The sequence below is a fragment of the Cetorhinus maximus genome, chromosome 20 (genome assembly GCF_964194155.1).
Source record: "Cetorhinus maximus chromosome 20, sCetMax3.hap1.1, whole genome shotgun sequence".
NCBI lineage: Eukaryota > Metazoa > Chordata > Chondrichthyes > Lamniformes > Cetorhinidae > Cetorhinus > Cetorhinus maximus.
In genome coordinates, this window is record NC_135898.1 from 6986588 (window position 1) to 7130083 (window position 143496).

Sequence of the window (143496 nt, forward strand, 5' to 3'; positions counted from 1 at the left end):
CCCCTTTTCTCTTCTCTTTAATTACCACTTCAATTTTTGCAACGGATAGGCTCACTTAAACATTCTTGTGTCTGTGCTAAGGTAGGTGCCTGATCTTGTTTCCTCATCTTGATTCCTCCCTGTCAAACTTTCCCTGTGTACAGCTTGTGAATTTCATTCTGTTCTTAAGTGCCAAGGTGAAAGGGATGGGAGTGCAAGAGTGCCGGGTGCGAGGCTGACAGTCTCAAACAGCGAGGAGGATCAGAAGTTCTGATTTACTTCTCTCTCTCTCTCCCTGTCTCTCCATGAGAAACATTAATGAAGCACTCAGGCTTGAGATTCAAGACAAGTTGAAGTTAAATCCCGAAACAGTTTTTAGGGAGTTCCTCAGAATCCATGATCAGGCAGGGAATTGCTCCACTGTTAATAAACAATAATTGATTTGTACATTAGACCTGCTTAGGTCCTCGGCAATGAAGAGAGTGCCAGAGAAAATGGGAGGAGCAGCAAGTACAAAGAAATAATGGAAACCAGCTCCAGCAAGCCCAAGGTGAGCAAGGGGGAATCAGGAGAGATGCACAGTGAGTGGCAAACTCTGCCTTACAATGGTGTATTTGATCAGAGCACATTGTTTCTGTAATTTCATTACCTCGTTGATCTGTGTTGGACTAATTGATTGAGATTAATGGATCAACAACTCCAATGTTATTGTATTCTGTGGAATAGGATGGCAGAAGGTGAACAAAATGAATAAAAACAAAAAACTGCAGATGCTGGAAATCCAAAACAAAATCAGAAACAGAAATGCCTGGAAAAACTCAGCAGGTCTGGCAGCATCGGCGGAGAAGAGTACAGTTGACATTTCGAGTCCTCATGACCCTTCAACAGAACTGTTGAACGAGGAGTTGAACAGTTCTGTTGAAGGGTCATGAGGACTCGAAACGTCAACTGTACTCTTCTCCGCCGATGCTGCCAGACCTGCTGAGTTTTTCCAGGTATTTCTGTTTCTGTTTTTGTTGTGAACAAAATGAACTTTGGCCTTTTGTTCATTCAGCAAGTCCTCCACTCTGATTTACCTTCCCATGTTTGCTAATGATGACCTGCAGTATCTGCTGATAAACTTGTTGTGGTACACACAGCAAAGTAAATATCCAGGATGAAAGTATGGTTTGCAGGCCAGGAATGAGATAAAAACTTTTTTACCATTAGCCCTCAGGATATTTTATCTGGAAGTAGACAATAGTTGTCGTGCTGCCCCATGTAACTCCAGGCAAACCTTTTTGGAGTATTTTTTCTGGATCTGTACATCGCCTAACTTACTTCCATGAAAATTGGTTGTCTTTCTTAACGTTTTAATCATGGATTCTTTCCCCTTTCTTCCGGAACTTTAGGTACAGGAAGGGGGAATTTGCAATTGTATAGTACCTTAAGTGACCTCAGCACATCCCAAAGCCCCTCACCTCCAATGGAGCATAACAATTGTTGTGTCACAGGGAAGCAGAATCGGAAATAGAGACTGCTGAGAAATAGGGCTGGAGTAGACAGCTCAAATCCAGCAAAAGCAAAATACTGTGCAGACACTGGAAACCTGAAAAAAAACCCACACAATATGCTGGAACCGCTCAGTCAGCACCCCCGGAAACAGAGAGAAACAGTTAATTTTGTCAGTTGATACTTTCTCCTTTTCTCTGATATGAAACAAAGACAGGCAATGCGGATTTTGTACTGAAATCTTTGATCTTCTCAATGTTAAAGATCAGATTTTACGGCCACAATTGATGCAGCTGATGAAGAGTTGGGAAGGTATGGATCCATTCACTTTCTAGAGACATTCAGTAAAATGAGGGAAAACGACTTGCCACTCCTCTGGCTGATCTCATGTACATTGGCAGCTCTGTACCTGCTTCATACTTTGTCATGTTCATCATCACCAGTTGAGCTTGTTATCTATTATAGTGGCTGTGCCTTCAGCTACCTGGGTCCTCAGCTCTGGAGTTCCCTCCCTTGTCTTCCCGCCTCCCTAACTCTCTTTCTGCCTTTAAGACGTCCCTTAAAAATCTACTTGTTGGACAAGGCTTTTTCTTCATCTACCCTCATATCCTCTTGTGTGACCCGGTGTGAGAGCCCTCCTGTGAAGTGTCTCGGGGTGCTTATAAAGGCGCTATATAAATGCAACTAGTTGTAATGTTGCTTCCAGGTGCTTCAAAGGGAGGTTGGGACGCAAAGTTTGACATGGAACCGAGCCACGTCACGAGGTATTGGGGGTGGTACACAAGAAATAGGAGCAGGCGTAGACCATATGGCCCATCCAGCTTGCAGTCTTCAGGCGACTGAAGGCTTGGTCAAAGAGGCAGGTTTTCAGGAGTGTCTTAAAGGAGGAGAGGAGGAGGCGGAGAGGGCATAGGGAGGGGATTTTTTCAGAGTTTAGGGACCGGGCTGCTGAAGGCAAAGGCAACGAGAGGGGGTGGGTTGCAGAACTTGGGGACTGCACAAAGCAAAAGGGAAGCAGAGCTGGAGGTGGGCGCTGTAGTAGCGCTCCCAAGCTGAGGAGGGGCGCTGCGCCAGGAGGACCGTGAGGCTTTCCGCCGGCGGCGGCTCCTCTTGCTGCCACGTCAGTGTCGGTGGGTGTGGGGATGGGGGGTTGGGCTGAAGTGGGGGGGGAGGGGGCGGTTTCCAGGTAACCGAGCCGGTGAGTGCAGGTGGAGGGCGGCGGGGGACCGGGAAGGTGGGGGCCGCCGCCGTGTCGCTGCTGTACCGGGGCGCGGGGCTGCGGCTCTGGGGGATTTCAGTCCCTGTGCCGGGCGGGGCTGCAAATCAATGAAAGGGTCAGATTCAGAAAAGGGGATGAAGCGGCCCCGGTACCGGGGAAAGCGGGAATTGGGGTTAATCCTGGGAAAGGATTGTTTCCCCCCCCGCCCCCCATTGGGATCTGGTCGCTCTCTGCCTCATCTCTCAATTCTGGGAATCGGCTCCCCCCCCCAACCCCGATATTCCCCCCTTGTGTCATCCCCTTGTAATGCTGTCCATAGCTGGTGGGCTAGCACAGGCACAATGGGCTGAATGGCCTCCTCTTCCCCTACCCCTTTGTTCCTGCTGTACAATCTGATGTCTGATTGCAGCTTCTCACACCCCTCCCCCACCCCCCGCCGCCTGCCTCCCCTACTGGACCCCCCCCCCCCCCCCCCACTCCCCCCATGCTGGATCCGCCCCCCTGCTGGATACCCCCCCCCCCCCCCCCCGCCCCCCTACTGGACCCCCCCCCCCCTCCCCCCTTACTGGATTTCCCCCCCCCACTCCCCCCCTGCTGGATCCGCCCCCCTGCTGGATCCCCCCCGCCCCCCTGCTGGATCCGCCCCCCTGCTGGATCCCCCCCGCCCCCCTGCTGGATCTCTCCCTGCCCCCCTGCTGGATCCCCCGCCCCCCTGCTGGATCCCCCCCGCCCCCCTGCTGGATCTCTCCCTGCCCCCCTGCTGGATCCCCCCCCACCTCCCTGCTGGATCCCCCCTCCCCACCCTGCTTCCCTACTGAATCCCCCCCCTCTCCCTCCCTGCTGGTTCCCAGTGCCTGTCTCCCCCCCCCCCCCCTTCTTGCCTGCCTCCTTGTGCTGGGTCAACGCACACTTGAGGAAAGCTGTGAAGGTCCTTGGGAGGCTGTCGGCCAGAATTGCCAGGGGACGAGGGATTTTACCTGCCTGTTTGGATTGGAGAAGCTGGGCTTGTTCTCCTTGGGGTAACGGAGGCCGAGGGGAGATTTGACAGAGGGGTTACAAGATTTTTGTGGCAGGTTTCGAGAAGGTCGACAAAGTAAAACAGTTCCCCTGAGCTGATGGTGCAAGGGCTTGGGAACACAGAGTTAAGATTACGGGCAGCAGCGGACGTGGGAAAGAATGTTTCTAATGTGGCGAGTGGTCATAGCCTGGAACTTGCCCACGAGAGTGGAAGCAGAGATAGTGAATGATTTCAATAGGAAATTGGGTGGGGATTTAACCTTGCAGGTTGGTAGGGTTGGGGTGGGGGAGTGGGACTAACTGGGTGCTCTCCAGAGAGCCTGAACGGACTCGAAGGGTTGACTGGCCTCCTTCAAAGCCCATGTGACTCTGATTGTTAATATCTGCCCAGTTTTCCCTTTGGAATCTTCTCCCGCTCCAACCAGCTGCCTGCCTGTGTGAAGCATGTCCGACCTCCCAAGCACTCCAGCCGCAAAGGCAGCTCTTTATCTTCAGAGGCTGGGCACCTCGAATGTTTCATGATTCTGAATCCAAATTTCCAGTTTTGTTTTTACCAGTTCTGAAAATAAAATTGATCTGCACCAGTGTGTTTGAGAGGAAAGTGTAGTCAATCAAAAAACAGATTTGGTTGCAGTTGATTCTGTGTTCAGCTGAACAGTGCTTGCTGACACTTTGGTAGCTTGTGACATGCAAGAGGCAATCTTTGTGCTATCTGACGCTCCCACTGTCACAGGAGCCAATCATGAAGCCTTATGCTGGTGGGAGATCAGTGGACGTTGTGGAGTGTTTGTGCTGGCAGGAGGGGGACCAGAGGCGATAGATTGTAAATAACTGGCAAACAAAAAATCAGAAGGGAAATGAGCCATGTAATGGTGCAGTGAGTTATGTTGATCGAGGGGATGCACATCTTAAAGGGTGGTGGAAGCAGATTCAACATGCACCATGGGCAGACTGGCATAGTGGTAATGTCACTGGGCTAGTAATCCAGAGGACCCATGCCCGAGGAACAAGGGTTCAGATCTCACCATGGCAGCTGGTGGAATTTGAAAATATTACATAAAAATATTCAATTGATGAATTGAAAATAAAGCTGGAATATAAAGCTTGGCACACGAGACTAACACAGCATTACTGTCTGTGTGTACTTTTTGAAAGAATTCTCCAATTCATTCCTGTTCTTTCCCCATAATCCTGCAATTAAATATATCACCAATTCCTTTCTGAAAGTTAATTGACTATCATCAATTGTTGTAAAAACCCATCTGGTTTGCTCATGTCCTTTAGGGAAGGAAATCTGCCACCCTTACCTGGTCTGGCCTACATGTGACTCCAGACCCACAGCAATGCGGTTGGCTGTTAAATGCCCTCTGAAATGACCAAGCAAGCCACTCAGTTCAAGGGCAATTAGTGATGGGCAACAAATGCTGGCCTTGCCAGCGATGCCCACATCCCATGAACAAATTTTTTTAAAAAAGGCTGTGTGACTGATTCCAGGCCCACAGCAATGTGGTTGGCTCACAACTGCCCTCTGAAGCAAGCTACTCAGTTCAAGGGCAATTCGGGATGGGCAATGAACGCTGACCTCGCCAGCCCACACACCGTGAAAGAATAAAAAAAAATTAACTTTCAGAAAAGAATTGGTGATATATTTAATTGCAGGATTATGGGGAAAGAACAGGGAATTGGAGAATCCTTTCAAAAAGTACGCACAGATGGTAATGCTGATGTTAATTTTAGGGCAGCAAAAGTAGAGTGGCCATTCACTGGCAAGACAGCAGAATCAGATTGTGGCTGCTGACCTTGTGTTAGAGCGAGTGATCCAAGTTACTGACTGACGTCAAAATTAGGGACACGTGCTCGGTGAAATGCATGACGGAGATTAGTTTGACAAGCTTGTTGTGCTATTCGGCCGTATTCACAGCAGGCTGCATCTTCACTCTTTGAGTATGGTCACAAGCTGTCAGCATCCATCCAAGTTTTTTCTGCAATTCTAGCACTTCAGCTACTTATTTTTCGAAAGAAAAGGAAAAAAACACCCAAGTGCCAGTTTTCACAGTGAGGGATGTTTAAAATCACCAAAGGATTCATGAGGAGAGGTGACAGAGTCTATTTCCAGTGATGGGTGGGGGGGCATCACCTGAACAGGACAGAGAGGAAAGTCCTTTTTTATACAAGGGGTGCTATAAATCTGGAATTTGCTTCCCCAAAGGCTGGGGGACAATTGGAGCTTTCTGCACCGACAGCAATAAATCTTTAAAGGATAAGGCTGCTGAGGAACCTGAAGCAAGGACAGGAAAATGGAACTGAATTCCAAATCAGCCGTGATGCAATTGAATGGCAGAGGGGCTGAATGGCCTTCCCCTGTAACTCTGTTCCTGTAGTTTTAAACTTCATTGAGGCTGCTTGGATAATTGCAGCTCGGTGTGTAAAATATCATTCAGCTTTGTTGGAGGCTGCTTCAGCCTTTGGAAATGGGAGCTTTGGTGCTTTTGAGTCGGTATGTCTGCCCTCAACTCTTAGCTCTGCCTGGCCTTTTGCAGAGGATAGGTGACCTTGTTGTGTGCGCGATTGTAAACTCCGAAAGATTGGAGAAGAGAATAGGGTGAACAGGTTCTAACAAAGCCATGGATTGTTAAGCAGACCGTAGCATAATTTGCTATCTCCCAGTTAGGCTCCACCTTGCCTGAGACAAACTGATGCATCAACTCCATACAACAATGTCTCAAATTTAAAACCAGACTCCTTGGAGCCGAAGCTGCGTGTCTTATTAACACTGCCTTCCCCATCTGAAAGCTATCCTGGGTGAGGCAGGAAGTCAGGTATTCCTCTCCCTTCCCCCCCCTTCGTGGACTTGGTTTGAGAAAGCTCACTCAGATTGCAGAGATAAAAACAAAAAACTACTGCGGATGCTGGAAATCCAAAACAAAAACAGAATTACCTGGAAAAACTCAGCAGGTCTGGCAGCATCGGTGGAGAAGAAAAGAGTCGACGTTTTGAGTCCACATGTTCTGTTGAAGGGTCATGTGGACTCAAAACGTCGACTCTTCTCCACCGATGCTGCCAGACCTGCTGAGTTTTTCCAGGTAATTCTGTTTTTGTTTTCACTCAGATTGCAGTTGGCCACTTCTTTGACAATGGCATATGATGCCACTGTAATCCTTGCTCATGGGATTTGAAAACTAGGATGGATCAAGCACCTTTTTGCTAATCTGCATTTGTTTAAACTGACTAGGACAATGCAGAAGCTGCAGTGAGAAAACGCTCCTCAGTAAGTGCAAATGGCTGCGACCTCACAAGTTGCTCGTGTAACAGGATGTCTAACATGATGGTCTTGTCTTTCCAGATTGGCACTGAAACACTCGACAGAATAAACCTCGGGTCACCATGCGGAAGAATGCCATAGTAAACTTCATCTGCGAAGTGGCACTAAGATTATTCCTGTTTGCAATATTCCTGTGAGTGTGAATGGTGTACAATCCTCTTCATTGCTTTTTCTCCCGTGTGAAGCTTGTGTATGGGCGCAAAGCGACAGCATCCATCGCTTCCAACAGGTTTTCTGCAGTTCTGACACTTGGGCTGTTTGCTTTTTAAAAACAAAAAAGTATTAGGGCTCTCGAGGCATTCAAGAACTGCCATTTGACCCCCGACCAGTGGTTTAAGAAGCAATCTCTGATGTCTGAGAGTTTTTGATGGTGACAGACAGTGCAGTTGTGTATGAGCACTTGGCACGTAATAACGTTCAAGGCTATGGGCCAAGTGCTGGTAAATGGGATTAGGTAGGTCAGGTGTTTCTCACGTGTCGGTGCAGACTCGATGGGCCGAAGGGCCTCTTCTGCACTCTGATTCTGTGATTGTGTCATAACATTCAAGTTGGAATACAGGCGAATGTCAAAACCAACTCACTGAAGGGACAGAATGGCCAGCATCCAGTGGCTGTGAGGAGCCTGTGTGAAATGAGTTCGTGCGACCTGAACCACAGGATGAAAGAAAGATTTTGCATTTATATAGCACCTTCCACGGCCTCAGGACATCCCAAAGCACTGTTGGAGTATAGTGGCTGACCTAATGCAGGAAATGTTGCAGCCGATTTTCACACGGACAGAAATGTGATACTGACTGAACAACCTGTTTCAGTGATGTTGGTTGAGGGATGATAAATATCAGTCAGGACACCAGAGAGAAGTCCCCTGGCTCTGCAAATAGTGCTGTGGAGCCTTTTCCCTCCACATGAGAGGTGGATGGGGGCCTTTGTTTAACATCTCATCGGAAAGGCGACCTCTCCGACAGTGCAGCATTCCCTCAGTGCTGCACAGAGAGTACCGGCCTGGGTCATGTACCTGAGTCACAGGAGTGGGACTTGAACCCAGAATCTCTGACCTTGCGGTGAAAGTATGATCACTGAGTCACATTAATTCTAAAGTGCACTAGTTGGTCATGGGGAGAGACGCGTCAGTGTTGAGTGAGCTTTGCTCATCAGAGCTTGAAGCTGCGGCTCTTTATTGGGGGTGAGGAGAGGGAGAGTTGCCTGGTGAGCAATGGGTGCAGTACTTGACCCGGTGAAGGTTGATGTTGTCTTTTAGTGTTGCATTCTCCAGTCTCGGTGCCTTCACCTTCAGTCCAAGTGGATTTTTATTTTTCAGAAAAGGTTGTCTGGTGCATTCTGCTGCTGATGGAATAAGGGCTGGACACAAGGTTAAGAGATATTGAATGAGCATTTCTTTTAAGTGTCTGCTGTTTGTATTGGGCAGGATTACTGAGACACTAACTCCATTCCACCGGATTATCCATCCAGAGGAGATGTGGCTATACAAAAACCCTCGGAGTGAGAGGGATACAGTTCCTACGTGGCACATGTTTGTGAGTAAAAATGCTGTGACATTCTGAGTCAAGTTGTAATGCTGTTGTGTTTCCCATTTAACAACGCTAGAAAATGACGAAAATCAGCCCAGCCAAACAAGCCGCCTCCTGGGCAGACCTGGGCAGTGGGATCCTGACAGATTGTTCTCTCTGGCCCAGGGACTCTGAAACTAATTGTCGTACCTCCCACCAACTCACATCCTGGCTCACATGTGCAAATGCAGCATTGCCTGGGATCAAGCTTCATCCTTCAGGCCTTCAGATCCCCACTCGTAAAGTTCTGGAACCAAATGAGCCAGTGCAGCAGGAACTTGGCTTGTCATTGAAAACCCCTCTCTGGCACTTGACTTCAGATACAAGCTGCAGAGCCCGTGTGTCTATTTTATAGTTCCACAAATAACATCTCGTGTTCTTCCTTCAATAGGCCATTTCCTTCCTGACACCATTGATGGTGATACTGCTGATGAAGGTGCTGAATCGAACAGAAAATGGTGATGTAAAGGAAGGTTGTTTAGGTGAGTGATACCGATTGGTTCAGTGTCAACATGAAGCTAGTTTCAACCCAGTGAATATTCCTGTTGAACTGGCTCTGCTATTGATGACATCAGCAAAGAAAAAATAAGAAATAAAAGCAAAATACTGCGGATGCTGGAAATCTGAAACAAAAACAAAAATACCTGGAAAAACTCAGCAGGTCTGACAGCATCTGCGGCGAGGGACACAGTTAACGTTTCGAGTCTGCATGACTCTTCACCAGAATTAAAGAGAAATAGAAATGAGGTGAAATATAAGCTGTTTAAGAGGGGGGGGGGTGGGACAGGTAGAGCTGGATAGAGGACCAGTGATAGGTGGAGATTGCCAAAGATGTCAGACAAAAGGACAAAGAGGTGTTGACGGTGGTGATGTTAACTAAGGAATGTGCTAATGGGGACATTAAGGGTAGAAAGCAGGACGAGCAAGGTACAGATAGCCCTAGTGGGGGTGGGGTGGGGGGAAGGGATCGAAATAGGCTAAAAGGTGGAGATGAAACAGTGGATGGAAATACATTTAAAAATAATAGAAATAGGTGGGAAAAGAAAAATATATTAAAACATTTTTTTTTAGAAAAAAGGGGGATCGGAAAGGGGGTGGGGATGGAGGCGAGAGTTCCTGATCTAAAGTTGTTGAACTCAATGTTAAGTCCGGAAGGCTATAAAGTGCCTATTCGGAAGATGAGGTGCTGTTCCTCCGGTTTGCATTGAACTTCACTGGAACCATGCAGCAGGCCAAGGATGGACATGTGGGCATGAGGGCAGGGTGGAGTGTTGAAATGGCAAGCGACAGGGAGGTCTGGGTCATGCTTGCGGACAGACTGAAGGTGTTCCGCAAAGCGGTCACCCAGTCTGCGTTTGGTCTCTCCAATGTAGAGGAAACCGCATTGGGAGCAACGATTGCAGTAGACTAAATTGAGGGAAGTGCAAGTGAAATGCTGCTTCACTTGAAAGGAGTGTTTGGGCCCTTGGACGGTGAGGAGAGAGGAAGTAAAGGGGCAGGTGTTGCACCTTCTGCGGTTGAATGGAAAGGTGCCATGCGAGGGGGTTGAGGTGTAGGGGGTGATGGAGGAGTGGACCAGGGTGTCCCAGAGGGAACGATCCCTACAGAATGCCTCCAGGGGGGGTGAAGGGAAGATGTGTTTGGTGGTGGCATCATGCTGGAGTTGGCGGAAATGGCGGAGGATGATCCTTTGAATGCGGAGGCTGGTGGGATGATAAGTGAGGACAAGGGGGACCCTATCATGGTTCTGGGGGGGGAGAGGAAGGAGTGAGGGCGGATGTGCAAGAGATGGGCAAAAAAGAAAACTTTCCCTGCCCTCATAACACCTCAAAGTGCTTCCCAGAAATGCTTTATTTTTGCAGTGCAGTCATTCTTGTTATGTAGGCAAATGCAGCAGCCAGCTTGTGCACAGCAAGATCCCAGCAAGAATGGAGATGAATAGGTTGTTTCCTTTTTGCGGTGTTGGTTGAGGGATAAATGTTAGCTACTGGGGAGAACTCGCCTGCTCTTTTGGAAATAGTACCCGCCATGGGATCTTTTCTGTGCATCTGAGAGGGCAGATAGGCTTCTGTTTAACATTCTGAAGCAAGAGGCTGCAGCTCTGACTGTGCAACCCTCCCTCAATGCTTCACAGGAGTGTTATCCTCAATGTTGTGTTCAGTCCTGGACTGTGCCACACTGCCTGAAGTTGGCCACTGCTGTGGCACTTGGGCACAGCAGCTGACCAGTGTGCTGCTTGTTCTGGGAGTTGGGGAGCAGAGAATCAGCCCGAACCCTGCTCCTGATTATTGTCCAGCTGTGTACTATATCACGTTGATATGATTAGGGTCGAATGTAACAGCAGTTCAGCTACAATTATCAGCTTGATCTTTCCTGGGCTGGTGAAAGGCTAAGAACACCCAGTGACACTTCTCACTATACAGAGAGCCAAGTGTAAACTCGGTTGTGGTGACTCCTGATTCTGATTGATGAGGCTGGTGTATAAGTAACGACAACAAGATTAGAGAAGTATATCCCACCAGTAAGTGTGCATTTCTGCACCCCTTTCAGTTCCCTGGAAGTGTCATATGTATTGATCCAAGGTGTAAGAGAGTTCTTGGGGTAAAACCAACACCAGGGGGGATCCTGAATTATTTTTATTGATACAACTGAGTGTCTTCCTAGGACATCCCAGAGGGCAGTTAAGAGTCAACCACATTGCTGTGGGCCTGGAGTCACATGTAGGCCAGACCGGGTAAGGACGGCAGATTCCCTTCCCTAAAGGACATCAGTGAACCTGATGGTAGTTTCGTGGTCACCATTACCGAGAGTAGCTTTTTATTCCAGATTTACGTCATGAACTGAATTTAAATCCCCTTTGCTACAGGGAATCCGATTGTGACCTTGTAGCTATTCAGTTTGGACTGATGGCACAACTGTCATCTCTGCAGGTTTCCCCGAAATTGGGGCTCTGTCTGTCTCACTTTGATGGGCCTGATGGACAACATTGGTCCCAAATTAGGGAGTGTACGCTTTTGGGGGTGCAGGTCCAGGCAGCTTGGCTCTGCATCTAGCCAAGCAGGACCTGACCTGGAAGTGCTTGATATAATGGGGAAAGTGTTCCATTCCCGCCAGCACCTGTGTTTTGGGAGTGAAAAAGAAGACTTGTGCCTCTGATAACCCCCATTGGAAAGTTAAAAGCAGGTTTCACATTAAGATGGCCAAAGTTTCTCTTTTTGAATCTGTGTCAGGGTCAGTAGTTTTTGAATCTGTGTCAGGGTCAGTAGTTTTTCTGCTCTGTTCTGATGGTTTAAATGTGATGTAATGGTTGTGTTTTCACTTGTAGCCGCGTCTCTGGGCCTGGTTTTGAACGGAGTGATCACAAACACCTTGAAACTTGTGATTGGAAGGTAAGTGAGGATCTGCACTCGTGCTTTGTTGGAGTGTCATGAACCTTTGCATGGCCTGAGGATTTGCGCAGATTCTGGCTCTGAATTTATTGTTGGGTTATTTTAAAGCTCAGTGCTTGGCCTTGGCTCACTTTCAGCAACAAGCGCTGAAACATTCGACTTCAGCACCTGGCTTTGGAACTAATGCAGAGTCACCAGCCATCGGGACAGAGTTGGCTGGGGATTGGACTTTGGCACGCTTTGGTGAGCTGATACAAGGCAGAATGAAACTGCTGCAGCTCAGCTTGATTCTAATCACTCGCCTCTGGTGAGAGACAGTGTAACTCGTGACTCACTCGCCTTCCTTGCCCAGCAATAAATGAGAGACTTCCTGAAGCAGCTGGCTCACTTTCCATCAACCCTTTTGAACCCTTCTTTCCTGACTTGCTGGGCATTGTCTCGGAAACCTCAGGCCATTCTTTGAGCTCTGCTGTTGTCTGGGGAAAGAGCCACTTCCTGACATCTGACCTTGATCTGACCTTAGACCAGTTAAAATTTTGACCCCCCTGGCCCTTCCTAACCTACTTAATTGGAACAGGCTGTCTTTTCAAATGCCATCTATTCACTTTATCACCTTACAGTCCTTGATCAAATTACCTCCAGCTCCCTGCTCTCTAAATTGTTGAGTCCCAGTCCTGTTAGCTGACCTTTAAAACTGAAATGCTTCAAATTGGGAATTAATCTTGTGGGCCTCCTGTGCACTCTTTCCAAAGCCACTTATCACCCATCAAGTAAAGGGACCAAAACTGGACATTGCATTCCAGATGAGGCCTGACCCAGGTCTTGTATCAGTACAAAATAGATCACCTGCTCTTGAGTCAGTTATCCTATAAATCCCATCACCCTGTGCTCTCGAATTGTTGCTTCACAGCGCTGCTCATCTACCTTAGAGAACACAAGAAATGTACCAGAGCATCTCGATCTCTCTTGCACCTGTTTTTGTGCTTGGATGTTGAGCATTCGTCCGAGCAACATGTATAATACTGCATTTATTTGGTTTGATATCATGGTTTATTGGGTTTATGACCGGCAACTGATGTTTGTCTTAAAAAAGAGCCCAAACTCCCAGATTCACCTGAAGCAGTCGAGCCTTGCCTCCAGTCCTAACGCTCGCACAAATCTGAGTATCACCTCTGTGCTCCGAACACTTCCGTCCAGATCACTAAAAATAGGCAAGTGCAATGGCCCCAACACTGTTTTGTGTGGAGCACCACTGGTGACCAGTCTCCAAAACAGATCCAAATCTGCTATAACTACTTTCTACATCCAGCCTACCTACCAGTTTATAATCCAGTTCAAAATAAGTGGCAGAGGATTAGCTGTCGTTTGGTCGCTTGTCAAAAACGTCCAGAAGTGGCAGCAGACTGAGCGTTCCATATCCACTATCTTACCGACTTGTTGAAAAAGAAATGTAAACACACTTGTAAGACATGAAGCCATGTTCAGTGTCCCTAATGTGCTCCTCTCTATCTCTCTGTTGCATCCTGAATGATTTCCTTGGGCATCTTCCTCATTCTCCATCTGACAGAAGGAGGTGTCGAATGCTGCAGCAGGGAGCAGATGGCATCCCCAGCTTCTCCCTTGCCAGGGTGTTCAGACAGGCAAAGGCTTCAGACGTTGCCGACCTCCTTGAAGCTTTGTAAAGAAGCAGCTTTAAAAATCAAACATAGAGCCATGTGGCCCAGTATTTAAACTCCATATGGGTCTCGTTCCACCCAACAGCATATCCTTTTATTCCTTTCTCACTTGTGTAATTATCTGGCTTCTCCTTAAATGCATCTGTGCTATTCAGCTGCATCACCATTTATGGTAGCGAGTTGCACATTCCAACCACTCTGGGTACAGAAGTTTTGCCTGAATTCCTGATTGGATTGTTAGTATGTATCTTGCATTTATTTTACATCTCTCACTACCTCTAAGTGCTTTTCAGAGAATGCAATACTTGGGCAGCATCGTCAATTTTGCCATGTGTGTGAATGGTTGAGCTGGTGACTGGTCCTCAATGTTTGCAGGCCTCGGCCAGACTATTTCTACCGCTGCTTCCCGGATGGAGTGGTGACTGAGGACATGCAGTGCACTGGTGACCCTGGCGCCATATTGGAGGGAAGGAAGAGTTTCCCCAGCGGCCATTCTTCATGTAAGTACATGTCACTGTACCTTCATTATATCGCCATGTAGATAGATCAGGAACATACATTTCTTGTTTTATTCATTCATGGGATGTGAACGTTGCTAGCTAGGCCAGCATTTATTGCCCATCCATAGTTGCCCTTGAGAAGGTGGTGGTGAGCTGCCTACTTGAACCGCTGCAGTCCATGTGGTGTAGGTACACCCACAGCGCTGTTAGGGAGGGAGTTCCAGGATTTTGACCCAACGACAGTGAAGGAACGGCGATATATTTCCAAGTCAGGATGGTGAGTGACTTGGAGGGGAACTTGCAGGTGGTGGTGTTCCCATGTGTCTGCTGCCCTTGTCCTTCTAGATGGTAGCGGTTGTGGGTTTGGAAGGTGCTGTTTAAGGAGCCTTGGTGAGCTGCTGCAGTGCATCTTGTAGATGGTACATACTGCTGCCACTGTGTGTCGGTGGTGGAGGGAGTGAATGTTTGTGGATGAGCTGCCGATCAAGTGGACTGCGTTGTCCTGGATAGTGTCGAGCTTCTTGAGTATTGTTGGAGCTGCGCTCATCCAGTCAAGTGCGGAGTATTCCATCTCATCCTTACTTGTGCCTAGTAGATGATGGACAGGCTTTGGGGAGTTAGGGGGTGAGTTACTCGCCGCAGAATTCCCAGCCTCTGTCTGACCTGCTCTTGCAGCCATGTTATGACCGATGCAGTTGGTACAGTGGAGTTATTTAAAAGTCCCAGAAGGAAACTTTAAACAACTGTCATAACCTATAATTTTGAGATGTGACTCTAAATTCAGGAATCAGACCACCAGTTCTCGAGAGGTTTTAGATTAAACTAAATGAAACATTAATTTACACAGGTTAAAATATATATACACATGGCTACAAATTACTGCTATGATAACTTTTAACAAATTCCTAAACTAATCTCCATTAAGGCAACAGCAACCCATAGACTTAACCAAATACCAGGCAAAGCATTTTCACCTTATGAATTCAAAATTAGGTTCTTTTCACTTTGGTTCCTATGGAGATAGTTGGTGGCTCACAGCTGCCTTTTGATCTCACTTGGCCTCTGCACACCCGAAAACTGCTGAAGTTATACCTACCACTGCCCATTGAATGTAAATTCTCATTGTATCACCAGCCTCCTCTAACAATAAAACCCCTTTCATAGCACCAATTTTATTAGTAATATAAACATATTGCTTGGTATCTGCTAGATAGGTATCAGTTTTCACCCCACTTCTTGAATGCTCTATTCAAAAAATGCAAATACACTCTACCTCTCTTACATATCAAAACTAGTACACACCAAAGCACATTAATCCAATTAAGACACGCCCACAGACTAAATCTCTATTTTAAAATAAAAATATTTTCCAATAATATTATACACATTAATAGCTTCATGACAAGCCACAGTATTTATATGGTTGGTCCAGTTCAGTTTCTGGTCAATGGTAACCCCCAGGATATTGATAGTGGGGGATTCAGCGATGGCAATGTCATTGAATGTCAAAGGGAGATGGTTAGATTCTCTCTTGTTGGAGATGGTCATTGCCTGGGACTTGTGTGGTGCGAATGTTACTTGCTACTTATTGGCTCAAGCTGATAGGTCAACATTCTGTGGGTGAAATGAAAAGCAACCATTTTATGGCACCATGAAGGGTTTGACACTATGTCCAGCTCTTACTCAGCCTCTTAACTTCATTACCTTGCTGAATTTTTCTCTGGCCTCAGATACTGATTGCACTGGCCACTTGCTTCCATGTAGTGGAACTTTGGTATTTGGAGTTCAGTCACGGATTGGCCAGTGGAACAGACTTGAGGGGCTCAATAGCCTCCTCTTGTTCCTATGTTGGAAGCAGGTGGCATCAGTGTTTAGCCAAGTTCAACCTGAATTGCCCAACTTCAACTCATTGACCGTTTCAACTGTCTGAAGGAGTTGTTTTTCCAGTTGTTGTGAGAAGTCAGCTGCTCAACCAGTTCTGTTTCTTTGGGCTGATGCTGTCTGATACTCAATGAATGTCGTGTTATTGCTCATAGACATAGTTATGCTCCATCCTCATTGTTCATGTAGAGCTGGTGTTGTGATTTCACATCTAAAACATGAAAATTACTTCACCCTCCACCCCCTCTTTTAACTGCCTCCTTGTAAGGATGGGCCCAGTAACACAACACCTTGGCAAGACTGTACATGAAGGCAGTGAGCTTCCCATGTAATCAGTCAGAGCTGTTCATCATCCAGCAGTCCTGGGGACCACTGGTATATTCATTCTTTTCCAAATGTCCCTTGGTACTGACTTACCCCCTGACTTTGATGTTCCCAATTTTGCGTGGGGGCCGGGGGGGGGAGGTGTGTGTCCTGTGCTGTCAACTTTCACCCTTGACCTTTATTTCAAAGCTCCGCCCCACACGGGCACAGCACAACCTGCCTGCAAGAGAAACAGAATTGTCTTTCAGTCTCGTTCTTTCATTGTCCTTGCAGTTGCTTTTGCCGGCCTTGGGTTCACAGCCTTCTACCTGGGAGGGAAGCTCCACTGCTTCACGTCAAGGGGCCGTGGAAAAGGATGGCGACTCTGTGCAATGTTGATGCCCTTCTACATCGCAGCCATAATTGCTCTGACACGTGCCTGTGACTACAGACACCACTGGCAAGGTGAGCAGCACAGGCAGTTTGGATTGCCTCAAATTGAAGTATTTCTATCTATTGTCAAGTCTCTAATGTCCATTCCTATCAGCTAAATTGATCAATCCATGAGGGTGAAAGGAGGTAAAGTCAGATGGAGTAAGGTGGGTGGAGTGTACATGTGTTGACTGGTTGGGCTGAATGTTTCTCTCCTGCACCTTCCATATAAATGGTGCTAAACCTTTCCTCCCTCATACGCATTCCATTCATTCTCTGCCCATAGGCAGGACCTTGCCTCATTGTCTGCTGATGCTTCATCCTGGTGGTTTGCAATTACCTTCCACTCTCAGGGGTAGGACGAGGAGGTAAATCCCAAGCCCAGCTCAGCCAGAGCAGGAATCACAGAATCACACAGTGCAGAAGAGGCCTTTCGGCCCATCGAGTCTGCACCGACACGTGAGAAACACCTGACCTACCTACCTAATCCCATTTACCAGCACTTGGCCCATAGCCTTGATTGAATATTATGATGTGCCAAGTGCTCATCCAGGTACTTTTTAAAGGATGTGAGGCAACCCGCCTCCACCACTCTCCCAGGCAGCGCATTCCAGACCGTCACCACCCTCTGGGTAAAAAAGTTTTTCCTCACATTCCCCTAAACCTCCTGCCCCTCACCTTGATCTTATGTCCCCTCATTACTGACCCTTCAACTAAGGGGAACAGCTGCTCCCTATCCACCCTGTCCATGCCCCTCATAATCTTGTACACCTCGATCAGGTTACTCCTCAGTCTTCTCTGCTCCAACGAAAACAACCCAAGTTTATCCAACCTCTCTTCACAACTTAAATGTTTCATCCCAGGCAACATCCTGGTGAATCTCCTCTGCACCCCCTCCAGTGCAATTGCATCCTTCATATAATGTGGCGACCAGAACTGTACACAGTACTCCAGCTGTGGCCTCACCAAGGTTCTATACAACTCCAACATGACCCCCCTACTTTTGTAATCTATGCCTCGATTGATAAAGGCAAGTGCCCCATGTGCCTTTTTCACCACCCCACTAACATGCCCCTCCACCTTCAGAGATCTATGGGCACACACACCAAGGTCCCTTTGTTCCTCAGAACTTCCTAGTGTCATGCCGTTCATTGAATATTTCCTTGTCAAATTACTCCTTCCAAAGTGTATCACCTCATACTTTTCAGGGTTAAATTCCATCTGCCACTTATCTGCCCATTTGACCATCCCGTCTATATCTTCCTATAGCCCAAGACACTCAACCTCACTGTTAACCACCCGACCAATCTTTGTGTCATCCGCAATCTTACTAGACCTACCCTCCACATAGTCATCTATGTCGTTTATATAAATGACGAATAATAGGGGACCCAGCACAGATCCCTGTGGTACGCCACTGGACACTGGCTTCCAGTCATTAAAGCATCCTTCTGTCATCACCCTCTGTCTCCTACAACTAAGCCAATTTTGAATCCACCTTATCAAATTACCCTGTATCCCATGTGCATTTGCCTTCTTTATAAGTCTCCCATGTGGGACCTTGTCAAAGGCTTTGCTGAAATCCATATAAACTACATCAACTGCACTACTCTCATCTACACATCTGGTCACCTGCTCAAAAAATTCATTCAAATTTGTTAGGCATGACCTCCCTCTGACAAAGCCATGCTGACTATCCCTGATCAAACCTTGCCTCTCCAAGTGGAGATAGATTCTCTCCTTCAGAATTTTCTCCAATAGTTTTCCTACCACTGACGTGAGACTCACTGGTCTCTAGTTCCCTGTCTTATCTCTACAACCCTTCTTAAATAGCGGAACCATATTAGCTGTTCTCCAGTCCTCTGGCACCTCCCCCGTGGCCAGAGAGGAATTAAAAATTTGGGTCAGAGCCCCTGCGATCTCCTCCCTTGCCTCCCTCAGCAGTCTGGGACACAAATCATCCGGACCTGGAGATTTGTCCACTTTTAAGCCTGCCAACACCTCCAATACCTTGTCTTTCCCTATATCAATTTGCTCAAGAACCCCGCAGTCTCTCTCCCCGAGTTCCATACCTTCATCCTCATTCTCTTGGGTGAAGACGGATGTGAAGTATTCATTCAACACTCTACCGATGTCCTCTGGCTCCACCCATAGATTGCTCCTTTGGTCCCCAATGGGCCCTACTCTTTCCCTGGTTATCCTCTTCCCATTGATATACTTATAGAATATCTTGGGATTTTCCCTACTTTTACCAGCCAGAGCTTTCTCATATCCCCTCTTTGCTCTCCTAATTGCTTTCTTAAGCTCCACCCTGCACTTTCTGTACTCCACTAATGCCTCTGCTGATTTGCTTCCCTTGTACCTGCTAAAAGCCTCTCTTTTCCTTTTCGTCGTAACCTGAATATCTCTGGTCATCCATGGTTCTCCGGGCTTGTTACTTCTTCCTATCACCCTAGAGGGAACATGTTGAGCCTGTACCCTCCCCATTTCCTTTCCATTTTCCTGTTCCTCTAAGGATTTCCCCACAAGTAGCTGTTCCCAGTCTACCTTGGCCAGATCCTGCCTTATTTTACTAAAATCTGCTCTCCCCCAATCCAACACATTTTTTTGCAACTTGTCTATTTCTTTGTCCATAACAAACTTAAACTATACCATGTTGTGGTCACTATCACTAAAATGCTCCCCCACCACCACCTCCGCCACTTGTCCGGCTTCATTCCCCAGAATTAGGTCCAGCACTGCGCCGTCCCTTATTGGACCCTCTACATATTGACCTAAAAAGTTCTCCTGTACACATTACACTATGTCTATCCCAATTAGTGTTGGGAAAGTTGAAATCACCTAATATAATTACCCTATTATTGTTTTTACACACCTCCGCGAATTGTGCACATATTTGCTCCTCAATTTCCCACTGACGATCTGTGTGGGGGGGGGTCTATAATAAACACCTAACAATGTGGCTGCCCCTTTTTTATTCCTAAGCTCTACCCACAAAGCTTCATTCGATGCCCCCTCCGAGATATCATCTCTCCTTACTGCACTCGAACCTGTGTTGCTGGCAGTTTTCCCTCCCTAAAGGGCATTAGTGAACCAGATGGGTTTTTACCAAAAAAAATGGCCATGGTTTCGTGGTCATTCTCAGACTTTTTAAATTCCAGATTTTTATTGAGTTCACATTTCACCATCTGCCGTGGTGGGATTTGACCCTGGGTCTCCGGAGCATTGCCCTGGGTCTCCGGAGCATTGCCCTGGGTCTCTGGAGCATTGCCCTGGGTCTCCGGAGCATTGCCCTGGGTCTCCGGAGCATTGCCCTGGGTCTCTGGAATGCTTGTTCACGATGCCACTGCCTTAGCGCCTCATTTGTATTTAATTTCCTTCATGGGTTGTTTGCATCTGTTTTGAGCCCCCAATCTCTCTTTGGCAACAGTCACCCAGTACTCATTTAGAAGTAACTGCTCTATCGATTTAAGAAACCTCATTCCTCCCACCTGTAAATCCTTCAGTCGGTAATTTGGGAATGTTCGTTTAAGTCCAGATGAGCCATCTGGTCATCCCAATTGGAACTGGAGCAGCTGGGAGAGTATTGCAATTCAGTTTGCTTTTGTTTCCTTCTCTCTGTCACCTGAAGGCGATACACCATCCTAACCTTGGGAGTAGTCTTGTAGTTTTTTGCACCCTATATTCTAAACTTGAGCTCATGTACTACTCTGCTGCTTATACTCTTAACTCACACCAAGTGCAGTTCATCCATCAGTCCTGTGCTTACTGACCTACGTTGGCTCCCAGTCCCACCTTGAGCTGTCTGGGCTCTAATCCTCTGGAATCCCCTTCCAAAAACCCCTCCCACTCTCTTGCTGTCCCTCCTCCTTGAAGACGCATCTTAAAACCTAATCTTCTGAGCGAGATTTTTGTCACCAATCCTAATTTCTGCTTGTCTGATTGAGTGTCAAAAGTTTATTTGGCAACACTGCTGTAAAGTGTGTTGAGATGTTTCACAACGTTAAAGGCGCTAAATAAATGCAGATTGCTGGCCTTTCCTCTGATTAAATAAGAACAGGCATGGCATTGTCAGCAATCACTCCCAAAATATTCACTCTGGAATATTCAGCAAAACTTTGGCTCTGGGGCCTATATACAAACTAGCCATTTCAAAACTGTTGTGTGCAAGGAAACTGATGTTCTGTCCATGAGTAAAGTGCAATTTTGTCTTACAGATGTGGTGGCTGGCTCTTTGATTGGACTGACTGTGGCGTATACCTGCTACCGACAGCACTACCCGTGTCTGTCTGACCCGGATTGCCACAAACCATACTTGAAGACCAAACTGTCCACGGCCCAAGAGCGCAAGCTATCGAACCCCAGCTTCAAACTGGACGTATAGAAAGCCTGCACCAGGAAATGTCAACCTTCTCCTCACCATGTAAACTTGCTTTCCCTCTTTTTTTTTGGGCATCATATGCACATATTTATAATGGGACCTTCCGCAACACTAACGGGCGGGCATACACACACAAAAACACACAGCACGTACAGAAAAACACACACAAACACACACACATACACACAATACATGAGCAAAGCAAGGGAATTAAATGGACCAGCAAGACACCAGAGCATTTCAGATTTTATTGGTTCATGAAGTTAAAATAGTTGATTTTACCCTTTTTTAAATAAGACTTTTTTTTGTCATTTTTGCTCGTATCTAAAAATTCGCAAATAAAATGTAGACGGTACGAAGGCAATATTTCACCATGGTTGTAACAAGTAAGTGCGTTTCGACTTTCAGATGGGTCAGTTTACTCAGCTCATGCCAGTTTGAGTATAATGCCTTGCTGAACCCACTTGTTCTGTAGAATTAACTTCAGTGTGGGAACAAATGACTGAAGTGATCTGCCCCATCCAAACTCTGCATGGTGCAGCGATTGCCAGCACAAATTGACTCAGATCTGTTCCACAGAATGAAATGTGCCAGTGTCGATCAGGCCCCTTGACACATGCGTCTTGTTGCCATTCAGGCTGTGATGGCTGGTTATCAATGGGTTTATTGTGACGGGGGGAGGTGTGCAATTGTCCACCATCTGAAAAGGAGGTTACACGCCCAGATTCAGGTCCCACAGAAACTTAAAATGACAGAGAACGTGCTCTTTGACAGAATCTTATTTCTGTCACTGTGGGGCTAATTCTGTTGCTGTGACATTTCTGTGCCCAGGGTCTTGACTAAGGCTCCTTGCCCAAAACCCCAAAAAACGGTTCCTGACGAGTGGACAATTGCAAGCTTCTTGGTGTGGACAAGGTGAGCTGATATCCTCGCTCCATCTTGAAAAGGCTGTGGAGGAAACTGGTGTTGGTTCTGAGTTCCCCTTCCCTTTTCCCTTGCAGTGTCAGAATTGTGAGATGAGGTGACCAGCTAAATTGGAAAAAAAAAAAATCCTCTTTTTTTGGAGATGATTGTGGTGCACCTACTTCAACTGGGAGGGTGAGATTTGACACAACTGATTGGCTTGCTAGGCCACTTGAACAGACAAGTAAGAATCAACCGTGTGGGCCGAGATGGGGAAAGGACAGCAACTTTCCTTACCTGAAGGACAGATTGAACCATTGAGTTTTTACAAAGATCCAACAGCTTCACGGTCACTTCAACTGACGCTAGATTTCTTTTTTTTAACCAAGTTTATATCCAAAAAAAAAGTTGAGGTCAAATTCTCCAATTGTTGTGAATTCTGTCCAGGCCTCCGGGGAACTGACCGAGGAGAACCACGACACCACTGTCCCCTTTCAGAAGGTGTCTGTGGATTGAATTTTTAAAGGATTTTATACCACGAATGGTGACAAGCCATTCTCGCGTAGCACTTGCTCACGTTGTGAGAAAGTCATTGTATTTCCAGGGAGATGGGTCCAGTCCAGAGTGAGGTTGGGAATCTCATTTACTCACACCACAATGGTTACATCAAGGTTGTAAATTAGTTCAGTTCAATTCAAAGAATGGATTGTCGCCTTGTGAGTTCAGTCTGTTCCTGTTCCGTCTGGTGCTTGTTATTATGGTGGCTGGCTTGCAGGGCGGGAACATGTGAAGTTTTGTTTCCTGTAAGGGTTGAGGTATTGCTCTTGGGGTTCCTGGGCAGACGTACTCTCGATTAATACAATCACCTTTCCATATGGACCATAAATGAACAGCCTTGCCCCCAAGGTTTTACTCTCAGACCTGTCTGCTTGGTGAACCTGTGAGTGCTGTCATTATGTAGCTAGGTTGTTGCTTCATGTATTTTGTACAGAATTTTATGTATTTCAATTGTTGTGAACAGGAGCTACCTGTTGCCCCCAATTTTCGCGGGAAGGAGGGAGGGAGTGGACGTTGTTTCCCAGTGACCATAGATGAGCTGTTCACATTCTATTTCCTGCAGGGAAGGTCTGGTGTTCAATGCCAGGGGAGGATTTGAGCTTGCCGTGGGATGTCATGTTGAGATAACACTTCACCCAATTCCATCTCAATTCAGACAGAGAGGTAGGGATGGGGTTGGCAGAATGTGATACAACGCCTGTTCTAACAGAGACTCTGTCAGCAGGCTCCAGTTTAATCAAAGCTGCAGCATTGGCTCGGTGCAACAGTGATTAAAATTCACGCCTTCCCCACTTGGCTTTTGTGCCACTTCGAACAAGACTACAGTGCTCCAAGGGCAGAGTCTTATTGGATACATTCCACCTTTCATATTATAATTCCTGTCATTGACACTAATCTTAACCATGGAAAAGAGCATGACTGCAACCTCCCTGCTCTATATTGAATAGTCCGCTGGCTGGACCTCAACGTGAAATTGTTAGCCTTATTTCTGTCCACCATGATCTGTTGGCTCCTGTTTGGCAGTGTTTAAATAGAAATTATTTCCAACTGCAGGAAAATTAATCTTGTGAGTAGTGCCATCCCCAATTGCGCATGTGGTTCTGTTGTGCCTTGTGCAGCACCTTTTCACGCAAGTGTAAATATCAAAAGATATATAAATATATATATATGTAAACAAGTTGTCCATATAACCAAACTTACTGCTTCCTTTCGAGATTTAGGGGCACACTGTAACCTGTTAGAGTTGGAGTCTAGCCCAAGGCCAACAATGCGCCAAGCGGCGCGCGCACACAGGCTGGGATTTTCCTTTTCCATTTTATGGAATGCGAGTTTCCCCAGAATTTGGTGGCTGCAGGAACCAAGTGTTGTCCCTGTGAGTCTGTCAATTCACTCTACTGTACTGTAATTATACAAGGGGAGACTGTGACAAGTTTTAATCCTGTGTTTCATCACACTGAAGCAAATAATCTTAAATCAACCCTATGTATTAATGGAAGGTATTCTGTTTGTGTTGAAATAAAACAAAGACCAATATTTAAAAAAATAGATTTTCCTTTGGTATTTTTCCATTAAACTTTTACTTGCATCGCACACTGAGTCGGGTCCTTAGCTAGCCAAACTTTCTCTAAGTCTTCAGGCCATTGTAGAATCCAAGGCCTTTCGGAACCTCAATGTCCACTCCCTCCAGCTCCGATTCTTGTCAGCGCAGAAGCTCTTCCATGAGAAACAACAGGGCCAGTTTTTATGGAAAAATAAAATCCCAGTGCATCTGTCTATCCACAGACTCAATATGGAAATATTGAACAGCGACAGAGATAAAAACAAAAACAAATGGACGCCCAATCCCTCTACACCACCTCACCCACCGGGGTGGTCTGATGGCTCTCTGCTTCTTCCTCGAACAGAGGCCCGAACAATCCCCATCCACCACTACTCTCCTCCATCTGGCTGAACTTGTTCCCACACTGAACAATTTCTCCTTTAACTCCTCTCACTTCCTCCAAATAAAAGGTGTGGCTATGGGTACCCGCATGGGCCCCAGCTATGCCTGTCTCTTTATGGGGTATGTGGAACATTCCTTGTTCCAGTCATACTCCAGCCCCCTCCCACAACTCTTTCTCTGGTACATCGATGATTACTTCGGTGCTGCTTCATGCTCTCATCGGGACCTGGAAAAATTTATTAATTTTGCCTCCAATCTCCACCCCTCCATCATTTTCACATGGTCCATCTCTGACACTTCCCTTCCCTTCCTTGACCTCTCTGTCTCAATTTCTGGTGATAGACTGTCCACCAATATCCATTACAAGCCTACTGACTCCCACAGCTACCTCGACTACAGCTCCTCACACCCTGCTTCCTGTAAGGACTTCATCCCATTCTCTCAGTTCCTTCGCCTCAGTCGCATCTGTTCTGATGACGCTACCTTCAAAAACAGTTCCTCTGACATGTCCTCCTTCTTCCTTAACCGAGGTTTTCCACCCACAGTAGTTGACAGGGTCCTCAACCATGTCCAGCCCATCTCCCGCGCATCCGCCCTCATGCCTTCTCCTCCCTCCCAGAAACATGATAGGGTCCCCCTTGTCCTCACTTATCACCCCAGCAGCCTCCGCATTCAAAGGATCATCCTCCGCCATTTCCGCCAACTCCAGCATGATGCCACCGCCAAACACATCTTCCCTTCACCCCGCCTGGCAGCATTCCGTAGGGATCGTTCCCTCCGTGACACCCTGGTCCACTCCTCCATCACCCCCTACTCCTCAACCCCCTACTACGGCACCTCCCCATGCGAACGCAAGATATGCAACACCTGCCCTTTCACTTCCTCTCTCCTCATCGTCCAAGGACCCAAACACTCCTTTCAAGTGAAGCAGCATTTCACTTGCACTTCCTTCAATTTAGTCTACTGCATTCGTTGCCCCCAATGCGGTTTCCTCTACATTGGAGAGACCAAACACAGACTGGGTGACCGCTTTGCAGAACACCTTCGGTCTGTCTGCAAGCATCGCCCAGACCTCCCTGTCGCTTGCCATTTTAACACGCCATCCTGCTTTCATGCCCGTCCTTGGCCTGCTGCATTGTTCAGTGAAGCTCAACGCAAACTGAAGGAACAGCACCTCATCTTCTGACTAGGCACTTTACAGCCTTCCGGACTGAATATTGAGTTCAACAATTTTAGATCTTGAACTCCATCCCCACCCCCTTTCTGTTTCTTCCCCCTCCCTTTTGTTTTTTCCAACAATTTATGTAGATTTTTCTTTTCCCACCTATTTCCATTATTTTTAAATCTATACCTTTTATGCCCTTTTAGTCTTATTTCACCCCACCCCCACTAGAGCTATCTGTACCTTGCTTGTCCTGCTATCCACTCTTAATTAGCACATTCTTTGAGATAATATCACCACCTTCAACACCTCTTTGTTGTTTTGTCTGTGACATCTTTTGGTTATCTCCTATCACTGCTTGCTTGTCCCGACAAACCCCGCCCCCTTCTCCCCCCCCCCCCCCCCCACCCAAACCAGCTTATATTTCACCCCTCTCCTATTTTTACTTAGTTCTGTTGAAGGGTCATTCGGACTCGAAACATTAACTGTGCTCCTCTCCGCCGATGCTGCCGGACCTAATGAGTTTTTCCAGGTATTTTTTATTTTTTGTTTTGAACAGCGACAGGTTGGAGCCCAAGGCCGTTCAGTGTCCACACTCTGTTTGTTGGTTCACGTTCCACCCCAGACACTTGAGCATGTCAGCCTGGCTGACACTGTAAGTGCAGCACCGAGGGGGCCTGATATACCGTCAGTGCTGCCGTCTCACAGATAAGACATTGTGCTGAGGCCCCGTGTGCCCTCCTCAGATGTTTCATAGCATTAGTTGAAGAAGAGGCATGGGTGTGGGGTGATGTTTGTGGTTTATCCCCTTAACCAGTATCCCTATTATGGCTACTCCTATTGTCTTGTGTTCCACGACATCTTTGTCATTTAACCTCCCCATGCCCTTTAACCTGTCCCTGACCTTCGATTTTGCTCCACCTGCCCCTCACCCGCCCTTTTTCAGCAGCAGAATATCCATCACATTTCTGCCTCTCTCCAGTTCCGAAGAACAGTCATAATGGACTCAAAATGTTAACTCTGTTTCTCTCTCCACAGTTGGTGCCAGACCTGCTGAGTTTTTCCCAGCATTTTCTGTTTTATTTCAGTAAAATAGATTATCTGTTCATTATCATAATTGCCGCGGTTTGTGGGAGCTTCTTGAGCCGCTGCAGTCCATGGGGTGTAGGTGCACCCACAGTGCTGTTAGGGAGGGAGTTCCAGGATTCTGACCCAGCGACAGTGAAGGAACGGTGATGTATTTCCAAGTCAGGATGGTGAGTGGCTTGGAGGGGAACTTGCAGGTGGTGATGTTCCCATGGGTCTGCTGCTCTTGTCCCTCGAGGTGGTGGAGGTCCACTTCCCCTATCTTGGCAGCTACCTTTCTCAAAAGGTCACCATCGAAGATGAGATCCAGCACAGAACCAGCTGTGCCAGTGCAACCTTCCTCACAACCGGGTCTTTGAAAATGGAGATCTCCAGAAGAGGGCAAAGGCTTTAGTCCACAACACTTGATATCTCCACCCTTCTGTATTGCAGTGAGATTCGGGTACTGGGGAATTTTCACCAGCGCTGTCTCCACAGGATACACAAAGTCAAGTGAGAGGACAGGCGGACAAACTCCAGTATCATCACTGAAGCAGATTCCTCCAACATCACAACCATCATCTTGTGAAATCAGCTTCACTGGTCTGGACACGGCATCCACGTGTCAAATAATTGGCTTCTGAAGCAAATCCTCTCTTCATAACTTGAGGAAGACAGCTGATCTCAAGAAGGACATCGAAAATGTTTCAAGGACATTCAGAAAGCCTCATTGCAAAGGGGAAAAATTGACATTGGCGCCATCAGACAGCGCCTCATCCAACAAGTTACTACTCAGTCGGAAACTGACCGCGTAAACTCTGCTGCGGAGAGATGAGAAAAGTGTAAGAGAGTGGTTACCTGGCTTGAGAACCCTCTCTTGCTCAGGACAACTCTTGTCCCCTCTGCCCAAAGGCCTGTGGCTCCAGAATGAGCCAACTGTGGACACACAAATCATGAAGCATGCCAGACATCTCCATCATTTCCAGGGAGTGACGACGATGAGGTCGCAGGTTTGGAAGGTGCTGTTGAAGGAGGCTTGGCGAGTTGCTGCATTGCATCTTGTTTCTGTGTGTCGGTGGTGGAGGGAGTGAATGTTTGTGGATGGGGTGCCAATCAAGTGGGGCTGCTTTGTCCTGGGCAGTGTCGAGCTTCCCCAGTGTTGTGGGAGCTGCACTCATCCAGGCAAGTGGGGAGTATTCCATCACACTCTTGACTTCCAGATGGTGGACAGGCTTTGGAGAGTCAGGAGGTGAGTTACTCGCCGCAGGATTCCCAGCCTCTGACCTGCTCTTGTAGCCACAGTATTTAAATTTGAAAGGCAAATCTATCGTTCAGAAGAAAGAGAAAAAAATGAACAAGATGGAGAGATGACTTGAATGAAAACTGCTGGCGAGCAAAGGGAATTTGTGGCTGATATTATGAAACCATCAAAAATGCAACAGTTTAAAGTAAGGTTAGGGTCCATTTGAGTTGGAAAAGGAGATCTTGTGAATGGCAGAGGTGGTTTTTCACGTGGGGTTGTCGTGCTGGTGCTGAAAAGGCTGAAGAAAGGGAGAAAGTGGCTCAGATATTGCAATGAGATAACAGATAATCATGTTGCACTGAGAGATGTGTAACAAGCAATGGAGAAGCTGGTGGGTTTGCCTCCAGTCCAAGAGGTGAGAAAGCGCCAGCGAGTGATTGGAAATGTCATGTGCTCAGCACCTCGAGTTGCAGTAAATTGATGTAACTTATATAATTTTATGTGGTCTGTCCACGGTGCTCTAATCCTGTCCATGTGTTAGTCGCCCTATTTTCTCAGCTCGAGACAGAGTGGAAAAGGAGCTGTGAATTTTCAAACTGCTTTTCTGAAGACTTTCATTGATATAGCTCCTCACAGGATGTCCCAAAGTACCTTACCCACGCACTGAAGTACTTCTGAAGTGTAGTCACTGTTGTAATAGAAGAAACATCGGCATCACTTTGCACACTGCAACTTCTACAAAGAGCCATGTGATAATGACTAGATATCCTGGTTTTAAGAATGTTTGTTGAGGGATAATGACATGAGGGAGAATGCCCCCTGCTCTGCTTCAAAATGGGATCTTTTGCTTCCAATTGAGAGAGAGCAGGCTGAGGGACCTAGGTCTAACCTTTCTTTTGAGAGACGGCACCTCCGATGGTGCCGCTCTCCCTTAGCACTGCACTGAGTGTCAGCCTCAACTTTTGTGCTCATCCACTTTTACAGCTCAATGATCTGGGTGTTGGGGACCATTATGCTTCAGACTCCCATTGTATCTCCTTGTTCTGCATTTCATTGTCCTTAATGTCTGGGGCCTCAGACCCTGCTGATTCTGACAAGTGCTCCCCCCATAATGCAGAGAGCTTGAACCTTGATGATCATTTGTGAATCTTTCTTTTGCAAGGAGAGGAAAGACTGTCTTCCAATGATACGAATGTAGTGAAAAGGCCAGCACAGGAACTGTAAGTGAAGCAGCTGAGTTTGGTTTCATGCTCCAAAGTGAGTTCCATTTTATGGTAGACAGTATGACATGGCAACATTGAGTATGTGTGCAAAAGCTGCTGTATACAAAGGACCCAAGGTGGCTGATCGATTGTATGTTTGTATTGTAATGTTGATGCTGTGTGAGGAGTGTGTTCAAATCCCTTTTAATTGAGGGAGGAAACCACATGTACAGATCAGGGAACAGAATAGCAATGTGGAGAATAAACCTTAAAATACCCAGGAACTTGTGTAGTTCAAAGACTACAGCTTAGCTTCCAACATCTTGATCTTTGGTTTTAATTGTCATGGTGTAAATAAATGAAGCATTAGAATGTGAAGCATGTTAAGCAGAATGGAAATGTTAAGTATCACCCAATAGATGATAATAGCAGCAAGCCTGAGTGGCTTGGTGAGTAAGGAGAGCTCTGCCTGTGTGGGGGAGGTTTGTGTGTGAAGTGAGTTCAAATCCTAAGGGAGGTTTTAGCCAGCGTGCACACTGCACATATTTTCATTTGGCGAGACACGAAGGGAGCAGAGATGTTAAGTATTAAATCCAAATACTTTAACACTATGAAAGGCAGAGTGGCTGAAAGGATGTATGCTCACTTTCCTACAATAAGAGAATGTAGAGACTAGGTTCAAAACTACTGAAAGGCAGTAATAATGAATGTAAGTAAGTCTGTATAAGAATAGTGGGGTTAGGTACAATGCCTGTGGTTCAGGAACAGAATAATAATGGGGAGGCAGAGAAAGAAGGTGGAGGAGCTAAGAGCAAGGCTAGGTGAAGGGAGCTTGTCTCTCTCCATAGGAGAAGAATAGAACACCAGTGAATGAGATATGAATATAGAGGGCAGGCGTGTCTCTCCTCTGTGGTGGGAGCTGTAAAAAGGGAAATTAGTGCACTCATCACCCACACATGGGAGCAGGGCTATCCCAACATTGATCCTATTCCTTGATTCTTTCCTTCACTCAGCCCTGTTTTTATTACATCTTCAGCTGGTTTACCTGTGGGCCAAGGCCCTACGCTAACCCCACAATTTCTACACAACCTCACTCCAGCCCTCTATTTCTCACTTTACTACTCTTGGCTGGTTTTGAACCAGGCTTCTTTGTACCGTTAATGCATGAAGGTTTCAGCCACTCTGCTTTCATGGTCTTTGGATTTAATACTTAACATCTCTACTCCCTTCATGTCTTTCCAAATGAAAATCTGTGCACTAATGTACCCTGGCTAAAACCTCCACTGGGATTTGAACTATCTTCACACACACAAACTTCCCCACACAAAGAGAGTTCTCCTACTCACCAAGCCACTCAGGCTTGCTTAGCGTCAGTACCTACTGGGTGATACTTAACAGTTCCAATCTGTTTCACATGCTTCCCATCTTAATCCTTTTCTTCATTTACAGCATGAGAATGAAACACAAGGAAATTTTGTTGGAAACTAAGCTTGTAGGCTTTGAATGAACAGCTCTGCTCTCATCATTACTTTATCAGCATTTCACAGGACTTGGAAACATGGTGCCCTTTGCACCCCACCTAAAATCCCCAACTTGCTCCACACGCATAACCTCCAACGCCAAGAAGCAAATTCTCTATTTCTAAGCCATTCAGCCTTCCTTGCCACAACGTCATTTGCTTGTCACCTAACATCTTCATTCCCTTTCGAGTACTTTAAATTATACTGTCAGCTTTTTCATATAATGAAAATTGAGCAACAAATCCATGAACTGGGTTCTTGTATAGTAGCATCATGCAAAACCAACCTCGCGTGCCCTTTGCCAGTCTGAGTTCCCTGTGTGCTGTGTCAGTGAGTTGTTACTTCACATCTTCCTTCCCCTTCAGAATGCCTGAATACACACAGCCAGCTTCTTGACCACAGATTAAACCCGCTGCGGCTGCTTCTTATAAGACAGCGAGATGCAAACACGCATTCTCTCAGTCACCGCTTGAAAAGCTTTTGCTTGAGAGAGCTGTTCAATTCTTGGTGGCTTCATCCCATTCTTTTCCTTACCTCTTGACCATGGCACATGACGTTCCGATACGACATCAACGTTGTTTCTCCTGCTTCTGATTGACTGCAATCACCCTCCCACCCCCCACTCCTGCCTTACACTTAAAGGAAAGCTTGCGTTTTTTTTTGTGTTCATTCACAGGATGTGGGCATCGCTGGCTTGGCCAGCATTTATTGCCCATCCCCAATTGCCCTTGAGAAGTCAATGATGGATTTTTATTACTAATATTTTTGATACTTTTTAAGTTGATGATGCATTTCTGTCTCAGGTGGGACTCATTGTTCAGCTCTTTCAAAGAGCTACTGATGTCCAGTCCTTCTGCGGAGGGCTGGGGCTGTCTCAGGGTGGGGCAGAGATCATCTTGGAAAACAAGTGGGTCTGCTGTTGACTAATTCAGCATCAATTTGGTCTCCTGGACCAGTTTCCATTTGCTCAGGAGGACTGGACAGGTATTCTCCATGACCCTTCCACCCTGATGTGGGATTCTGGAAATATCACACGTGTTCCCAAGAGGCTGGCTGGTAGGCTGTTATTTTCATGTAGTCACACATTTCAGAAATATTGTAACATGATTTATGCAACAACTCCATTATCACAACACATAATCCTTCTGTGCACCCACCCCCGGGTCAAACTGCCCCGACGCTATGAGCCCCGCGGCCCAGGCCTTATTTGCCCTTTCAGGTTGACATGAGAAGACCCCCTCGCGTTATTTCAATAAGAGGAGGGCAGTTCTTGCTGGAGTCATAGCCAATGTTTATCCCTCAATCAACATCACAAAAACTGAACATCCGTTCATGGTCACATGGCCGTTTCTGGGATCTTGCTGTGCACAAACTGGCTGCCACATCTCCTACATGAAAACTGTGGCTACACTTTGCAAACTGTGTCATTGGCTGCAAAGCGCTCTGGGATGGTTCTGAAAAAGCATTGCATAAATGCAAGATTTTCTCTTTCCCTTTTTGTGTAACCATTGCCCCAGGTGATAATCAGATTTCAGCCTGGGAAATGAAGATATTCCCAGGGTCAGATGGTGAGGATTTGGGAAGATTTGGTGTGGGCATGGGTGAATCAGCTAAGTTCTGGGTCATGGTTATGGTGGAGGACATATCAATCACACTGGTGCCATTGAAGGGAAGGTTCTTTTTCTTCCTGGACATAATCATGGATTGGCCCTTGTCTAATCCATTTGTTATTTGACACAAGGTGAGAGTGTTTCTAAGTCTTGCTGTCAGTCAGCAGGAAGTGCTTCCTCATCACCAATTTTGTGATTGGAACTGAGCACTGCAACATTCACTATCCCCAGCCCCAGTCTTCAATGTCAGGAGGGAGTTGGGGTTGGACCATGGACACTGCCCTGAGCTCTGCCGCAGGGATGGTGTGAGAACACAATGAATGCCTCGAGAACTCGGCCCCCTCTTCTGTGGCCATTACAACTGCGGAGGCTGAAGTATTTGTTTCTTTTCTACAACCAGGGGAAGGGTCTGATGGCGTCCTGCAACAGAGGTGGAAAGGAAACCCTCCATCGAAACGTCAAAGCTCACAAATGGTAACTGTCTGGCTTCGTGACCATGAAAGGAAAATGGATAAATAGTTTATAGAAAGGACAGAAGAGAAAATCGAGGAAATAGTAAGATGGTGGGACTGGGTGTGGGAAGAGAATAGGAGAAAGAAAGAGGAAGGAGGGAGAAGAGAAGACAAGGAGGAGATAGGAATAGTGCCTGAAGTTTATGACTGATGTGTTGTTCAACTTCTTATGTTTCCAAGGAGGGCTGGGCTTGAGTGTGCAGCTACCACACCCGAGCTACAATTCAGAAAACACACACTGCCAGTAAATTCCAACACACAGGGCTAGGCTTGAGAAATAGTCTTGTATTTATTGCTGGTACATAGGTGACACTGCACTCAGTTCACTGCAATCATCCCAAAGTATTGAGAGAGCAGGGTTTGTATTCGCAGTGAGTGAGGAAGAGAACATCCAAATCTGAAAATGATGTTAGAAAGCAGCTTTACCGTCAGTCATATTTTAGGAAGCTCAATAGTAAACTGGTGATTCATCAAACAAGAAGATTTGCAATGTTTTGGTTGAAACCTGCTCATCTTACAAGTGCAATTTCAACGCAAATGGAGAAAAATAATCAGTAAGTAAATCTGTGCACACTGGTCCAATCAGAGCCACGGTTCCTGAGTGCAAACTGTCTCAAGGGCAATTCACACTTTCAGATGCTGGAGACCAAACCTTTCACTGGCCAAAGTTAATCTTCCATGAGGGGCCTCCCAAGAGTTCATGGCCATTATTAATTGTGTTTGTGGATGAGTCACAGGCAGCTTCATGGGCTTCTTCAAGCTGTTTCCACTACCTGCGAACAAAGTAGAAAGTCTCTGAGAACAGAGGCACTGGTGGACCCCCCGAGGGGCAGCCCCTCTTCAGTGCTGCTCAGACAGAAAGCTCAGTTTCAAGAGGTTTGTAAACCAACCTCATCTCTGCTGGATGGCACATCAGGTCCACGTGCTTTCTATGAGGGAAGATACACCAACCAGGTAAGGTCAAGAAAACTGCTCCAAATTCGTGACTTAACTTTAAAAAGGTGAAGGAGTTACATCAATTCCTCTCCCAGGTCCCATCAGTGTCCGTACTATTGATAGTACGTTCAAGTTCCACGTGTTTCAGTGCTGTGCTTGTTCAAGGCTGACTCCCAGCGTCCGGTAGACTTCCTTCAGAATTAACAGTGCCGTGTCTTCAGATTCCCTACAGGAGCACAGAGGAAGTTTCACTCAGTTTCTAAGGAAATGGCAACATTTATCGAGGTAAAAGTGAAAGAAAACATGCATCTCATTGTTGAGTGAAAGGATATCAAAGTCAAAGGTGCGTAGCAAAGCAGCAAAGGCAGAACAGGCTCACTGGGGTCATCTGCCAAACGCTGCTCTTCATTTTCCCACGGGTCAACTTGTCAGGATAAAGGCAACTTAAATCAACAACAACTTGCATTTATCTATCACCTTTAACACAGAAAAGAAATCCCAAAGCTCTTCTTAAGAAGTGTATATCAGATTAAAAAAAACATAGGTGTCATGAAGCTATTAATGTGTATAATATTATTTGAAATTATTTTTATTTTAAGATAGAGGTTTAGTCTGTGGGTGTGTCTTAATTGGATTAAAGCCAGCTCGTCTGCTTTGGTGTGTACTAGTTTTGATATGTAAGAGAGGTAGAGTGTATTTGTATTTTTTGAATAGAGCATTCAAGAAGTGGGGTGAAAACTGACACCTATCTAGCAGATACCAAGCAAGATGTTTATGTTACTAATAAAATTGGTACCATGAAAGGGGTTTTATTGTTAGAGGAGGCTGGTGATACAATGAGAATTTACATTCAATGGGCGGTGGTAGGTATAACTTCAGCAGTTTTCGGGTGTGCAGGGCAGAGGCAATGTGAGATCAAAAGGCAGCTGTAAGCCTCCAACTGGCCCCACAGGAACCAAAGTGAAAAGAACCTCATTTTGAATTCGTAAGGTGAAAACCTGGTATTTGGTTAAGTCAATGGGTTGCTGTTGCCTTAAAGGAGATTAGTTTGGGAATTGGTTAAAAGTTATGATAGTAGTAATTTGTAGCCATGTGTAAATATATTTTAACTTGTGTAAACTAATAAAATGTTTCATTTACTTTAATGCAAAACCTTGGGAACTGGTGGTCTGATTCCTGAATTTAAAGTCACATCTCAAACATAACACTTAAAATTATAGGTTATGACAGTTGTTTAAAGTTTCCCTCTGGGATTTTTAAATAACTCCACTTTACCAACTGCATCGGTCATAAGAATAGGGCAATCCAACAAATCAGAGAGAGAGGGTGAGGTTACAGAGCCAAGGACAGGGGTCACAAAAAGGAAAGGGGGGCAGACAGCCAGAGGAGAAGTCACTCCAGAGTTTGGGTCCTGGCAAGCTAAACATACAGCCAGCAATGGTGGCCCAAGGGCAGGGTGCAGAATGAACAAGAGGTCACATAAAGGCAGTTTTACTTACACATCTGCTGCATTTGCAGTTTCTCTCCACTTGATATGCCAGAACAGTGTAAGCCAGGAAAAAACAGGGGACTGTTTCTCAGGAAAGAACGCTTTTTCAGTCGGGGTCATGTTTTGTAACACTCATTGATTGTCCTTCTGAAAATCCTTTGACACTAACCAAGAGAGAACCTTTAACAGAGCTGCTCTGACACAGCACTGGTCCAGGGACTACACTGACATGATCACGGTGACTTCTGACACTGCTGCCTGAGTCAGGGCTAACCCCAGTCATGTGACAGTGACTCACCCAGTGTTGTGGTCACAAACTCAACCAAATTAACCGTCAGATCGGACTCTTGGCCCTCTCTCCTGTCCTTCACCAAACTCCCACCGTGTTGCTCCCTTACCAGTAACAGAGGTGGCTCTGCAGGGCAAAGAGGTACTCGTTGAAACTCTCGATGGGCTTCTCCTGCAGGACATAATCGATGCGGCGACCACCATTTAACATTCCGATCTTCATTTCCTCTTTGTCCTCCTCCAAGGAGGAGCTGCTGTCTGTCTCCAGCCCAGCTTCAAAGAAAAATAACAACTCCATTTACATTGTGAATTTCGTGTGATGAAACATCCCAAGCGTTCACAGGAATATTAGAAAACAAAGGATGAAAGCAAACCACATCAGGACATATCCAGTCAGATGACGGATAGCTCGGTCAAAGAGGTGGGTCGAAGGACTATATTAAGGGAGGAAAACGAGGTGGGGAGGCAGGGAGGTGTCGGGAGAGCTTGGGGCCTGGGCACAGCCACCGTTGGTGGAGCAATTAAGTTTGGGGATGCTTAAGAGGCCAGAAATAGAGGAGGGCAGAAATCTGAGAGTGTTGTGGGTCTGGAGGAGATTACAGAGATTACAGGGAGGGGAGAGGTCCTGGAGGGATTTGAACACAAGGATGAGAATTTTCAAATCAAGGCGTTGCTTGACCGGGAGCCAGTGTAGGTCAGTGAGCACAGGGGTGATAGGAGAACAGGACTTGCTGTGAGTTGAGGCAGGGGCAGCAGAGTTTCAGGTGAGCTCAAGTTCACAGAGGGTAGAATGCGAGAGACCAGCCACCAGTGCTTTGGAAGAGTAGAGTCTAGAGCTAGCAAAGGCATGAATGAGGGCTTCAGCAGCTGATGAGCTGAGATAGGAGTGAAGTCGGGCGATGTTACAGAGGTGGAAATAGGCCTGATGGCACCAATGAGGTGGGAAGCTCATCTCAAGATTAGCAGCATTTACACAGTGCTCTTTGCTGTAAAGCCTCAGAGCTCCTCATGCCCATATCAGTGAGTGTGTCAGGGCAGCTGGAGGTGTGGGGGGGAGCAGGGAAAAGAATAGTTCAGGAAAAGTGGCAGTCACTCTACTCATGTCCTGGCCATGTGTTAGTAACACCACATGGTCCAGGATCCTGTGAGAACTCTCTGCTCCTCGTTGGAACAGACGCTGCCGACCAGGCAGCATTTGCTTGGGCGCTGAGTCAACAAACCGAGGACCTTTGGGTCAACACTGTTGTCTGCTGATGCACAGGCCAGCCAGACCAATGACCGCACGTGCAACTGTTCTTAGGAGCTGGCATAGCTAGGGAGAGAAAGGGCATTCAGGCACTTCAAGGCAAGAGAGGTGAACTATTTACACATCATCCCCATGGTGCCAAGACAAACACTTCTACTTGCATTTGTCAAGACCTTCGGGTTGAATTCAACCATCCATCGCTCTGAGCAAGAGGCCATGGGTTCAGATGGAGAAGTGACCCTGTGGTGTTGCAGCCCAGTGTCACCCTGATCCTGATTATGTACTGGGAGTGCAGCACTGGTGAAATGACCCCATTTCAAAGTGAATATGTTATATAAGATAGAGGGGGAGAGAGAAAGAGAGACGGAGGGCAGGAGCATAGGGAGTCGCTGTCACCTTGCTTCTCCTTGGTAGCTGGCTCGTTGGCTTGGTGACCCACGGCAGTTGTGTCCGGCAGTTGTGGTACGGGGGACCTGGTAAATGATTGCCAGGCATTCCGCAGGGAGCAAAATAAACCATTCTTTAGGTCAGAACCCATTCGTGTCAGACTGTCCTTCAGTTCTGCTTGGATAGAAAGAAAGACAATATGGGAGACACACCTTCACTCAGCGACCCTCCATACAGAACTAACTGTTTGAAATCAGCTATCATGAGATTGGAATGAAAAATTAACATTTTTGATGAAGTGTTTGGCTAACTAAAGAGTTCCTTCTGCTGAGTAATTTACTGGCACCCATTTTCTCTTAAAAAATTGCATTCAATTCTAATGAAGAACGATACACTCTTGGTGTCCCGCCTCCGCTATTTGAGTTGAAAGCAGGTGTGGCCCCAAAAAACCTCATGGCCATTTCTGTAGATTCCAGTTACACAGGGACACAGAGCGCCACACAATGACAGACGTTCCTCTTCAGTCAGTGGAACAGACAACACTGGGCTGAGACAGTCACACAGCGTTACATCCAGCCAACCCTCCAGCCATGCAATGGTATGCTTGTGCGACATTTCAAGGAGGGTGGGATAGGCAGTAGACAACATGCACTCACTCCAGCGGTGACTTTACCAAAACTGGGGGTCGGAGTGGGAGTGGGGGAGGGGGGGCTGTTACCAGGTGAAATGAGCACCACCACCACCACGACCACCAATTCCCTCAACCGCTGGTTGACTCCCTCCAAATAGAAGCAGCTTTGTACTGGCCATAAGAGGTTCGAAGGAAGCTGAAAGATAACAACAGGCCTGGGTGGTGGTGGGCAGGGGGGGGGGGGGAATGTGGAAAAAAGGGATAATTGGGTCACTCTTTGCAAGAGCTAGGCAAAGACATGATGGGCTGAATGGCCTCCTTAAATTGATTCTATGCATACAACAAGATACTTTTCAAGGATCCTTCTAAACTCTGTGCAGAGGCCAGTCAGATTCAGCATTGAGAAAGTTGAAATTAAGGTGATGAAAGGTAGGAAGTCACTGGCAGCACATGGTCACATCTCCCACTGCTTGAAAGGTCTGATCAGCACCCAAAGTCCGGATGGCGGGCAGTACTTAGGGAGGCAGGACCAGGGTCCCTTACCCAGGTGCATTCTCTTCCTGCCCTTGTGATGAGGGATCAGCATAGGCTCCAGTTCCACATCCGGCACAATCATGGGTTCAATCCTGTAAGCGACAGGATCAAACTGCAGGGGAAAGACAGACAACAAAATGGTCAAAGCTACTGCAAGTGTAACACACTGTCTTACCTCTGAGCACTTCACAACTTTCAACTCAACCCCAAGGCACCTTGATGGAGGACAGAATCACAGAGGAAATAGACAAGCGGGCAAAGTAACCTTGAGATTACCATCACTGAATCCCCCGCTATCAACATCCTGGGGGTTGGCGTTGACCAGAAACTGAACTGGACTAGCTATATAAATACTGTGACTACAAGAGCAGGTTAGAGGCTGGGAGTCCTGTGGCAAGTAACTCATCTCCTGACTCCCTAAAGCCTGTCCACCATCTACAAGGCACAAGTCAGGAGTGTGATGGAATACTCCCCACTTGCCTGAATGAGTGCAGTTCCAACAACACTCAAGAAGCTGGACACCGTCCAGGACAAAGCAGCCCCGCTTGATTGGCACCCAATCCACTGCCATATATGGATGCACTGCAGCAACTCTCCAAGACTCCTTTGACAGCACCTTCCAAACCCACAACCGCTACCATCTACAAGGGCAAGGGTAGCAGATACATGGAACGCCACCACCTGGAGGTTCACCTCCAAGTCACTCACCATCCTGACTTGGAAATATATCACCGTTCCTTCACTGTCACTGGGTAAAAATCCTGGAACTCCCTCCCTAACAGCACCTACACTACATGGACTGCAGCAGTTCAAGAAGGCAACTCACCACCACCTTCTCAAGGGGCAATTAGGTATGGGCAATAAATGCTGGCCCACCCAGCGAAGCCCACATCCCATGAATTTTGGTGAATCCTGCTAGTGAGTCAGACAATCCAGAGCGGTACCACTACCTGGACTATTCCTCTCCCTGATGGAGTGGACAATGGAAGCAGCTTTCTATCACACTGTTCTGGTCTGCATCCTCAACCTCCAATGGACAGTATATTAAAACTTCAATCAACTCCTTTGTAACTCAAATTCCTTTTGGGCGACTTTAAGGGATGAATGTGCAATCCATTTCAGTGCAGGACTTAGCTCTTTAACAGAGACTTTAAGCCATTGACTTTATAAAGTGAAGAACATTATTTCAATGCGATAAGACTTGCCCCACCGCTAATTGTTTAAATCCTGACATCATAGAACATATCCTGTGGAGATGTTGCAGTGGATACGTACAGGGTGATAAATGTTGAAGAAACTCCTGCATGTTGGCAACGTGTAGTTGGGGTCGATTCTCTTCAATCCTCGGACTGTCAGAAACATTCCAATCGGTGAACCGAATGCAAAGAAGATCTCTGGCTCAAAGTTGATGTGTGGATAATTAACGGAAACCTTCAACACAGGGGTAGGGGGGGGTTGGAGAAAAAAAAAAAGTGTGCTCTTTTTAAAAATTCACCATAAAAGCCAGCTAGCACATGATTACAGAGAAGCATTTGCTCATGCCTGGCAGCCTCATCATTCAGCAAGTCCGCCCACTGATTGGTTCCTGGGACAGAGGACAATGTCCTCCTATGCGGACAGATTGAGCCAAAGTCTCTGCAGGTTGTAAAAACGAAAGGTGAATCATCTAAAATTCTTAGAGGGCTTGACAGGGGAGATGTTGAGAAGCTATTTCCCCTGGCTGGAGAAAATAAAGCTCAGAGTCAGAGTCAGAGATTTAGGACTGAGATGGGGAGAAATGTCTTCATTTGAAAAGGATTGTGAATCCTTGGAATTCTCTACCCCAGAGAGCTGTGGAGGCTCAGTGAGGAGACTCGAGCCTTTCCGTGTGAAAATCGTTTATTGCCCAGCTGTGACCGGGGGCAGCGGGAGGAAGATGGATACCCTGGTTAGGAGCACTGAATGAAGTGAGCTTGTGACCGAGAGGCTTGTACAGTTACATCTGGTTAGTGATCATTTTATCTAACTTCAATGAGCTAACTCGGCAAACCAAATCCAGGCCAGTGGCATTCAGAGGTTATATTTGCTCAAGTGTTTTCTTTCTGCTGTTGGGTGAATAGTAGCTTACCTGACCAATGCCAACGTCAAATTGTTCATAATTGACTGAGGTGACACTGCTTGTGGATAGGGGCCGCTGTGATTGCTCACCACCACCTTCCTCCTCTGTGGCTTGGCTGCATCTCTCAATTGCGGTCCTTGGCACTGGCACTCCCACTTGCTCCTCTTCTTTCTTCACCTGTCAAACATAATGCGAACACTTAGAATAATGGCACCACCCTGCTGACTGCTCAGGGAGAAATTTCAGCCTGGCAAGTGGCCATTACGCTAAGGGGCAGGCTACGGCTCACTTCATTGCAACACAAAGAGTCAACTCTAGTCCTCCTCCTCCTCCTGCTGCTCCTTCAGGCACATGGTCTTAAAACAGCTTGCTTCACACCAAATCCCTTCAGTCGATTTAGCTTCAATGGCCACTTGTGGCAGTGTGTTCAAGAGCCACATACCTTCACTGCTTCCCTCGGCCTTCCCTCTTGTTAACAATGCAGAGTTACTGCTTATCCCAGGCGGACAGCAGAGAGTGACCAACAGCTCAGCACAGTAAGAGGAAGTGGTATACCTGTACATGAGCCTAACTTCACAGTGAGAGAAGGGGGTGTACCTGTACATGAGCCTAACTTCACAGTGAGAGAAGGGGGTGTACCTGTACATGAGTGATCTTCACAGTGAGAATGTGGTGTACCTGTACACTAGTGATCTTCAAAGTAAGAGTGTGGTGTACCTGTACACTAGTGATCTTCACAGTGAGAGTGTAGCGTACCTGTACACTAATGATCTTCACAGTGAGAGTGTGGTATACCTGTACACTATGTACACTAATGATCTTCACAGTGAGAGTGTAGCGTACCTGTATACTAGTGATCTTCACAGCGAGAGTGTGGTGTACCTGTACACTAATAATCTTCACAGTGAGAATGTGGCGTACCTGTACACTAGTGATCTTCACAGTGAGAGTGTGTTGTACCTGTACACTAGTGATCTTCACAGTGAGAATATGGTGTACCTGTACACTAGTGATCTTCACAGTGAGCGTGTGGTGTACCTGTACACTAATGATCTTCACAGTGAAAGAAAGTGGTGTACCTGTATACTAGTGATCTTCACAGTGAGAATGTGGAGTACCTGTATACTAGTGATCTTCACAATGAGACTGTGTGGTGTACCTGCACAATAGTGATCTTCACAGTGAGAGTGTGGTGTACCTGTACACTAGTGATCATCACAGTGAGAGTGTGTTGTACCTGTACACTAGTGATCATCACAGTGATAATGTGGTGTACCTGTACACTAGTGATCTTCACAGTGAGAATGTGTTGTACCTGTACACTAGTGATCTTCACAGTGAGAGTGCGGTGTACCTGTACACTAGTGATCATCACAGTGAGAGTGTGTTGTACCTGTACACTAGTGATCATCACAGTGATAATGTGGTGTACCTGTACACTAGTGATCTTCACAGTGAGAATGTGTTGTACCTGTACACTAGTGATCTTCACAGTGAGAGTGTGTTGTACCTTACACGATGTACACTAGCGATCTTCACAGTGAGAGTGTGGTGTACACTAGTGATCTTCAAAATGAGAGTGGTGTATCTGTACACTAGTAATCTTCACAGTGGAAGAAAGTGGTGTACCTGTACATGAGTGATCTTCACAGTGTGAGTGGTGTACCTGTACACTAGTGATTTTCACAGTGAGAGTGTGGTGTACCTGTATACTATGCACACTAGTGACCTTCACAGTGAGACAAAGTGGTGTACCTGTACACTCGTGACCTTCACAGTGAGACAAAGTGGTGTACCTGTACACTAGTGAACTTCTTTGCCAAATTTAGCATTTTCTTTCTTGGTCCGAGAGGAATCCCCAAGTCCTTCAATTCAGCATCTGAACACATCACCTGATAAAAACAAAAGAACAAAATCTGAAGATGCTCTTCTCCATCCAAATGAAAAGAGTTTCTTAAGATCTCATTTTTACTCAGTGTAAATGGTTATGCCTTTTCGGCCAAGCTTTCCATATCTCCTGTGGTGTTGGTCCAAAAGTGCACCAGCTCCGCACAGGCTTAGTCATGCATGTTTACAGGTGGGGTGGAGTTATCCCATAGTGTGTCAATGGCACAACTCAAAGTGACCAAGAAACACCTCATTGTTTCTTTCGTATTCTCCACAACCCCGCTCAAGGGACATGTATTTTCCCCAAGCTTTCAGAAGTGCTTTTGAAAAGGTCTTCAGTTGCTTCATTTGAGAGAAATGGAACCGACTTTATTGAAAGAAATAAAAAAAAAAGCACGATTTTCAGACAGATCTTACCAGTGACTCCAAATCCAGCTTTTCCTTCTCCAGAAGGGTCAAGAATTCAGACAATCCGTGTAATTTCAGAGATTCTTTCAAACTCATGTCCTGGGGCAGTCAACGGAGAAGACAAGAGCTTTAGCATCATATCCAGTTTGAGCAAGGTTCCTGTACCCCAGCACCATCCAGTCATCCTTTACTCCAAAGGGAATCTCACACAAACTGATTCAACAGTTGGACATGAATATTCCTGTGATTTCAGCAGAAATACCTCATTGGGGCAGAGGTAGAAGGCAAGATCTCAAATTTCAGTTTTATAAATGCTTAAATATGTAGAACGAGGAACAAGAGCACCGAGGTCATTCAGCCCTTCGATCCTGTTCCATCATTCCATTCAAACATAGCTAATCTGGAGTTAAAATCCATTTACCAGCACTTGCCTTCACATCCCTCAAAACCCTACCCAACAACAAAAATAACATTATCCAGCTCAGAGTTTAGAATATTTGTTGACCCTCAGTCTTCGGGGAAGGAACTCCAGAGTTCCAATGCTCTTTTTCTGGACAACATGCTCATTGGTTTCACTCCACAAAGGTACAGATTTAATCTCGAGGTAGAAAATTCCTCCTTCATCGAGAATTGGTCACTTGGAAAACTTTGACAACATTCCATTCAAGGCAGCGTTCAAGCTCTGTCTCGAGTGCGCTGAACCTATGGATCTCAGTCCTGTGTCTTGTGCCACTGCTCTGTACAGCTCCCAGAAGTCAGTGATGGTGGGAGATGAGGTTACATTCTGCTTACACAAGGAGGTTAATAACTGCAATCAAGGTCACAAAAACAGGGAGCGAACATTGCAACGTACAACACTCAACTTATCCAGCCATTCACCAACCCCAGTCAAACCAAGCACCTTAACGCAAAGCTGCGACCTATGTTCCACGCCTCCAAGCAGCAATAGCCAGAATTACCTTCATGCAGGATCGACAATTCTTTGTTGCGATGTGTTGCCGCGCATTCTGCTCTTTGCAGCTGGAACTGGTCTGGTTGGTCAGAATATCGAAGAGTATCAAAGAGCCTGCAAAACATGGGATATGTTTACATTCAGCAGCGCGAGAGTCTTCCACATTCTCACCACTCTCTGGGTAAAGATGTTTCTCCTGAATTCTCCACTAGATTTATCAGTGACCATCACATTGTCATGAAAATATAACAATTTTCATAATATTATTGTGATTTATTGTAAAGGTAGGTTAATAGTGGGGTTTGAATTAGTTTCTCTGTGTGGATGTGTGTGTATTGGCAAGTGCCGTTATCAGAGACAGCAAAGGAGATATTGGCTTTTGTGATGCCAGATGGACTATATCAGTTTAAAGTCATGCCATTTGGTATGAAAAATGCACCTGCAACATTTCAAAGACTGACAAACAAAGTTAATTGCAGGACTGAGCAATTGTGCTGCTTATATTGCTGACTTGATAGTTTTCAGTCAAACGTGGGAGGAGCATTTACAACATCTGGAAGAATTGTTTAGTTGATTACAAGGAGCTAATTTGGTGATGAACTTGGTTAAAAGTGAATTTTCAAAACCACAAGTTACGTATCTAGCCATACCATTGGACCTGGTGAGGTGGCTCCGAGAGATGTGGAGGTCAAAGCTATTGTGAATTTCCCCATGCCTACAACAAAATGAGGAGACTTCTGGGCAAGAATGGGTTTTACTGGAAATTTGTACCAAATTTTAGCAGTGTGGTTGCTCCATTGACTGCGCTATTAAAAAAGGACAATAAATTTCAATGGACACAGGAGTGTCAGAAGGCTTTTACAGTTTGAAAACTGTATTGATTACGACACCAGTTTTGGCAGTATCCAATTATGCCAAGCAATTTAAGTTGGTCGTTGACACAAGCAACATAGGCATTGGGGCTGTATTGTTACAAGAAGACGACACTGAAATTGAGAAACCACTAGGGTATTTTTCACGGAAGTTGAATGTACAACAGAGAAGATATTTAATGATCGAAAAAGAGACTCTGAGTCTGATGTTAGCATTGCAGCATTTTGAGATTTATGTTGCAAACAATTCGTCAGAAACAATTGTTTATACAGACCACAATCCTTTAAAGTTTCTGGACAAATTTCAAGACAGAAGTGCAAGGCTATTCAGATGAAGTTTATTACTGCAGATTATACATGTGGCTGGACCAGAAAATCTAATTACGGATGCATTGTCAAGCGTTTGAAGCTGAAAAAGGAAAATTGGACATTTAAAAACCTGGACTGGAATGATTTCTGTTGATAACAAGGATTTGTATTTATATTGTTATGTTAACGCATGCACCTGGCAATGTAATAGTGCGAATAGATGGATAAGTATAGGAGGTAGTGTAAGATGGGTTAAGAAATGAAGCCGTCTTTGTAAATTATGACAGTTCATTTTCCAGTAAGGAGGGGGATGTCATGAAAATATAATAATTTTCATCATATTATTGTAACTTATTGTAAAGGTAGGTTAATAGTGGGCTTGGATTAGTTTGTGTGTGGATGTGTGTGTGTGGTGGATTTAATTGAATTGCAGACAGCTAGTCTGGAGATTTTGAGGTATCAAAAGGGAAGCTAGGTTCGAAATGCTAAATATGTAAACATGGCTGAAGTTATAGAATGCGAGGTGTGAGGAACATTTGCATTTTTAGATAAACTAGAGTAGTTTGAATTTCAAAGAGATGATGAGAGGTTACACCTAGCCATAGGAAGCTAAGCCAAACTGTGTTTATTTTTACCAAAGGTTACTGATAACATGAGTACTATGAAAGATTTATATCATGAGAAAAGTAAAGTTGCAAAGACACATTGGAACAATGGAATTTACATTAAAAAGGGAGAAACATGTATAAAGGTTTCTGTCAGGGGGAGGCATTCTATGATCTAACACAAGTGTGAAAAACCTCCAGCCTATATGCATCAAGATGCTGTCTACAGGAACCAAACCTAAGAAAACTCAATGTGAGTATCACTGTCCAGGGTATTGTGTTGCTTTGCCTGGGTCTGTTGAAATTTATTTGTTTTTACTGTTGCCTTAACAGAGGTGTAACTGGGAGTCAGATTAATTAGGGGAGCTAGGAGTTATCACCGCACTAATTTGTAGATCTATGTATGTGCTTAAAATCTTTTCTTTTATTAATAAACGTTTAATTTAGTTTTGTAAAAAAACCCCAAAGTCTCGGTGGACTCATTACTACTGAGTTCAAAGCATGCATCTCAGAATAAAATACAAATTGCAAAACAGTTATGGCAGCTGTTTCAAGATCCCCCCTGGGATTTGAACAGCTTGGCATTTACCATCCGCTGTGCTATAACATTATATTGAGGGTCCCTCATTCTGGTCTGCTCAACAATTGAAAACATCTCTATGTTGATCTTCTCATACCCCGAAGGACCTTGCTAGTATCAGCCCTCAATGTTCGTTGGCATTAAGTACCTTCTTGAGTGTGTCTGATGCAACTTAAGCTCCTTCATGATCTTTCACATCATAAAGGCTCTTCACCTGCTCACCCACAGCAGGCTTCGCTGCCGTCAGAACAGGAAGGTGGGAGTGAGTTCGAGTCACAATCCAATTGAGGCCTCTCAATATTTATATTATGATTATGAATATACCACGTCCACTTCAAACATCATCTTTCTATTGTCACTGGGTGGAATCCTGGAATTTGCCACCTGCACTTTGTGAGAGAGGGCCATTAAAATGATCCCAGGACTGAGAGGTTACAACTGCTGGAAAGTTTGAACCAGCTGGGGCTCTTTTCTCTAGGAAAAAAAGCTGATAGAGGAACTGAAGATAGGGTCAACGTAGAGAGGATAGGCAAGGCCAGAACTAGGGTCCATATGTATGCAAAAACAGTCAGTTGGTAGTACAGAACTTGAATATTGCTGAAAAGAGAGGCGTGTTACTGAAGCTCTGCGTATTGCCCTCATCAGGACAAATGCAAGAATACCAAATTTCAAATGATCACACAACAATTTATACTATAGGAGAAAAGGGTACTGATTGGTTGGCAAGTCGACTCTGATTGGCCGAGGCATTGCCATCTTGTGATCACGTGAAATTTGGCATTCTTGCATTTGTCCAGGTAAGTGCAAGACGAAAAGCTTCAGCAACATGTCTCTGTTTTTAGCAATATTCAAATATAGGACACTCATAAATTAAACCAATTGGGAACTCAGGAGAAACGGCTTCACTCAGAGTGGTGAGCACGTGGAACTCACTACCACAGGTTGAGGTGAATAGTATAGATACGGTGCTAAGTATAAGAGTGAAAGGGATAGAAGAATACGTTGATGGCGTGAGATGAATAAAGGTTGGAGGAAGTTGGTGTTGTTCATAACCACTGGCATGGACGCGAATGGGCCAAATGGCCTCTTCTCTGTACTGTGCCTTGTGTGTAAAAGCAGACGGGCTGGAAGGGGTTCAAAGTGTGTGAGTCACCAACTCCGGTTACGTCGCAATGGTTAACTTCACCCATATCCCAGGCACGAATAGGAATGAAGCAAATCCCTGAGAGCGAGTTCCAGCTGCTTGCTTCAGATGGATTGTACATCACTTCATGGGAGTGCAGTGTGGGTTGAAGCCTAACTGAGGATTTCATGCAACCAACATGCAGCCTGTAACTCACTCAAACCCAAAACATGAGTCACATAAAAGTGATGGGACTGGATTCCAATCTCACCACTCGTAGGTGTCTGTTAGCTTCCTGACAATGTGTTGGATTCCCCCCCTTGATCCCAACCAGCACAGAGATGACCAGGAGAAATGCCAACATTCGGCTGATAAACAGAGTCAGGAAGATTCAAGAAAAGTCCCACTTTACCGAGACTGTGTCCAGCCACTGAGACGCTCCCTTCGAAGTCTGGATTACGTTGCTGAAAAATGGTCAAGAGTTGGTTCATCTCGTTGGCCACCGTGTCTACGATGGTCTGGCAGTACGTGGGGCTGTTGTAGAAGAAGAGGTCGAGCAGTGTCTCGTTGGTGAAGTGTCGCAGGCGGCTGATGCTTGGCAGAGTTATCCTTCGAATATCTCTAAGAGGAAACAGAGTGAGAGGGAGACAGACTGAGTGCAAACTGGCGATAGATCCATCAAGTTTCACCATTAAACCTTGATGAATGTTGAGGAGATTCATCACCCCAAATGGGACATTTGAAGAACACAGTTTAGATCAGGTCTAGAAGCAGATACAGATTAAGTTTGAATAAAGCTCCCTTGGCTGTATCCTGCCTCCATGATTCCATGACAATGGACCATTTTAATTCCAGCGTTTGACATTCTTGGGAATTAGCTCCCAATTTCTACCAGAGAAAGAAGCTCCACTGGACCCATTGCCATTGTAGCGCGGTGACCTCTTAACTCACAGGTGTGAAATGGTTCTCACCAAACTCCTGAACTACAAGAGGAAGACAAACCACATGAATCCCATCAGGAGCGCAGAGGAATGCACTTACACCTGTTATAGAGAATTAACAGCATTTTAAGTGGCCATTCAGCCCAACTGGTCCACGCTGGTCTTTATGTTCTCTATGAGCCTCCTCCTACCCTCCTTCATCAAACCCCATCAGCCTATTCCTTTTCCCTCATGTTCTTTCCCTGCAAATATATCCATGCTACTCGCTTTAATTCTTCCACATGGGAGCCAGTACCACGCTGTAATTATTCTGTGTGTTACTCAAGTGCCATCCTACTCTTCACCATCCCCATCTAGCAGACCCACCTACCAGCTTCTCGTCAAACAGAGCTTCAAATCCCAGTCCGGAATTAAACTGATCCCAATCTGTCAGTCTTTCAAGACCCCATGTTAATCTGAACCCCACCAAAATCTAAACTGCATCCAACAGGTCACATCAATAAGATGATCAGAAATCTCTCCTCCATCCATGAACTGCGCATCAGCAGACCATATCAACGAGCAATATCGATCAAACCCACACTTACCAGATCTCAAATCCAGCTGATTCCCATTAATCAATAAGAGCGCCATGAGAATCAGCTCCCAATTAGTCAGTAAAATCGATCAAACCCACACGTATCAGACCGTGTTAGTCTGCGCCAGTCTGAATTACAATAATGACATGCTGAGAGACACCGCCTGCAAGCCTTTTGGTTTATAAAGCTTATACAGCAGGTCACAGAACACTCACTCATCTACTCCTGTGGCATCTCCATGCAACGTGCAGTACCAATTAACTGGGAGAAATTCCACCCGGCCAACCTTCTGCTCGTCTTGGGCTTTCTTGAAGTGCGTCTGCAGCAGGTTGAGGGCAGCGTTCCGGAAATCGTTCACTGGAATGAGCAGGAAAAGTGGGTTAACCGGCAGCTGGGGAGGCCTGGAGCCCAAATGATTCCTCCAAGCACACAGCAGCAGAAGGCAACACTCCCTTTGGCAGCTGTGCTCCCGTCATGGACCAGCTGGCCACAGTGAAGATAACTGCACTCGGTTCTTGTTCCTGCCTTCAGGGAGTTGGTGCTCTTTCTCGTGACACCACTTAGCACATTTTGAACACACCTGATGTGATATGGACTCCGATAAAGTAACCCCAAGGGAAGAGGAGCTGGAGAGATCAGCATTCCAGGTATAGCTGAATGGTAGATGTGAAAAGCTACAATAATGCAAAGATTGGTCTCCCTAACTTATGCTTTTCAACTTGCCAAGGATCAGTATGCAGGTGGGGGAGACGGCGGCGCAGTGGTAATGTCACTGGACTAGTAATCCAGAGGCCCAGGCTAATGCTCTGGGGACATGGGTTCAAATCTCACCACAGCAACTGGTGGAATTTAAATTCAATTAATAAATCTGGAATATAAAGGTAGTCTCAATAATGGAATAACTATCATCGATTGTTGTTAAAAACCCATCTGCTGCACTAATGTCCTTCAGGGAAGGAAATCTGCCGTCATGGCCGACATGTGACCCCAGACCCACAGCAATGTGGTTGACTCTTAACTGTCCTCTGAAATGGTCAAGCAAGCCACTCAGCTCAAGGGCAATAAGGGATGGGCAACAAATGCTGGCCTTGCCAGTGACGCCCACATCCCATGAGAGAACAGAGAGAAAACAAAGTCACGGGGCAAAGGGATGACAACAGTATTCTTCCCAACACGTCAGCGTACCTACCAATCCCTGGCAGAGAATATAACTTTGGAGTTTATTAGTTTATTTAAGCAAATTAAACTGTTTTTTCTTCCGTTTTAAGAGAAGCAAAGTAAACTTGAGGTGCCAATGAGTAAACACATCATTCACAAAGCAATTTTGGTTTGAAATTCCGTTTTGAATCTGTCAGCACTTTGCACAGTCACAAGACCAACTGCAAACAAACAAAGCCATGCAGCCAAGAACAACCCCAAACAATGCTTACTGACTCACTGGGCACACAAACAGCAAGAGTGTGTAAGATACCCGAGCGGTATTTATGTACAGATGTTGGATTGGGATTTGGTCTAATTGAGTGATCGAGGTGTCTCGAATTCTTTTCAGTTCAAAATGGACTTGTGGATTTGACCCCGTGGCGAGAAGGTTCAAGTTGTTCATTTCTAAGCTGCTTTTGGGACCAGTGTGGCATGGTTAGAATTTAGCTTCTGTTCCAGAGCCTGATTGAGACCAGGCCTGCAGTAGTGTGCATAGTTTTGGTCACCTTACCCTAGAAGGATATACCTGCCATTGAGTGAGAGCAACAAAGGTTCACCAGACTGACTCCTGGGATGCGGGATTGTCCTTGGAGTTTAGCTTGAGGAGACTGGGCCTGGATTCTCTGGAGTTTCGAAGAATGAGAGGTGGTCTCATTGAAACCTATAAAATTCTTACAGGGTTGATGCGCAAAGGTTGTTTTCCCTGGCTGGGGGTGGGGGGTCTCCAACCAGGGCACACAGTCTCAGAAAAAGGGTTGGGTATTTAGGACTGGGACGAGGAGGAATTCCTTCACTCAGAGGGTGCTAAATCTCTGGAATTCTCTACCCCAGAGGGCTGTGCAGGCTCAAACATTGAGTGTGTTCAAGACAGAGATCGATAGATTTCTTGATGTCCAAGATATCAAGGGATATGGGGACAGTGCAGGAAAATGGTGTTGAAGTGGAAGGTCAGCCATGATCTCGGTGAATGGGGGAGCAGGCTTGAGGGGCCGAATGGCCTGCTCCTGCTCCTACTCTCCAAGTGTAGGATGTACGATTTGTGCCTGTTGACTCCAGCTTGTGAAACAAGGTAGCCAGGAGAGTCTTCAGGTCGGAAGTGGGACAACAGTTCAGGATGGGGAGCAAATTGACAACTGGAGTCCTTTTTAGGAAGCATGTCATGACTGGGGCTCTTATTCCCAAGAACACTTGTCACGCCACAACGAATGAGCAGTGTGTTTGGGAAATGACCTCTACCAATCCGGAGCTTGCCCTGTCAGCTTTGAAAGGATGGATGACGGCTATGTCTGCAGAGGGAAAACAGTCAGGACAATTATTTCTATGCTTTGCACATATCTGGGCTTGATCAAATAAATAGAAGAGAGGACTCTGGGACAGACAGTCAGCAGCACCTAGAGGAGAGTGCGAGAGGGGGGCCCTGGGACAGGCAGTCAGCAGCACCTAGAGGAGAGTGCGAGAGGAGGACCCTGGGACAGGCAGTCAGCAGCACCTAGAGGAGAGAGCGAGAGGAGGACCCTGGGACAGGCAGTCAGCAGCACCTAGAGGAGAGTGCGAGAGGAGGACCCCGGGGCAGGCAGTCAGCAGCACCTAGAGGAGAGTGCGAGAGGAGGACCCTGGGACAGGCAGTCAGCAGCACCTAGAGGAGAGTGCGAGAGGAGGACCCTGGGACAGACAGTCAGCAGCACCTAGAGGAGAGTGCGAGAGGAGGACCCTGGGACAGGCAGTCAGCAGCACATAGAGGAGAGTGCGACAGGAGGACCCTGGGACAGACAGTCAGCAGCACCTAGAGGAGAGTGCGAGAGTAGGACCTTGGGACAGGCAGTCAGCAGCACATAGAGGAGAGTGCGAGAGGAGGACCTTGGGACAGGCAGTCAGCAACACCTAGCGGATCTAGTCTATCTAAAGGATCTAGCATCTAATCTATACTCAAGTAAGAGTAAGGGTAAAATAAAAGGGTCCATATTCTATTTAGTTAAGATATGTCTGGAGAGCTCAGTCCTATGATTTGCACATCCTGCACTATGTGGGAAATCCTAGACGCTCCTGGCTGCCTCGATGACCATGTGTGCAGGAGGTCCCTCCAACTGGAGTAACTTGAGCTCGGGGCTTTGGAGCTTGAGATGCAGCTGGGGGCACTATGGTGCATTCACGAGGCTGAGAGGTTCGTGGATAGCACGTTTCAGGATGTGGTCACCCTGCAGCTTAAAGAAGTACAAGTAGAGAGGGAATGGGCGACCGCCAGACAGAACAAGGGGACCAGGCAGGTAGTGAGGGAACCCCTGGGTGCATCTCACTCGCAAACCGTTTTTCAGCCTTGGAAAATGGTGAGAGTGATGGTTCCTCTGTGGAGGCCAACTGGAGCCAAGGCCTTGGCATTGTGGGCGGTCCAGCTGCTCGGGGGAAGGGGTGGAAGAAGTGTGGAAGGGCAATAGTGGTAGGGGATTCATTAGTGAGAGGAGCAGATAGGCACTTCTGTGGCCGTACACGTGACTCCAGGATGATGTGTTGCCTCATGGGAGCCAGGGTCAAGGATGTCATGGAACAGCTGCAGGACATTCTGAACGGGGAGAGTGAACAGCCAGAGGTTGTGGTCCATGTTGGGACCAATGACATAGGAAGAAAGAGAAATGAGCTCCTGCAAGCAGACTTCAGATAGTTAGGTAGGAAATTGAAAAGCAAGACTTCAAAGGTATCTCCGGATTACTCCCAGTGCCACGCAGTAGTGAGTATAGGAACAGGGGATAGAGCAGATGAATGTGTGGCTGGACAGATGGTGCAGGAGGGAGGGCTTTAGATTCCTGGGCCATTGGGACTGTTTCTGGGGGGAGGTGGGACTTGTACAAGGTGGATGGGTTACATCTGAACAGGAACGGGACCGACACCTCACAGGGAGATTTGCTAATGCTGCTGGGATGGATTTAAACTAAATTGGCAGGGGGATGGGATCCTGAAAAGTAATTCAGAGGGGAGAGAAGCTGAGATAGAATCAGAAGTTAAAACGCTAGTAAGTGAGTCTGGAAGGCAGAGCAGGCATAGGCCAGATAAGAAAGGAGTGAGTTTAGCAAGGCTAAATGGGATATATTTTAATGCAAGGAACCTGAGGAATAAGACAGATGAGCTGAGGGCACAGATAGGCACATGGGAATATATCATCATAGCTTTGACTGAGACTTGGCTAAAAGGGCAGGATTGGCAGCTCAACATTCCTGGTTATGGGGTATTCAGACGAGATAGAGAGGGGGAGTAGAAGAGGACAGCGGGTCTCAATGTTGATCAAGGAATCAATTATAGCAGTGAGGAGGGATGATATCTTGGAAATACCGTCAAATGAGGCCATATGGGTAGAAGTAAAAAACACAAAAGGGGCAAACATGCTTTTGGTGTGTACTATAGGCCCCCAAACAGTCAGGGAGAGATAGAGGATCAAACATGTAAGTGAAGTATAAGAATAATAAGACAGTAATAGTGGGGGATCTTTACCTACCCAAATATTAACTGGGATAGTTTTAGTGTGCAAGGTAGGGAGGGGGCAAAATTCTTAAGTTGCAACCAGGAGACCTTTTTTGGCCAGTATGTAGAAATGAGTCCGGGCAGGTGTAAGGCAAATCAGTAGGGGAGCATTTTGGAGATAGTGACCATAACTCAGTTAGATTTAGGATATTATGAAAAAGGATAAGGTTGGGCTGGGAATAAAAGTTCTAAACTGGGGAAAGGCTAATTTTACCAAGATGAAGTACGATTTGACCCAAGTGGCCTGGGAGCAGCTACTTACAGATAAAACTGTGTCAGAGCAGTGGGAGGCATTCAAGGAGGAAATAGCGAGAGTACAGGGCAAATATGTTCCCATAAAGACAAAGGGGTGGGGGGGTGCCAAGTCTGGAGAACCCTGGATATCAAGAGACATAAAGGTTAGGATTAAGGAAAAAAAGAGAAGCTTATGGCAGATACCGAGGGCTCAATACAGCAGAGTCCTTAGAAGAGTATAAAAAGTGCAGGGGGGAACTTAAAAAGGAAATTAGGAAAGCTAAGAGAGTGCATGAGAAAGCATTAGTGGGTAGAATAAAGGAAAATCCAAAGGGTTTTTTGAAATATATAAAGAGCAAGAGAATAACTAGGGAAAGAGTAGGGCCAATTAGGGACCATAGAGGTAACCTGTGTGTGGACCCGATAGATGTGGGTGCAGGCCTCAATGAATACTTTGCATCGGTCTTCACAATGGAAAAGGACAACGCAGGTATAGACATTAGGGTGGAGAACTGTGAAATATTAGAGTAAGTTAACATAGAGAGAGAGGAGGTACTAATGGGTTTAGCGGCCTTAATAGCGGATATATCCGCAGACCTGGATGAGGTATATACCAGGCTGTTGAGGGAGGCAAGGGAAGGGATGTCAGAGGCCCTGGCAGTAAATTTCAAATCCTCTCTGGCCACAGGTGAGGTGCCAGAGGACTGCTAATGTTGTCCCATTATTAAAAAAGGGAGGAAGGGTTAGACCAGGAAATTACAGGCCAGTCAGTCTAACCTTGGTGGTGGGGAAGTTACTAGAAAGAATTCTGAGGAACAGAGTATATCTGCATTTGGAGAGACACAGATTAATCAGGGATAGTCAGCATGGATTTGTTAAGGGAAGGTCGTGTTTTGACTGAATCTTTTGAGGAGGTAACCAGGAATGTTGATGAGGGTCTTGAATTTGATGTGGTCTACATTGTCTTTAGCAAAGCTTTTGATAAGATCCCTCATGTAGACTGGTTAAGAAAGTAAGAGCCCATGGGATCCAAGGCAAAGCGGCACATTGGATCCGAAATTGGCTGAGAGGCAGGAAGCAGAGAGTGATGGTATAGGGATGTTTCTGTGACTGGAATTCTGTTTCCAGTGGGGTTCCACAGGGCTCGGTCCTGGGGCCCTTGCTGTTTGTGGTGTACATAAATGATTTGGATTTAAATGTAGGGGGTATGATCAAGAAGTACACGGACGACACGAAAATTGGTAGGGTGGTAAATAGTGAGGATCATAGCCGTAAACTGCAGAAGGATATCAATGGACAGGTCAGGTGGGCAGAGCAGTGGCAAATAGAATTCAACCCGGAAAAGTGTGAGGTAATGCACTTGGGGAGGGCTAACAAGGCAAGGGATTATACTATGAAGGGTAGGATACGGGAAAGTACTGAAGATCAGAGGGACTTGGTGTGCATATCCACATCCCTAAAGGTAGCAGAGAAGGTAGATAAGGTGGTTAGGAGGCATACTGGATACTTGCCTTCATTAGCCGAGGCTAATGAGAGCAGGGAGATTATGCTGGAACTGTATAAAATGCTGGTTAGGCCACAACTGGAGTACAGCGTGCAGTTCTGGTCACCACATTATAGGAAGGATGTGATTACACTGGAGAGGGTACAGAGGAGATTTACCAGGATGCTGCCTGGGTTGGAGGGTCTGGGCTATGAGGAAAGATTGAATAGGCTGGGATTGTTTTCCTTGGAGCAGCGAAGGTTGAGTGGGGACCTGATAGAGGTGTATAAGGTGGATAGGGTGGACAGGAAGGCACTTTTTCCATTAGTAGAGGGGTCAATAACCAGGGGACCATAGATTTAAGTAAGAGGTAGAAGGCTAAGAGGGGAGTTGAGGAGAATTTTTTTCACCCAGAGGGTGGTGGGAGTCTGGAGCTGCCTGAAAGGGTGGTTGAATCAGGAACATTGAAGAAGTATTTACGTATTCACTTGTGTTGCCATAGCCTCCAGGGCTATGAGCCAAGCGCTGGAAAATGGGATTAGTGTAGTCAGATCTTAGTTGACCGGTGTGGACACGATGGGCCAAATGGCCTCCCTCTGTGCTGTAGATATCTAGGAGAGCTACTGTCAGCTGTGGAACTCTCCCACAATGGAACTCCGCTTCATGTTGAGCTCACCCCTTTTAACAATAAGGGCTGCATACATTTGGCTTTGGCACCTTGCTCCTGTTCCTGAACATTGGCCAGAAGTCAGTACAGCAGGGCAAATGGATTTGGGACACTGGGTTTGCTACAATTAGCCTCAGTGTCTCTGAATAAGGGACCAAAATAAATAACTTGTGTTCATAATGTTGAGTGTGCAAAGTATTGACAGCAAACTGGGAAAGAGTGTTGGAATAGTGTATGGCATCTTGGCCTACTTTTCAAGACACAGGGATGGGTCTTGGTGCTCTACGTCCAAGGATGACAACTCTATCAACATAATTCTCAATCCGAGTGTCAATATAGACACCAGTCCATGGTGAATGAAGAGGAGAGGCAACAGGTTGAAATTGCCAAGACTGACAGAAAGAATTTGCTTTTCCACAGAGATTTGCTAACCTGTGAAAAAGGCCAACAAGACCATGTCTGGGACAGAGGGAACTCACCGCACTGAATGATGCTGCGGAAACGAATGTCACACGCTGGTCCGATGCCATGGACCATGAACACCAAGTGATCGACCTTCACCGGCTCGCCAACCAAGATATCGCCATACGTCTGCTCTGTCCCTCTCTTTACTGTCCACGGCTTTGTCTGATCAGAAGCTGCTGTATTCCAGTCTTGGAAATGCATCATGAGCTAAACCAAATCCAAAGGAGAGAGAAACAGGGTGATATTACTCGGTGAGTCACAAGGACAGATCTGTTTGAATGTTGCCAGCCTTGGCTCTGTGGGTAGCACTCTTGGTTTGAGTCAGAAGATTGTGGGTCAAGCCCCCCTCTACAGACTTGAGCAGAAACCCCAGATCTGATACTGGGGGGAGGGATGCTGCACTGTCAGAGGTGCCATTTTTCAGATAGGGTGTTAACTGAGGACTCAGCTACTCCCTCAGGAGGATGGAAGAGATCTCTGACACTATCTCCCGTTCTCCCGGCACCATGGACAACATTCATTTCTTAAACATCATCAAAAATCGCTGGTCTGATCATTATCCTCATTCTGTTTGTGGGAAAGTTTCTGTGAAAATGTGCGTTTTCTACATTACAACAGTAACTACACTTCAAAGGTACTGGCATTGGCTGAATGAAACACTTCGAGACATCCCAGGGACATGAAAGGAGCAGTATCAGTACAAGCTCCTCCTCTCTTTTCTATGTGTGCATCTAACCCCTTTATCATGGTGCATATTTGCACTGGCAGAGGGGTCGAGAAGTCAAAAAGAGCAAAGAGCCCAGTCAGGGTTTCACAGCCAGTCTTCCTGGTGGGTACACGTGTGTCACGACAGACATAGGCAGGAGACAGCAATGGGCCCGAATTTCCCAGCCTGACAACACTCACTGTCTCAGACAGCAAATACTCGTCACTTTGCAAGATTAGACGGAGTGGGTGTCACAGCAAGAGCCTGCACACTGCAGAGACATTTTTATGTTTTTAAAAAAAAGGCGCTTTCTTATTCCAAAATCCTTAGACATACATAAGCAAAGAGGCCACTCTCCTGCATCATCATCACAATCTCACACAGCTTTCATCAGCATGCACGGAGTGCCATTGTATTGTTCACTCTATGTTCTGTGCCTGCCACTCCCCCAGCCCAAGCCAGGCACCGTGGGGTGAACGCACACCTCAGAGCTCACACTTGAAATTCAGACCTGCTTCATTCCTTTGCTCTTTAACCACTCGCAATGCACAACACATCCTAGAACAGGGGGAAGCTTTCTCTATTCCTCGCCATGTATTAGAGACTGTGATGCTGCTACAATACTGAACGTTCTGTCACCTTTGGATTGTGCAAAATAATGACTTCTCCCGTGGGAAATTCCACCTTCTTGCTCCACTCGTTTGTCACCACTGCTTCCTTGTATGTTTTCTGTGGTTGGGAGAGAAGAATTCTATGTTATAAGCCTTTCAAACAAAGAGTCTGACTTCCAAACTGAGTTTTTAAAATGGACAAACCCTGACTTAGCATTCATTCTAGTCCAGTTAGTGGCTGTCACAAGGGGACCATTATTCTGCTCGCGGCATCTAGTGTCAACCTCAAGAAGTCGCTTGTAGCACAGGCTGTGTACAGAGTCAGACAGGCTCCGCACTCCCTCAGTGTCTGCCAGGCTCCGCACTCCCTCAGTGTCTGCCAGGCTCCGCACTCCCTCAGTGCCTGCCAGGCTCTGCACTCCCTCAGTGTCTGCCAGGCTCCGCACTCCCTCAGTGTCTGCCAGGCTCCGCACTCCCTCAGTGTCTGCCAGGCTCCGCACTCCCTCAGTGCCTGCCAGGCTCCGCACTCCCTCACTGCCATCGTTAATCTGCTGTAGGATGCCCATGTCCCACAACAAATCCTTCATTTGGCAGTTTGCAGCAATATAGCCAATCCGGTATCTTGTTACAAACCATGCACTTCTCACTGCTGTGGACTTATGCCCATGGGGAACTAGGCTGAGACGTCCTCATCTCATGCCTTGTAGAAGTGCCAGAAGAGGCTAAAGAAAGCCTGGAGTTTCAAGTGCAGGAAGTCCCAGAGGCACGGGGTTATTATGGCCCAGAAGGAAGCCATTCGGCCCATCGAGTCAGGTGATTCGCTGCAGCAGCCAGTCAGGCTGATTGGGGCAATCTCCATTAACGCAGCGTGACAAAAAGTGAAAGGCAAAGGCTGGCATCGAATCCAGATCGGACTGCTCCGCTTTGAATTTCCTGTTCCCACCTCCCAAGTCCGTCTGAAAGGCTGAACAAGCTGACAACATAACCACAGAAGGTGCTCCCATTTCCTTCGTCTGCCCTCCCGCCCTGTGCCGCCCAGTGACATTCCCTCCTCGAAGACAAACCAGCCACAAAGAAGGGGCTTTTTAAAAACAGTTCCAATCACACCACTCAGAACAAAAACTTCCGAGGGACGGGTCGAGTTCCTGACATCTGAACCTCTGCATCCCAAGTGCTAATTGATCAAACCCTCGCCCGAATTCTTTCCATCTAACACAGGGGGTGCCAAACAGCAATGGGAACATAATGAAGGCAAGACTGGAGTCGCAACTGGCAAGTGACAGCCTTCCCTTGAGCTGCAACAAGTGTTTGTAATTCTGGTGAGACAATGGGTGAGAGTTCAGACCTCAGTGAGTGACACCTTACCTCAATCAGCTCACTCAGCTCCTCTGTGTATGGGTTGTATCTGCTGTCCTTCTCACTTTTGGAAAACCAGGTACATCTCCTCACTTGAGTGGGTACCTCCTGCCAGTACACCGCGTGCCTCATGCGCCTGGCCAGAAATACATCATAACGCCCACCATCTGTTGGGACCGCCTCATTCTGCGAATCCGACGCTTCTGAAAAAGAACGTTCCTGAGTAGAGACACTTTCCACCTTGGTGCTTTGCATCAATCACACCACCCCCATCAATCTCGATTGTCATTTTACACTGTCTCCTACAATTCTCCCAACTCTTTACCTGCTGAGGGTGCAACCCGCTCCAAACAAGATAGCGAGAGAGAGAGAGAGAGAGAGAGAGAGAGAGAGGAGTTCCTGAGATTTAGTCTTTCTCTGCTCTAAAGAGGGAGGTTGACTGGCTCCTTGACAAAGCTACAGCAGTTCCACTGAGTCTACGTGACAGAGGAGTTGTGGCCACTTGCACACTCCTGATTCGAAATGCACCACCACCAGTGGCCATACCTTCAGCTGCCTGGACTGTTAAGCTCTGGAATTCCTTCCCTAAACCTTTCTTTCCTCCTTAAAACCCACTGCATTTTCCCCAGGATCCCCCTCCATGGCTCTGTACAAAAAGTTAACGCTACTACAGCTTGCTTAGCAGCAGGGGGGGGTCATAAATTCTGTTAGTGAAGGGGCAGACAATGGCGTAGTGGTAATGTCTCTAGACCAGTCATCCAGAGACTCAGGTTCAAATCCCACCATGGCAGCTTGTGGAATTTAAATTCAGTTCAGAAATCTGGAATATAAAGCTAGTCTCAGTAACAGTGACCATGAAACTACCATCAATCATTGTTGCCCTTTAGGGAAGAAAGCTGCCATCTTTACCCGGTCTGCCTACATGTGACTTCAGACCCACAGTGATGCGGTTGATTCTTAACTGTCCTCTGAAATGACCTAGCAAGGGCAATTAGGGATGGGCAACAAATGCTGACCTCGCCAGTGATGCCCACATCCCATGAAAGAATAAAGGTTCTCCTGTCAGGCCTTCCACCCCCACCCCACCCTTGTCTTTCTCTCCAAATTCACAAAATGCCAAATTTCAGCAGCATGCTCCCATCAAGTGTCAGGTTCTGGAATGAGAGTCCCTGGCTAACCCTAACTCTGAAGACCAGATCTTACCGGAGCAATGCTTGGTCTCCAGCGTGTCCGAGTCCATTTGACTGAAGGGAGTCCAGATGGGTTTGGAGTCCTCCACCTTGCAGTAGAACCAGTGAGGCTTCACTGCCTGGTAGAAGTTCTGTACAGGTTTCACCTCGGCAGCTTCACCATGTTGGCTTGGCAGTGACAGATCGTGTTGGCCTTCTCCGGAACCCAACGTTCCTGGGGGATCCTAAAAGATTTGAACAAAGCATTGGCAGAGATTGCACATGGAATTCAGAATCAACACACACATGGAATGGTATAGAACAAGTCTCAGGTAATAGCAGAGAAAAGAGCTCCAGGGATGAAGAAATCTAGGCTCTTGCCTCGGTCAAGAGTGAGGAGCTGGTTTTTCCCTCGACCATTTCCTTGCAACTTTTGCCTCTTCAGCCCTGAACACACCAGCACCTACGTGAAGGCCTCCAGTTCATTAAACCACGTGCCTAATCTCATTATCAACTGGGGCAATATGTGCCAAAAGGCTGTTGGGACTGCAGGAGACATCACAGCTAGACTTAAATTATCCACACAGCCGCTCTTTGAGCCTGAAGTGGGGGTTGACTGGAAGGTATGGGGACCCCAGTTGCTGTGCAACCACTTTAGCCCAAGGGCTCTGCAGCACCCACACCCTGTAGAGATCAACTCAAAGTAACACCCGATAACTGGAGCTCAAGAGGGCAGATCACGACGATACAAGCCAACAGGAGAGGGCACAGTCAAACTGAAATCAGCCACATTCACTGCAGGACCCCAACAGGGAACAAGTGAGCTTAATTGTTTTTTTGAAGGCACCTTAAGTACTTCTACAATTTGTGGAAGAAATGACCTGGCAGTCTTTGACATGAGCCATCCCAGATGTCTGTCTGCTCTGATGGACTTAAAAGATCCATGGCAGGATTTACAGAGGAATTCTCCCAGTGGGCAGGCCAATGTTTAGCCCTTAATGAACATTCTTCAATAAAGTAATTCTGGAGCCATTTCTCCAATTGCACTGCTGCAATTTACAGCAAATTACAGCAGTGACTGCATTTTCCCCTGCTCTGAACTCTTTCCTCTTTTACTGAGGACATGAAATGTCTGGTGTGAACGCAAGTTCGTTTGCTCTCCCTTGAACATCAGCCTCGACTACACTTCAGGACGAGAGTGGAAACGAATGTGGAGTTCTACAGCCATCCCAACAAGCTGCAACTGAAGTTAAGCCAATGCTGTTTGGGAAGGAATAACATCAAGTTAGATCAGCTACACGCCATCTGGTTCAGGGCTGAAAACTGGCCAAGACTCAAGATAAACTGGTTAAGATATCCTGCTCATCTTCAGATCTTTTACAGTCAGCTAAACAGCTTAACATCTCAGCCCAGACACCAAACGTGCAACAGGACAGCATTCCCTCAGAACAGCATCGACCCCACAACTCTTGACTCCGGGAGCAAGTGCTGTACTTGCGCCAAAACCGGAGACTGTTCAAAAGGTCCTTGAGCAACAGTTTGATGCTTCTCTCGGAGGTCTGGACAGCAGGACAGGGAAGGGAGCCTTGGGGGGGGCATGAATCTCCACAAAGTGGGTTTGAATCTCACCCCGCAGCTGGCCAAATCAAAGTCAGCTCTGCCTGAGAGAACCCAAGTTCGAAAGTCTCAGTCCGACAGAGAGTGGGCGCGGGTTCACTTTGTCAGACTGTCCCGAGCTGAACACAATTAAATGAATCTTTTCACTCGGAGGGCCAAAGGGTGGTTACTGATGGGGGCTGGAAAAGGACATACTGGCACAGGGGGCACGCAGGAAAAACATAAGAAGCTGTAATCTGTATCCAACAGTGCTGAAGGTGGATGGGCTCAAGATGGAAACTGTTCCATTCTCCCTCAAGCCACTATGATGAGGAAGCAGCGGCATCCGAGCTTCCCTCACCTCCTTCCCAAGCCCTTCTCGGCTTCCAGCACTGCAAGGTGACCTGCTCCCGGGACTCTGTTCCCGTGGTGAGGAATCCTCCCCCCTCCACCGCTTATCAAATTCAACAACAGCTCAACCACAAGCTTGAGTCAGGCGGCACTCACCTGGTGGGCTGGAGTAGCTTCGGGAAAGGTGTGCTGCTGCGGGTGCTCAGAACGGAAGACGCCCACGTTGTTCCCCTCCCGTTGCACGCTGTGGAACATACTACCCTCCTTCTGAGCCTCGGAACTGGCCCCTTGGCCTATCTCCTGCCCTGCCGCTTCCTGACACACCGCACTGACAAATGGTTGAACACCACTCATCAAGGCAATAGGTGGATGAAACGTTGGTTGCCAAGATGACGCCTGGGTGCTTGTTGTCAGTGGCAACAATTCTACAGGCTCCGTCCCAAGGTCGGTATCCAAAGTTCCACTTGCATTTTGCGGCCCATCGCTGGTGCCACTAATATGAGAGGGTGGCCTGTCCATGTCTCTAACTGAAGGAGCTGCATCACATAAAAAAAAACACAAAAAATAATCAAGTGTCCCAGTTCAATGAAATCATCGACATTTCATTTTGCAAATTGTACCAATGGATGGTCTGCTGAATCAATCGACCTGTTTTTCAGTCTCTCTATCCTACCATGTAACCCAGTGACTCCCTTTACATTAATATCACCAGTGTAAACTCCATGGCATCACTCCCAACAAAACCTTGCACTTGGATCCCATCTTGAACACAGAAAAGCATCCCAAGTGATCAACTCAAAAGCATTAGTGGATGTCAGGCCAAACATGGAGTGATGAGGAGGGGATGACCAAAGGCTGGTGCCAACAGATAGGCTTCAAGGAGGGGTGAGGTGCGCATGGGTTTTGGGAGGAATGTGGGTGGGCTGAGGGATGGTCAAGAGGCAAAGATACAGAGAGGGGAGGGTTATAGGGCCCAAAGAGGTTACAAGAGAGCAGAGTGAAGGGTTTGAACAAGGGGACTACATTTGAGACTTGGCAGGACTGGGAGCCAACTAAAGCCAGCAAGGACGAGGATGATGGATGATGTTGCAAAATAGAATTTTGAACTGGCTGAAAGAAAGATGTCCATGAGAGAATTAGAACATGTCGGGCCTGCAGAGATGACAAAGACCGGAATGAGGATTTCACAGCAGTTGGCCTCAAGTCAGCTGGAGAGAGGTGACATTCGTTCAGTGGCATAGCTATCTCTGCCATGGGAAGGATATGGAGGGCAGAAGCTCATCTCCTGATCTGGCAGGATGCTGAGGTTCCCAACAGCCTGATGGTCACCAATGGCTGGGAGTGCATGCAATTGATGGTTAAGGGCACGGGATTCGGGATGGGTGCTGAAGACTTTTAACTGAAGCAAGTAATGGATATCGGATAGATCTGGCTACCCAAAGGCAGTGGGGGAGCTGCGTGAGGTGCTGAGGTCAAGTCAGGTGTCATCACGTGGAGCAAACTCCAGGTCCGCAGGTGAAGTTGGCAAGAGGCATCGGATTGACGAAGATGAGCAAGTCACCAAGGATGGAGGTAATTGTGTGGGGGAAGAGAAGTCATTTCTGAGATGCTCTATGATTCCACAGTGAAGAATGAGTCAAAAAAATAAACAAAATGAGGGCTCTCCCACTTTTATGGCCAACTGCACAGCTTTGGAGGGAGCTCAAGAATAAATCAGCAGAGTTTTGGAAAGAATTTCCTCCTAAGTGGGATACAAATCCATTCAAAAGGAAAAATTTGCCTGGAGCTTCAAACTTGAAGTCTTCACTGGAATATTCAGCCAAGCTCAATAATAAATTTGTGTGGAAATAGAGAAGAGAGGTGTAAGTGGTCCAAGTGTAAGACAAGCAGGCAGGGTTTCCCAGTGCTGAAACTTGATAAACATGCAGTAACCAACTCAACAGCGCACTGTCACACATTTTGCACTCCATGCAGTACTTTATAACAGTTCCACAATTCTTAACTTAATTACCCTCAGAGCTACCCTTTCCCCTTTCTGTTCAACAACTAAAATCTATAGAATTCCAGTGGCTTTACCACACAGTGCTTTTTCCTTGGGGTGTCCTTGGAGCTGACAGCATCTGGGTCTTCAGGTCTGGCCTTGCTCACACTGTCTTCTTGGAGTTCTAACCAGCTATCCAGCTGTCTTCTGGGAGATCTGACCAGCTACCCGCTCATATAGGCTTCAGTATTCCCTTAAATGCATTCTTTCCCTTTGATCTCCCTATTGTTTCAAACAGTCTCTTGAGAAATGCTTTCTTCCCAGACTTGATTAGACTATACTTTAGCTCACAAGACTTGTAAAAACAAACTTACCCTATCTTTACCTTATACAACCTGCATATATCCCCCTTTGAACTAAAACAACTCAATTCAAAAAACGCTCCTGCTACTGCTTTATGTAAAACTCTGACTGAAGTTCCTCTGGGTTCATTAACATATCAAAACCACTTCTTACTGCTGGTTTTAGACTCTTGCAGTCACTCTGGCTCTTATTCCAATTACCATATTTACACACCCAACAGCCTGTCTTCCAGTACATAAGAAATATGACAGGGTTATGAACAGAAGAAAAATATTAGAAGTTCATGTTTTCTTGACAGAAGCTTCTTGAACACAGTCCATGCTTCACACTTGCCATGTGCTGGAGAGAACAACAGGCACGACAGAAAGAGGCTGTTCGGCCCATCGTGCCTATGCTGGCTCAGAGATATCCAATTAGTCAGACTCCTCCTGCCCTGCAAATTTCTACCAGTTTAAAAAAATATCCAATTCTTTTTAGAAAGTTACTTTGGAATCTGCTTCCACTACCCTTTTTTTTTGGATCATTCCAAATCACAACCACTCACCATGTTAAAAATAACTCCCAAAACCCCCCCTGGAATATTTTCGTCAATCTGAAATCTGTCGCCTCTGGATGACTGACCTTCCTAACAGTGGAAACCATTTCCCCTTATTGACGCATTTCAAAACCTTTCATCACCAGTGACCCCCAACTTGCGGTAAATTCAGTCAAGCCAGAGGACACAACGGAGACTGTTGACCAATTGGACAGCATGTTTCAACAGATTGGAGGGTTGGGAGACAGAACACAGATGCTGAAATACAACTGGTTTTGGTATATTAAAAAACTTTCCTGTCTTTGGGAAATTGCAACATATCAAAGTGGACCAAAGTTCAGCAAGATCAGTTATCAGTCCACTTCTGATTAGACTTTTCCCCATTTTCTAACTTCAACTCTCAGTGTATTTCTGTCATTTTACATGAACATTTTGTGTAATCACTTGTTTTTTTTGGGAGGTGGGGGTTTGTGTCCCTAGGAGACGGTCACTATTTGCCGACAGCCCGCAGGACTGCCAGTATTTATAAGGGGTCCACTAGTGCGCCATTGTTTGCAGGATGAGCCCTGTTGCAATGGGGAGATTCCCTAACTTTGTTGTTTAAGTTATTGTGGGCAGCAGAAACAGCTAGTGTTTGTCCGGCCGTCATATGTAGGAGGGCTAATATCCAGGAGCAGTTGTGACTAACTCGAGAGTCCAAAGTGAAGTCATATTCCCTCAGTTCTGTAACTGTTCCTCCACTGACATCTGTGTTCTTGTTAATTCTCGCCTAACATCTACAAATACACTAAGATAAAAGCAAAATACTGCGGATGCTGGAAATCTAGAACAAAAACAAAAATACGTGGAAAAACTCAGCAGGTCTGACAGCATCTGCAGAGAGGGATACAGTTGACGTTTCAAGTCAGTATGACCCTTCATCAGAACTAAGACATATAGAAATGAGATGAAATATAAGCTGGTAGAAGGGGGTGGGACAGGAGAGCTCGATAGGGGGCCAGTGATAGGTGGAGGCCAAGAAGAGACTGCCAAAGATGTCATAGACAAAAGGACAAAGAGGTGTTGACGGTGGTGATATCATCTAAAGGATGTGCTAATGGGAACATTAAGGGAAGCAAGCTAGTGGCTGATAGCCCTAGTGTGGATGGGGTGGGGGGGAAGGGATCAAAATGGGCTAAAAGGTAGAGATTGAAATAAATTTAAAAATAGGAGGGAAAAGAAAAAAATATATAGTTGTAAAAAAAATGATAAATTATTGGAAAAGGGGGGATCGGAAAGGGGGTGATCGGAAAGGGGGTGGGGATGGAGGAGCGAGTTCATGATCTAAAATTGTTGAACTCAATATTCAGTTCGGAAGGCTGTAAAGTACCTAGTCGGAAGATAAGGTGCTGTTCCTCCAGTTTGCGTTGAGCTTCACTGGAACAATGCAGCAGGCCAAGGACGGACATGTGGGCATGAGAACAGGGTGGAGTGTTGAAATGGCAAGCGACAGGGAGGTATGGGTCATGCTTGTGAACAGACCGAAGGTGTTCCGCAAAATGGTCACCCAGTCTGCGTTTGGTCTCTCCAATGTAGAGGAGACCACATTGGGAACAGCGAATGCAGTAGACTAAATGGAGGGAAGTGCAAGTGAAATGCTGCTTCACTTGAAAGGAGTGTTTGGGCCCTTGGACGTTGAGGAGGGGGGAAGTAAAGGGGCAGGTGTTGCACCTTCTGTGGTTGCATGGGAAGGTGCCGTGAGAGGCGGTTGAGGTATAGGGGGTGATGGAGGAGTGGACCAGGGTGTCCTGGAGAGAATGATCCCTGCGGAATGCCGCCGAGGGGGTGAAGGGAAGATGTGTTTGGTGGTGGCATCATGCTGGAGTTGGTGGAAATGGTGGAGGATGATCCTTTGAACACGGAGGCTGGTGGGGTGATAAGTGAGAACAAGGGGGACCCTATCATGGTTCTGGGAGGGAGAGGAAGGTGTGAGGGTGGATGCACAACTAAAACCATCCTGTGTCACAAGGAGCTTGTACCCAGTCGTGGGCCCCTCTGAGCATTGATCACAGGGTTCTCAGAAGGAGCAGGGACCCTGGCTCATTCCCATCCTCCATTTCCGCAGCTCGGAGGTGACAAGAGCAACAAGTGAGCCGCCAGGTGTCAGGTGACTCAGACTGAACAATCCTGAATACAATGCCACATCAGGTCTCGGTGGTTTCAGTTGTGCTTGGCTTTTGGTTGACACTCTGGGCCTTGCATGTAAACTCCCTGTTGCTTTTATATTTCCACATGTTCGACTCAATCGAAATGCAGGATCTCGGTTTAATATATCATCCAGAAATCAACACATTTTTTTTAAACACTGAAATGTGAGCAGAGATTATAGATTCAAAGTGGGGTTTGCCTCCAGAACCTTCTGCCCAAAGAACCCCAGTTAAATTCAGGATCCGCAGATTTTTGGACTTATTTGATTTGTTCTGAGTTTTCAAGGCCTGGTGGGAAGTTGGGAGAAGTTTTGGCCCAGTTTAGCGGCTGAATCCTCATCAGGAAGCTAAGAGGAGTTTATGATTTTGGTAAATCAATGGGAACATTGTTTTAAAGGGGCCTCACTGTGCGCATCCCAGTGACCCTTCTCCAGGGTGGTGGTGGGGGGGGGAACCCAGTACGAGAATGGGGCAGGCCCAGCTCTGGCCGTCACCAAAACAAAACAAGGAAGCCAGCTGGAAAATTAGCTACTCACACGAACAGGAGGGACGGGGGACTGATGACAGCAAAAATCCTTTGCGAAGGACGGCTGGACTTTCAAAGCGTTTGCAAGCGTTCATTTAAAAAAAACAGAAAGAAGGAACCAACAGATTTCAGCTCACTGCGGCTCTTGGCCCTGCTCGAAAAGGAGAGCAAACCTCCCTGTGTGACAAAGAAGCCTCCCCCCTCTCTCTCTCTCTCCGGAGCAACATGAGCAGTTGGAAGCAAATTGTAACCATTTCAATTTGTTACTCGGGAAATGGAACGTCGCGACCGTTTCAAATGATACAAATGCCCAGGGCAACGTTCCAAAGGAGGTGCGCACGCGCCGCCCGCAGCCTGAAACTGAGCCGCTTGTCGATTGCAGCCTCGCCGGGGGTAGGGAGGAGGTGGAGACTCCCTACCTGGATGTGGCTCGCGCTCTCTCTGCGATCAGCACAAGCGGCCACCTGTCAGCCTTGCAGCAAAGACGCCAGCCTTCACCCTTCCCTTTCTCTCCTCCATCATCTCTCTTTCCCCCCACCCGATTTTCCAGCATTTCAACGTCAGCCACCCGGGGTGGAAAGGTCATTTGGGCGTCAGCACGCAGGCACGGATTTGGAGATAGGCGTCTTTGCATTGTCTGCTTCAAACAGACATGTGGGCAATAGGTGCAAAAAACAAATCTCCGCTGAACTGCATTGCTCAACGTTCGGCAAAGGGGCACCTCTTTTTCTCTAAATACTCCCCCCGTGGAGGCTTTATGACATAGCCTTGCAAATACAGGATAAGATATCACATCCTGCATTTTCCAACTCATCTGCCATACATAGTTCTGTAACATCGCCTGTTAACATGCATGCAATAGGGCAGGGAGGGCTGTGCTGTGCATTTAACAGTAACTCCTTTTATTGGAATGGGACTTTAACCAATCCTTTCAGCACATGGGGCCATGAGCAAAACAGGGGAACACTTTTAGACAGAGGCCTGGACTCCAGCGACAGCACTGAATTCAAATCCCACCATGGCAGCCCTGGAACTGAACCTCAGCTAGGGAGATAAATCATTGTATGATGACAGCACAGGACCAGGTCACTTGGGTCCATGTGTCCTCGCCAAAACCTGGGATCGAAAAGTCATCTCAGTTATGGTAACCATGGCAACCATCATCAATTGTTGTAAAAACCCATCTGGTTCACTTAAGGGAGGGAAATCTGCCATCCTTCCCCTGTCTGGCCTTCGTGTGACTCTGGACCCACAGCAATGTGGTTGATTCTTAACTGCCCTCGCAAGCCACTCAGCTGTACTTAAGGAGGTGGCTCACCATCAGCTCAAGGGCAGGAAGGATGGGTAATAAACATTGGCATTGCCAGCAATGTCCACTTCCCATGCAGGATTTAAAATTAAACATTCCCTAAATACAAATGGCACCAGAAATGCGAGTAGATCCTTCCTCCCCTCACCGCATTGCCACTTCCTCCTTGGGGCAGTGTGCAGGGAAACTCCTGGGATCATGCTCCAAGATTGGGATTGCAAGCTGCAGCCCCCATCCTACCCCCCCCCCACCCCAAACCCAGGGCAACAAGAATTCCCAGCAGGAACAATGCTGGGAGCCACTCCAGAGATAGGGGTGGGGCTGGGGGAACGGGAGACCGGGAGATCAATTTAACCTGGGCAGTGTGAAAAACAAATCCTTCGGGGCACATTCTGCCCCTGGGAATTGGGAGCGAGTGTGAAAGTCTCTCTGAATTGGGAGAAAAAGAGCATTAAACAAGGGAGTGGTTTTAATTTGGAAACAGTAAAACATGGCAAGATACTTCAAGTGTGAGACTTCAAACAATCCAGATAGGAGTCAGCAAACAGGAGGAGAAGAGCCTCCTTGTTAGATCATGTTGGATGAAACAATCTCTCGCAGTGACCAGCCCAGTACAGAGCCAGACACTCACTCCACCACCAACTGTGGCACTGCACCTCCCTGCAGTGGGAACACCATGTGTGTGCCATACATAACTCTAACATAGACCAGGACTTGCTTTAACCTCTCACCCTGACCTCCTGCCCAGGGACTATGACTGCCTTTCACTCAGCTCTCCAGCTCCTTGATGAATGATCACAAGACTGTTTCCCTTCCCCACACCCCTCCACTCCTTGAGTCTTTGTGCAACCCGCCCCTCTTGTGCTACACTAACCACCCCCTAACTTTCATTCCATAGAGTCTGAGAGCATCCCCTCCACTTCATGCAAATCAAATTCTATCCACCCGCTTCCGTGTCTGTGTCCTACTGTTCCCTGACAGGCTGTAACTTCCCCACTCCCAATCTTTCCTCTGCCTGTCATCGTCCCCCTCCTCTCCAACCCTCCCAAACTCCCTTCACCCTCACGTCCCTGTCATCTCCCCCCCCACCCTGCCCAGTTGCCATGCTGCTCTCTGTTTTAAAGTGCAGCTCTGCCTGAAACTCGTGGCACACAATACTGTCCTGCCGGAGTGGCACAGTGAGCAGCCCAGCTCAACACCCGAGGTAGCCATGGTCAGCTGCCTCACCATACACCCCCACCAGTGTGGCGTAACACTGGCACCGCTGAGAAACCAGAGCGGCGTTGCTGTGGGTAGGCTTTGAATGTTACACTCAACTCCAAGTCACAAGTGAAGTGAGGGCGGACAGCTGCATGCCATTTACATCCGGTCGTGATTCAGGCCAGTCGAATTTCCCGCTGGCGTGGCACGTAATTGGGAGGGGGGAACGTGATTCCGGTGAGTTGCGTTTTTAACGAGTGTTCGTGACATGCTAATTCATGCAAATAATGTTCCCAACATGAATCGGCAGGAAAGCCCTCATCCTGCCATGAGAGTTGCAAGGATAAAATTCCGACTCATTTTACAGCCGGTGGGAATCTGACATTTGGCCTCACTCCGAATTTTCTGTTCCCCCCCTCCCCCGCCCCCACCACCACCCCCACCAGCACGAAACTCACTACTGGCTGGAACAGAAAATTCCACCCATTAATAAAGACTCAGAGAAAGTGTTCCCACTCAGACATCTCCTTTTGCTGCAGTCCCAGAGTGGAATGAATACAAGTGAATTACTTCAGGAATAACATTTTTCTTTCACAGATACAACAAAATTAAATTATAAAAAATAACCTGACATGTGTAGCAGAGTGTCTGACCATTTGACTGCACTCAATATTGTGTCTTGTAGGATCAAAATCCCCTCCAACTGGGAAATTTGTGAAATATAATTTCAAACTCACAGACGTGTTTTGACGTCATGATTGGAGCTATAAATTTCAAAAAGATAAGCTGCAGTCAGCAGTACAGGGCTGGGCAGCAAGGGGTTAATTCAGACATTTAGTGAAAACACAGTGACTCATCAAAAGGGGGATTGGACATTGACTAACGCAATAAAGAAGTCTGATTACCCAATACAATGGCACAAAGGACACCAATACAATACACTCGAGGAATTATTCAACCCCCACAGACAATAGTACTGGAATAGGGGCATTCTAACCCTCATTAACTTTGGAGCCAGGTGCTGTTACCGTGCCACCCCAAACAGCAGGAGAATTGCTCGTACAATGAGAACTGATAATATTCATCTGGATACATCTTCCATGGGAAACCCTGTATTGTTTCAACCAGCAGGAGCTGATGACATTTGTCTGGACTTCGCGTGAAATCAACTAATGGATATTGGAACAACAGAAATATGTTTTGACATGTCTGAGTTAAATTATTATAAAAGAGCAGATCTGAGCATCTGGGCTGCAATTGGAAGAAGAGTCAAGTTTGGTCACCTTGACTCAGGCCTCGAGTCAACACTGGACAGACAAGTCGTGCTGGGGTTTGTAAGTGTTTTCAGCCATATCGTGGTGATACTGGTCTGAGGGTTTTGTGAAGATTTGGGGTGAAAACTTTGTTTTTTGCTGGTACCTTGTAACTTGTTTCAGCCATATCTTGGTGATATTGGTCTGAAGGTTTTTTTTCTTAAGGTTTCAGGACAGGATGTGGTGTTTTGTCTGTGTTTTTGTAAGTTTTAACCAAGTCATGGTGACTTTGTGTCGGGTACTGGGAATAGGTTGTTTTAAATTTTGGGTTTTGTACTGTGGGGCTTTGGGTGATTCAACAAAGCAATTGTGAATTATCAGAAGAAACTTGTCTCACTGGTCATTCTGTTCAAGCCCCACACTTGTGAACCTGGTGTCACGAATTTGAGTGTGGGGAGGGTCTCTGAGGGGAAAGAGCAGTCTCAAACTCTGCCCAGTTCCAAAACAGCACAATCTTTTCAGAGAAAGTAGTTGGCCAAAGAACCAGACGTGACATAATGCAGCGAGTTGTTATAATCTAGAATGGACTTAATCAGACTGGTGGAAGCGGATACAATAATACCTTCCAAAGAGGAGTTGATGTGGAAACATTTGCAAAGCTATGAGGAAAAGAGATATCAGACAGTTCTTACAATGAGCTGGCATTGGAGCAATGGGCTGAATGGTTTCCTTTCATGCTGTATCGTGCGAATACAGAATAATTCAGAATCTGTTCAAATTGCTAACTTTTGGAAGATGCTTTCTGCATCTAAGCTGCTACTTTTAACTCCTTAAACATGAATGTTAACACCTCTGAGGAGCTCTGCACTCTTTTCTATCTCCCAGATCACAATACAAAAAAAAATCTGTCATGCAACCCTCCAGTTAGTATTGAAGGTTACTAAGTAATGCACCAATGCATTCATCAGTAATCCAATTAAATATCTCAGATTTCATCACACACCAAAGAAAGATAGGATTGTGTCTGTTGAAATACAAATAATGAACATCTCCTGATTTAATGGGGGTTTGTCTTTTCCAATACTTGCTGATGCTTACGTCTTATAAGAAGTTTCTCAAAACAAATGGAGTCCCTTTTTAGTGGAAACCTGTACCTTCTTTACAGTTGTTTGTGTGACTGGCTGCCTAGGTTGAACATTTAACTTGTCATTGTGCACTGCAAATCACATGGGATGACCTTCTCCCACCCCTTCCAAGCCAGAAAAGAACACACCACCAGACCAGTGGGTACAGGCTAAAATTATTTGGTCAGATTTATTTGATGTGGAATTTTTAAAAAAAAATTGCAGCAGGATATTGGAACAGCAGAACTTTTGTAAACAGCAGCGGAGTCAGTCTAGAAGAGGGTAGCATTGCCGCTGCTGCTTAGCGTTTCTGATTGTTTCTCGGCACTTGGTGAGAAGGGACCGAGTCTTGGATGTAGAGCAACTTCGGATTAGTTTCTCAGACAGACCTGATGAATATGCATTACCGTGTGGTCAAATCTGACACTTGAAATTCTAAATGTTCAGATGCCTTGTTCTCAGATGGTTCATTGACTTATTCCAGACAGTTCGGCAACTAAACCATAAACCACTTTTAACACTTTGAACACTCGCTTGTGCAGCTGAAAGCACAGGCCCAGTGAGTGGCATTTAATGGAATTCACACATGAAGAAGCCCTTGTCCAAAAGACCCATAATTGTGATTAAAAGTCTGTTGAGCCTTTTAACCACGTGAGTACTACCCGTGGCTTGCACTTATGTCAAGTCATCTCTTTGTTTCATTGCATCAGAGTCCTCACAAGAGGATAAACCAGTTCTTCATACCTCAAGGCAAACTGGAATTGAAATCAAGCGAACAATCGTTTTATGTCAAGGACACAAGGTGAAGACCAAGGTCAAAGAAACAAATGATATAGCCTTTCTATTGCATCAGGTACCAGCCTCTTGCCTCCTCCCAAGTGTAATTCAGCAAAGGATTGTGGAAGGTAATCCTGTTATTTTCTTCAATTTGAAAAATAATTCAATAATGCTGGCACTCCAACATCACAAAATCAATATAGTAAATGCTCAGCGTCACTGGAATGAGTAAAGATACCATTAAAAATAGAAATGAACAAAAGAAATCTTGATACCCGTCATCAGATTCAAAATAGTGCCGCAGGTTCTTCAATGCCTACTTGAGAGAATGGACAGGGCTATGGCTTAACATCTCATCTGAATAATAGCACCCCTGACAGTGCAGCACTCCCTCGGTCCTGCATTGGAGTGACAGCTTGGATTAGTTCATTCTGTGGGACTTAAACCCACAGTCTCTTGGGTGAGAGGTGAGAATGCAACCCACTGAGCACAGCTTGTTAATGTTGGAATCCTGTCACAATGAAGTGCATACTCTCATTGTAAATGACAACAGCTATTACTCATTGAGGAAATGTTAGGGCATTATTCCAAAGGATATATATTTTTAACGGGGGGGGGGTGAAGATTTGGGCCAGAGATCAAGCTCTCCCTGCACAAGGTCAGGACAAAGTGGATTTTCCTGAGAGTGCTTTAGTGAGCGTGCAGGTGCCGGTACAGGTACAGGTACAGGGATGGGGACCAGCAACCTCCAGTTCTTTTGAATTCCATCTCATGGTAGCTGTGTGAAACTGCAGGTGTGATGACAAGTCATAATATGATGAACCCCAATATGAAAGAGTTAATTCAATACATAACTAGTCCATCACTTGCAGCATTGCACAAGGTAAGGAAAAACTAAATTAGTTTGCAGGAGAAAGTGACCTGGTAGCGGGGGTTGAGGGGGAGAGATAATTAAACCAGACACCATTCAGTCATTTTAAAACCATTCCTCAATCAACCACCAGAGTCTGAATCCAGGTCATCAGGCAGCGTAGGGAAGCAATGATGTGTGCACTTGGCTTGTGTAACTGCACAGGTAATCCTTCAGCATTCTATCTTTGATGAATTCCTTTTCATTAAATTCAGCTCCTTAAGGAAACTTGATTCCTCCCAAGTTTTTTTTTGTTCAAAGCCACACATGCTACCCATTTTTAATGTTTCAGTGATCAACTCCTAAGTTAGCATTCGATAATAGAATCCGTCTGTTTAAATTTGTTTTATGGCTTGACTCTTGATGTAAAGAGTGGATAAATCTCCATCTGTGGGAAGGAAGAATCTTAAGGCACCAATGGCTGGATTTGATGTTAAAACATCACATTTTACTTCAGTTCAGGTCACCTGGCAATTCTGGAAACAAGAGTCCTTCACTCAGTCTCGGTACTGTGCTCGATTTCAAATGGAAGATTGCATCTGCTTAAAGAAAAATACACATATCGTGCCTTTAATGCTGAAATAAGAATCCCTTGGTTACCTCGGCTTCTACAGCACAGAAATCGACCATTTGGCCCACCCAGTCCACATTGGTTCTTCACAAGGTTTAGCAGTGGAGGGACAGATTATTAAGGGTGTCAGACAGCTTTGTACAAGATTGTTACAGGAAGGCACATGCTAACCCCACACACTACACAGGAGATGGGGATCAGGCACAGGGTGGTGACATCCCACTAAACTGACATACTAGAGTATGTCCAGTTTCCCTGAAATATTCACCCTTGTGCTACACATGGCTTTAAAACAGGCAACTGCTGAGAGCATGGTTTTGTTACCAGGTTGTTAATTAGGGAGAAAATCTGTCATTTTTCAGTGAAAGCAGAATGACATCCCCGGTAGTCTCAGTTCCCGCCAAGATACGTTCAAAGTCCTCGCAAAGTCATGTGGCAAGATGTGTGGAGGTGGGAAGGGAGGGGCAGGGAATAAATATGATACAAGAGGAACAAACGAAAACTTTGGAGGAAACAAGCTTCTTCAAGGAGTTGAATTTAATGGAAAGGAATTAAGAAATTACAGAATGCTGAAGGATTACCTGTGCACTTACACAAGCCTAGTCTACACATCATCGCTTGCCACTGCTGCTTGTGGAGCTGGAGTCTGACACCGGTGGTTGATTGAGGTTTGCTTAATTTGTTGGGATGTAAAAGGACTCCTTCAGAAATGGTCCAGTGACATCGAATGACGGTCACAAGGTGAAGTAGGAGCTTGTGCTATGTCAAAATGCACAATAACATCAATAGTTGTAGCCGGTTTCTCTGTTGAAATGGTCGCCTTTTAAAAGAGGTCACCGTACAATTTTTGGGGATTTCCTTTGTGTTTTTCTACTTTAAAACTGAGACAAGACATGTCAGATAAGTTCCAAATTTGCAGCAGTGGGGCATCTCATGTTAACCATGTTTCTACACTCTCCATCTCAAAAAAGCTTGTGTGCTCAGAGTCACTGGCAATGCGAGCTGCTCATGGTGGCTGAGGGCAAAGAGGCATTTCGGGTCTCAAGGGACAAACAGTGTCGCTCTGCAATCCGTGAGATTTAAAGATTTGAGGAATAAACAGAGAAGGGTGAAGTCAACGTGAAATCAGTCACAGACAGCGAAATAGAGTGAAAGTTTGGATGAAGGGAGAAAAATATCGGAAGGAAAAAGTTAATATTTCAATTTAAACATTGACTTTTTAAATCTCCAACAACAATTCATTACTTGAAGGAATGATACTCCATACCTTATACTGTTCAATTTCTGGGTAAGGGAAGTGGATCAGCAGATATTAAAAATCACCACATAATTGAAATGGTACTTAGACTACTCGTCACTCATACTATTACTGGCGAGTTTGATGGGCAATTAATATACAAATAAAGCAACTTCAGAGAGCAGAATTGGCTGAAAAATAAAACATGAGAAATGATGCACGTATTCACCTATCAACCTGTGCTTGCTGATTTAAGTTGTAGGACCTGGACCAGGAGCCAATGTCCCAATTTTTAAAACTCTTCTTTGTTTTCAAATCTCTTCATGGCCTCACTCTTGCTTGACTCTGTAATCTCCTCCAGCATGACAACATATAGCGGATTATAATCCTAGCCCTTCTTTAGGACTATTCTAGATCAGGCGCACTCCATGGATGATCACTCATACTCAAGTTTGAGAAAGACACACCTCACACACACTTGAATGGATCTGAAGAAATGATCAACTTCTTCCAGAAGGAAAGGAACTATCAGAGAAAATAACAACCTGGATATTATAAGGGTCTGGGTATCTCTCCTCAACAATGCACCTCACCGTTGAAGAGTGTACGGAGATGGGTTCATCAGTTTGGATACAGAAGACTACATGAAACAATACATTTTCTAAATTATATATCAGTTTATTAAAGAACTGAACATGCAATTCACATTGATGAGGATCACAACATTGATAGTTCTAGGAAAATAAAGTATAATCTTGTTTCTATTGGAGAATCCAGGTTCAAATAATGTTTGAGAGATATATTTAAGATATCCATCAATATTTCAAGTAGTATTTACCTTAAATTCCTGATAAGAAAGCTACAGAGTCCAGCGAGATACCTTGATCCCAATTATGGGGAGAGCTATTGTTGCTACACTACAGTAGCTGTAACTTTACATTGAGAAATGCTGGAGTGAATCCAGCGAATCTAAAAATCCTACTGTGTGGTTCCAATATTTATACTATAGAAGAGCTGAACCAGTAGGAATCATGAGAGGACGTGTGCTGGACAACATCCTTCATTCCAGTCAACCTCCTTTGAGCAAACAGGATACTGAGAGATGCAGATGGTGGAGACTTCCTTGCTACACAATTATCTCTTAAGATTAGAACTCAGTTTTCTGAATTCAGTTGACGATTGATTTAGGTGCATCCTTAAAATTTAAAGTTATCCAATGTTAGATTGTGGTATCTTACAATTTATCAACACCTTACTGAGGTGAAATATCCTTATCAACACCTTACTGAGGTGATGTATCCATGATTTGCAAAGGCCAGTTCCTGTTTTTCAGGAACTGCATGTGTTCGAGGGTATATCATATCCTGTACCACAGGATGTTGGTGTTCTCGAGCACCATCATTATGCCCAAGCATCTTTATGAATTTATGAACTTCTGTCCAGTAGATTAACTCTGCTTTTAATTTTTAATCCCTAATTCATAGACTCACTCTTTTTAATCTTTTAACTCCTTATTATGGCTAGATTTCTTCACAAACCCTCAGAGATACCTGTACTCCTCCGATTCTTGTGTCAGGCACATTCCCAATTTTAAGCAGGTCCAGAGCTCTGGAATTCCCTCCCTAAACTTCTCCATCTCTCTCTCTCTCTTCCTTTAAGACGCTCCTTACAATTACCTCTTGGACTCAGCTTTTGGTCACCCCGTCCCTAATATTTCCTGTAAACTCAGTGACGAATTTTGCTCGATAACACTCCTGTCAAGTGCCTTGGGACGTTTCACAATGTCAAAGATGCTCTGTAAACTTTTCCTTTTTTTGAGCCTTCACTTATGAAATTGTAGGGAATCATTTCCCTGCAAAGAGAGAAATTAAGAATCATTCTTTTAACTTTTGTTTAAGTTTTGCAACTTATGAAAGTCAGCTGGAAGAGTCAACTCACCTGCAAGAGCTTTTGTAATGAGCTGAGAGCTGGAAATTCAAGTCAGCATAATGCACTGGCCAACTGCAGCAGAGAAATCTTACGACTTCAGTGTGCTAGCCAGGCGTGACATATTTCTGATCTCTTCTGCTGTGAAGATTATCTGGCAAGAGAGCGCTCTGTTTGCCTCGATGATTCAGAGGTGGAGCCAGATAAGAAAGAATCCAGATAAAAAAGAGAGAGTCGGAACACTCCCTCCATTCCTGCAGAACCCCTTCCAAATGCTGAAAGGGATCGAGTCCTTCAGGAATGAACTTCTTCCCTAGCTTCTCGGTCATTGCCTGGATGTTCTGCACCTTGGCCACAGCAGAGAGAATCTTTCACCACAGAGACCGTTCCGATATCAGAGTGGCTCATCAAGCTACCCCCATCAGCGCTCAGCATTCTGCCCAGGTAAGAGACTGACTCAAAGCACTCACGCTCCGTCTGTCTTACAATCTAAATCTGTGGTAAACCAAGTTCCTCGTTGCTAAGTTTACATGTTGGGCACGTTCTTTGCGACACCTGTTCCTGTCCCATACAAGTTGGAAATGAATTCCAATTTCTCCTGCTGGCAGATTATAAGACTCTGAAATAGAGAGTGATAAGGTCTTGACTTGGACAGTCTAGCTGTAATCCACGAAAGGAACCCTTCTCCCATTTAAACTTTTAAACCCCAAGATAGACATTGGAATCACGAGCTCTTCATTCATTTCCGATTTCTGAAAACACCACATTGCTCAGAGGAAGCCCAGCACATGCAATGCAAAGGGCAGTGTTGTTGCACCATATTGCAAGTGGCCATTTCTGGCCAAGACCCACTCAAACCCAAGGTCCCAAAGATTAACAATGAGCCACATCCAATCTCTTTGCTCAGGCCTTCATTTGAAAAGCTGCAATGGTTCAAGAAGGCAGCTCACCACCACCTTCTCAAGGGCAATTAGGGATGGGCAATAAATGCTGGCCTAGCCAGCGAAGCCCATATCCCATGAACAAATAAAAAAAAAAGACATTTCAGCAGAAGTTTGGAACCTGCTATCTTTCAATGCTCACCAACTTTGCCTTTCTATTCTATCAGAAATTCCTTGCCAGGTATGGATGGACAAAGCCTGTTAACTGGGAGGACATCTCGCACCAAGATGCAGCAGTATCCACTGAAGATCCAGCCCCTCCGGACTTGATGAGTCTCATCAAAGAAGACTTGGAAGTCTCAAACCAGATGGATCCTGCAACAAACCAAGTCACAGAAAGTCCAGCTTTTATCCAGGCTTTGAAAGCATTCCAAGAATCAAATGGACTAGCAGTAACTGGCATCCTTGACCCGCCTACAAGAGAGGCAATGAACACACCCAGATGTGGGGTGCCAGATCGGAAATCCATTCCTCATGTTCAGCTATCCCTCAACGCGACACTGTCTATGAATGGCACGGACAAGACCAACCAGACGTCTGAGACAAAAGTCAATGTGACAAGAAGTGGTCTTGTGCGCAAGAAGCGATTTCTGCACCGTCTCTTTCATGGTCGGAAGTCAAGAGGGAGGAGAAGGGAGGTTGCAGATGGCAATGTCTCTGGCCTGGCCTTTGGCAAACGGAAACTCAAATGGCGTTTGCTTAGCGAGGGTTACAGCTCTCAGTTGTCGGTTCTTGAGCAGAGAGTTGCCATTCGACTTGCTTTCAGGCTGTGGAGTGAGGTCACACCAATAGACTTCGAAGAGGATCTGAGATCATCAGTCTCAGTCATGGATATCACCCTAGCGTTCGGAACAGGTAACAATGTGAGCAGAGATAAAAACAGAGACTGCTGCAAATGATCAGCAGGTCTGGCACTGTCTGTGGAGAGAGGAACAGGGTTAACGTTTCAGGTCGGTGACCTCTCATCAGAACTGAGGAAAGTTAGAAATGGGAGCAAGTGGAAGTGGGGAGGGTGGGGCGAAGAACGAAGGGGAAGGCCAGTGAGAGGGTGGAAGACAGGAGAAGATTAAATGAGGATAGGATTCATGGTGCAAGGTCACTGGGGGTGGGAATGGGACAAGTGAAGAAACAAAATGTGCGTCTGGATGAGGATAGCTGTTGCCCACAAGAGAAAAAACAAGAGTAAAATCCAAACCTGCAATGCTCAAGGAAGCAAAATGGGGGCAGAGGTTACAGGCTGAAATTGTTGAATCGAAAAGGCTGTGAAATCCTTCCCCCTTTCACATGCTTAAAACCTTTCTAACTATTCCACTTCAGCTGAGAGGTCATCGACCTGAAACTTTAACTGTTTCTCCCTCCACAGACGCTGTCCAGCATCTTCTGTTTTTATTTCAGATTTCCAGCATCTGTAATATTTTGCCTTTGTTTTGAAGAGGTCACCAGACTGTCTCCAATCCAGTACTTACATTCAGTGATCACCAGACTGAGCAGCACTGTGCGTTACAAACATATAGACATGCACTCATTCCACAAGTGTCATGAGCAAGAGCTAAATGCTGCTCTTTGAAAACACAGTGAAGGTTCCCATGACTGCTCAACACCAGCCACTGAATGCCCAGCTTCCAATTTTACTGGACGCTTGTGATCGTTGAGTTTTTACATTGTTGATATCACTTTCCAGGAATTAACCTCAGTGTTACAGACTGGAGTTGACACAACTGATCACAATTTCTATTTTGACAGCTGCTGATTTTTCTGAGTCACAGCACATTCACAGGGATCTTCGTTTACATCATTCGGAATCTGGATTTGTGGAGACCATCTTAACTATTTCGTCCCAGAATGTGAATATGGGGGCTGGAATGAAAATAAAAAATGGGAGAGCAATGAGAGGAATGTGGGCTTTTCCAATGCATGCTCAGTGTGTGAGGCTGCTAATGAGGCTGAGAAATGTGGATTTCTATAGCACTTTTGAACACAAAATTCAAGGCTGACATTTCAGTGCAATTCAGTACTGAGGGAGTGCTGCACTGCCCAAGGTGGCACATTAGACAGGCTCCATCTGGCCACTGGGGTGGATGTAGAAGATCCTGTTTTCCAGGGGAGGGAAGTTATCCCTGGTGTCCAATATTTACCCCCCCCCCAATCAACATTACAGAAACAGATGACCCAATCACAAACACATTACTGTTTGTGGGAGCTTTCTGCGCACAAATTGGCTGTCATGTTTCCTATTACAACAGTGACCACACTTCCCAAGTGCTTCACTGGCTGTGAAGTGTTTGGAGATGCCTGGCGGTTTTGAAAAGCGTGCAAAAAAAATGCAAGTCTTCCTTTTTCTCTTTCATTCCCTTTGGGCGCTCCAATGTTCTGTCCAGCCAATGGAGTGTAGTCACTGTGGTCATGTGGAAGATCTTATTCGACTGTGTCCAAAATGTCGCACTATAATGTAGGCATGAAGACAAGCTTCTGCCACAAAAAAAACTCAATAAAAACCAAGCTCAGCAAGCTGAATCACATCTTCACTTTTTCCTCAGGGCACCATTTAGGCTGTTCACAGGCATTTGATGGAGCTGGGCAGGAGGTGGCACACTCTTGGCAGAATGGAGCCATTCACTTTGATGATGATGAACATTTCACCACAGCAAACAGTAACCAGGGAATCAGCCTGCTGAGGGTAAGCAACAGGGGAGGAGATGATCCAAAAAGCAAGGCTGTTAAGACATGGCAGTGCAAAGGGAGCACCTTGAACGAGAGCAGCAAAAGCATACTCAGCAGGAGCTGCAGCCCATGGCGCAGAAGCATTAGGTTGGAGAGGAGAAGGTTGCAGTCTGAGTGGAGTAGTCTAATTTCAGTCAGAGAACTAGAACTCATGTGAACTAGCTACCATTCTCGAGCTACCGACTCCATCTCTCTCCCTGGCAACAGTCTGAGATTAAGCCACTCTAATCACTACTTTGGTGTCACATTTAACCCGGAGATGAGCTTCTGACCTCATATCAAAGCTATCACTACGACGGCCAATTTCCACCTCCCTAACATCGCTCACCATTGCCCCTGTCTCAGCTGCTGAAACCCTCATTCATGCCTTTGTTACCTTCTGACTTGACTATTCCAGTACACTCCTGCCTAGTCTCCCATATTCTACCCTCCCTAAACTTCAGAGCAACCAAAATGCTGCTGCCCATGTCTTACCTCGCACCAAGTCCAATTCTCCTATCACCCCTTGACCTACACTGGCTCCCGATCAAGCAATGTCTTGACTTCAAAATTCTCATCCTTGTTTTCAAATCCCTCCACCTCTCCCTATCTCTGTAATTTCCTACTGTTCAACCCTCTGGGATATCTGCGCTCCTCCAATTCTGGCGTCTGGTGCATTCCCAGTTTTCATGGTTCCACTATTGCTGGCCATGCCTTCAGTTGCCTACGCTCTAAGCTCTGGAATTCCCTCCCTAAGCCTCTTTACCTCACTTTTTTTCCTTTAAGACACTTCTTCAAACCTACCTGTTTGACCAGGATTTTGGTCATCTGACCTAGTATCTCCTTTGCTTTAGAGTGCTCCTATGAGGCATGCTGGGATGTCTGATTAAATTAAAGGCGCTGTATAAATGTAAGTTGTTGTAAAAGAACATGAGAAATAGGAGCCGGGGTAGACCATATGGCTCCTTGAGCCTGCTCTGCCATTCAACACAAACATGGCTGATCTTGGGCTTCAACTCCGCTTTCACGCATGTTCCCCATATCCCTCGATTCCCCGAGAGATGTTGGCCTTTATTGCAAGGGGGTTTGAGTACAAGAATAATGAAGCCTACGTACAGTTTTGTGAGATAAAATCTGGAATACTATGTGCAGTTTTGGTCTCCACATTTAAGAAAGGATATACTTGAATTGGAGGTGGACAGTGAATGTTCACTAAATTGGTCCTGGGATGAGGGGGTAGTCCTATGATGGGAGGCTGAGTAAATTGGGCTTATATCCTCTGGAGTTTAGAAGCATGAGAGGCAATCTCACTGAAACCTACAAGATTCAGAAGGGGTTTGACAGGGTGGATGCTGAGAGATTGTTCCCACTGGTTGGAGAATCTAAAACATGGGGGCACAGTCTCAGGAAAATGGGCCGATCTTAGGACTGAGATGAGAAGAAATTTCTTCATTCGGAGCATTGTGAATCTCTGGAATTCTCCACCCAAGAGGTTTGTGGATGCCCCATCATTGAATACATTTAAGGCTGGGATAGACAGACGTTTGGTCTCAGGGAATTAAGGGATATGGAGAGCGGGCGGGAAAATGGAGTTGAAGTTGAAGATCAGCCATGATGGTATTGAATGGTGGAACAGGCTCAACAGGCCGTGTGGTCTACTCCTGCTCCTATTTCTTATGTCGATCAAAAATTTAAACATACTCAATGGTGGAGCATCCACAACACTTTGGGGTAGAGATTTCCAAAGATTCCTCCGCTTTGAGTGAAAAAAATTCTCATCTCAGTCCTAAATGTTTGAACCTTTAGGTTGGAACACATTGTGGAGCTGGCATGTAGAAACAAGATGAAAGCAGCCAGGGTTCCCTCTCTGATCACTTTCCAATGAGCTGTGATTGAGTGTGAACATGTGGTGAGCTTTAAATCAGGTATGATCAACTCCCCCAGCCTCACAAAGATCAAACAACATGAATAAAGAATGATGACTTGGGTCAACTACTTCAGGGGGCAGGCTTTTGTAGACCTGTCCTTATTTACCCTTCACCCAACATCACTTAATCAGATTATCTGGTCATTATCTCATTGCTGTTTGTGGGAGCTTGCTGTGCACAAACTGGCTGCCACTTTTCCTGTATTAGAAAAGGACTATACTTCAAAAGTACTTCATTGACTATAAAGTGCCTTCGAATGTTCGATGAGATCTCGGAGGTGTGACAGAAATGCCACTCTTGCTTTAACAGCTACCCTACGGTATGAACTTTAAAAAATTTATTGTTTCATGGGACGCAAGGGCAGCATTTATTGCCCATCCCTAGTTGCCCTTGAGAAGGTGGGGGTGAGCTGCCTTCTTGAACTGCTGCTGTCCCTGTGGTGGAGGTACATCTACAGTGCTGTTAGGGAGGGAGTTCCAGGATTTTGACCCAGTGACATTGAAGGAACGGTGATATATTTCCAAGTCAGAATGGTGAATGACTTGGAGGGGAACTTGCAAGTGGTGGTGTTCCCATGTGTCTACTGCCCTTGTCCTTCTAGGCGGTAGTGGTTGTGGGTTTGGAAGGTGGTGTCGAAGGAACCTTGGTGAATTCCTGCAGTGCATCTTATAGATGGTATACACTGCTGCTACTGTGCGTCAGTGGTGGAGGGATTGAAATGTTTTTGGATGGGGTGCCAGTCAAGCGGGCTGCTTTGTCCTGGATGGTGTTGAGCTTCTTGAGTGTTGTGGAAGTTGTACTCATCCAGTCAAGTGGGGAGTATTCCATCACACTCCTGACTTGTGCCTTGTAGATGGTGGACAGGCTTTGGGGAATCAGGAGGTGAGTAACTTGCTGCATGATTCCCAGCCTCTGACCTGCTCTTGTAGCCACAGTGTTTATCTGGCTAGTCCAGTTCAGTTTCTGGTCAATGGTAACCCCTAGGATGTTAATAGTGGGGGATTCAGTGATGGTAATGCTATTGAATGTCAAGGGGAGATGGTTAGATTCTATCTTGTTGGAGATGTTTTACTGGGCTTGTGCTCAAGTGTAAAGGAAGATTTCAGCTGAAAACACAAACCTGGCCTTTCAAACTCAGATTACTAAAGCTGCTGCAGCTTTCCATCCCCCCCCTGATTTACTGTCAGGTATAGAGCAGGTCAATCACGACCAGAATGCAAATCGTGGTTACAGGAAGGTACAAACCCAAAATCCACAAACGGAACTGTCCTGGCAGACCGATCGTGTCAGCCTGTTCCTGCCCCACGGAACTCATTTCTCGTTATCTTGATTCCCTTCTCTCTCCCCTTGTCCAGTCCCTTCCCACCTACATCCATGATTCCTCTGACACCTTACGTCACATCAACAATTTCCAGTTCCCTGGCCCCAACCGCCTCCTCTTCACCATGGACGTCCAATCCCTCTACACCTCCATCCCCCACCGGGATGGTCTGAGGGCCCTTAGCTTCTTCCTTGAACAGAGGCCCGAACAATCCCCATCCACCACTACTCTCCTCCGTCTGGCTGAACTTGTTCTCACACTGAACAATTTCTCCTTTAACTCCTCTCACTTTCTCCAAATAAAAGGTGTGGCTATGGGTACCCGCATGGGCCCCAGCTATGCCTGTCTCTTTATGGGGTATGTGGAACATTCCTTGTTCCAGTCCTACTCCGGCCCCCTCCCACAACTCTTTCTCCGGTACATCGATGATTACTTCGGTGCTGCTTCATGCTCTCGTCGGGACCTGGAAAAATTTATTAATTTTTCTTCCAATCTCCACCCCTCCATCATTTTCACATGGTCCGTCTCTGACACTTCTCTTCCCTTCCTTGACCTCTCTGTCTCAATTTCTGATGATAGACTGTCCACCAATATCCATTACAAGCCTACCGACTCCCACAGCTACCTCGACTACAGCTCCTCACACCCTGCTTCCTGTAAGGACTCCATCCCATTCTCTCAGTTCCTTCGCCTCAGTCGCATCTGTTCTGATGACGCTACCTTCAAAAACAGTTCCTCTGACATGTCCTCCTTCTTCCTTAACCGAGGTTTTCCACCCACGGTCGCTGACAGGGCCCTCAACCGTGTCTGGCCCATCTCCCGCGCATCCACCCTCACGCCTTCTCCTCCCTCCCAGAAACATGATAGGGTCCCCCTTGTCCTCACTTATCACCCCACCAGCCTCTGCATTCAAAGGATCATCCTCCGCCATTTCCGCCAACTCCAGCATGATGCCACCACCAAACACATCTTCCCTTCACCCCCCCTGGCAGCATTCCGTAGGGATCGTTCCCTCCGGGACACTCTGGTCCACTCCTCCATCACCCCCTACTCCTCAACCCCCACCTATGGCACCTCCCCATGCCCACGCAGAAGATGCAACACCTGCCCCTTCACTTCCTCTCTCCTCACCGTCCAAGGGCCCAAACGTTCCTTTCAAGTGAAGCAGCATTTCACTTGCCTTTCCCCTAACTTAGTCTACTGCATTCGTTGCTCCCAATGCGGTCTCCTCTACATTGGAGAGACCAAACGCAAACTGGGCGACCGCTTTGCAGAACACCTGCGGTCTGTCCGCAAGAAAGACCCAAACCTCCCTGTCGCTTGCCATTTTAACATGCCACCCTGCTCTCTTGCCCACATGTCTGTCCTTGGTTTGCTGCATTGTTCCAGTGAAGCCCAACGCAAACTGGAGGAACAGCACCTCATCTTCCGACTAGGCACTTTACAGCCTTCCGGGCTGAATATTGAATTCAACAACTTTAGATCTTAAACTCCCCCTCCCCCCATCCCCACCCCGTTTCCTCCCCCTCCCTTTTGTTTTTTCAATAATTTATATAGATTTTTCTTTTCCCACCTATTTTCATTATTTTTAAATCTACAACTAATACCTTGTCAATCTTTCCACCCCACCCCCACTAGAGCTGTACCTTGAGTGTCCTGCCATCCATTCTTAATTAGCACTTCTCTTAGATAATATCACCACCTTCAACACCTCTTTGATCCTTTTGTCTGTGACATCTTTTGATTATCTGCTCCTATCACTGCTTGCTTGTCCCTACAACCACCCCACCCTCAACTTCTCTCCCCCCGCCCCCCACCTTAAACCAGCTTATATTTCACCCCTCTCCTAACTATACTTCAGTTCTGTTGAAGGGTCGTGTAGACCCGAAAAATCGACTCTTTTCTTCTCCACCGATGCTGCCAGACCTGCTGAGTTTTTCCAGGTAATTCTGTTTTTGTTTTGGATTTCCAGCATCCGCAGTAGTTTTTAGTTTTTTGTTTTTACCTAAGGTACAAAGCCTCTTTGAAAGTGGCAGGACGAGTTGGTAAATGTGTCAAAACTTTTGCTTTTGTAATCCAAGCCCCTGTTTATAAAGACAAGAAGATAGGAGATATTTTTTTTTCCAATGTAAGATATGTTCATCATGCACGAGTGTGTCCAAGTGGGCACCGCACTGTCAGAAAGGTGTCAAGGGCTTGGACAGGGTATTGGAATACAGGACAAATATCCTTCATCTGTACATCCAAAAACTGAACTTTTTTTGTGTGGCTATGCAGTTAATTTGTATGTTGATAAAGCAGCATAACATCATTCAACAGGTGAAATAAGTGTTAACAGGTTAGAACTAGGGCATGAGAAAGCTGACAAATGGAGAAACAACCGAATATTTGTCAACTATAGGAGCCTCAGCTTAGGCAATTGTGATGCAGGTCATCTTCGACCTCTCGTAGAGATGGTAGATCCGAAAATATCTGAATACTGAAATGCAATCGGTTTCAGATAAAGGATACCCAGGCTGTCATAGCAGGGATGGGGGACTTCAGTTATATGCACAGACTGGAGAAGCTGGGGTTGTTCTCTTTGTAAGAGAGAAAGTCCAGGAGAGATTCAGTAGAGGAGTTCAAAATGGTGAGGGGCTTGGATAGAGTAAATAGGGAGAAACTTTCCCCAGTAGCAGGTTGGCCATCAAAGGGCACAGGATTCAAGTTATTGGCAAGAGAATCAAAGACGAGAGGGAGGGTATTGTTTTTTTTTTAACAGTATAAATGCAATGAGGCTGATGATCTGGAATGCCCTGCCTGAAAGCAGATTCAATGCCAGATTCCAAAAGGCAACTCTCGAATTATTTAACAAAACATTTGCAGCATTGTCATCAAGAATTGGGGCATGGAAGTAATTACCTGGTTCTTGGAGAGCTCGCACAGGCTCATTGGGCCGAATGGCCTCCCTCTGTGCTGTGTGATTCTATAAGGCTAAGCTCAAGTTCCCAAAGTTACATGGAATAACCACGCCTGTGCTTTTTCCTCACTTTTAGGTGGCTGTGCATGAGGTAGGACATGTCCTGGGCTTGCCTCATATATATGGCAGGGGGTCAATAATGCAGCCCAACTACAGTGCGGTGGGCAGAGGCACAGAGCTGGACTGGACAGATAGAAAAGCCATTCAACAGCTGTACGGTAAGAATTGCAGCTGTACGTCTTGAAAGCTGTCCAGGCACAGGACGCCTGGTTCTAAATTGTTTTTTTTGAAACATTCATTCTCAGTATTCTGGCAGGGTTGGTGTCCACTGTCCATCTGTGGTGTCCCTCGAAGGTGGCACTGAGCCCCCTCCCTGATCCACTGCTGTCCACGTGGTGAAGGTGCTCCCTCCCACGGGCAGGGAGACTGCAGGGTGCACGACATGGACAGGAGCTTGGATGGGATGGTGATGAGGTAAACTCGAAACATTAGAAAGATGCTTCCTGAGACAGTCAAAGGAAGCACATCCTGTGAGACTGTGGTTACACAGCTTGTGATTCTCTGACAATTAAAATTCACAGGCATGGCCTGAGGAACTGTGGTTTCCTAAGATTTGCTCGTCTTTCTTTATTAATTGATGAGATGTGATCTTTGCTGGCTGGGCCAGCATTTATTGCCCCTTGAGAAGGTGGTGGTGAGCTGCCTTCTTGAACCGCTGCAGTCCCTGTGGTGTAGGTACACACACAGTGCTGTTAGGGAGGGAGTTCCAGGATTTTGAGCCAGCATCTCTCCTCACTGGGAGCCCCAAATCACATCACTGCCACACTTGTTTCCAGCCTGCCGGCACTGGTACTTGCTGGGCTTCGGATTAGTACAAACTGGGAGCAAATGTCTTTGAAACTGCTAAGTTGGTTGAAGGTGTCTTTCAGGAAGTGGGTGAATGAGTATGTGTGGGTCAAGCAGATGTGGGAGAGAAGTTCCTAAATGTAGCCTTATGAGTTCAAGTCTACAGATCACAAGTTACAGAATTAAACCACCTTACGATTTCTCTACATGAAGCTAGACGGGCAACCTGAAAAGAAAAGAGCCCTTACCTTTCACTGGGGCGTGTCCTCCAAGCACTCCTGCTTCCTTTATTGATTAAGTTTTCATAATGTGGGTTTGTTCTTCTCTTCCTGGACAGGGGTCTGCGAGGGACCATTTGACACAGTCTTTGATTGGGTCCGAAGGGAGAGGGGTCCGGATGGCAGGCTGGTCATCAGTTTCAACACGTACTTCTTCCGAGACGGTTGGTACTGGATGTACGAGAACCGCAACAACCGCACTCGTTACGGAGACCCCCTGCCAATCTGTTCTGGCTGGCATGGCATTCCCACAGCAGGAATCGATGCCTTTGTCCACGTCTGCACCTGGTCAAAAGATGCTGCTTACTTCTTCAAAGGTAGTAGACAATCTAGGCAACAGCACAGGAACGGAAGATTTCCGCTCGTTACTGAATGGAAAATCTGCCACAAACCAACACAACCAGACAGCGTTTTTAAACCTACTTTTTGTTTTCCAAAAAGTACTTTAAAAAACTTGCTTGATCTATTTAAGAGCAGTAACTTTGTGCGGTTCGGTTAATTATTGGTGAAAATGATTGTCAGGAAAGAAAAAAACACTTTTAATCAGTTGTGATTCCACGATCTGTGTGTAATCTGATTTAAAATGACTTCAAATGCATCTAGGTTATCACAGAATGGCCAGGGTACAGGAAGCCATTCAGCCCCTCAATGTCTGCACTGGCTCTCCGAATGAACGATTCACCTCGTGCCTTCTCCTCATCACCCTGCACATTCTTCCTTTGCAGATAACAGTCTGAAATTGCCTTTCAAATGCTTCAACTAAACCTGTCTCCGCCGCACTCTCGGGCAGTGTAGTCCAGACCTTAGCCACTCGCTGTGTGAAAAAGTTATATTGGGGGGATAGTAGTCAGTTTCTTAGTAAATGGAAAACAAAGCGCTTCAAACCTTTTCAAATGGGCCAATTCACGCCCGTGTGCCTAAATTTTCAGCCTCCGAAACCAATGTGCAGAACCTTGCCATGGTAATGAATTCACAATATTGGGACCATGGCCAGTTTTGTGGGTGGGGCTGGCACTGAACTCCGCATGTTCTTTAAATTCGTGCAAAGGGCCGAAGAAGCTGGGCTTGCGCCGGATGCAAATTTGTGGTTAAAATTCTGCCATCTTTTGCTGTTACACCAATTTCCGGTGGATGAACCAGCATAACCGAGGGGGAAACTCAATCCATCAGGGCAGGGGAGAAAAATAAAGATATTCTGGGGAATGGTGACCAACTGGTTCTGAATGACTCAGTGGAGAGTAAGTGTGGAAATTTAGGGATTGGTTAGTCGATTTTTTTGCACTCAAGTTGAAGAACACGAGTGGTCCTTTTAACTTGGCTGTCTGCACACCGAGCTGGATAGCCTACGCTTGCCCCCTTGGTAGACATTGGTCATAAAGCCGCATTGCTGCAGTATAATGTTACAGTTTCCTCCTCTAGCCAGAATGAGATTGACGATTTATAGTTGAGCCATTTGTGATGAAGGGGTTGTTGGCGTTGGCGGGTGCTGGTAAAGCAAGAGAAAGAAAAGGTTCACACTATTAAATTGAGCTTGGGTAGTCTGATAGAGAGAAATTTTCTGCTGATCACTAATGGGTTGACACTGTCTACAACACCATATCTTCATCCCCTTCCCCAGCACACCCACCACCCACTCCCCCCACCCTGCTAGACCCACCCAAGTTTGTTCTCCAGTTGGGGGCAATATTGATTACCTTCACGGCAAGTACAAATGGCCATTCAGTCAATCACAGTGTGGGATTGACTCACCTGCAACAGGCTGAACCTGGAGTTGGGGACAAGTGAGTGAACCATTTGGGTTTTTGTAGCAATCTTGCAACTTTCTTGGTCATTGTTCCAACTTTAATCCACCAACTGGTCTGTTCTGTTATTGCATATTTACAGTGGAGAGTAAAGGTCTGGAGAGAACCCCATACAAAATCCTTACATGTTGTGACCTATCTCTAGACTGCCCTTAGCTCCAGGTCATGTGCCTTCTTACATCTTCATGTGGGTGGTACTGTACTCAATGTCCTATTAACGTTTAGGTACCAGATCCTTCTGCTACACCAACTACCCATTTTATTGAAATCAGCTTCCCAACTTGCCGGGGTCGGAGAACACATGGGCCAGGCTTTTACAGCTCCTCCTGCCTGGTGGGATATTCCAGTCCCACCCAACTGAATGGAGACTTAAATGGCTCGCCTCATCCCAGCCATGATCTCTGCGTCGCTCATCCTGTCGCAGTAGTGTGTCTGGAGAGGTTAACAGACTGGTGCGTCAGGTTCCCTTCTCAAACACCAGCTGGGCTGCTGAATGATAAAATCCCACATTAAAATGAGAGAATGGGGCTTTGGCTTAATTGTATCTGAATCACACTGCGGACATTGAGTGTATGATCTGACATTGTGAATGACTGACATGAGTGAAACTCCCTTCTTTTCAATCAAAAAGAAGTCGAATATAATGAGGGAATGTTAGAAATCTAGTGATAGGTCCTGACAGCTGAAGCTAGTGCAGGAACAAGAAGCAGACTATGAAATGATCACTGAGTGTGTGAAGAGGGAGGAGACACATCTCCCAGACCTAGGGGGACACTGGGAGGCAAAGAGTACATCAGTTCCCTATTTCCTGTGGTAAAGACAGCACCTTTCACAAATTCTCTACGTGTCTGAAACTGGGAAACAAAGAGTTCAGAAGCTCACTCCACACAGACACCTCATGGCCAGAGCCTGCACCATCACAAAGTGATGTGGCCAATCAGAATGGGGAATGCTGACAGTGGTTGCCAGAAAAGCCTGACCAAAAAAACAATAAGAAGCAGCAGCAAGCACCAAGTGTGTCCCTATTCAAGCTAGTTTTACATGTCGATAGAAATAACGTTATTCCATTTGTCTAATAGGCACTCAGTACTGGAGATATGACAACTTAAATGACCGTGCATACACCGAGGATCCACGTGGTGTCAGATATCCCAAACTCATCTCCAGTGGATTCCCTGGTATTTCTGGTCCGATTAATGCAGCCTTCTTCGACAGACGTGACCAGTGCATCTACTTCTTCAAGGAAAGCATGGCGAGTGTTTCTTTTCCTGTCCCATTTGTGCCTCTCATTCTCTGTTTCTCCATCGAGGTCAGTGACCATGTTGCCTTTTTTCTCCACCATGCCATCCCCAGAGCTGGCTGTTTGCTGCATTAAAAAGAAAACTAGCCTGTCCTAGGTAGACATTTCTGTGTCACACTTGTGGCTGAGTAATTATTTGAGAGAAATAAGTATTGTTGTATTTAGCATATGCTTAGCACAAACTTTGCCATGCAAGAGCTTTCCAGCTGACCCACTTCTCCATCCATCAAACTGCAGCATTCCATGTCTGAATGGATAGGGAGTTTGTCAGAGTGTGGCAATGGAAACTATTCAAAAGGAAGTATGAATCAGAAATGTGAATCCCAAAGCTCTGACCAACAGAAAACAACTCAGAATACATTTTCCACTTCCTATCAGTTGCTGCCACTAACTAAATGTAGAAGCAGGTTACACAACTCCTCCAATGTGCCATTTTGTATTAGCTTTCTGCACTCCAACTCAAACCATTTCCAGTCTGCAGAGGAAGGGTGCATATCGCACTGGGACTTGTGTTGATGCATCCAAAGTGGCCGTTCAAGTAGGACGCCAGGACTTGCTGTTTGAAGGAGGCAATGATGAAAGAACTGAGCATTGCCAGTACTGAAAACTGCAGTAACAGCAAAGATGAAGAATTGTTCATATGAAAGAATTGAAATAAAATGAAATACTAAGTTTTAAACTCAACCTATGGTTACTCAGAGAGAAATTTTATGAATAAAGGGGTTGCTTAATTATAGCAATTATATGCAAAGATTCATTTATCTAAATGCACCGTTGCTGAACGTGGGCTTGCTATTAGTTTTCAGCTTGACTATTTCCTTCATGGAAGTCTTTGCAAATCACTATTAAACTTTGGTCCTCAACAGGTTACAGCATTTAACGTCAACACCAACCTGAGGCTTCCTGGATATCCTAAGAGGATCATCAACGTCTTCCCACCCCTGGTCCCTGGAGACCATCCGATGAGCAACCTGGATGCGGTCTACTTTTCCTACACTCATAGAGCCATCTTCTTCTTCAAAGGCATCTACTTCTGGAGGGTGACCAACAGGCGTGACAGGGTCGCCAACCACAGCATACCCTACAACGGCCTGCACCCCAAGCGCAAGGTCAATGAGCAGTGGCTGGATATCTGCAATGTGCACCCCTCCACCATGACATGAGGCCACAGAATATACTCTTTGAAAGATCGAGAAGATAAAGTCAGAGAAGGTCTGATCGGGCGAGGAGAGACAGACTGAACAGAGAAAACACCAGGCTGAACTTCTTACCTTTTCACTCCCCAGTGACCCAGAGCAGAGAAGGGATTTATTTTCTGGATCGCCCTGAGCTCTGCCTACTCTAGAACATCAAGCATCTGTAATGTGAACTGCGTGCTTATCTGGATGTACAGAACTTCGGATCTGCCACAGAGCAACAGTGTTTTTTTTAAGATGAGCACGTTCGCTGGAGATGTTACTTGTCAAATATCGCAATAACGTTCAGCAGTAATTGTCTAGTCTGACATTTCTTCACCCTTTATTTCCCCAGCAATGTTTCAACTGTATATTTTTGAGTTTCAGATGTGTTAGAGTCCATTTTCACTGCTAGAAGGTCAAGTGTACAATTCATTGTGTAACTGTCAACTGATTGCATATTTAGCCTTCATAGAATATTTTGTTTTTAATCATTTTTACTCTCGTGATTTTTCAATGTTAGTGAGGACGTTGTAATTTCATAACAGTATATTTCACAAGTGAAGAATGAAGTGGACTCTATGATGCACATGAACAGGATGCTGTGCTGTGTCAGTGTCACTTCAGCTTTACTCACAGTGCTTTTATGTAGTAAATTTCTATGCTTGTCTAGTTGAAACCTATTACTACTGAGGAGTGGGACACTTGGACCTTGGACACACGCCCATCATGAGAAACAACATGTTCAAATGAGAGTGAAAACTTCTGAAATTCTGCCTTGATCCCAACAATCTCACTCCCTCTAATCTATTCACACTGCAACAGTGTTCAGTGTACAAATGACAAGAGATCTTAGTTAGACGCAAGCTCGAGGTACATAGAGAGCCTAACAACATGCACAACTTCAGCCACGTTTAACGCCAGAGCAGTGATAGCTTTTCCTGTCCCAGAATCCTGGCCAACGTTCTTCCCTCAAATAACAACACTGTCAAAACCCGGCTATCTGAGTATTCATTGGTTTGCTGTTTGTGTGATTTTCCTGTGTGCAGCTCAGCTGCCTGCCTAACTGTGACTGCCTTATCAAAAGAACTCCACTTGCTGCACGCAGTTTCACCAGGTCCCACATGAATGGAGGTCCTTTTTATCTTGATGCTTAGAGAAATGACACGGCTGCTGGTGCTAAGGGAACCATTTTCCAATCCTGCTTTGATCAGAAGAAATTTCTGACCCTGCATTGCGTCAGGAAAGAGTTTGACGTGACGTTTTCTTGTCACAAACAAATGGCTACACACTAAATAAACCGAGGGAGAACTTACATCCAATATTTGAACAGAATCTACGGAAAGACACAAACAGAATTTTACAACAGGAAGGCAGCCATTCGGCCCATCACACCTGTGCCTGGCTCTTTAAACGAGATATCCAATTACATTCTCTTCCTTGCCCTCTCCCCTCACCCACCCTCTTGGCCTACGAGTTGTCTCCTTTCCAAATATATATCCAATTCCCTTTTGAAAGTCCCTATTGAATCTGCATCCAACACTATTCCAGATCCCAACAACTTGCTGCACAAAATAATTCCTCCTCAACTCCTCTCTGGCTCCTGTGTCAATTATCTTTAATCAGTCTCCTCTGATAACTTGAATCTCTTCCCAGTTAAAACACTGCTCTTTGCTTATTCTAACCAAATCCCATAGCATTTGCAACCTATCTTTTCAAGCCACCTTTAACCTTCTCTGCTCCAAGGAGAACAATTCCAACTTCTCTCAACAATTGAAATTGCTTGTCCCTGGTATCACTGTGTTAGAGGGAGAGCTGCAATCAACCATTGAAATGCAATGAAATGTTCCCTGCTCATATGATGGGTATTTTAAATGCTGCATTTGTCAATCATTAGTGCGAATGTGACTATTGATAATTTTGCATTGTTTTAAGACCACTAGCTGTGGCTCTTTTGGGAGCGTATTGCCGTTCCTGTCTGTTTCTTGCTGACTCCTGTCTGTTTCTTGCTGACTCCTGTTCATTTTTAATCTTTGATTTGTACAGTTCCTCTGCTGCATATTTTATAATAATGCTGCATTTTTAAGAGTGCACTGGTAATTGTGTGTCAACTTTTAGCAGCATCAAGCACTTGAGGAACACTGGGTTTTATTGGTGATTGTCTTGGGAGTGGAACGCTTCTGTTCATCTTACCTGCTGATAACTTACTTTTTAAACTGGACCTTTTGATCATGAAACTTAAGAGCTATGTACCCACTCTGACAACTTGCTTTTTAAAAAATGTTTTGCTGCTTTGAAATAAATTCAGACTAAATCTCTGACTGAAAGATGCCTATTTTAAATTGCTCAGCTGAGCATCACTGAAGAACTCACCCAGCTCTCTTGACCAAAAAGCATACGAACATACGAATTAGGAGCAGGAGTAGGCCACTCGGCCCCTCGAGCCTGCTCCGCCATTCAATAAGATCTTGGCTGATCTGAATGTGTCTCAGTCAGCTTCACGCAAAATCCAATGTGTAAATGTACACTTACACTCAGTTTAATGCCAATGTGAAGCCCCTGTCCTTTTGCATCACAAAGCTAACAGTGAGAAAGCACACACTGAGGTGATACCTGCCATTTAATGGAGGGGTTATGTTGTGTCGACTGTCGTGCTGTGACCATACTGCAGACCTGAAATGTGCACAATCAATCTGAAGATTTGTTTCCAATCTCGAGCGTGGGGTCATCGAATCACCAATCCCAAGTTAACTCCGCTGGTGTCCAGCTGAGGAAACACCAGACAGACAAGAGGATATGCTTCCCTCAAGTTCGAATCAAACCTACCCCCCAACCCCCACAAGTAGGAAACAAGAAGCATAAACTGCAGCAATTACCCTGATGATACTGAGAAAAGACTAACAGAGGTATCAGAGTGGGTCATTCACTTCATGAGAAAGTTAACCTCTCTTTTCTCTTTCAGATCCTAACTATTCCCAGCACTTTCTGCTTTTCTTCCCGTCCTGAACAGTCAGTCTGCTGATGGTCTCTTGTTCAGGTCGAGGCTTTAGCATCTATCTAGGGCAGGTCAAGGTCAGGCATCTTTCCTTCTATGGTAACTTGGTTCTTTTTTTGGAAAAAATAGCAAAGATTATTAATTATGAAGCTCCTCAAGTGAAACTGGAAGCCTATGTAACTCGATCCTGACTTGCTGAGGTCAGCTCAAGATATGTAATCCGACCTCCTCCATTACAAGACAGAGCTGCAGCATTAGTGAGAGGCAGAGAGACATAGAGAGGGAGTGGTGGTGGGGGAGGGTGGCTGGCCCAGGTCACCTTTCTGTGCAGCAAACTCCTCCAGCCCCCGTGACTGCTGCGGGTGAGACACTAGATTACTGTCAACTCTCCACAGACAGAACAGAGACCTTAGCATCTGGTCTCCAAGACACAATCTATTCAATGTTGCACAGCAGTTAAGGGACACAGTTGAGTGGTGCTCCATTGTGGAGAAGCAGTGGGAAGCCCAAACAGTTACCTATTGTTCCTAGCTGAGAAACCCTCCCAGCATTAATTGATGCTTGTGTTTTCATTCAATTTGCCATTTGCCCAGTTTCTCCCATCCTCTCCGCTTGCTACACTGTGAATCCAGAGCCGCCAATCCTTGCTCTGTACTTCACAAGAGTGGATGGAACCCGGACAGTCCACGGGCCAATTCAATAGCAAATGCATCAAAGCCCAAGCCCATTTCTCGCTGACCCCCTCTGCAACACAGTGGCCCATTCCTCCAGTAGTCATTGGAAAGCCACACAGCCATGGAAGAAGCCTGCTGTGTTTGGCACTGCTCAGTTCAGATCAACCAATTGGGGAAAGACAGATGATTCACTCTCAGCTTCTTGCTTAGCCTGGCTTTGAGCGATGGCAAGTAGCACATTGGCCAAGTGAGCCTTCAGAGAACTTCCCTGGCATTATTGTTAATTAAATGATCATAATACATACAAGAGACAGCTGACTGTTTCTGTCCTCTTCTACTGCAAGGAAATGGAAAGTATTGCCAAAAGACCAAGAGGAGGCGTTCAGCCCTTCAAACCTGTTCCAGGATTCACTGAAATCAGTGCGAATTTGTTTCTCAATTTCAATTAACTTCCTCAGTTTCAGATCCCTTCATAACCCTGCCCAACAAAACTCTACCAATTTTTGTCTGATTTTTTAACAGTTGAACCTCCAGCCTTGACAGCTTTTTGGGGGAGAGAGTCCCATATTTCCACTTGCCTTTATGTGGAGAAGCGCTTCTTAACATCACCCCTGAATGACCTGGCTCCAATCTGAAGGCCATGCCCCCTTCGTTCTGAACTCTTCAGCCTAAGGAAGAAACTCCGGATGACTTTTTGAGGGTTTTGGCAGCTTCGACTAAGTAAACTCAGTCTCACTCTTGCTGCATTTGCACTGGGCTGGGAATGGTTAATAAATCTGAGCTATGAAGGATTGTCCTTCCATGGCCTCTACCTATCTTACTCACCTCTTTCAGCCTCAAAATCCTCTGAGATTTCTGCTCTCCTTCAATTTTGCCCTCTCCAAACAGCCCTAATTTCCTTTGCCCCACCAGTGGTGATTGTATCATCTTGGTCATCTAGAGCTTAAGCTCTGTAAACGTCTCTCATTCTTGAAGATGCTCCTTAAAGTCACCCTCTGACCAAGCTTTTGGTCATCTGTCCTTCGGCCTCATGTGATTCACTGCAAGTTTTTTCTGGGAATGCTCTTGTGATGTGCATTGGACATTTTGACTGTGTTAAAGGCATTATGTAAATACAAGTTACTGGTTGAAGGTGCAGCAGAAATGTAGACGAGATTTTTGATTTGTCTTCCACTAAAACAGTGAAAGAATCTCAGGACATATGTGCAAGCAGCCTAATGCTTGGAGTGAACCTACAAGGAACAGCCAAAAAGCAGCATTGCTTGACAAGCATAGACCCAGCACTAGGTGAATTGGAATTTGGATAAGGCAATATGAGGTAGAGTCACTGTTTAACCAGAGGATGCTTCAATTGAGATGAGGAGGAATTTCTTCACTCAGAGGGTGGTGAATCTTTGGAGTTGTCTACCCCAGAGGTCTGTGGAGGCTCAGACATTGAGTATATTCAAGACAGCGATATCAAGGGATGTGGGGATCATGTGGAGAAAGGGATCGTGTGGGGAAATTTGGTGTTCAGGTAGAAGACCAACCATGGTCTAGCTGAATGGTACAGCAGGCTCGAGGTGCTGAACGGCCTACTCCAGCTCCTACTTTCTATATTCCTAATTTACTCCCAATGCTCTTCTGCTGTGATCAAATCTGCCAGATTGAAAGAGATTGCAATGATACACTCAACAGCGCCTGTACTGTTCTGGTCTCCATAATATAAACCAAAAGGATCGAGAGGCACTGGGGAGGTGTAGAAAGACTTACAAGAGCTGAGAGATCATACCTATCAGGAACTGGCAGAAGATCTCTTCTTTAGAAAAAAAGTGCTGAGGGTGACTTCATAGAGATATGTGAGATTATGAAAGGGTTTGATTGGGCAGATGCAGAGAAGGTGTTTCCATTTGCTGGAGAGATCAGGAGTAGAATACAAGATAATCACTAATAAATCCAGTTGGAAATTCAGGAAAAGAAACTTCTTGATCCATAGAGTTTAGAACTTGCTACCAGACAAAGTAGTTATCAGGCAAATAGCTTAGATGCATTTCAGGGGAAGCTGGATAAACACACGTGGGAGAAAGGAATAAAAGGAAAGGTTGATAGGGTGAGATGAAGTAGGCTGGAAGGGAGGCTTGTGTGGAACACAAACACCAGTATGTACCAGGAGGGCCGAATGGCCTGCTTCAGTGCTGTACATTCTATGCAACATGCAATGGCACTGATTATCCCTCCCTGCCTAGGTAACGATCCTGAGGTGCACTCTGCCTGTTCCAGGTCACAGGCAACTCCTATTGGGTTGGCCCAGTCCTGTACCTGACCTACGTACTGGTCATAAGCCTCAGGGCCTGGCCTGGCTAACTTGTGGGTGGGATTCACACAGGCTCCCTCTTGACTCCTGTGAAAAATGAAACTAACAATCCACCCAATGTCGCAGGGTTCCAGGCAGGGAGATCACATTAAAATTACCCCAGGTATCTCTCATTTGGCAGCCAGAAATTCCAAACACTGGCTCTTCAGATATCTCAAAATAGACCCTCAAATGCAGGAACTTCCCAAGTGTGGCACAGCCTTACTTTAGATTGGGGTGGGTATTTAAGAACTTTTATGTGCTTATCATCTCTTTGAAGGTGTTAACACTGCCAAAAGCAAAAATCGATGTAATACCACAGAGAGTAGAAGGTTAAAATGAATGGAGATAAATGCTTACACAAATGCTGAGATGGTAAATTCAACAAGAGCAGGCTTATTTTTCTGCTGAGCACTATATATAGCTTATAAATCAGTCAGGAGCAAGAGACAGGATGTTCACTGCAGCAGCAGCTGTCATCACCTCACCCCAAACCCACATCCTGAGGTATCTCATTATTTCTTCAGTTCGTGGCTCAGTTAATAGAACCATGCTCCCTTCAACACGCTGTGTCAGATCTCCAGTTCCTCACTGTGGCTTAAACACTGAATAATCACTTCCTGCATTGTCACGCCACATCAATCTCCCATCTTATCAGCATTCACATGTCTCCCAAAGCTTCCGGGCGCCAGAACACCAGCAACCAACCCAGGTGCGGACTCCCGAGGGGTGCTGCAGTGTCAGAAGTGCTTTTACCCCATCTAAATGAAAGACTTTGGGATATCTTTAAGGATGCAAAAGATGCTGCATATAGAGTTAATGACCTTTGCATTAAAGTGAGTTCAAGTCACACATTTACGACAGACATAAGGAAATAGCTGTTGCTTTGATTCACATGAGGCTATTCATATATAATGAAATTGTGAATGTTACAGTGTTTGGGTTACAGTTCACTCAGGGAGTCAGAGTTGCTGTGGCAATATGCACCTTTACACGCATGTTCTAGTCAGGATCTGTGGGTCATGATGGCATACATTCGGCTTCCTTTGTACCAATAGCTGACCAGGAATCTCTCTGCTCTTACTGCCTCCCATTGGCATGTATTGGAAAGAGTTACAGGTTGATATTCAACCTGTTTGCTGGTGTTATGAATGTACAGTCCTTGGCCCCTCAGGTCCTGGCACTCGAACCCCGAGCTCCTGGCTGAGAGGCAGGAACGTTGCCCATTGTTTCACAAGCCCACTGGAATTGGACATGTGCAAGATTAACCAGAAACCACATTAAACCAGCAATTTACTCGCATTTATTTAAACAAAGGCCATGGGTGATCTCAACAGCTCAAGTCATATCCACCGATCCTACCATTCTCAGGGAATGCCCAAAGGCATTGCTGGGATTCTGGGAACAGGCACTTCACCTGCTGTCTCTGTGCAACCTCGACAAGCCGGGACAAATTCCCTTCGGAAATTCTCCGGACGTTTAGCACAAAGAGAGCTTATCTGATTGGAATGCTGAAAGTTGTGAGAAGGCTTGGCAGGACAGAGGTTGAGAGGCTGGGCAGTCCAGAACTTGGGGTGGACGGGGGCTCAGTTTCAGGGTTTGGGGTTGGCCATTTAGCATTGAGCGAAAGAGAGATGTGTTCACTCAAGAGGGTTGAGAATTTTTGCAATTCTCAACCCCACAGAGATGTGGATGCTCAATCTGAGTATATTCAAAACTGAGATTGAGAGATTTTTGAACACAACCTGGATGAAGAGATAGGGAAGGAAAGTGGAGTTGAGGTTGAAGACCAGCGGTGGCCTTATTGAATGGTGAAGCGGTTTGAGGCACTGAATAGTCTACCTGAATAGCCTGTTTCTCATTCTTAAGATCTCAGTTTAAAAAAAGTTGTGGAACTATACATTAGCTCTCATCATTGAATCTATCCTAAGAGATATTCTAATGATATTCGCAGCTGCTCTCTCTCTCTCGCTCTTTATCTGAAGACTTGAATCGATTAAGGTTCCAGACAGGTTGTGCACCATTTCCTAGATTACTCAGCATCTCAGATGGTGTTCTGTTACTCAATTACCAACCGGAACGTTGCACAGCTTCCTCGAGGTGACTGAAGCCATTTGTTAACCAGGATCTCTTTGATTCAGACTCCTTCGATTGATTTTAAACAAATTGATGATATCAGATGACAAAGAAAGGGGCAATTCATCCAGCCTTGAATGTGCCTTTCAAACAAGATGCTCACAGGAGCCCCACCGCTCCCCCACCCCCTCCAGCCCCCCTCCAGCTTCCCCCCCCCCCCCCCCCCCCACATTGTGCTTGACTGGACTTAAACGAAGCAGAAAAATTATCACTGCTTTTCATTCAAAAATACAGGCAAAATTCAAGATTGACTGGGTAGCCAGTTTCACAACATCTTTGTCCTAAGAGGCATTCTGGACCCAGTACCTTGAGAGTCATTAAACAAGTTGTCTCACATCACACTCAAGTCGTTACTCCCTGAGCCGAGACTGTAAGGACAAGGTCTTGCAAGGTTGTGCAGGTCAAGATTCAAACCCCATTGTCTCAGAGTGTTGGCTCTGTGCTAACTTGGTAGATTAGTTTAGGTTAGCTACCTTCAACAACAGCTACTTGTGCAAAACTCGAGGTCCTTCACCACAGCTACATCTGTCAAAAGAATTGACATTGGGTCAGAGAGGTGGGGTTTAAGGAGAGGAAGGTAGAATGCAGCAAGGTTAGAGCAGAGAGTGTGGGAGGCAGATAGCTAGATCCATGTCCACCATTAGTGGACCAGAAAACTGAAGAGAGTCTCCAGTATGTCTTGGCAGAGTGTTAGTCGAGGTGCTTGTGTACTCCCGCCCTGGTCATTGGTTATTCCAAGACTGATGCAAAGGTGGATTTTAATCCTAGCTGACCAAATGAAAACCATCCAGGAAGCTCAAGTGGACACTGACTGTGTTAAGAGGAAAACTGGTTTAAACAGTCCAAGATGAAGCACAGGATGAGGCTATTCAGCCCATGGTGTTGTGCCAGCTCATTGAAAGAGCTATCCAATTAGTCTCACTCCTCCAGCTCTTTGCCCATTATCCTGATCTTTTCTCATTTTCCCCTTTGAAAGTTACAATTGAATTTGCTTCCACTACCCTTTCAGGCAGTGCATTCTAGATTGTTGCAACTGGCTATATAAAAAAATTTCTCCTCCTACTTAGACAGATGACAAATGCATCTCTTAAACACATCTCTTTGGTGAATAAGATTCCATTTTGAGTTGATGAGAGTGTTGCAGTTAGATCGTTTCCTCAATACAGTAAACATGGCAGCATAGCAAGGTGGTACCTGGTCAAATGGTAGAACTTTTCAAATTCATTCACAGGACATGGGCGTCACTGGCTGGGCCAGCATTTATTGCCCATCCCTAATTGCCCTTGAGAAGGTGGTGGTGAGCTGCCTTCTTGAACCACTGCAGTCCATGTGGTGTAGGTACACCCACAGTGCTGTTAGGGAGGGAGTTCCAGGATTTTGACCCAGTGACACTGAAGGAACGGTGATATATTTGCAAGTCAGGATGTTGTGTGGTTTGGAGGGAAATGTCCAGGCTAGTAAAGCAGGTTCCTAAAGATGTTGGAGTGATTGCACAAATGTGTTGTCAAGCGATCTGGACAAATGGAAGGAAGGATGCAAATGAAGCCACAATTACAAGGATGAAGGATACGTGCTGGCACAGGGGGCCAGAGGTCATTAAAGAGATTGGTTGGGCCATGACTGTAGAAAGGCTTCTGATGTTATGATATGGCAGGCGGTAATTGCCGGGCTGACCAAATCCCAAAGGGAAACTTGGTCAAGCTATCGCAACGATTTGCAATTTGTATTTATTGTGAGAATGTATGTGCACTGAAGCCAGAAGTAAAAATTCCACTGCCACCTTTGGAGATTTGAAATATTAAATTAAAACATTTATTAACAAAAGAAAAGAAAACTTAAACACACAAGATTACAGTAACACAGTTAAATTTAGTCTTACAACATTTCCCAAATGATTTCTACTTAGCTAGACTCACAAATAAACACCCTTTCCAGGTAACAGTCCCTACAGAATCTTAATCTATAAAACATCTAGTTATATAACTGCAAGGCACCCACTGGTGCAAAAGGGAGGTATTTCACAAGCTTCTCCCACCCTCTGACTTCCTCAATTGTTTAGAGCCCAAATGCTTCTGATTTTCTCAAATCTTCCGGGACTTTATCTGTGCTACTAGCCCTGGTCATCTTTTCCTCGTGCCTTACATTGCTGCATATTCCTTGATGTCTTTATGTCCCCATTATGTCCACTCACTTTTAAAAAAACCCCAATTTGACTTATCACTTGACCCACAAAGTGTGTTATGTTACCATGGAACATCAAGATGGACAAGAGCAAATTCCTAGAGCAAGAACAATGAGGAAAGTCAGGTGTAACAAATCAACTTTGCAGTTCCAATTTTAAAAATTGTAAAATTGTGATTTTCTTTTCACAAGCTAAGTTAGAAATGACTGCAGCCGATTTACTGCACTTAGCAGCTCATAATAGTGATGAATTGGCTTTCAAACACTTGACATTAACTCATAATTCAAACCAGCAGTCATCTTTTCAAAGAGCAGCCAAAGAAGACCAGATTGATATTGGATTAGTGCATTCGCTGAATCAGATTCTGAAAGCTAAGAGTGGAACTGATCAGTCAGGATGAAATAACAACAGTGAATAGGGCAGCTCTTGGAATTTAGAACGATGGGAATTTAAGCAAAAGCAGGGTCCTTTACCTCCTGGCCCAAACAGATTATTACCCCGCTTGCCTCCCTAACAGCACTGTGGGTGTACCTACACCACACAGACTGCAGCGGTTCAAAAAAGCAGCTCACCACCATCTTCTCAAGGGCAACCAGGGATGGACAATAAATGCTGGCCCAGCCAGCGATGCCCACATCCTGTAAATGAATAAAAAAAAAATCTAATTCCCCTGCAAGTTTTGGGACTGACTGAACCACATAAGCCACTGGTGACAGTGCATTGAATAATTACTTGCACAAACCCTTGCCTGCAAAAACTCCATGCTGATCTGAAATCCAAGTGAGTTAGAAGTTGCAACGGGACTCTCCGAAAGACTCAAGGAAGACAATTCAGTGGCAATTGTTGAAGAATATACTTTTAAAAACTCAATAAGCATCCATCTGTCAGAAATGGGAACAATTCTTTTCAGAAGATGTTCAAAACCCTGGATGCACCTGCTCTGTGATACAAGGATGGAGGAGAAGCCAGTTCCCAAGAACTGGAGTTCCTGCCACACAAGAACAGACTTAAATAAAACACTCCGAAGAGATAGCAGAATCTCAGGTCTTTAAGACACAAAAATCTAAAAAGTTATTTTTCTCCTGAATTGTGCAATGAGATGGATGATGCAACCCCCCTCTTCTGCCCTCGATAAAGTGCCTCTTCCACAGTGCTGAGGAATCATTGGCAAAAGAGATTGTAAGTTGCCCTCAAGCTGAGCCACTTTGGGGTCATTTCTGATTGACTGGGACAAGTGCCAAGCGATGCTTTCAAAATCAGATGGTTTTCATTATTTGGTCATGTTTTGGCAAGCGACTCAGAATTTGATTACACGCAGTTGAAATGAGGCAAACGAAACAGCAGGGGAAGCTGCAATATGAAACACAGAAGTCGTATCCTGGTCACTGTAAATTGAAGAGGCAGCAATTCCAACCAGTGGCCATTGGAGGGAGGTGCTGTATAACTCAATGGGAGAGAGACCTTGGGACATAGAGCGGGAGAAAGAGACAAAGAGAGAGAGAGAGAGGATGCAGAGTGATGTTTCACTGAGAACTATGTACATTTGCTCCTTTAGACACATTTTCTCAGTGTGGTACAAGCACTAATTCTGTAAAGTTCTGTTCCAGCTCACATTGATGGCTGTCTGCAGCTTTGAGCATTCTCACAACAACTTGACACTATTGTAAAATTGACGTCCAGTCACAAAGCTGAACAACGTCACATACTGCACCCAGGAGCTTGCTTGGTCACTGCCATTTGCTTCTCTACTTGATTTGCTCGTCATTTTAGTTGTTCTGCCTTCTTTGGTTAGGTGACATTGTCGACTGTCCTCAGGATCTCCTCAATTCTTTCAGTAACTCCCAGAAGAATGACTACGCCTATAGAATCACAGGCTGATACCGCACAGAAGGAGGCCATTCAGCCCATAAGGCATATGCTGGTTTCTTTGGTAGAGCTAACCAGTTAATCCCATTCCCCTGCACTCCAGTTCTCTTTTCAAAGTTACTGCCGGCTCTGCGCCCACAAAGGAGAATATTCTGGATCATTACGACTCATTGAGCAAAACAAATGTTCCTTCATGTTGCCTCTAGTTCTTTAACATTAAACCTGTGACCTCTGGTGACTGATTGTGCTGCCACTGGAAACAGTTTCTCTTTGTTTACTTGGTCAAGACTTTTCATAACCTTGGATATCGCTCTTAAATCTCCCCTTCACCTTCGAAGGAGATAAAGCCCCAGAGTAATTTTGAGCCATTTATCTTCTTCACACTTGCCTTTCCTGCTCCCTGGTACATCAAAGAAAAAGAACATGACTCAAGCTTTACTCCATCTCATGACCGCCATCTTGATTGACCTGGTCTTCTCTACCAGTCTTTTCAGCTTCATTGGTACACGATGGAGTTCAGCCTTTCACCCCAGCTCTCCACAGAACTAAAAGTCAAGGACTGGAAGTCAATCACCCAGAACTAGCGAGGCTTCACTCTGGCAATAGGCACAGGAGGAGGCCATTCAGCCCTTCAAACCTGGGCCACCATTGACTTAGATCATGATCTGCGTACCCTTAAACTAACCGTTAGGCATCAACAGTCAAACTTGTCATTCTCCTGTGACGTTGTTCAGCTTTGTGTTTCACCCTACCCCTACCTCACCAATATACAGCAGTGATGTAAAACATATGCAAGCTGAAAATGATCCAAGTGAATGATCCAAGTGGACTATCAGACCCAACGTTGTATTAATAACTAGTGCTATCAGCCCAGCACCTAATCAATAGCATCAGCAATAACAGTTAGTACAGCACCCACCACCCATGCCAGCACATTGAGCAGCAACAGCCCAACATCCTCACCTAATGCACAGCAGATCAACAGAAGCCCAGCATTGGACAGGGTGCAGAGGAGATTTATTGGAATGGGACCTGGAATACACGCAGAGGCTGGACAAACTGTGCTTGTACTTCCTTTATCTTTCTGCTCCAAGGAGAGATGGAGCTTTTCAAAAATATTGGAGTGTTTTTGATTGAGTGAATAATGAGCACCAGAATGGGAATATTTGGACAAAGAGCCAGCATAGGAATGATGGACCAAATGGCCTCCTTCTGTGCTGATTCTGTGAATGCCTGTAGACACTGTAAGCACTGTTGATGAAATGTCAGAGAAGATATGGAGCTGGGGGAGCTACTTTGGAAACACCCATTTTTCCTTACCTTGAATGAATAGAGGACAATATATCCCACAGACACAGCCAGTGGAGCCAAGAAAATCCTCTTTTCTCATGACCAACTTCCATTGATCTTTCTGCACAAGGGAAAACAAGACAGCATTTTCTGCAGAATGTCTGATTGGCATTTTGCAGTGGAGAATTACAGGGCGGTCAAGTATATCAGAACATATTCTGGAGAGAGGCAGGGGATTTCTTTATTATTCTGTGTGGCCCATTGTCCTCGCTCTCTTTTCCAACCTGCTGTATTCGAACCAGCTGTCAGTATTCATGCAGACACAAACATAGAGCTCAATCATCAGCACTGTCAAATTAATGACTGCTTGGTGACACAATTTTTCCCAGGTCGATGTGACTCAGACTGTGAACAGGACAGTAACCAAGGGCGGCTTGCCTGGAGCATAAATACCAGCATAGACCCACTGGGCTGAATGGCCTATTTCTCTGCTGTAAATTCCATGTACAATGAGTGCACTTATGTACCACAACATTGGATTTGCAAGATCCCTTTTGAAATCAATCTCTTGCTGAAACCAAACACCATTCTAGCCATCTTGTTTCCTCAGCCCTCACTTCCCCACTCCCTTCTCTTTTAACACACCTACTCCTCTGGGAGTTTGGGACCAGAATCAATGGATTAACCCCAAGTCCCTCTTCCATTCCCCATTCAATGCTTGAGCAGCAGCGCACCATTAAAAGGAGGAAATAGTTGTCGTGACAGAACAGAGATTTCTTTCTGAGGAGAAATGTAAAAATAGAACTTGAAACTGAGAGGAAAAGCACAAGAAGGGAGTTTTACACCTCAACAACGGCAGTCTTAAGCCAAGAGCAGTTTGAGCAAAGAATGTTAACAACACACAGTTGCCACAAGACAAAGGAAGGTGTGAATTTATGTCTGATCTGTCAGGACCTCGGTACATCCCAAATTGATATCCAATCTGTCAGGACCTTGGACGTTCCAAATTGATATCCGATCTGTCAGGACCGTGGACGTTCCAAATTGATATCCGATCTGTCAGGACCTTGGACGTCCCAAATTGATATCTGATCTGTCAGGACCTCGGTATATCCCAAATTGATATCCGATCTGCCAGGACCTTGGATGTCCCAAATTGATATCCGATCTGTCAGGACCTTGGACGTCCCAAATTGATATCTGATCTGTCAGGACCTTGGACGTCCCAAAGCGCTTTACAGCGAATGAAGTCCTTTTTGAAGTGTAGTCACTGTCGTAATGTAGAAAACGTGGCTGCCGATGCAGACATGGCAAACTCCCACAAACCACAACGTCATAATGACCAGACAGTCCAGTTTTTGTGTTTGGTTGACGGTTAAACACTGGCCAGGACACCCAGCCTCACTCAAAATAGTGGCAGTGGGATCTCTAATGTTCACTTCAGGGGGCAGGTGGGGCTTTGATTTTAATTCAGAGCTGAAACTTCATCCCTATCAAACAATAGGCAAGTAGGCCACAGCACTGACGTCAGCGGGTGTGTAAAACCAACATTCCCCCAATGACCCCATTGAGCAGTTAGGTAAATCCCCTCCAAAAAACACCTCCAAGATCCTACCTGCTTCCAATCTCAAACTATCAGGCATAAGGAACTACCTTTGTCAGGAAGGGATGCCAGGGGATCTTGGGATGAATTGCCACTGAAAACAAGAAAGCTTAGAGATCTCTTGAAAAGGGGTTTCCAATTCCAGAGCGAATTGACAGACTGACTAGCGAATGACCACTTTCTCTGCCTGACAGACCATAATCAAAAATCATCCAGAGAGACAGAGAGAGGAGCAAAACCATGAGAAAGTTCTTGATGCAGAGAGTTCTGGAGCCTGGAATGCATGGTCACAGGGAGCAACTGAAGTTAAAGGACTACATGGAGAGATCGGGATAGTGGATTTAATTTTGGGTTGCTGTAGCAAACGAGTGACACAGGCCCACTGGACTGCTGCAGTCAGTTACGAATTTTATTTCTGCGATTTGGGCATTTCTGGCAAGGTTGTCATTTATTGCCCATCCAGAGATGTCCTGTAAAAGTGGATGATGCGCGCGCGCGCACACACGCACACTGAGAGTCCACTGGCCATTTCGAGACTGAGCTTCCCCATTTGAGCAATCAGGTTGTGTGTGGATCAGTGTTCATGCCCACACTGAAGCCAAGACACCTTTCAGACAGTTCAGTTAGTGGTTCACAGGTTAAAACCTGCCAGGGATTGTCAGAGTATAGTTAACGCTAGTTGCTGCTGATCAGAATATAGACATGCCTCAACCTTTGGGAGATAGTTAGGCAATGGGAACATTGATCTACTTGGACCAGTTGAAGTGGTTAAAACCACTTAGTGACTATGACTGTGTCCAGATCATGAGTCTGGTCATCTTTCCCAGTTGTCCCAATGGGATGGGATTCACGTAGAATGAAGAATGACTGCTCCAAATAGAATGTTGTGAAGAAGTCATTGTGAAACTGACCTCCCAGCAAGGTCAGGAATGGAATACCGAGTGATATCCCTGCCAGGGAGAGAGAGAGAGGTTGTAACTAGAATAGATAAGGAACATCATTCAAAGTCTCACTCTCTGATACCACTGTCCTAGTTAAGCTACATTGACAATGAGTTACTCCTCACATTTTCCAGAATGCTCGCTATTCTATCCTCAAGGCATTGGGTGACTGATGCATCCTCGCCACACTTCACTACGGCCATCATCTCCATGAGAAGCTTTTGGTGAAAGAGTGAGAGGGCAGGGCTAGGACTGTACTTACCTGCTTCAATTGAACATAGCTGGCCTCCTGTATTTTTGCTGGGGTTTTTGTTTTGATGTCAGCCCTGTCACCCTGTTGCCAAGAGAAGCCCATGGTTCAGATTGTTTATCCTCCAGTGAGGTTTCACTTTCTTTCAAAGCCTCTCAGAGGGAATCTCAAATGACATGTATTGTTTAAATAAACATGACTGAGAGCTGGCGCCTCTCCTCTGTTGGCTGTCACTTGGGCTGGGCACAGAGGAAACCAATCCCATTCCAACCTGCTCAGCCAACTGGGCACAAAGGAAAGATCAAGTGCAATAATTCATCAGCAAGAAAAAGTTCAGTTCTTGCCTTTCCCCTGCCTGGTAGAGATCTACACCAATTCGTACCTCAGTTCCTCTCATTGGCACAACACATCTCTGGATTGATACAGCAGGCATGGCTTTTGGACCTAACCTGCACGTGTCAACACAGCATTAGATAAAAGACCTGGGAATTTACGGTCAGCTCCCTGCCGAGCGGAAGATTCAGACTTTATCAGAAGTGATGTCTGCATCAAATGCTGATATTTGTCAAGTTAAATCCACATGCAATACATCATCCTCCTGTGCTGAGTACAACCTGAGCAGATTTCTCAAAAGTGCTTTCTGTATCCCAGCTGAAGCAGAACAGAGTGTCCTCAGACTGAGCAAGGCAGGCAAGAGCCTTGATAGCTCACTGCCTCATCCTGCTAGAAACCAGTTTCAGGAGAAAATTAGAATTCAGCCCCATTTCTGGCAAAGCAAGTGCCCTGAAAAGCCAACTCTTGAGACCTTAACAAGGAGAGTTGTGAAAATGGGGCACTCTCACCCACATCCCACTGCACCCCCTCCCACCCCCAAACCACAAAAGACGGTGGGTGAATTGAAACTCAGACCAGAATCAATGGGCTTTTCATCCAAAAGCATCAAAGGAGATGGAGTAAAGGTCAGTAAATGGGGTTAGGGTACACATCAGCCATGACCTGACTGAGCGGTGGAAGGAATGAGAGGGACTGAGTGGTCTCCCCCAGTCCCTATGGTTGGGGATCACAGGAATAAAACAAATGCGAAATGAGAATGAATGAAGGGGTGTGATACAGATCCTTTCTGAAGCTTCCTTCCCTGATTCCCTCACATCTCAAACAGGCTCCTCCTTCTTAATCATTCCTATCCCCCTCAGCCCATGAAAATCTTTGACCCTTTCTCCGACAGGAGAAGGGGTTGGAATCCATCAAGAACACAGCTCCCCTGAACTAGCTGGAACAGTGAGCATGGCCCAGCAATGTGGGCACATCCGCTTGGCTCCTTGCAGTAAAGTTCAGCCACCTGCTAAAGGCAACATGAAACAGAACATTGCCTCAGTTCGGTCCAAGAAGTAATGTCACTCCAATGACAGCCCCAAGCCAACAGGAAGTGGTCTCTTCACCAAGAGGGAATCTCAGCCACATTCCAATCATGGCTGCTTAGAGGACATTACACAAAATAAAACCTGCGAAATTCACTGGCACACGGAAATAAATGGCAGCCAGTTGCTGCCAAAATGAGGCCTTCATTTTGAAATCGGGCATTGATTTTTTTATTTAAAAAAAAGACACCTGTGTCCAAATGAAGCAGTTTCCCTGGAAAACGTCAGGTCTTCCTATGGTTACCAATGAACCAGGGAGCTGCTTCCACTTATTATTGCTGTTCATGGGTTAATGAAAGCACACAGCATCTGCAACCACTGGTATCTAACACTGAGGGGCACTGCAGCACTACCAACGCCAGGCACCAAGTCAGAATGCCTCGACAGACAAAGTGCTCCCCCTCGGCAATCCTGATTGATACGCAGAGTCAGCCTTCAACGAGGAATCATTCCCATCCCGTATAAACCTCTGCTTGCAAACTTTAACAAAAATCAAGAGGGAACATTTCAAACACCATGACCGATAAAATTTCATTCTGCTCCCTTAACAAACTTCATGAGGCATTTTAGTCCACTGATTTTTCTTGGGTAATTATCTCAAGGGTTACGTGACAGAGGTGGGTAGATGGAGTTCATATAGAAATCAGCTAATTGAACGGAGCGAGAGGCTCATTGTGATGAATGACTTGCTTCTGTCTCCAAGAGACTGGACACAGCTGTAAATTGTCATTCTAGGTGAATGATATTTGACAGCACAATGGAAACTTATTACATCCTGATGATTTTTATCAAATTCGCAAATAATCGGGCCCTGAAGACAGGAAATTACTGAAGCGGGGAAATGTTCAAGAACTGCGCTAATACTGGAGTGCAGGAACAACAATTGAGTCGTCAGTTATTGAAAAGAAATTCTTGAACTGAAATTTTCCACAAACTCACAGCCAGTTGTGCAGGAAGAGGGTGGCACAAGATGTGTGCCCTGCACCATCAACTCTTGCGAAATGGACACTTTGATGGGGTGGGGTGGGGAGGGGAGGGGAGGGGTGCTGGTGACCATAGGATGGGTTGGGAGTCAAAGAGGGGAGGGGGGAAGTTTCGGGGTGGGGGAGGGGGGTGTTGCATGCTCTGAAAGATAAACTGGTGAAGGTGAGAGGAGGCTCCCAGGCTATCTCAGAAATAAAGGACAATCCCTTCTCTCACCATCTTCCCCTTTAGATAGGGAAGCACAGCAACCAGTGTGTGTGCAGGTGAAGGGCAGATCATCATTTGTAGAGGTACAAACAGAGCAATGGGGTTAGTTGACAATTGACGAGACACCAGCCCGAATGACCTCTTGCTGTGCCATGAATCTTCATGGTTCTACAGTAAGATCCCACACACACACATACACACCAATGAGTAGAATAAGGAGTGGATTATTGTCTGGTGGGGTAGTTTAAGAGGAATGTTGACCAGAATCCAGACCAGAGAAATACTCCCTGGCTCAAAAACAGTTTAATTCTTGGAGTCCAGAGCAGGTAAAATTGTTGATGAATTTACGTAGAGTTGGCATGAAGACCTAGTGTAAGATGAGAGAGCTGTGAAGAGAGAGCAGTGAAGAACTCATAGTTTGCAGAGAGATTGGATAGAGGTGGAAGGGAAGGAAGGCAGATTAAATAGGGACTGGGGGAGACCACTCAGCCCCTCTCATCTCTTCCACCGCTCAGTCAGGTCATGGCTGATGTGTACCCTAACCCCATTTACTGACCTTTACTCCATCTCCTTTGATGCCTTTGGATGAAAAGCCCATTGATTCTGGTCTGAGTTTCAATTCACCCAGCGTCTTTTGTGGTTTGGGGTTGGGAGGGGGTGCAGTGGGATGTGGGTGAGAGTGCCCCATTTCCACAGCTCTCCTTGTTAAGGTCTCAAGAGTTGGCATTTTGGGTTAATTGCTCTGCCAGTCTCTTCCCCATCGTATCATAAATGGGGCCGAATTCTAATTTTCTTTCTAGTGATTGAGAATGATGAGGACGAAGTGGAGGGTTTAATTGGAAGAGGTGTCAGCCAGAAAGGCACTACCCGAGTTAGGGATTAAAACAGAGATCATAGCAACTTTGAACAGGTTAGATTGATGGTCCCAGTGAAGCTGTATTGAAGGGAAATGGGAAGAGGGTATTCGGATACTTCTCACACGGAGGATAAATTCAACACTGACAAATTGAGTCAAACGTGTTGTAAATTCTATTGAATGGCCCCACCTCTCCTTCCGCCTTCCTCACCACAGCATGGAATTCAAACTGTAAAGATGTATCCTCCAGTTAAAGGGAGATAGACCACTCGCACTGTACCTCCCTGCCAGTCTTAAATACTTTGGTCAAGAAAAGATTACAAGCTGGGGGATATGAGACAGAGAGTGAACACTTTATCAAATTGCACGACACAAGCAGTGCTGCACTATCAACATGTCCATCAGATAATTATTCATTATTTCACTTTCATTAGTCTTAAGCAAAGCTGCCTCCCTCAGCATCACGTACATTTACAGAAGATGATTACTGCAGCCTTTCCTGGGCTCTTCTGCCAATACTTGGTGCTAATGGGTTTGTCTGGGAGCTGTGGAAATGCTGTTCAAAACAGAACTGCAGAGTGGGGCAGAACATTCAATCAAATTAAGCACCGATTCCCTGGTGTGCGCCAGAGAACCTCCATTAGCGACCCAGGCAGCTGCAGCTCCTATCCATAGGCAGGTCAGGCCTCAGCTGATTTCAAAAATTGCACATTTGGCTCAGAGTTTGCAAGGCAGAGCGACTTTAAAATGATGAGAGTCCCATCAATCGTCTGCAAATCGAGGGCTGCAGTAAAAAGCGGATGCGTCATCATCGGACTGCAGCACTGAGTTGTAAAACACTGATGGAATTGAAGAAGCAATCCGCCCTGATGTTCTCCAAATTTCATATTCATGAACCGAACAGCAGGGCTTTATTAGCCCAGACTAATAACATTTCAAACAATGACATTTCAAATTTAGTGTGGCAATGCAGTGTTATGTTTCATTCTGTACTCAAGCACAGTCACCTGAAAAATTCATACTACTGTGGAAGGAACATGAATAATAGACTCACAGGAGGGGAAAGGAGTCCAGAGAGGGGGGAAAAAAACGATCTAGGATGTGGAGGTGCAGTGGGGGTATAATTTGCAGGAGTGTGTGTTTGGGATTCAGATGTTGCCTGTTCGATTAGGCTGCAGGTCTCAGGGTCCAGAAGGGCACTGGCATCCGTCTTCACATGAAGGAGGGGGCCAGAAAAAGGTGAAAAAAAGGAATTGGGGCTGTAACAGAGGAGAGGTGACATGTTATATCGGACACATGGCACAGGAACAGGCCATTCAGCCTAACCAGTCTCTGCTGGCGTATATGCTCCACTCGAACTTCCATCTACCTTTCTTCATCTAACCACATCAACACATCCTTCTATCCCTTTCTCCCTCATGTGTTTATCCAGCTTCCCCTTAAATGAGTCTGTACTATTCACCTCAACCACTCCCTGTGGCACTGAGTTCCACATTCTCCCCATTCTCTGGGGAAAGACATCTCTCCTGATTGGATTTATTATTTATCATCTGCTGTTGATGGTCTCTCGTGTTTCTCATACCGACAAGCTGAAACCTTCTCTCTCTCTCTGCTCTTTATCATCTGCTATTTATGGCCTCTCGTGTTTCTCATGCCGACAAGCTGAAACCTTCTGTCTCTCTCTGCTCTGTGAAAATCGTTGATTATTTTCCAGGCCTCTCCTTGGTAAGACAATAATGCAGAATAAGAGTTGAAAATAAAAGCAAAAATACTGCGGATGCTGGAAATCTGAAAAAACAACTCAATAGTCCTGCAAAAACTCAGCAGGTCTAGCAGCAGCTGTGGAGATGAAACAGAGCTAACATTTTGAGTTGAACATGGCTCTTCTTCAGTTCTGAAGAAGAGTCATATTGGACTCGAAACATTAACTCTGTTTCTCTCTTCACAGATGCTGACAGACCTGCTGAGCATTTCTAGTGCTTTCAGTTTGAATGTAAGAGTGGAAAGTAATGACCAGCTCCTTTGACAGTGCTAACAACTGTACAAGTTCAGCTTCCATTAGCTCTCAGAAAATGTACCTCTCATTTTTTACAAAGATTTAAGAGCATGTTACAGGAGCACCGGAAGATTCACTGGAGCTGTCAGTTGTAGGATTTACCATGTTCAAAAGTCACCAGTCACCAATGGAAACCTGGTCCCCCAAATTCACTACAAACTGCAGTGAAATAGGGCAGTGCCTAAGGAGGGATAACATGAGGAGAATTTCTTTTCTGCAGTGAGTCGTGTCATGATAGAGGACCTTCATGGCGGTTTTATAAATCTTTAAAGATGCATTTTTAAAGACTACATTTTAAAAGTAAATAAGACTGCAACCTAAGATGGCTCCCCAGAGCTAATGGTCGATTTTGTGAATGAAACTATGTTAACTCTCAGGAGGACAAAGGAGGAAAGGGTGCATCTTCTGATATTGACTCACCGGTTTCAACCAGGAAATAAACAAAGCTCCATCAACACCCTCATCATAAAAAATGCAAGGCTAACTTGTCAAATCTAAAGCCTTTGACTACGTAAAATGATCACAGTTGGTAGAAGACATTAGACTGTTAATTAGATTACCACAATCCCTTAGTTGGAACCATGAAATGACACTGAAGTGAGGTCACATGAAACAGTGGCCATCTTGGCTCCCTGCTAACAGTGTAACAGAAACTTTGAAACTGCTTTTCAGAAGCCTCTTCAGAGGCGCGGGCAGAATTCCATCAACCTGGGGGCAAGTGTGAGAGAAATAAACTTGCTGCTGGGATATTGAAACTGACTGAATCATTCAGAGGGTGAGAAAATACACACATCCAGATTTTTGATCACCTGCAGTAAAAGTCACACCTTAAAATTGCCTGTGACCATGATTATAATCTGGAATGCACTGCCTGGAAAGATGGTAGAACCAGATTCAACATTAACTTTCAAAACCTTGCCATCCTCACTTGGACCTTTCACAGAATCACAGTGCAGAAGAGGCCCTTCAGCCCATCAAGTCTGCACTGACACATGAGAAACACCTGACCTACCTACCTCATCCCATTTACCAGCACTTGGCCCATAGCCTTGAATGTTATGACGTGCCAAGTGCTCATCCAGGTACTTTTTAAAGGATGTGAGGCAACCTGCCTCCACCACCCTCCCAGGCAGCGCATTCCAGACCGTCACCACCCTCTGGGTAAAAAGGTTTTCCCACACATCCCCCCTAAACCTCCTGCCCCTCACCTTGAACTTATGTCCCCTTGTGACTGACCCTTCAACTAAGGGGAACAGCTGCTCCCTATCCACCCTGTCCATGCCCCTCATAATCTTGTACACCTCGATCAGGTCGCCCCTCAGACTTCTCTGCTCCAACGAAAACAACCCGTCTATCCAACCTCTCTTCGTAACTTAAATATTTCATCCCAGGCAACATCCTGGTGAATCTCCTCTGCATCCACTCCAGTGCAATCACATAATCACATCCTTCCTATAATGTGGCGACCAGAACTGCACACAGTACTCCAGCTGTGGACTTACCAAGGTTCTATACAACTCCAATATGACCTCCCTACTTTTGTAATCTGCGCCTCGATTGATAAAGGCAAGTGTCCCATATGCCTTTTTCACCCCACTAACATGCCCCTCCGCCTTCAGAGATCTATGGACACACACACCAAGGTCCCTTTGTTCCTCAGAACTTCCTAGTGTCATGCTGTTCATTGAATACTTCCTTGTCAAATTACTCCTTCCAAAGTGTATCATCTCACACTTTTCCGGGTTAAATTCCATCTGCCACTTATCTGCCCACCTCCTACTTTCAATTGCCCTTTCACCTCCTACTGTTTCAATTAAGTTTAACTCAAATTTTGAGAACAGCACCTGATGTTCCACCAGATACTCTGCAGATCAGCTCTTCATTGAGTCTTCGGACCCTAACTATGCCCTCTGTCCTAGTGATGTAGGGAGGGTATGCCCGGGAGTGGCAGGGGGGAAAAGGGGTGGCAATTTAACATTTGCACTGGGAGACTGTTCTTCAGAGGGCTGAACTGGTGGGGCTCTGAGCCTGTGACACGAACCTGTCCAGGGTGGGGGTGGGAGGCTTGACCCTCAAGTTGCTCCCTGTCAGCAAACCTCAACACGCTGGTGAGTCACACTGACCCTGAACTCTGTGGTAACAGTGGTTGTCCTGGCTGGCAAAGTGACTTCTCAATACATGACTGTAGTGAGGGGAGGGGGTGGGGGGGTGGGGTTAATGTGAATCAAGAAATGTTATATTTACACTGCGCTGGTGATTCAGATGCAGCTTTGGTCAAACTAAGTGTGTGTTACACAGTGCTTCCAGTCAAAACCACAGGTTGAGAGCTCCTTTTCCAAGGTTGCTGTGCTCCTGGATTGATGGGTATACAGACTAATCTTCACATCTTGCCAGCCCTCCACACTGACCTGTATGGTGTGCACAGCTTGATGACTCCCCCATAGAGGAAGGACAAACATATCGCGGCAGCTACAGTCTGAAGACTAACCTGGTTTCATTTTTCTTTTTGGAAATAAAAGGAGGCACAAAAGGGACTTTGCTTCATCTGAAGGACAGTTTCCTGCACTTCAGGCAGTGCAGCACTCCCTCAGCGCTCTGCCACAATATCAGCCCAAATTTCATGCTCAAATGTGTCCTCAGCCAATCCCTCTCCCCGCTCAAAACTATGAAAACAGATCATCTGGTCACTAGCACATTGGGATCTTGCTGTGCGCAAAATGGCTGTCCGATTTTCTACATGGCAACAGTTCAAAGGTACTTCATTGGCTATCAAGCATTTTGAGAAGTCTTCCTTTCCTCTCTGGAGTGCAATTTGAACCCACTACCCTCCTAACTTGACAGTGAGGGTGCTACCCACTGAGCCACAGCTAACACACAGATAGCGACAATTCAGCAATCAGCTTTAATTGAAGGCCCAGCTTGCAGAAGGACAGCCAAGCAATTAAGCAGAACATTTGTCTGAGAGATTTCTCCCTAACACAGCATCTATAACTTGGTTGCTAATGAAGTATGATCAGCTGTGTAACTGGCTGTGACGCTCACCAGCATTAACGACTAAATCTCCGAGATGGCACTTTAGACACCAACCATTTGTCTCCCGAAAATCGACCCCCTATTCACCTGACCATCATTCCGTTTAGAGGGACAGGGTCAAATCACCGGAACATCTTGTGGGACACAAGTCTGCAATGACACAATTGTCACTCCGAGTTACATCGAGTCCATGTTCCTTAATGCTGAGAGAGTGGAAAGGGAACATTGAGTCTCTTTCAGACAGACCTGCCAGCGATCACCAGATGGCAGGGAGAAGAATAGGGCAAGAGGGTGAGATGGAATTTGGTTCTGATAGTTTGGCTTCCTGACAATAAAATGTCCCAAAAACCTCAGTAACTCAAAACTCTACATTACAGAAATGGGAACGAGAGACTGCTTTTAATTCAATTAAAATCGGACTTGGCAGTTCAGAGAAATTTCTGGAAGATCCGTGTGAAAGTGATTTTCCTTGCTGAGGAACTGGGAACATGGTATCTCACTCCTGCAGAAGCCCAATAATTCCCAAAGTCTGGAACCAGCGACACAGAATTCTAATACAGAGAATTTACAACAGACAGATCATTTCACACAATAAGCCCATGCTAGTATTTATTCTCCCACTTGACCCCATCTAAACATTGTGTATGATCAGAGACCATAAGAAATATGAGGTGTCGGCCTTTTGGCCCATCAAGCCATCTCCACCATTCTATAAAGATCATGGCTGATCTGACTGTGGCCATAACTCCACTTTCCTGTCAGCTCCCCCATAACCCTCGACGCCCTTGCCGGTCAAAAATCTCAGCCTTAAATATATTCCATGACCCAGCCTCCACTGCTCTCTGGGGAAGAGAATTCCAAAACTAACTATGTTCTGAGAGAAGAAATTCCTCCTCATCTCCATCTTAAATGGGAGACCCCCTTTATCTTTAATCTGTGCCACTTTGTTCTAGATTCCCCCACCAGGGGAAACATTCTCTCAGCATCTACCCTGTCAAGCCCTCTTAGAACCTTATATGTTTCCAATGAGATCACCTCTCATTCTTCTAAGCTCCAATGAGTACAGGCCCAACCTGCTCAACCTTTCCTCATTAGACAGGCTCCTCATCCCAGGAATAAGCCTAGTGAACCTTCTCTGAACTGTTTCCAATGTAAGCATCTCCTTCCTTAAGTAAGGAGACCAAAACTGTCCACATTCTCCAGGTGCGGTCTCACCAATGCCTTGTACAATTGGAGCAATACTCCCCTACTTTTAGACCCCATCCCTCTTGCAATAAAGGCCAACATTCCATTTTCCTAATATAAACACAGTTCTGACAGCATCTGTGGAGAGAGAAGTAGAGTTAACCTTTCAAGTCTATATGACCCTTCTTCAGAGCTATCCTGCAGTATTGCCTACCTAATATCCTTTTATCCTTTCCCCTTCATTTCTTTATCTGCTCTCCCTTAAAATGCATCAATACAAATTTGCTAATCATGGCAGAACATTCCATGTCCTGACCTCTCTCTGGGTAAAAGTCTTTGAAAACACAACAGACACAGGAAACCAGCTTCTCCAGCCAATCACTGACCTTTGTGAAGAATTATTTTTCACATATATACGAGCATATGAATTTGGAACTTGGCCCACGAGCCTGCTCTGCCATTTAATAAGATCATGGCTCACCTGGTTATAACCTCAACTCCCACATTCCTGCCTACCCCCGATAACCTTTTACCCCTTTGCTTATCAAGAACCTACCTACCTCTGGCTTAAAGATATCCAAAGACTCTGCTTCCACCGCCCTTTGAGAAAGAGAGTTCCAAAGACTCATGACCCTCAGAGAAAAAATTTCTCCTCATCCCTGTCTTAAATGGGTGACTGCTTATTTTTAAACAGTGACCCCTAGTTCTAGACTCTCCCACAAGGGGAGACATCTTCTCCACGTCCACCCTGTCAAGACCCCTCAGGATCTTATATGTTTCAATCAAGTCACCTCTTACTCTTCTAAACTCCATTGGATACAAGCCTAGTCTGTCCAGCCTATCCTCACAAGACAGCCCGCCCAATCCAGCTATTGATCTGGTAAACCTTCTCTGAACTGCTTCCAATGCATTTATATCCTTCCTTAAATAACAAGACCAATACTGTACATAGTACTCTGGGTGTGGTCTCACCAATGTCCTGTCTAAGTGATATATTTGTATTCAATTCCTCTCACAATAAACGATAGCATTCTATGAGCTCTCCTAATTACTTGCTGTACCTACATACTAACCTTTTGTGATTCATGCACTAAGATACCCAAATCCCTCTGCATCTCAGAGCTCTGCAATCTCTCACCATTTAGATAATAAGCTTTTTAAAAATTCTTCCTGCCAAAATTGACAATTTCACATTTTCAGACCCTCTTCATAATTTACTTTCCTACCTATTTTTGTGTCATCAGCAAATTTAGCAAGCATGCTTTCATCCAAGTCCTTTATATAAATTGTATAAAGTTGATGCCCCAGCACTGATCCCTGTGGCACACCACTCGTTAGACCTTGTCAACCAGAAAATAACCCCTTTATGCCTACTCTCTTTTTCCTGTTGGGGAGCCAATCTTCTATCCATGCCAATATGTTACCCCGAAACCATGAGATTTTCTGAAATAACCTATGAAGTGGCACTTTATTAAATGCCTTCTGGAAATCTAAGTACAGAACATCCACCAGTTCCCCTTTATGCACAGCATGTTACTTCTTTGAAGTACTCCAATAAATTGGTCAAACATTATTTCCTTCTCACAATACCATGCTGACTTTGCCTGATTACCTTGAATTTTTCTAAGTGCTCTGTTATAACATATTTAATAATAGCTTCTGACATTTTCCCTATGGCAGATGTTAGGCTAACTGACCTGTAGTTTCCAGCTTTCTGTCTCCTTCCCCTTTTGAACAAAGGAGTTACATTCATTATTTTCCAATCTAATGGAACCTTCCTTGAATCTATTGAATTGGGGAAAATTAAAACCAACGCATCAACTATCTCATGAGTCATTTCTTTTAAGACCCTAGGATGGAGTCCATGAGGACCCAGGGACTTGACAGCCTGCAGTTCCAACAGTGTCCTCAGTATCACGTCCTGGTGATTGTAATTTTCTTGAGGTCCTCCCTCCATTCCATTTCTTGATTTACAGCTATTGCTGGGATGTTACCGGTGTCCTCTATTGTGAAGACCAATGCAACATACCTGTTCAATTCATCTGCCATCTCCTTATTTTCGATGAATAATTACCCAGGCATACCTTCTATAGGACAAATGCTTACTTTGTTACTCTTTTCTTTTGTTTTTTACATTTTAAAAATATTTCTAGCTAGTTTTCCCTTGTACTCTAATTTTTCCCTCATTAATCTTTTAGTCACTCTTTGCTGATTTTTATATTCTATCCAATCTTCTGACCTGTCACCCATCTTTGTCCAATTATATACTTTTTCTTTAAGCTTGATGATATCTTTAGCTTTTTTAGTTAACCACGGATGGTGGGTCGTCCCCTTGGAATTTTCTTTCTCATTGGAATGTATCTATTCTGTGTATTCTGAAATATCCCTTTAAATGCCTGCCACTGCTCCTCTATTGACCTAATCCTTTACCTCATTTACCAATTCACTTTAACTACCTCTGCTTTCATACCCTCATAATTGCCCTTATTTAAGTTTAAAATACTAGCCATGGAACCCCTCTTCTCTCCCTCAACCGAATGTCAAATTCAAGCATTTTATGATCACTGCTACCCAGGGGTGTCTTCATTGATTAATCCTAACTCATTGCACAACACCAGGCCCAGTGTATCTTACTCTCTGGTTGGCTCCAGAAAATGCTGATCCAAGAAACTATCTACGAATAGATATTCTATGAATTCCTCATCTATGCTTCCTTCGCCTACATGTAGATTAAAACGCCTAAGATTGTTGCTGTATCTTTTTGACAAGCTTCATTATCTCTTCCTTTATACGCTGCCCTACTGTGTAGTTACTCTTTGGTGGCCGGTACACTGCTCCCACAAGTGACGTCTTGCCTTTATCATTTCTCATCTCTACCCAAGCCGCTTCTATGTCCTGGTTTTCTGTGCTTGTGTCATCCCTCTCTTCAGGTCATTTTTCTCTCAGCTTTTGGCTTCTGTGATGAAGTGAGAAATTAGAACCCGTGTGTCTTAACTTTGTCGACATATTAAGTTGCTGATGCTAAAGTGTCATGATTTCCTTGTGGAATTTATGCCCCCTTCTCCCAGAAGGCAACAAGCCTGACAAACCTGCAGGCCCACATCATTCAAACACAATAAATCAGCAACCACACGCTTCCTCAGCTCACTTGCAAGGACTTGCAGGTCTCATGGGCTTAGACAGCCTGGTCCAGTGGGCGAGTCACATTTAGAATCAAGCATTCTTAACACAAGGTGACTGAAACAAAAGCCCTTTTACACAAAATGGCAAACCCACTGTAGGTGATTAACACCGAGTTGAAAGCCCAAATGTTACTCAAATAATCTTAATAAAGGAATAAATTCAAGTGGGAAAGGCAGGAAGGTCAAGCTGATTCAAGAGGTTCTCAACTATCCAAAAGCTGGGAGCCTGGAGGACAAGCAACCCTTCTGAATGACATGTAAACCAAAACAGACCCGGATCACCATGGCTCCGGCCCTGTGAATTCCCGTGTGCTACCCAACAGCACAACGTGACTGGCTATAACTACTGACAGGAAGTTCAATCTAACCCCCTTCTTCATCCCAGAGTGGATTTGGCAGAGGTACAGCAAGATCCCAGAAAGATGGCCAATCTGATTGTGATATTAACATAGAAACATAAAATATAGGAGCAGGAGTAGGCCATTCGGCCCTTCGAGCCTGCTCCGCCATTCATTATGATCATGGCTGATCATCCAACTCAATAGCCTGCTCCCGCTTTCTCCCCATACCCTTTGATCCCTTTCGCCCCAAGAGCTATATCTAACTCCTCCTTGAAAACATACAATGTTTTGGCCTCAACTACTTTCTGTGGTAGCGAATTCCACAAGCTCACCACTCTCTGGGTGAAGAAACTTCTCCTCATCTCAGTCCTAAATGGTCTACCCAGTATCCTCAGACTGTGTTTCACCTTGGCCCTATCAGTTGCAGAAATGTAACAAGATAGCTAGATGCTGTGTGTCAATGGGAGTCTCTGAGACCTGAATTTAAGTGCTGCAGGTTATAACATATGACAGCATGGTGCAGTGTTGCAAAGCTATGATACATGGTACCTACATGCAGCTATGGGACTCTTTCACCTGAGCTGCTGTCTACAGCACACTGTTCGGCATAGACCGCAATGCTTGCACCGATCTTCAATGCCCAAAAAAATCCTTTTTTTACAAAACAGAGGAATCATGACATCTAGGTCTTATGGAAACAGAAAATTTATGCCACAGAAGGAGGCCACTTGGCCCATTGTCTGTGCCGATTGAAAAAGAGTTATCCAGTTAATTCCATTTTCCAGCTCATGGCCGATAGCCTCGTTGGATGTTGATTGAGGGATCAGTGTTGGCCAGATCACAGAGAAGAGCTCAGCTGCTCTTCCATGCAGCCCCATGGGATCTCTCACACCCATCTTGGTGGGCAGACGGGTCCTCAGTTTAATGTGTCTCAAAATATTGCCCATTCCGCCCCTCTGACACTGCGGCACTCCCTCAGCTCTGCGTCAGTTGCAAACCTGGCTTATCGGCAAACATCTCGGAAACGTGGGGGATGAAACTGGACTCTGAGTCAGGTTAGAATGCCACCCGTTATTAAGAACAGACAGCAGAGAAGCGTGCCTTTAACAGAAATAGCAACAGATCTTCACTTGGACTGAAATGAACTTTTTCATTCCACCCTGAGGACATCATTGTGGTTTAAATAAAATCTTTACAGGCTCTGCCAGTTTGCTACAATATTCTGCTGCCATCTCCTAGGGCTGTGCCCTCATTTAAAGCTCATTTCCTTAATGCATAAGGGAAAAAGCAATAACTTTGGGCTTTTTGACAGGTTGTCAGGAAGCCACAGTATTCTGTCAGCCTTACAGATATGAATGCTCTTGTTCGAGCTTTAGTGAAAGGCCCTAATATTTTATCACCACATAATGGGACCAGTCACCTAATTGAATGTGAAAAGTGGTCAATTAAACAAGGTGCTATTTTGGCCTTAAGTGCACAAGCTAATTAAACAGCTCCTGTCTGGTGTAGACTAAAATATTTGATCAATTGGGACATTCTCATAGCCAAGGACATGGCATTGAACTGAACCTCACTGTCGGGGAGCTTGATCAGGCCAGGCTGGGTCTCTCTGATCTGGTCTTGTGATGCTATTCAGTTTAGTAAACCCTGCAATAGTTTCTGGTATATGCTCTTGCCCCATTTATGTATCATCTGATTCTTGCTCTGAAGGAGAGGGAGAGAGACACTGGGATTGGTAGGGTGGCGGGGGTGGGTGGGTGGGTGGGGGAAGGGGGTGGGGGTGCGGGGTGTTGTGGTGATGTTGGGAGAGAGAAAGGAGGGAGTGAGCGAGCGAGGAAGAGAGAAAGGTTAAGGAAGAGGAGCAGGAGCAGTCCAAGAGGATCAGGTCTTGTATAAACGTCCGGGAAGGTAGTGAACACAGCTGGGTACTTTTCGAGTCTCGACAGCAGGTTTAAAATCATTAGCTCCATATCCCAGAAATATTGATCCCACTTAGATTAATTGATCGCCAGGGGCAGTTTGTTGCTGTTTGAGTGTGAGGCAAACATGCTTCGATGAAAAAAAGAGGAAGCTTTCCCCCCCTTCACCCATATCTAAAGTCACCAACACTGGGCAGATGGGATGGGTGGAATCAGGTCAAAGAGGTTGACCAGATCCAAGGAATGAGCTTCTTCTGGCCATGTCAAAGCTGGACGACTGCTCACCACTCACTTATTATAAGGAGCTTTGTCAGTGCATTTCTCAATCCACACTCCCAAGGTTAGTACTTTGGGCTGGTGGGGGTTATCGGGACGGTGGGGGGTGGGGGGAAGCGGGTAATGGGCTGGGGAGGAAGAGCATCGGAGGCGATATGAATGACTTGGAGTCTGTTAAAATCTCAGAAAGTGAGCTTCACATCTCAGGACGGCAGCAAGGCTATTGGGCGTTAACCTGTGTTTTATTGATCTGAGATCCTGCAGTTTGCTGCAAAAACAGTGGGTGGGGACTAGCTGCAGCTCAGCTCTCCCGAGCCCTTGACAATTAGAAGATTGACTGTTCTTTATTCAGCAAAAGCTACACAGAAAGCACTTAGAGTCTTACAGGAAGGATTTGCAGCAAAGTGCTGCATCAATCCAATCTTTCCCTCTCCCTCTGTTGGAACACAGAAGCCATCAATTTCCCCCTAACAAATCTAATTTCACATGGGAAAAAAAAGAGATTCATCTCGTAATTTCCGCAATTTTTCAGAAAGCAACACAAAGCTGGGAAATAAAATTTTTAAAAAACTATTCAGCTACACCAAATATTGATACCAGGATCTGGTAATTCAATCTCCTATTGAAACCTTTTTGGTTTTATTTATTCATTGGGTGTGGGAGGCGCTGGCCAGGTCAGCATTTATTGCCCATCCCTAGTTGCCCTTGAGAAGGTAGTGGTGAGCTGCCTTCTTGAACTGCTGCAGTCCATGTGGTGTTGGTACAACACACAGTGTTGTTCAGTTTTCTAGTGTTAACTATGGTTGGGTACTGATTCACCACTGATATCTCACTGATTCTTCAACAATTCCAAAAGTTTTGACCTCTTGACTGCTGGCCCTGACAAACATTCTGACACAGGTTCTAAATCATGTTTTCCTAATTTGTGTTTGTAACCTGTTCCGCTCTGGTCCTCGTTTCAAATTGAAAAACAGTATGCAGGATTCGGCTGGTCTGCTCTACTCAAGTTCCACGATGACCTCCCCTCTCCTCAGTGACCACCTTCAGCCTCAGAGGCAGGCTGAATCACCCTTTCCTCCCAACAGCCCCACAGTACCAGCAATCACCCCGGTGACCTCTGCCTTGCACAGTTTCAAGTGTTTGGACGTATCACAGTGCTGAATGGAAGGGTTTGTCAATGGAGGATGACTCCTGTAGACCAGCACATGACCAAGTATTCCTGGTAGTTGGTCAGTTTTACATCTGCAGGGAAGGTTTTGTTTCCATTTTTTTTACTGCTGCCGCCATGTCAAAAAACCCTGGCCTCAGCATCAACATGGGTTGGATGCAGAATCAAATACCCACCCCAATAAGATAATCCAACCTTAAACATACAGGAGCACCTCCAGCTCGCCTGGCTCTCCCCTCAGCCATATGATAGCGTGACATTCCTATTTCCCACTACCAGGCTGGCTGAAGCAAATCAGCATTCACTTTGAGGGATGCTTTTTGTGTTGTGTAACTCAGTCACCTGACCTCATTCAGTCCAGTAACTCTCATTCCAAACATTCCCTATGAGTAACTCACCTGACTCCCCAAAGCCTGTACACCATCTACAAGGCACAAGTCAGGAGTGTGATGGAATACTCCCCACTTGCCTGGATGAATGCAGCTCCAACAACACTCTAGAAGCTTGACACCATCCAGGACAAAGCAGCCCGCTTGATTGGCACCACATCCACAAACATTCACTCCCTCCACCACCAACACACAGTAGCAGCAGTGTGTACCAACTACAAGATGCGCTGCAGGAATTCACCAAGGCTCCTTAGACAGCACCTTCCAAACTCACAACCACTACCATCTTGAAGGACAAGGGCAGAAGATACATCGAACACCACCTCCTGGAAGATCCCCCCCAAGTCACTCACCATCCTGACTTGCAAATATATCGCCGTTCCTTCATAGTCACTGGGTCAAAATCCTGGAACTCCCTCCCTAACAGCACTGTGGATGTACCTACACCACATGGACTGCAGCGGTTCAAGAAGGCAGCTCACCACCACCTTCTCAAGGGGCAATTAGGGATGGGCACTAAATGCTGGGCCCAGCCAGCGACACCCACATCCCATGAAAAATCCACCTTCCCAGCCACATTCTGCTCACAGCATATTTAATCTTCTCAGAGAGGCAACTGAGTGAAAATCCCAGGATCAATAAGGGAAAATAATCATGTGGAGAATGACCCTCTGATCCCTTCAGTTGATAGAAATCGGAGCAGAAGATCATATTTATCATGCGCGCATCAACTTGCTGTCTTTGATTTGGAATGATCGCTGTTCTAGCCAGTAACCAGTCTGGGTCTCTCATGTTGGCCATGAGACAGCACCCACCATCCCAGTCAACGATATGTTCCAGTGACTCACTCCATCTCTGGGACACGATCTCGCCTACTCCTATTATTAAGACAGCAAGATGTCACAAATGGCAAGTTAGGCTCGATGGGCCAAATGGCCTGTCCAGCTCCTAAATGGCACTGCCAGGAATGCGATCTTTCCAAGGTGCCATTCTGTAGTAAGCCACTGTACCATCTCAAGCACAAAGCTCAGTGCCACCCTGTCAACACATGGTTGTTTTGTACGGATTCAACCAAAGATCTGTTGGCTCAAATTAATTGATGTCTCTTTCAGTTACTGTGTGTTTCCAACATCTTCCATTTCTGCTTCATGTGATTAACAGGTTGGGTCATTTTTCATCTATGAAGTGCATTTGAAGTTTGCCTGGTGTTTAGTGCAGGCAGGTTTGGCAGTGCACAAACCACGTTTAGTACACGATGGACAGGTGCAACCTTACTACAGGTTGTGACTTTAAAAAACATTCACTCCAAGGACGTGAGCATGGTTGACAAGGCCAGCATTTGCTGTCCATTTCCAATTGCCCTGGGGAGGTGGTGATGAGCTGCTTTCTCACTGAATGATCTACCAGGCTATGCCAGAGCCAGACGTTGGTGTGGGACTGGACTGACATGTAGGCCCAGACCAAATAAGGACAACAGGTCTCCTTCCCAAAAAGACAGCAGTGAACCAGTTGGGTTTGACGCTAATCTGACAGTTTCAGGGTCACTTTTACTGAGGCTAGCTTTATTAAAACATATAAATTGAAATAACAAACTGCTGTGATGGGATTTGATCCAGATTACTGGTCCAAATCTTTTGATTACTAATCTCACAAGAATACTTGTATTTAGGCTCGAGGCATTGTGTGAGATCATGTGGATGTCTGTACAATTGTTGTGTTCTGCATAATTATACATTAAATTAAAGATGCATTAGCCACCTCCCTGCACGGCGTGTGAATGATCTACTATGTGGGGAGTGAGGCTTTTAGAAGGCGTATCCCTTGAATGATAGTGTCAGTGACTTCTTGGGTTTCCACTTCCCACAGGCTCAGCACAAAGCTGTCCTCAGCCTGCCAAACTCCCCGGAGCCCTTACAGAGGTGACTGCAGTCAGCACTGCACTGCAGATACTGTGACTGCCCTTGAAGCATTGTCTGTGTGAAACCATTGCTAGGAGCCTTGCCAGAAGAAATATCTCTGTCAGTATTTTGAAGACCTCACAGCAGCATATGGCTTATAGCAGATTTTTCATTTCTTTGCTAACCTTAACTGTTACTTGAACCTGAAATCTAAACCAAGTGAAACAATACACACACACACATACACACACACACACACACACACTGCTGAGGTGGCAGCCTCTCAAAATGCAGAACCTGGGGGGGGAGCTGGGGTAAAGAGATTTGGAGAGAAATTTTAACCTTTCTTGCCTGCTGGCAAACTAATGAAGCTGTGTACAATGCTAGTTTTATACTCTGTCCGATTTCATTCTCCATCGAAGTTAATGACAGTGAAGTTGTGGCGATGTTAAATGGGTTATCCACCTGAACATGCCGGGTTCCCAATCAGCAATTTCAGGTGAAAATGCACTTTTAATCCACTCTCACTACTGCCCTCACTTCTATTCATGTGACAGCACAATTATATGGCAGAAATTGTGCTGTGTTTCCCAAGAAAAGTAAGCAGTTGGCAGAGTATGTTATTGTTGTTTTGGCCTTGTATATGGTAGTCATGGATCTCGACTTACATGTAAGACTGGAGGTGATATTGCTGGCAAACTATCTTTTATTGCACAGTATGCTAACTATTTACAAGGTAGACTCTGCACAAGGCTCTACATAGAACTCTCTCCATGCTCTGTTATCATGTGAGTTTACATCATTGATGGTGTAGACTATATATTTGCATATTTAACATTAACGAGGTTTCTTCTTGTCAAGGAAGAGAGGTGGAGAGGTTTGGGGAGGGCCTTCATCAGGTGAAAGCATGGTTTCTCATGGTGAAGCAATTAAAATTGGGGATGTGAGAGAGGCCAGAATTGAAGGAGCACAGATGTCTCAGAACAAATTTACCTGGATTACCTGGAAAAACTCAGCAGGTCTGGCAGCATCGGTGGAGAAGAAAAGAGTCGACGTTTTGAGTCCACATGACCCTTCAACAGAACTGAGTATAGTTAGGAGAGGGGTGAAATATAAGCTGGTTTAAGGTGGGGGGGCGGGGGGAGAGAAGTTGAGGGTGGGGTGGTTGTGGGGATAAGCAAGCAGTGATAGGAGCACATAATCAAAAGATGTCACAGACAAAAGGATCAAAGAGGTGTTGAAGGTGGTGATATTATCTAAGAAAAGTGCTAATTAAGAATGGATGGCAGGACACTCAAGGTACAGCTCTAGTGGGGGTGGGGTGGAAAGACTGACAAGGTATTAGTTGTAGATTTAAAAATAATAGAAATAGGTGGGAAAAGAAAAATCTATATAAATTATTGCAAAAAACAAAAGGGAGGGGGAAGAAACAGGGTGGGGATTGGGGGAGGGAGTTTAAGATCTAAAGTTGTTGAAATCAATATTCAGCCCGGAAGGCTGTAAAGTGCCTAGTCGGAAGATGAGGTGCTGTTCCTCCAGTTTGCGTTGGACTTCACTGGAACAATGCAGCAAGCCAAGGACAGACATGTGGGCAAGAGAGCAGGGTGGAATGTTAAAATGGCAAGCGACAGGGAGGTTTGGGTCTTTCTTGCGGACAGACCGCAGGTGTTCTGCAAAGCGGTCGCCCAGTTTGTCTCAGAAGGTTGTGGGACTAGGAGAGATTACAGAAATAGGGAGGGCAGGTTACCAAGATGGGAAGGGATGAGGCTATGGATGGATTTGAAAAGGAGGAGGAGAATTTTAGAAATGAGGCGGCCTGTTGTAGATATGGGGTTTGGTAGGTGGACATGAGCTGTCACTTGTGGGACTGGACAGTCTCCCTTCTGCAGACTGATCATGCTCCAAGTACAACCGCAACACATGAAAGCTCTTTGTTTTATCATGTCTGATAGCATTATGGAAAAGCCCACAGTTTGAGAGTTACGGATGAATTTCATTTACTGGATAATCAGGGGATTTCAACATTCCTTTTGTGAAAGAGACACAAAGGACAAACTCCCTTGGAGCATTCCACCTGCAACAGGCATTTGTTTGGTCAGTGTTGTTCTGTCCTTACTGTCATCTAACACTACAACCTTCCAGGAAATCTGTTCCTCCAGCACTAGCATCTCATATCCTTGATCATCTTGGCCTCACCAGTGGCTCCTGTGCCTTCAGCCATCTAGGACCCGAGCTCACCATGAATCTCATCACCTCTCATGCATTGCTTAAAACTGACCTCTTTGACCAAGCATTTGATCCAAGTCCTGATGTTGTCTCCTTTCAAGTGTAGTCAATTTTTATCTGGATTACGTTTAAGAGCATAAGAAATAGGAGCAGGAGTAGACCATTCGGCCCCTCGAGCCTGCTCCGCCATTCAATAAGATCATGGCTGATCTTCTGGTGTTTCAATTTCCACATTCCCATCTAACCCCGATAACCTTTGATTCCCTTGCTTAACAAGAATCTATCTACATCTGCCTTAAAAATATTCACGGACCCCGCCTCCACCATCTTCTGAGGCAGAGAGTTCCAAAGTCACACAACCCTCTGAGGGAAAAATTTCTCCTTATCTCTGTCCTAAAAGGGTGACCCCTAATTTTAAAACAGTGCCCCCTAGTTCTGGACTCACTCACAAGAGGAAACATCCATTCGACTTCAACCTTATCAAGGCCGTTCAGGATCTCGTATACTTCAAACACCAGCAAACCACCTTGGGATGTTCTATCACTTCAAAGGGTGCTACACAGATGCAACTTGTTTCGACAGAGATTATCATGTCATTGGATTAAATGAGGATTAATATTCTTTGAAAAATACAGTGGCTTTATCTTGTCTGACTAAAACTAGCCAAGTAAGCATTCTACAATCCGCTACTTGGAAACATTACAAAGGGTCTCCCCAATGTGTTTCAGTTGATGAAATTAGGAAAATCCCAGCATCTGGGCCTTTCTGACTCAAGGCAGTGGGTGGGAGGTTGAGGGAGTGGAAGCAATGTGTTTCAATTGGCAAAACAACCCCCATCCCCGCTCCTCGCCCTCCCCAAAAACCTCCAACGATCCCCTGCTGGAGGAATGAGGATGTGCACATAGGTCAGGACAGATTTAGTTTGACCAGGATACTTAGCTAATCGAATAGTCTCCCTGTTGAGGGTCACACTTGGAGAATGGCAGTCCCAAGGTAACTATGGACAACAGACACATTTGGAGCCAAACCTTAACAAGAAACAAACAAAACCTTGTATAGAAAAGGAATGTACCCCTCAAAAGGATTGCAAATATCTCATTCTCTTCAGGACTGCAGTGGCTGTTGTCACATTCCTCAGGTGCACACAACCAACTGGATTAGAAAATGATGAAGCCATCTTTCACTTCATGGTCAAAGCTCACTCCATTTATCAGTTATCTTTCACTAAGCCGAAAGTTACTTGTTCTCAACCAAATTGGCTAAGACTCACAAATCCACCACAACATTGCGGACAGGCAGCCGAGAAGAGAGTTGTGACACACGCCTGCTAACTGGACTCCAGGTGACCGACTGCCCTGAATGTTAAGGGATTGTCCCGAATTTTGACTACTTGTCCTGTGCCCTGTATTTCTGAGACAGTCCCTGGCAGACTGACCCTGGGCATCTCCAGGGTGAATTTGATGAGTGATTCAAGTGGGACCGCAAGTCTATGTGAATGGGCCAGCAGGGAGAGAAACATAGGGTTGGAAATTTTGGTTGCTTTTAGCGCCACCCCGCCCAGCCCTACTCAGTTTCACGTTGAAGTTTCCTTACCACTCCCACCCTGCTCTCACAGTGAGGAACCCCCTGATTCCGCTCTCATAGCCACCAGCATCCCACCACCCCCACCTGCTGCTCCAGGCTCACAGTTGAAGTGTCCTTTATTTTATTTCATAAGAGTTGGTCACCTGACTGGACTAGCCCTTTAAGGCCACGTTTCAAACCGCCCCCGCACCCCCAGGATAAATTCATCAAGGTTACAGACAGGACTTAATATAAAAAAAAGAGTTGCATTTACATAGCACCTTCCATGACTTCCCAGAAGCGTACTATTGACGCGTAGCCACTGTTTTAATGTAGGAAACATGGCAGCCCATTTGCGCACAGCAAGATCCCAAAAATTGCAATGCTGCAATGGCTTTTTTTTTTAAAAAAAAGACATATTAGAAGAATATTTGGCCAGGGCACCGGGGAGCGCTCCCCTGCCCTTCTAATTAGGTGCAGTGGCATCTTCAATATCCACCGGGGGCTTCAGTTCAATACCTCCTGGGACTTGAACCCACTGCTGGCTGTGCGGCGACGGTGCTGCCGACGGAGCCTCAGCTGACAATTTAAAAGGGCAGGTAAAAGTCATGGAACTAATCAGTAAATGGCTCGGAAATTTTAATCATCAAAAAAGACAAGGCAAGCCTTCCTAGGACTATTGCCACCTACAATTGACAGTGCGGAATTTGCATTGTTTAAATTTATATGGCGGAAGTCTGCCTTTAAATAATTTTGCTGCAGTGCAACAGACTGACGGGGCCATCAATTATTCCAAGTGCAGCGTTAGTCAGATCCCTCGCTGTGGGGATCAGTGCTTCCTATTGCCGACACTGTCCCACTAACTCTGTACGAGATGCAGTTTATACCTTTCTAAACACACACGAGAGCGTTCAGCAATGATTTTCCAACAGCCAGACGTGAAATTGCAGAGATCCCATGATCTAAGGGATCATCTCAAAATGTCTAACGTCCCACCCGAGCGTTTAGTGCAATTTCTGTCTCATAGCTAGTGGGTGTCAGAGAGGATGGGGTTTAGGGTCCAGGAAGTTGAATTCAATTTTCTGCCCGTCCAGGAATTCTTGAATCAGCTTGAATAAATGAAGTATTTTTGTCGTCACTGCTGCAATGAAAGAATCCAGCTGTCAGCTCCAAAGAGGACTAAAACAAGAGAGCCTGTTTACAGAGATGTGGAGTGTGGGATGGCCAGAACGGCGGGGAAATCTCCTCAATTCCTCTTTGAAATGCTGCAGTGGAATAATTTATGCCCTTAAAGTGTTTCATTCAAATGACAGGGGTCTGAAGTTCCCCCTCGGTTGAGTGCAGCATTCCCAGCTATCATGGAGTTCCCACAATTTCAGAAGCAAATTACATCCAGCATAAATCCAGTTTCTGCGATCTTTTGCATTAGCTCAAAAAAAACCCAATTTCTTTTAATCCTTACATGGGGACGTGGGGATGTCACAGGCAAGCATTTGTTTCTCATCCCTAATTGCCCTTGCTCAGCCATTTCAGAGGGCAGTTAAGAATCAACCACATTGCCACAGACCTGGAGGGCAGACCAGTAAGGACTTCCTTCCCAAAAGGGCATTAGTGAACTAGATGGGTCTTTGTGACAATGGGTGATACTTTCATGGGTCACCATCACTAAGACAAGCTTCATGTCCCACATTTATTCGTTGAATTCAAATTTCACCAGATGATATGGTGGGATTTGAACTTGTGTCCCCAGAGCATTAGCCAGAACCCCTCAATTACTAGCTTGGTGACATTACCACTACACCACTCTCTCCCTTTATGAGGTGCTGGTCCCACACACAAAACTCACCACATCTTCAATTGGATCAATCACCATGGCAAATATCTGTTCATTTCTCCCATATGGAGGCCTTGAAAGGGGCTCTGACAATGACACTCAATTTTATATGCACCTTTTCAATATCTTGTGAAAAATTTTACAAAGAAACTGGCTCATTAACATGAATGCATCTACGAAATGTTTTTCTTAGTTATTTTAAAGCAATTAAGCACAAGTAGTGAACTCTACACTGCTTAAGAATGTTTCTTAGGTGTGATAAACCCATTTTCAGCTTTATCAACAAAACTGGTTACCACTCTGAAATATATCAAGGGATATCTGAATGCCCGTTTTTAAAAAAATGTCCTGAAGTATTGCTCCAATAGACTGGTTCATATAAAATGCTGTGTTCGGTGACATGCAGAAGAGTTTGAGTGGAAACTTGAGGAAAAAAAATACTCCGTTTGCCAAGCTCACGCTGTTAATATAAAAACATAAGAATGGCTTCTTAACAGCTTCTGAATAAGACATGCCTTTGAACTGGGGGCTCTTCAACGACATTTGCTGAGATTTTCCGAGATGTGTGATATGCCACACATGGTCATATTTCATTTAATTCAGTCAGTTCAATAAGGCCTCTCAGAGATACAAAGTTCCTGCTTTCTGCCTAGCACTGGACTCCAGATTAACACTGACACTGATTAAACAAAGACTCCAGTGCAAAATCATTTGGTGATAAACCCAGTCCAGAATCACATGGTGCTCCTGGATTGAGACAGTCAAGTTAAATTTTCCTGGCTGTAATATGACAGAAATTGTCTAGTTGTATCTGGAAAGCAAGCTACATTCACTCAGTGAACCACTGACATGCCTGAAGGGACAGGCTGATTAAGAACAGGTTATTTAAAGGAACCAGCCACTTCTCCAAGGCACTGAGTCTTCTTTCTGCCCCCCAGCTGGTGGTTTACTTTGCATTCATCTTGAACCTTCTGAACTCTCACGCAGAAAAAGCTTGGCCTTCTACCCACTTCTCTCTATTTTAATTCCACCCCCAGTGGAACTAGGCTGCCCTCACTATTCTGAGTCAAACACAAATGCAAAATTTTGCCCTGCTGAAGTGAAGACAGATTTGGCTCGGCTTCCAATAGAACCTGCTGCAGTGAACTAATTGCACTTGGATTCTTGACATGGCATCTTGACAGGGTTTACATGAGCCAGACTGCTCCTACATACATTTCAGACAGTCCAAAATGACTAATGCTTACCTTTAAGCAAAGGTGAGCAAATGGAGCCTAGGTACTGATCTTTCTGGATGGCATTACAACTGGCATTTATATTTATGTGAACTGGCACAGGGTGGTTCACATGTGCATTAATAGATAGATGTTGGCAGAGAGCCACAAAAGAGATATTAAGTCAGGCAACAAAACAATTTGGTCCAAGAGCTGGATTTTAAGCAGCATCTTGAAGGAGGAGAGATAGAGAGGCGGAGAGGTTTAGGTTCTGGGCAGTTGGGAGAGGAACGGCTAAATGCTAAAAATCGGGGACGTGCAAGAGATCGGAATTGGAGGAGTGTAGACATCTCAGAGGTTGTACAGATGAGGTGGGGCAGGGGTCATGGAGGAATTTGAAAACAAGATTGAGAATTTGAAAAATGAAGGCATTGCCGGATCAGGGCAAATGTAGGTGAGAGAACTGAGGGATGATGTTGAACAGGACTTGGTGTGAATTCAGATCTGGACAGAATTTTGATTAAGCTCCAGTTTCTTACTTCTGTTCCAATGAAGTATAAATACACTGAGTGTTGGTCCCAATGTCCATGGCTCTCATCCCTTGACTTGGCACTGAATCCATCAATAACAGCATTCTCAAGCAAACTCTTGCCTCTTTATAGACCTGAGCTTCTACCAGTTAAGTGCCCTTAACTTCAACTTGGAGACAGTGACCAACAGCTCTCCTTCTTGCCATGTAGGTTTCAGTTAAAAAAAAAGTTTACTCTCAAAAATAACATGGAAGAGCAGGAGGAGGGAGGAGTGTCACACTCAGTACAAGTGTGAGTTGGAGAAAATGTGCCTGCATTTCAACATGGAGCCATGAGGAGGAGGAAGAGACAGCATAGCAAGAAATGATAGCTCTCTCTCCTTCAATTCATCACTGAGCCAAGACTTAACATGCTCAGCTTGCCCAGAGTGTTATTTTGAGCAGAGTTAAGGAATTAAGAGCAACTCATCTTTAGAGATTTGTTAATTTTTTCAGTGCCAGACAGTCAGAGGACAGAGCTGATGAGATATGATCGCAGTGCCAATCTGTCAAATAGAAGCGCTCTGTTTGAAACAGACTTTCCACACATTATGGCCTGTGTTAAATAGCTCTTTACTACTGCCTCCGGGGAATAGCATGATACCTGAGAGCTGTGACCTACATTGCAGGAGAGCACGGGGACAGACGGACAGAGACAGAAAAGACACAGCCCCAAGAAATGAGGCAAAGCCAAACTTGGATTGCTGGAGTTTGAAAATTGCAACAGAAGTTTGTGGAGGCAAGGATGATGGTTTTGAGGAGGTGAGGGTGACAGTAGGAGATGAAGAAGAATTGGTTTTGTGCTACGGGGATATGGAGAGGGGTTGGAGTGTGGGTGAAGATGGTTTTCGAGGACATTAGTTGTGATGAAAGAATAAAGTGCAGAGGATCAGTACCAGGATCTCTTCAGCATGTCACTCCCTTTAAACATCCCCAGTAATTATTCTATCTCCATTTCCCTAAGAGCTGTGCTCCACAACCCAATCTATACACTGCTGGATTGAGCAGATTTAGTGCTTTAAGGTCTCCCTGTAAAAGGATCATTGTTCCACTCTGGCACTCTAGCTGCATTGTCAGCAGTGTTGATGCTGGTGACCGAGTGCTGTGTTTGTCTTCGGTGATATTCAATCAGTTCTACCCTGGTGACACTGGGTACATTTGGACATTGGAGACCTTCTGGTTGCATTCTGGAGCGAATGAGCTATTGACTCATCACAACACTGGTCTTCTTTTTATCTCTCCAATGTCCTGGAGTTATCCAGCTATCTTGTCAGGCTCATGGAGCTGTGGTGACCCTGTGTACACCTATAACTCTCCAAATCCCGTCCTTCCCAACCGTGTCTTCTTCTCCACGCCTGTCAGTCTGTATCTTTTCATATGCTCATTCTTCCATCTCGATGTGTCACAATTTGAATGAGTCAGGGACCAATCTTGTCAATTGTAGTTCACCGTCTGACAATCTGACCACCTCTCTGCACCCCCACTCCACAACAAGAGCCATTAGCCTTCTTACTGTGCTCTACACCATTTCCCTCACTGGTACCCCAGATGTTGTAGCAAACCCGGGGTGTACTGAGGAGGCCGGCTTCAGGCCAGTCATCCTATTGAAGCTACTCAATGCCTTGGAGCTTTCCAAGTTAAACAGCATCGTGCCCAGCAATTGAAACAAAACAAACAGCAATGAACCGCTGACCACTCTCAGTTGCAGAAATCACTCACCTTACAATAGGGATAACCTCAGAAATAAACCACTCCAAGTTCAGTTGCACACTTCTGGGTACCCCCAGGACTAATCTTGATGACAGATGGAAATGGCCAGTTGTCTGATTGGATTATAAATTACTCTGATTTCACTGTTGTGACTAGTCACCTGAACCCCTATGTACTATTATATTTATTCAAATACTTAAATGTTCTGAGTACTATTTTATTCTTGAGAACTGGTCACATCAAAAAAAGGGATAAACCACCTATTCTGGATTGTGATGGACAACCTGAAGTGACTGGAAGCTTGTACTAGTGTTATCACACTGTCTGTTCATTAAAACAGGTCACTCATTCCTGCTTCCTACCTATTGCAAGCTCCAAACTTACAGTAACTATCGCATCAGACTTACACTTAGGGTGAAAGGTTTCCAATCTGCTCTCATTTCTTTCTCAAATCTCTTACAGCTATTTTTTCTCTGGTTAAAGTACATGGGCCAGGTTTTATTGTCTTTTTCATCTTGGGCAACTTGGCCATTATAAAGCAGTCAAACCCAATTTTTGGCACATGGTTCTCAAGTGGCACTGATGCCTTCCAATTCCTAGCGTAGAGGGCATTTGTTTGGCAAAGCAGAGCTGCTAAACTGGGAGCTCAAACTGTATATATTTAATACAAAACAGAAGCTAAGCTGCAATGGTGGGACGGGAGCCCATGGACTCTGTTCAACCATTAGACCAGGGCTGGCCTGTCCCTCAGCTCCACCGCCAGTATTTCACTCCAGTCCCCAACTTAAAACTCAGTTTAGAAAACTCCAATTGGGTTCCTCAGCCTTTTAAAGGGGGACCAGTTCCAGATTTCCACTCCCATGTGTGTGAAAAAAGTGATCCTACTGCCTTTAATTTTAAGATTGAACCCCATTATTCTTGAGACCACGACCAGAGGATGTAGATTCTCTCTCTCCCCCCAGCATTTTTTTTTCAATTTAGTGAGATTTTCCCTTAATCTATAGCACAGCAACCGAGAGCATCTTCTCCGACCAGCGCCTTTTAACTCTCCCCTGGAGAGTTTAGTAACTCTCCCCAGGGGGAGAGAAAAGGCTGGAAAAGGACCGCGAGCAACATTTACCCTAAGCCTTTAAGTTCCAGGGATGGGGGCTAGAGAAATCCGATCTGTTATTTTACCTACAGAAATGGGCAAGAAGATAGCTTGGGGGTGAGCGGGCACTGATATCGAGAACTGTGCTAAAAAAGCAGTGTCCATGCATTTTAACTTGCTTGAAGTTTCAGTACGTGACTTGCTGTGAGAATGGGAGTTGGGAGCCGATCCTCTTTGCTCTGCATTTTTCTGGCTGATGGCAAGCTTCCTGCAAGTGAGGCTGGGCAGTTTGAAGCAGCATTGATTTTGCTGTGAAGGGGTGGGGGGAGGGGGAAAGCTTGCGTCAGTTTTCTGTGGGCTGACTCTGGTATAAATAGAGGACCGCAGAGCAGTCTCGGCATCCTCGCACTCGCAGCACCATGAGCACCGCAAGCTACGAGTCCTTCTTCCACACCCACAGGAGGCGCTATGGCGACAGCCTGGCCCCCAGGACCTATGGAACTGTCCAGCATTTCAGGAGCAACTACGGATCCAGCCTGAAGCCCGTCTTCAGCACCTACTCGTCTCCTTCCTTCTCGGTTAGGAAAGCCCACAGCACCTCGTCCGCCCTGGTGAGCTCGCTGGACAGCTTCGACATCAGCCAAGCGAGCGCCGTGAGCAGCGAGTTCAAGGCGGTCAGGACCCAGGAGAAAGCCCAGCTGCAAGACCTCAATGACCGCTTCGCCAACTTCATCGAGAAGGTCCATGAGCTGGAGCAGCAGAACAAGGTGCTGGAAGCAGAGCTCTCCCTGCTCCGTCAGAAACACGGCGGGCCGTCCAGACTCAAGGGCATCTTCGAGCAGGAGCTGAGGGATCTCCGGGTGGCCCTGGACGATGCCAAACACGAGAGGCAGGCAGCCCAGAGCGAGAGGGCACACCTGGAGGAAACCCTGAAGAACCTGCAGACCCGCTATGAAGAAGAGGTGCTGAACCGGGAGGACGCCGAGGGCCGGCTGATGGAAGCCAGGAAGGGCTCGGATGAAGCAGCTCTGGCCAGAGCCGAGGTGGAGAAGAGGATTGACAGCCTGATGGATGAGATCGCCTTCCTCAAGAAGATCCACGAGGAAGAGATTGCAGAATTGCAGGCACAGATCCAGTATGCCCAGGTGTCGGTGGAGGTGGACATGGGCAAACCAGACCTGTCCTCTGCCCTGCGGGAGATCAGGTGCCAGTACGAGAAGGTGGCGGCCAAGAACATGCAATCGGCCGAAGACTGGTACAAGAGCCGCTTCGCTGTGATGGCCGAGAACGCGTCCAAAGACAACGACGCCACCAAGCAAGCCAGGGACGAGGTGCTCGAGTACCGGCGTCAGGTCAAAGCCAAGACCCTGGAGATCGACGGGGTGAGGGGAATAAACGAGGCTCTGGAGAGACAACTGCAGGAGCTGGACGAGAAACAAGGCGGCGAAATCAGTGCATTGCAGGTAAGGAATGGCTGGGAGGCATGGCTGCAAAAAGAGGGGAAAGGCAGAGCGAGAGAGAGTCCCAACAGCTAGGGATAAGGAAAGAGGAAACAATAAGAGGAGAGGAGGAGGGGAGGAGGGCGAAGAGCGAGAAATAGCGAGAGAAGGCAAGGAAATGAGAGCGACAGCGAGAAACAGGGAAGGAGACAGACAGGGAAGAAATTGGGGAGACTGATCTGGAGATAGACAGGCACAGAAGCAACAAAACAGCTAACTGCAGAACTTGAGAAGACAGAATGACAACGGGTGTAAAAGGTAGCAGTGTCGTACAGGAGGGAATGCTAGAGACAGGCCACTCACTAACAACTCTGTTTCTTCTCGAATCAGGATGCTATCAACCAACTGGAGAACGAACTCCGAACCACGAAAAACGAGATGGGCCGCTACCTGAAGGAATACCAGGACCTGCTGAATGTGAAAATGGCTCTGGACATTGAGATCGCAGCCTACAGGTAAAATGGGGTGGCCCCTCGCCACAAACAGCTGCTAACCCAAGCATTCAAACTGGGACACGAAACCCAAGATTAGCTGGAGACCCCGCCCCTCATCGCAGTTCTTTAGCTTTAGATTTTACTATTTTCCTTCATTCGCTCATTGACTGTCACGCTTATTGCTGTGTCCCAGTAAAACTGCAAACTTAGCAACAGTAGAGGGCCATCCAGCCCCTCGAGTCAGTCAGACCATAGCCGGTCTCTCCCTTAGCTCCATCGAGCACCGTTTTCCGAGGGGGTAACAGATACTATCCCACAGAATGTAGTGATGGGGGAGCTCCCAGACTGACCCTGGCGGACCGAATGGTGCCAGGTTTCCTCATGGAGGAGGCTGCATTGCACCATTTGGGCGTGGCACAGGGTGGAGTAACTCCGACCTGGTGCTGGCTTTCCAGTGTCCTCGGATTATACATGTTGGAAAATCTGGCCAACAATGACGCTTTCTGTTTAATGTTTCATTAAAGTGTAGACTTGCAGGTCTCTAATCACTTCAATTCTAAAGGATGGGTAAAGAGCAGAGATCTGTGCATGACTGTCAGCACTGATGAACAGGACAAAGTTAATTCCAATGTTACCTGCTCTCCCGGCAGTGGTGCCAGACTATCTCTACCTCGAGTATCACTCTAAGCCTCGAATTCCCAACATATCCCTCCCTCACCTGACTTCTTTTGAATAGCATTTTTGTGAGTTAAAAGAGGTGGTGACAATTATAAAGGGGTTTGAAGTAGAAGATAGGGGAAAATAAACTGTTAACATTGACGAGTGAGTCAAACAGGTTTGAGATAATCATTGGAAGTACCAGAGAGGAGACGAGGAGATTTTTAAAAAACAATGCAGAGTTGTTTATCATGTGCCTGAATGAGTAGTGGAAGAAGATTCCATGTAACTTTCAAAAGGTAATTTGATATGTATGCATACAGCACTGTGGGTGTACCTGTGGTTCAAGGCAGCAGCTCATCACCACCTTCTCAAGGGCAATTAGGGATAGACAATAAATGCTGGCCTGGCCAGCAATGCCCACATCCCGTGAAAGTAGAAAAAATACATAGAGACTGAAAAAAGAACAAAATATTGCAGGGCTATCGGGAAAGAGTAAGGATCTGGGAGTAATTGAAAAACTCTTTCAAAGATCCAATGGGCCAAATGGCCTCCTTCCATGCCCTATTGTTCTAACTGGGTTGAAACTTAGCTACTGGAGCATTAAAAGTGAACACTGTCAAACATTCTATCTATCCAAATTTTCTCCCACACTGAAGTGTTTGAAATGTTCTCAACTCATCCCTGTTCTGTTCACAGGAAACTGCTGGAAGGAGAGGAAACACGCATCAACTATGCCAACGTGGGTAGTATGATCAGTGGCTACCCCCAGACCCAGAGCACCTCCATTTACAGTAGGCCTAGCTATTCTCTGCAAAGCAGTGCCTACGGGCTGTCCAGCAGACCCATCATCTTCAGCTCCTATGGCAGCAGCCAGATTGAAGAAGAGGTCCTCCAGCAAACTCGTGCATTGGCAGAACAGCTGGAACCTCCAGCAGACAAGGCTGAGGAGGCAGAAGGTAAGAACTTTGAATTAGTGGGAGTTTCAGGGTATGAGTTTTCCATCATCAACAATTAGGTTTCAACCGTGGCTCAGGTGGTTGCACTCTCACCACTAAGTCAGAAAGTTAAGTGTTACTCCAGAGACTGGAGCACAAAAAGCTTGGGTTGCACTCCCAGTGCAGTGCTAAGGAAGTGCTGAACTGTTCAAAGTGCCATCTCTCAGTGGAGGTAGGAAAACTGAGGAGCCTTCTGCTTTCACAGGTGGACATCAAAAAAATCTCTTGGTAATATCAAGTAAAAGAGCAGAGCAGAGCAGGCCTCCCAAGTTCCTGGGCCAGATTTTATCCCTCAGCCAAAATCAAAAACAGATGTCTGCCCTTTTATCAAATTGCTTTTTAAGGGAGTTTGCTCTGTGTAAATTGCTTGCTGCATTTCCTACATGACAATAATGACTGCAACTCAAAAAGTGCTTGACTGTTCATAAAGTACTTGTGAATGTGCAGTGGTCATGAAAGGTTATCCCAATCGTCTAGAGGATTCTCACTCCTTGAAACAGAATGCTTTTTTTCAAGTAATAAGATCACTTTAAACAAATAATCAGCTTGTTGAGCATGCTAAAAATCTGTCACACAACAAAGCATAGGCCACATTGAAGTGTTAGCTATATTCGGACATAAGCATTCCTTTGCTTTATATCTTACATTGTCAGACATGGCTGAAATTGCTGGGTGTCAATATATATTTCCATGTGCTTATCATCCTTGTGTTTGCAATGCAATCTTGCACCAGAAGGTGAAAGCTTTTAACAAAACACTAAGATCTCACATTTATTTTTGTTTTTGGAGGTGAAGAGGAGGAAGGAGGAGAAGAAGATGCTGAAGAGGCAGAAGTAAAGGAGAATGGAGAGAAGGAGGAAGATGAAGAAAAGGACGAGGAGGAGAAGGAGGACGATGAGGAAAAGGAAAATGGAGAGAAGGAAGAAGATGAGGAAAAGGAAGGTGGAGAGAAGGAAGAGGATGAGTCCCAAGGAGAGAAGGAAAAAGAAGAAGAAGGAGGAGAGAGTGACAAACAGGAAGAAAGTAAAGAGAAAGGAGGTGATGCTGATGAACAGAGTGCAGGGAAGGAGGAAGTGAAGAAGTAAGAAGCCAATCAAAATGATGAACAAGGTACTGAGTTGAAAAAGTGGGCAAACTAACTTCAGCCATCCAATCAAATCTGAGCCAAAGATGCAATGCAAAAATGATCCAATGAAAGTCTATGCTTTTTGTTCTAAGATTGACCCAGTACATAATGTAAAAAAATGAAATGCTTGTGCAGATTGCCAACTTAATGACGCGTAGGCA

General features: G+C 45.7%; 4 protein-coding genes across 9 annotated transcripts in view; 3 read left to right on the plus strand and 1 right to left on the minus strand.

Annotated features, from left to right (window-relative positions):
* Window positions 1–510: 510 nt before the first annotated feature.
* Window positions 511–24162, plus strand: LOC144694810 (phospholipid phosphatase 5-like). 3 transcript variants are annotated; one of them, XM_078565419.1, is made up of 8 exons: window positions 511–529; window positions 7050–7161; window positions 8455–8563; window positions 8988–9078; window positions 11922–11985; window positions 14037–14161; window positions 16640–16810; window positions 20995–24162. In XM_078565419.1, the coding sequence occupies exons 2-8, from the start codon at window positions 7091–7093 to the stop codon at window positions 21159–21161; spliced, it is 798 nt and encodes a 265-aa protein (XP_078421545.1). In that variant the 5' UTR covers window positions 511–529; window positions 7050–7090; the 3' UTR covers window positions 21162–24162. The 3 variants fall into 3 exon arrangements, with proteins under 3 accessions (XP_078421545.1, XP_078421544.1, XP_078421543.1); XM_078565418.1 differs by lacking the exon at window positions 511–529 and adding an exon at window positions 2630–2668; XM_078565417.1 differs by lacking the exon at window positions 511–529 and adding an exon at window positions 6814–6974.
* An 8978-nt stretch (window positions 24163–33140) lies between these two features.
* Window positions 33141–68242, minus strand: LOC144694811 (triacylglycerol hydrolase DDHD2-like). 3 transcript variants are annotated; one of them, XM_078565421.1, is made up of 17 exons: window positions 68098–68242; window positions 62244–62623; window positions 60175–60385; window positions 58981–59174; window positions 57644–57733; window positions 56313–56505; window positions 48955–49096; window positions 47633–47841; window positions 43739–43845; window positions 42789–42878; window positions 42281–42376; window positions 40494–40661; window positions 39662–39817; window positions 38396–38498; window positions 37231–37395; window positions 35699–35861; window positions 33141–34037 (listed from the first exon to the last, which is right to left on the minus strand). In XM_078565421.1, the coding sequence occupies exons 2-17, from the start codon at window positions 62604–62606 to the stop codon at window positions 33956–33958; spliced, it is 2532 nt and encodes an 843-aa protein (XP_078421547.1). In that variant the 5' UTR covers window positions 62607–62623; window positions 68098–68242; the 3' UTR covers window positions 33141–33955. The 3 variants fall into 3 exon arrangements, with proteins under 3 accessions (XP_078421547.1, XP_078421546.1, XP_078421548.1); XM_078565420.1 differs by lacking the exon at window positions 68098–68242 and adding an exon at window positions 67689–67885; XM_078565422.1 differs by lacking the exons at window positions 39662–39817; window positions 68098–68242 and adding an exon at window positions 67689–67886.
* A 10818-nt stretch (window positions 68243–79060) lies between these two features.
* On the plus strand, window positions 79061–93458 carry LOC144694741 (matrix metalloproteinase-21-like). The gene is made up of 6 exons (XM_078565314.1): window positions 79061–79781; window positions 81464–81603; window positions 87911–88052; window positions 89018–89275; window positions 91840–92012; window positions 92927–93458. The coding sequence occupies exons 1-6, from the start codon at window positions 79061–79063 to the stop codon at window positions 93221–93223; spliced, it is 1731 nt and encodes a 576-aa protein (XP_078421440.1). The 3' UTR covers window positions 93224–93458.
* A 45554-nt stretch (window positions 93459–139012) lies between these two features.
* Window positions 139013–143496, plus strand: part of neflb (neurofilament light chain b) — a 4681-nt gene continuing 197 nt past the window's right edge. The window contains exons 1-4 of one of the 2 annotated variants that reach the window (XM_078565423.1): window positions 139013–140084; window positions 140451–140575; window positions 141911–142170; window positions 142999–143496. The exon at window positions 142999–143496 is cut by the window's right edge and continues 197 nt beyond it. In XM_078565423.1, coding sequence (XP_078421549.1) covers window positions 139041–140084; window positions 140451–140575; window positions 141911–142170; window positions 142999–143294 — 1725 coding nt within the window. In that variant the 5' untranslated portion in view covers window positions 139013–139040 and the 3' untranslated portion in view covers window positions 143295–143496. The remainder of the gene's footprint in view (window positions 140085–140450; window positions 140576–141910; window positions 142171–142998) is intronic. The other variant, XM_078565424.1, reaches the window with a different exon arrangement.

Bases quoted from the DNA above. Each gene is read 5' to 3' on its own strand.
- LOC144694811 (XM_078565420.1), bottom strand. From the start codon at position 67,773: ATGAACGCTTGCAAACGCTTTGAAAGTCCAGCCGTCCTTCGCAAAGGA. The intron at 56,506-57,643 runs GTGACAGAACGT...GATTTGGTTTAG, and splicing joins TTATTTTGCACAATCCAAAG to CTCATGATGCATTTCCAAGA. The intron at 39,818-40,493 runs GTAAGCTACTAT...CCTGTGTTGAAG, and splicing joins TTGACGTTGGCATTGGTCAG to GTTTCCGTTAATTATCCACA.
- LOC144694741 (XM_078565314.1), top strand. From the start codon at position 79,061: ATGCTCACCAACTTTGCCTTTCTATTCTATCAGAAATTCCTTGCCAGG. The intron at 81,604-87,910 runs GTAAGCAACAGG...CCTCACTTTTAG, and splicing joins AGGGAATCAGCCTGCTGAGG to GTGGCTGTGCATGAGGTAGG. The intron at 89,276-91,839 runs GTAGTAGACAAT...TTTGTCTAATAG, and splicing joins TGCTGCTTACTTCTTCAAAG to GCACTCAGTACTGGAGATAT.
- LOC144694810 (XM_078565419.1), top strand. From the start codon at position 7,091: ATGCGGAAGAATGCCATAGTAAACTTCATCTGCGAAGTGGCACTAAGA. The intron at 8,564-8,987 runs GTGAGTAAAAAT...TTCCTTCAATAG, and splicing joins TTCCTACGTGGCACATGTTT to GCCATTTCCTTCCTGACACC. The intron at 16,811-20,994 runs GTGAGCAGCACA...TTTGTCTTACAG, and splicing joins CTACAGACACCACTGGCAAG to ATGTGGTGGCTGGCTCTTTG.